The sequence below is a fragment of the Saccopteryx leptura genome, chromosome X, assembly GCF_036850995.1.
Source record: "Saccopteryx leptura isolate mSacLep1 chromosome X, mSacLep1_pri_phased_curated, whole genome shotgun sequence".
Lineage (NCBI taxonomy): Eukaryota > Metazoa > Chordata > Mammalia > Chiroptera > Emballonuridae > Saccopteryx > Saccopteryx leptura.
This window is the reverse complement of record NC_089516.1, coordinates 16,317,416-16,440,787: the sequence shown is the minus strand read 5'-3', so window position 1 is coordinate 16,440,787 and position 123,372 is coordinate 16,317,416. Positions and strand designations below refer to the sequence as shown.

At 43.3% G+C, this 123,372-nt stretch overlaps 2 protein-coding genes, 1 long non-coding RNA gene, 2 other non-coding genes and 1 pseudogene across 6 annotated transcripts; 4 read left to right on the top strand and 2 right to left on the bottom strand.

Moving 5' to 3' along the window:
- Window positions 1-18,686: 18,686 nt before the first annotated feature.
- LOC136386567 (U4 spliceosomal RNA) lies at window positions 18,687-18,824 on the bottom strand. Its single transcript, XR_010747937.1, has one exon. It is a non-coding gene; the product is annotated as a U4 spliceosomal RNA (small nuclear RNA).
- Window positions 18,825-20,865: 2,041 nt separating this feature from the next.
- Window positions 20,866-48,673, bottom strand: CXHXorf58 (chromosome X CXorf58 homolog). The gene is made up of 9 exons (XM_066356442.1): window positions 48,611-48,673; window positions 45,121-45,406; window positions 43,809-43,908; window positions 41,710-41,804; window positions 41,196-41,307; window positions 33,761-33,892; window positions 24,959-25,188; window positions 22,020-22,167; window positions 20,866-21,474 (listed from the first exon to the last, which is right to left on the bottom strand). Exons 2-9 carry the CDS (start codon window positions 45,384-45,386, stop codon window positions 21,298-21,300), a joined length of 1,260 nt encoding a protein of 419 aa, XP_066212539.1. The 5' UTR covers window positions 45,387-45,406; window positions 48,611-48,673; the 3' UTR covers window positions 20,866-21,297.
- A 177-nt stretch (window positions 48,674-48,850) lies between these two features.
- Window positions 48,851-115,935, top strand: APOO (apolipoprotein O). 2 transcript variants are annotated; one of them, XM_066356303.1, is made up of 9 exons: window positions 48,852-49,098; window positions 74,349-74,456; window positions 76,030-76,149; window positions 79,390-79,444; window positions 84,502-84,597; window positions 90,078-90,169; window positions 94,048-94,128; window positions 109,853-109,918; window positions 115,677-115,935. In XM_066356303.1, the coding sequence occupies exons 1-8, from the start codon at window positions 49,090-49,092 to the stop codon at window positions 109,886-109,888; spliced, it is 597 nt and encodes a 198-aa protein (XP_066212400.1). In that variant the 5' UTR covers window positions 48,852-49,089; the 3' UTR covers window positions 109,889-109,918; window positions 115,677-115,935. The 2 variants fall into 2 exon arrangements, with proteins under 2 accessions (XP_066212401.1, XP_066212400.1); XM_066356304.1 differs by lacking the exon at window positions 109,853-109,918 and having other exon boundaries at window positions 48,851-49,098.
- LOC136386052 (small nuclear ribonucleoprotein F pseudogene) lies at window positions 67,913-68,185 on the top strand (annotated as a pseudogene).
- Window positions 91,261-91,397, top strand: LOC136386670 (small Cajal body-specific RNA 3). Its single transcript, XR_010748018.1, has one exon. It is a non-coding gene; the product is annotated as a small Cajal body-specific RNA 3 (non-coding RNA).
- A 101-nt stretch (window positions 115,936-116,036) lies between the features above and the next one.
- Window positions 116,037-117,277, top strand: LOC136386051 (uncharacterized). The gene is made up of 3 exons (XR_010747881.1): window positions 116,037-116,292; window positions 116,727-116,782; window positions 117,213-117,277. It is a non-coding gene; the product is annotated as an uncharacterized lncRNA (long non-coding RNA).
- The last annotated feature ends 6,095 nt before the right edge of the window (window positions 117,278-123,372 follow it).

Below are 123,372 nucleotides of genomic sequence, written 5' to 3'. Positions count from 1 at the left end.
TGGAGAAGGAAGACATATCAGGGTTAGTGGAAACTAACTGAGTTGTTTATAAACTCAGAAGGAAGTATTCAAATCATTGAGCTCTTATGGAGAGAACAAAACAGAAGCTGCTGGACATAACAGCATCAAGTTTTGGAATTCTCGCGAGCCGAGGACACAGCGAGGGCAAGCAGACTTAAGGTTTCTATAAGGTGTGAATCGTGCATATGACCCCTTAGATGCCCCGGCAATGGAACCTCCACTTTATGGTCACAACATTGTTGGAGGGAAAGTCACATGAAGATGAAGTAGTAAAGTGTCAGAGCATTACATGATGTGGTCTGATGAGGAGTTTGGGAAGGATTTTGCTTTAAGGAACGATTTTCGTGAGTAGGTCAAAAGAACGGATTATGAATACAAGGCTTAAACTGAACCTGCGCTCTGGAGCAGAACTTCCCAGACTGGAAAGGGCACAGAGAGCCCCTGCGGATGTTGTGAAAATGCTCCTTCTGAAGCAGGATGGGGTCTGAGGGTCTGCATTTCCAAGGAGCTCGGGGGCAAGGCCCGGAAGCAGGGCTTTCTGGGATCCTGCAGAGTCGTGACTTTGCATGAAGTCTCACTGAGAACTGCTGTCGCAAATACCTGCGGGCACTGCTGCTAGACAGAGGGGGGGACCGGCACAAGGGAGAAACCCCTTTCCTCTGAAACCCTCCGCAGAGGGGAGGGCTGGGCTTGTGGCAGCCAGGGCTTAGTGTCCTCCGGTGGGCATGACGCGGCCAAGAGGGTTGAGAAGAACAAGGAGTCAATAGCTCCTGGCACTGATACCGTATCACCCACCTCCATGCCCCCAGGCGCTCAGTGTTCGTGGTGGAGGACAGATCAACAAGAGAGATGGTGTATATTAGAACAGAATGAACAACAAATTACAGGTTTGTCATGTTCCTGGCCAAGAGATACATGATGAAAGAGCTTTTAGAAGGTCTGCCTAAGCTAAGGAAGATCTCTATCTGGAGACTAAAGAGCTTACCCCATTTCAGAGACAATTAACTCTCTGCACACAGACACATTTGGCGACAATTTTTAGCTACAAAAGAAAACCTCTGTAATCATCGAGACAGGAGAAAACAAATCATCATTTGTTCTGCACACTACGTGGTGCATGACATGAATTCTCTCGTTTAGACCTCACAGCATTCCAAGCAAGGGTGGTGCTGGCCTTGACGTTGACCAGGTTCAGGCACTCAGACTGAACCGCGCCGTCAGGTCCCCTTGTTCTCCAGCTGCCTCAGCTCTTCCCCTCGTCCTGGGGGCCCACAGGCTTCCCCGACGCTGTCCTAGCCCAGGAACCCCAGAAGAAAGAGCCCAGCCTCTGTCTCGGTTTCCCAGAGGAGCTCTCCAGCTGTCTTTATGCCCCGTGCTCACCCTTGGACCCATCACAGTGGCCAAGGGAATGGAGTGAGATAACTGGCCAGGGGCTGGGGGCACTAGGACCAGAAATCCCACCAGAATTAAAAGGGCGGAGTGAGAAAATACAAATAAAAGAGATCTGGCTAAGAAATGCAAAGGGTCCAGGACGGGGAGGTGTACGAGCTGTCCCGCTGTACACGTGATGACAGCAAAGACGAGAGAGGGCGGCTAACTTGCCCAAAGTCACACATGCATCCAGTGTAAGCGGAGGAGCCAGGATACAAACCAAGTTAGTCCGACCAGAGCTCTTAACCGCTCTGGTACAAGGAGACAGAGTCAGGCTGGTTTCAGAGTTCTCTGCCACATCAGCTTTCCGTAGAAAATGAGGAACGGCTAGACTTTTTAGAGAAAATGACTATAATCAAAGATCCATACAGTCTGTCAAACTGTCCTCCACCATAATAGGTAACAAATATTAAACACACACCATACCCTTTCCTGACCTGTGGTGGCACAGTGGATAGACATGACCACATGGTCACTGGCTTGAGCCCAAAGGTTGCTGGCTTGAGCAAGGGGTCACTCACAGCTTGAGCAAGGGTCACTCACCGCTTGAGCAAGGGGTCATTGGCTCTGCTGTAGCCCTGCCCTCCACCCCTGGGCAAGGCACATATGAGAAAAGCAATGAACAACTAAGGTGTCGCAACAAAGAACTGGTGCTTCTCATCTCTCTCCCTTCCTGTCTGTCTGTCCCTATCTGTCCCTCCCTCTGTCTCCCTCTCTGTCACAAAAAAGGTAAAGAGTAGTTTTTTTTTAAATAATAACTCATAGATTCAAACCCATTTGGTGTGTTTCATCTATGTAGTTATCTTTGCTGATGCTCAAATGATCCCAACTGTGACTAGCTGGATGCAGGATGGGGACACACTTAATAATACATTTAATGTCTTATTTAATAGCTTCCTGGAAAGAAATAGGGGGACTAGACAAATATACCCTTTTTCCTAGTGCCCACTGAACACTTACAAAAACTGAATATATAGCTGCACTCAAAGTGACATTTCAACAGGGTTCGGCTGCTGAAAACTCATGGGACCCAAAAGGACATGCTCTCAAATGTACAGTTTATTACAGGGAAAAAACACCCTATGGCAAGAGCCTGAAAATCAGAATAAACATCACAGCACGTGACTCACAGCAGGGTTCTAGAGAAGCCAGGTTCAGGCTCCTGTTGTCCTCTTTCTCTAAGGGCCAGGTCAGATGTCTGTGGATGGGCAACCTCTGATGTGTGTCCAGAACATTTTGGAACCAGAGAGACAAAATATGAAGTCTTTGCTGAGGTTGTTTATACTTTGCTTGTCACCTAGGCACATCCCTGCTGCAGCCCCAGCAGAACCCGGGGGTAGGGGCGGGGGATGATCACACCTAGGCCAGGTACAACTCTCCAAGCTCACTGTTATTAATAAACAATGCTGACAAGCTGGGTCAAACTCCTCTGGAACTCTCTGGACTCACGGTTCTGTAGAGAGCCTATATACCACTGTTTCATGCTTTGATCAGGAATCATGTCAGGAGCTTCAATTTAACCAAAGAGCTCAGGGTAATTGTAGACCTGCCGTGGTTAAGCTTGAGAGCACAAGAGCAAAGCACAAAGTCTACCTCAATAATTTCCAAAATGCTGAGGCCATACAAGCCACAATTCAAAAAATGAATAGAATAAATACAAAGTAATCAAAATGCAAATTAAAACAAGGTGCTTTTTTTTTTTTTTTTTTTTTTAAAGACTATGTCTGATGAAAATAAGTAAGAACGATCACATCCAGTGTCACTGAGGACCTAGGGAAACCGGGCCTCTTCATTTACTGCTCCTGGAAACATAAATTTGTAGCATCTTCCTCAGGCACATGTTGGCAATCTGGATCAAAATCCTTTCAAAGGTACATTCTCTCGGCCCAGAAATTACATATTTGGCATCTCCTGCTGAGAAAGGAATTGAGGACGTGGGTAGCGGGAGTGCTTATTGCAGCACAGCGGATAATAGCAAAACGTTGGGAACAATCAGAACGGCCGGCAGGATGGGGGCTGTTTCAGTAAGTTATACCATAGCCAATTATTTGCAATAATTTGCTAGAGGTCTGCTCACGGCAGGCTCTGTTAGTTGCGTGTCTAATCATTTCTCCCATCTCTCTCTACAGTGACAGAAGCCAGACACTGGGCAGGGCAGGGCAGCCCGGCTCACCGCTGCGGGCACACATCCTGACAGTCCTGTTCCCAATGGCCGAGCCTCCCCTGAACCTAGGAATGGCCATGTGACCCTGTTCTGGTCAGTAAACTGTAAGGGAAAGTCTACTGGGGGCTTTGAGAGTGTTTCTGCTTGTTTGATACAGTGGTCGGTCGTCTATTGTGGAATTAGGTTCCAGAAACTCCCCCCCCCCACGCCATAGGTGAAAATCCGCGAAGTAGTGACCTTATATACTTTTATTATTTATATATATTTTAAGGCTTTATAAACCCTCCCCACACTCTTATAAACCTTTCCCATACAGTTATTAACCTTCCCCACACTTATTTTGCTTATTTTACCACAAAAATAATTAAAATAATAAATGTATAAAAATATCTATATACTGCAAAATCCCGTGACATAGTGAAAAAACCGTGATACCAAATTAGATTTATACAATTTAAAAACCTGTGATACAACGAGACCGCGAAAAGTGAACGCGATCTGGTGAGGGACGACCGTAAAAGGGAAAGACGCGCCTGACCTGTGGTGGCACAGTGGATAAAGTGTGACCTGGAAATGCAGAGGTCGCCGGTTCGAAACCCTGGGCTTGCCTGGTCAAGGCACATATGGGAGTTGATGCTTCCAGCTCCTCCCCCCTTCTCTCTCTCTGTCTCTCTCTCCTCTCTCTCTCTGTTTCTCTCTCTCCCTCTCTCTCTCCTCTCTAAAAATGAATAAATAAAATTAAAAAAAAAAAAGGGAAAGATGCTGTCGGTGCCAGCAATCTTCTACTACAGGCCTTATATCAAGTGAGAAAAATTAACTATTTGTTAAGCAAGAGTTTGGGTTTTCTGTTATTCAGAGCCCAAAGAGTCCCTAACCGTGGTGGATACTGTGACATGCCCCCCAGGTTCTCCTTAGGACTCTGGCACTGGGAGGGCTCCAGGCTGGCACTCATTGAAGTAGGCTGCCTTGCCCAGTGCCACGCCCCCTTCCTGGGAGGCGGCCCAGGCCAGCTCAGAGGCTCCGCCTTCCTTCAGTTCGTGGGGAGGGCCCTCCAGAGCCTCTGCAGGGAGGGCCCTCCAGAGCTCTATCAAGCCCCTGGAGCAGCACCCACACCGTTGTCCAACTTCCCCTTATGCCGAATCCTACTCTACTCCCTTCCCCAGTGATGTTGATCTTAAGAGCACGTCTTAATAAATACCCTGCTTTAAGTCTCTTGTCTCAGACTCTGTTTCCTAGGTAACCACAGCATCACCGACACATTTATTCATGTAAAAAGATGTTCAAAATGTATTGCTACACGATACAAGGACAGGCTGTAAAGCGGTATGCATGGTGTTCTCTTATTATACTGATTATACACCGGGGAGCAAAAGTAGGTTAATAATGATAAATAATACAATAAATCATAAATAAATGAGAATAAACTGTGTCTTGTGCACTCACAATGATAAACCTACTTTTGCCCACCCCTGTATATTTGCATAGTAAAAATACAAAAGAAAATACTGATATTTTAACATTGGGACTTGTGTTGACAACAATGTGCTGCACTAGGTGTTTAGAGAAATTCTTTCTAGTTCAGGACACATTAAATGCCAAAAATATAATATTTGTATATATTTTATTATAATTACATATTCTATGTTAAAATGTAATGTTTGAATATTTCAATGCATTGCGCAGTGGTGAGAAAGTAAGGGAATGCCGGGGGGGAGGGGGCGCACAGAAATGACAGAAAAGCACGAATCCACAGGCGCTAGAGATTACATTTACTCTGGAGGTGGCTGCTGAGGCCTGATGACCTACAGCCAGGTTTTCAGGAGCTACTGCTGTGGGGGCAGGAACCAAAGCTGACAGCGTGAGCAGTGTGAGGTCCGGATGGAGAGCCCGGATGGAGAGCCGAAGAGCCACAGCCTTAAGAAGTTCAACTGGGCCCTGGTCAGGTAGCGCAGCTAATTAGAGCATCATCCTGACACGCCAAGGTTGCTGGTTTGATCCCTGACCAGGGTACATACAAGAACTAACCAGTGATGGCATGAATAAGTGGAGCAACAAAGTGATGTTTCTCTGTCTCTGGGTCTCTCCCTTTCTCTTTTTCTAAAATTCAATTAAAAAAATTAAGGATGTTCAACTGGAAAAGTCCACCCTGCAGATGGTGTGGGGAGAAGTCAACTCCATGGGTACAACCAGGCACACGCAAGTTCACATGGGTGTGGGCCAGATCTGAATCAAACCTATGCCAAAGACAGAGTTCAAAGTGGTCCTTGGTATTGCCCACAGAAAACTGCCAGAAGAAAACAAAGCTTTTCTTTGGAGGAATACATTTATAGGCTTCACATAATTACCATATTTTTCTGAATTATAAATTCAGAATCAGGCATGCACACAAAAAAACCCCTATAGATAGTGAGATATTCAGATACAAATAACATAATGATGTTTATTGTGTATAAGGAATTAAAGATAGGGTTGATAGCATAAGGGCACAGAGGTTATCATTAGGTAGATTTGAAAGATAATCAAATAGGAGTTTATAAAATAAAAAAAGGTAATTTAAATTAGAACACAAAGGATGTTAAAAGCAGCAGGTAGATCCTGACCTGTGGTGGTGCAGTGGATAGAGCGTCGACCTGTAATGCTGAGATCACCTGTTCGAAACCCCAGGCTTGCCTGGTCAAGGCACATATGAGAAGCAACCACAAGTTGATGCTTCCCTCTTCTCCCCCCTTTTCTCTCTCTCTCTAAAAATCAATAAATAAAATCTTTAAAAAATAAAAGAACTAAAGAGAAAATTAGAAGATATATCTAAATAACTGATATAGAACAAAAAGAATGATAGAAAGTATTAGAGGTTAAGAGAAATTAGATCATACAGAAGGTCCAAAATATTATGTTCTAAATGGAGTTTCAGAAAAAGAGAAGGACAATAATAGAGGAAAAGGCAATAACAAGGAGATAAGGTTTCAGAAATTACGAAAGACACTTCAGATGCAGAAACCCAAGAATTCTAAGTAGAATAGTTAAAATACACAGTTAAATACATAGTGACAAAATTCCAGAATACCAGCCTGATCTATGGTGGCACAGAGAATACAGCATCAACCTGGAATGCTAAAGTCACTGGTTCAAAATCCTGTGTTTTCCTGGTCAAGGCACATATGAGAAAAAACTATTATGGTGCGATACTTCCTGCTCCTATCCCCTTTCTCTTTCTTTCTCTCTCTCTTCTCTAAGATCAATCAATAAAATAAAAATTAAAAAAACTGCAGAATGCCAAAGATAAGCAGAAGGCTTTCCAATGGTGGCAATCAAAAGACAATGAAATAATATCTTTGAAGTGGCAAGAGAAAGAACTGTCAACCTATAATTTTATACCTCTCAAATCCGCAAATAAACTTCTATGAACGTGGATGAAATATATTTTCAGACACAAGCAGGTATCATTAAAATAACTTTTAGAGAACATATTCCAAAAGGATAAAGAATGATTCTACGAGGAACATGTGGGCTGTCAGAAGGAATACTGAGCAAGACTTAACAATGTACTGAAAGTCCTAGCCAGTGAAAAATAGGCAAGAGAAATAAATAAAGGGCATACATACTGGAAAACAAGAAATAAAAGTTTCTCTTGACAAACAGCCTGTCCATGTAGAAAAACCCAAAGAGTCTAACAAAACCTACTAGAACCAATAAGTGAGTTTATCAAAGGCATAGAACATGAGGTCAACATGCAAAAATCAACTGTATTTCTGTATAGTAGGAATAAACAATTGGAAATAGAAATTTTAAAATAGTACTATTTATAAGAGCACCAGAAACATAAAATCCTCAGGCATGATTCTTACAAAATATGTGCAAGACCAGTATGCTGAAAATCCTAAAACAGCAATGAAAGAAATCAAAGACAAGTATATTATAATATACAGCCTTCATAAACTGGAAGACTCATTGTTAAGATAGTAGGCAGCCTTTGAGTTGCCTCCTAATAATCCCTGCTTTCTGGTATTCACACCCTTGTATGACCTTCTTCCCTTGAGTGTAGGCTACACATAGTCATGCATTTCTAATGAACAGGGCACAGCAAAAATGATATCACTACCTAGATTAGGTTGCAAAGATTCTGTGGCTTTTGTCTTGAGCACTCAACTCTCTTGCTTTAAAGAAAGCTAGCTGCCATGCTGTGAGCTACTCTATAGAGTGGTCCATAGGTTAAGGATCCCAGAAAGGCTTCCAGCCAACAGTGTGCAAGGAATTGAGTTTTGCCAACAACTGCATGAGTGAGTTTGGAAGCAGAACCTCCCCAAGTGGAGCCTTCAACTCAGCCCTGGCCGGTAACTTGATTGCAACGTAGTGGAAGGCCCCAAGGCGGAGGCACCCAGCTAGGCTGCACCCAGGTTCCCAACCCACAGAATCTGCGAGATAATGAATATTTAATGTTGTAAACTGCTTTATTTTGGGCTAATTTGTTATATAATAATAGATAATATAATGTTAATTTCCATCAAATTGATCAATGAATACCATGCAATCCGCACCAAAATCCCAGAAAGACTTTTTGTAGAAATTGTCAAGCTGACCCTAAAATTTATATGGTAGAGCAAAGGAACAAGAATAACCAAAAACCTGAAGAAGAATAAAGCTAGAGGACTCACACACAGTGCATGACTTCAAAGTGTGTGATAGCTAGAGTAACCAAGCTAATGTGGTACTAGCAAAAAGACCCATAGACCCATGAAATAGAATGGAGAGTCCAGAAGTAAACCCACACACACATATATGGTCAATTGATTTTTGACAAAGGTGCAAAGGCAATTTTAAGAAAGATAATCTCTTCAACAAATGTTGCTGGAACCCTGAACATTCATATGCAAAACAAACAAAAAACCTCATGGTATATTTCAAATCATGTACACAAATAAACTAAGCATAGACCATAGACCTAGATGTAAAACCTAAAACGATAAAGTTTTTAGAGAAAATACAGAAGGAAATCGTTGACCTGGCTTAGACAAAGATTTTTTATCTCTGACAATAAAAGGACAGTTTAAGAAACTGCTAAGTTGAACTTCACTAAAAGCCTGCTCCTTGAAAAACACTGTTAAGAAAAACCTTAAAACAACAACAACAACAACAAAAAAAAAAACAGAAAGAAAAAGGAAAGTCCTGGCTGGGTAGGTCAGTTGGTTAGAGTGTTGTCCTCATACACCAAGCTTGCAGGTTTGATCCCTAGTCAGGGCACATACAAGAATCAAACAATGAATGCATATATAAGTGGAAAAAACAAATCGATGTTTTTATCCTCTCTTTTCTTCCTTCCTCTCTCTCTCAAAAAATAAATTTAAAATAAATTAAAAATCACCAATCATATGAAACATACTTAAAAAAGAAAAAAAGCAAGCAAGACCTGGCCAGTTAGCACAGCTGGTTAGGGCATCATTCTGATTTATCAAAGTTGTGGGTTCAACCCCCAGTCAATGCCCACACAGGAATCAACCAATGAATGCATTAATAAGTGGAACAACAAATTGATGTTTTTCTCTCTCACTCTCTTCCCCCCCCCTCTAAAATCATTAAAAAAGAAAAAAAAAGATGATGTATTATAGAATTGTACACCTGAAATCTATACACTTTTCTTAACTAATATCACCCCAGTAAGTTCAATTAAAAAAGGAAAAGGGGGCCCTGGCCGGTTGGCTCAGTGGTAGAGTGTCGGTCTGGCGTGCAGGAGTCCTGGGTTTGATTCCTGGCCAGGGCACACAGGAGAAGCATCCATCTGCTTCTCCACCCCTCCCCCTTTCCTTCCTCTCTGTCTCTCTCTTCCCCTCCTGCAGTCAAGGCTCCATTGGAGCAAGGTTGGCCCGGGTGCTGAGGATGGCTCTGTGGCCTCTGCCTCAGGTGCTAGAATGGCTCTGGTTGCAACAGAGTGACGCCCCAGATGGGCAGAGCATCGGCCCCCTGGTGGGCATGCTGGGTGGATCCAGGTCGGGCGCATGCAGGAGTCTGTCTGACTGCTTCCCCGTTTCCAACTTCAGAGAAATACCAAAAAATAAAAATAAAAACCAAAACCCCCCCCCCAAAAAAAAAAAAAAAAAAAGGAAAAGGAAAAGACAAACCACAGTCTGAGGAAAACATTTTCAAAACTTATCTGATAAAGGAATTGTAAGCAGAATACACAATGAACTCTCAAAACTCAATAAGAACACAAACAACCCACTTAAAAATGGTCAACTATTTGAACAAACACTTCACTAAGGAAGATATATGGATGACAAAAAGCACAAGAAAAAGTGCTTGACATCATTAGTCATTAGGGAAATGCAAATTAAAACCATAATGAAATAACACCCCACTCTCTCTGGAATGACTGAGATTAAAAAGACTGATAAGCCCTGGCCAGATGGTCAGTCAGTTGGTTAGAACATCATTCTGATACACCAAGGTTGTGTACTTGATCCCTGCTTAGGACACATACAAGAACCAACCAATGAATGAATGCATAACCTATCAGAATGGCTAAAGCTAAAAAGACTGATGATATCAAGATGAGGAAGTTCCACTATTACCGAAACTGTAGAAATATATTTCTGGGGTTGACACTATAAAATTTTTGTCAAAAGTAATATTCATTTGAGCCTACCAGGTGGTGGAGGAATGGATACAGCGTCGGCCTTGGATGCTGAGGACCCAGGTTCAAAACCCCAAGGTCGCCAGCTTGAGTGCAGGCTCACCAGCTTGAGCGAAGGGTCACTGGCTTGAGTGTGGGATCATAGACATGACTCCATGGTAACTGGCTTGAGCCCAGAGGTCACTGACTTGAGCAACCTTGGGCTCTGCTGGAGCCCCCTGTTCAAGGCATGTATGAGAATCAATCAATGAACAACTAAACTGATGCAACTACGAGTCGATGCTTCTCATCTCTCTCCTTTCCTGTCTGTCTCTGTCTGTCCCTCCCTCTAAAATAATAATAATAATAATAATAATAATAATAATAATAATATTTATTTGATGTCTAGCCTTCAGAAATAGTCTGGGAAGGCAAAAAAGTGACTGGCAATGCATAGTCTTTGAAGAGAACATTTTTTTTTTTTGTATTTTTCTGAAGTTGGAAACGGGGAGGCAGTCAGACAGACTCCCACATGCGTCCAACTGGGATCCACCCAGCATGCCCACCAGGGGGCGATGCTCTGCCCACCTGGGGCGTTGCTCTGCCGCAACCAGAGCCATTCTAGCACCTGAGGCAGAGGCCATAGAGCCATCCTCAGCACCTCGGCCAAATTTGCTCCAATGGAGCCTTGGCTGCGGGAGGGGAAGAGAGAGACAGACAGAAAGAGAGGGGGAGGGGTGGAGAAGCAGATGGGCGCTTCTCCTGTGTGCCCTGGCCGGAAATAGAACCCGGGACTTCTGCACGCCAGGCCGACACTCTACCACTGAGCCAACCGGCCAGGGCCTGAAGAGAACATTTTTATTCACTTTAAATTAATGCAAAGTCAGATATCATCATCTGATCCTATTTTCTTTAGCATGTTAAAGGAATTACATGAACTTATTTGTGCTAAATGAGAAAGTACTCTGAATGAGAAAAAAAGTAATGGTTGCATGCTCAGAATAACTTATGGATTAATATTTAAAGTTTCTCAAGAGATGATGTCATAATAAAACTCCCTGGAACAGATAGTATAATGGTATTAGTCATGGGTTTCCAGAAATGCTGATCCAACAACTTTTAACACCTGAGGCTTTTTATTTATAGAAACCCATAGTAATTATTGATCCAAAATAAGCTCAGGTTGTGTTTGATTCTTTCTTAATATTCTATGGTGGAATAGTGTAAGTTATGGCATTTATTTTTTTATTTTGGCCCATAAGCATCATGTCTTGATTATTTCACTTTTAGAAGTTCCTCATATCTCTGCAAATGTTGGAGAGTTGTGGAGAACATAATTTGACAGGTTAATTTTAATGCCAAAGATTGTCATAATTTAATATTACCAGGGAGAAATGAATATTCACTATTCCAAAAATACAGAAGGAAAAGACTTACTTTTGGAGAACGTTAAAAAAATGACACACATCACATGAATATTTTAAGCTTAATGTCATTTCTATGAATCATAACTAAATATAATACTATAAATTTATAGACTGGGATTAAAAATTTTTGGTTTTGGGGTAATCTTCATTCTCTCATGTCCTCCTGGTCCACAAATCTGAGCATCTCCACCTACTTCCAAGTAAAGAATTAATAGTAGAAGTGAAATAAATACTTACTAAAACTTCATTAATTTTATAAACACTACATATAACACAAAACAGTCACTAGTACACTATGAGAATAAGCCACAAAACTATTTTAAATTAAACCACACTTTTAATAATTTAGCCAAGTACTATTCATAAATAGGAAGTCTTGATGTTTGATTTTAAGCAAATCAACATTTCTTCAAGTTGCCAATTATTATTCTAGTAATAATTAGCATTATTTAGGGAGACTGAATTATTGGTTCATCATAGGAAAAATTTACAGAGAGCATCAAGTTATAGAATATTATTCTGTGTCCTTTTTTTAACTTAAGGTTCTGATTATTTAGAAATATGTAATGAAATTTGCTCCTCCTTTTTTAAAAAATCTTTTCTTGCCGAGTTCCTACCAACTGTTCCTATGACATTTGAAATCACTGTCAGTGGTACTTGGTAAATGTACCATTATTAAAACCAGCTTTGAAAAGCAGGCTGAGGTTTTTATGCAAATGGCTATGGAGTTAATAATTTCTTCAGGAAAACATTGCCGTACTATGCCTACGCTAGCAGCAGGACTCCCTTTCTCAGTTAATGCATATTTCACACAGAAGGCCTAACGTTTTTGGAGATGCCTTCCGAGCTGGTGACCAAGCTCATGTTACAGAGTGAACTATAACAATCCGTCCCTCAAAAAGATTCAATTGGTTGCCTAAAATAATGAAAGTCCTCAAAAATTATTTTGTATTTTTACAGCATCCCATTAAGGGATGTAAGAAATGTTCAATAGACATTTGCTGAATTCGTGTTTTTGTTGTTGTCATTGTTGTTAATAATAAAGAATGAGTCTCTAGGTCCACCTACCAATTTACAGGAAATAACAGCACGCAGAAGAACGTGTTAAGCTGCCCCAAAGGAATTCAATCAGCAAGATCCAGATCACGGGACATGTCACAGATAAACAATCCAGTTTTGTCGACAAATTGTAAAAGGAAAGAGATAGACAGGGAACCTACGGATTAAAGAGGTAGAAGCAGTATGAAAATAACAGGAGAAATCAAACCAAAGGTTTATGGCTGCATGCTTAGGTGATGAAACTCTGAAGCGCCAAAATGATTCCCATAAAAGTCAGAAGTGTGGTTGCTCTTGGGAGAGGGAGGGCAGATGGACAGCGCTGGGCGTGGTCGGCCACGGTTCTGTTTCTGATGTGGACGCTAGTTACAAGGCATCTTGCCTTAGCATAATTCAGTAACCTGTATGTTTGTTTTATATGGTTTGTTTTATAAAGTTTAAGAACTAACCAGCAAGAAAGACATCTATAGTATTTTCAAGCTACTAACATGACATCACAACAGACAGGTCCAATGGACACAAATAACATCAAGATCATAGATCACCATGACATCGGATCACTTACAGCGGAATGGTGGAGTCTTGGTAGCATTGTGCGGGGTGAAATAAGCGAATCAGAAAAAAACAGGAACTGCAGGATTCCATACATTGGTGGGACATAAAAGCGAGACTAAGAGGCATGGACAGGAGTGTGGTGGTTACGGGGGTGGGGGGAGGGAAGGAGGGAGATGGGGAGGGGAGGGGGAGGGGTACAGAGAGAACTGGATGGAGGGTGGCGGAGGACGATCTCTCTTCGGGTGATGGGTATGCAACAGAACTAAATGACAAGATAACCTGGAAATGTTTTCTTTGAATGTATGTACCCTGATTTATTGATGTCACCCCATTAAAATAAAAATTTATTTATAAATAAAAAAAAAAGATCATAGATCACAAGCAAAAGGTAGTAAAATAATTAGGAAGTGATACGTTTTGTGTAACTAACTGTGCTTTTACATAATAGCTTACTTAATTTTAAGTTTATACAATTTAATTTTTAATAATGGCTGTAGTTAACTAGCTCACAAAATTCCTGGAACTTTAACAACCAACTCGAGCAAGCTAAGGGTGAGCTGTTCCAGTACACTGCCACCTGCACCCCAACAATTCTCTAGCTTTCTTGTATTTATTCATTTATTTAAATCTAACTGACAGTGTTTAGTTATACCATTGACAGTGGGGAAAGGCGCTGTCACCAAACTCTCAGTTGCAGAGTCCACTTTAAGGAACTAGTATACACACTAGCTATGGCAAGACAGAACTGGGCTCTGCGTATACTTCCCGTATACATCCTGGGAACTGAAATATTATTAAGAATTTACAAGAAGCTTAAGGTTAAAATACTATGAAAATTTCCAAATACCACTGTCTTAGTCTCTTCGAGCTTTGTTGTACTTTTAAAAGTGTTTAGTGTTTAAAATCAAATGCACATTTGTACAGAGTTTTAAAAGTCGAAGAGCTCTAGCCCTGGCCGGAAAGCTTGCTTGGTTAGAGCATCGTCCTGAAGTGCAGAGGTTACCGGTTCGACCCCTGGTCAGGGTACATATAAGAACAGATCAACCTGACCTGTGGTGGCGCAGTGGATAGAGCGTCAACCTGGAAATGCTGAGGTTGCTGGTTCAAAACCCTGGGCTTGCCTGGTCAAGGCACATATGGGAGTTGATGCTTCCAGGTCCTCCCCACCTTCTCTCTCTCTATAATGAATAAATAAAATCTTTAAAAAAAAAAAAAGAACAGATCAATGTTCCTGTCTCTCTCCTACCCTTCCTCTCTCGCTAAAAATCAATAAATAAAATAAAAATTTTAAAAATAAAAATAAAAAGTGAAAGAGTTCTACAATAATTGCTATAAAATCTACTAGACTCTGCTCCTCTTTCCCTCACGTTCTGATCCTTAGAGGTGACCATTTCCATTCTTTTAACTGATTCTGCCTTTACATGGCTGTCTTCTTATAAAGACAACAGTCCTATTAGATTCAAGGCCCACCCTTCTCTAGTATGACTTCATCTTAACTAATTACATCTGCAATAACTCTTTTTCCAAATAAGGTCACATTCTGAGGCACTGGGGGTTAGGACTTCAAATCTTTTCAGGGGAAGAGAATGGAGCACAATTCAACCCATAACAGTGGGGAAGGAATTTGCTGTTCTGATTGCTTCTTTTATTTTAATTATTTTTATTTATTTATTCATTTTAGAGAAGAGAGACACACACAAAGAGAGAGAGAGAGAGAGAGAGAGAGAGAGAGAGAGAGAGAAGGGGAGGAACAGGAAGTATCAACTCCCATATGTGCCCTGACCAGGCAAGCCCAGGGTTTTGAACTGGTGACCTCAGCATTCCAGATCGACGCTTGATCCACTGCACCACCACAGGTCTGATTGCTTCTTAAGCAGATTTTCAGTCAATTCTTACTCCTTTGCCCCTCACTTCCCAAGGTAACCGGTTTGCTATTGGCAATTCTGGGGTCTCTTGTGGGTCCCACAGGGAAACTGGTTGCTTGTTCGCTTTCCTCAAGACCAGTTTAAGATACGGTTTTCTTAGTTGACCAATGTCATCCTGTTAAATTTAATCGTCTAAATAAATATTTAAAAGACACACACACAAAAGATGGAGTTTTCTCAGATCTGTGTCAACTACCACTCATAAGTTTCCAACTGACAAACTTGCCGCTGTTTTCTCTGATTTCTATCATTGATGGTTGGCCTTGAAAAATATTTTTCTGTTATTTGAGTGGACTTTGAAGGGGAGAAGAGACTAAGACAGACATTCATGCCAGCATTTTAGCCAGAAGTTCTACATGTATCTTTGTTCTCTCCTTCTCAAGTGGAACCTTATTTCTTAATTCTTTTGTATCTCAAACCACAACAAAACTCTTAAGGGAAAGATTCTTCTAGTCTCAATATGTGTGAATAGTGGAGGAATAGAAAGAGATGGCACAGGGAGAGAGCGAGAATCAGATTTGACTGATTCAATGCCCATCCTGTACAATACCACCCTGCTCCATGGAGTGGATAAACAAACATTAACATAGTCACCACTTAAAAAGAGAATGTGCGAAACCAACCTGACAATGTATTCAAACAACTTCAAAAATATTTAACATCCCTGATGCAGTTAAGTAGTACCACTCTCAAGATTCTATCCTAAGGACACAATTCAATAGAATAAAGTGACAATGGGGACTTTCACTTATGAGAAAATGGTAGACGAAATATTCTGAAAAACCATCCCACCGCAAAAACCATACAAAGCCTAGCTAAAATACAGAAAGAAACCCTTGTCTTTTCAAAGGTATGTTGAGCTTGTAAGAAGGAAAATACTCCGGAATGAAAAATAAAGAGGGAGCTATAAACTAGCATGTTGAGTGACTGATAATCCGAGCACATTTGTCACTCCAAGGAAACTAAACTCTCAGGTTGTCATGACCTCATGACCTCATGACCTCATGTTTGTGGGAGAACCGAGCCTGGGCTCAGGGAAGGTATGAAATGGGCACCAAGACCTCTGCATAAAGCAGACTCTCCAAGGACAGTAAGGTGAAGTAAAAAGGTCACAGAATGTGGTAGTCAATCTTCTGCATAACCAAAAAGCACAAAATACAAAAAGAAAATCCTTTAAAAGAGATAGAAACACTGATTTGTTGTTCTACTTATTTATGCATTCGTTGGTTGATTTTTTAAAAAATTTTTTTGCAAGAGAGACAAGAGAGGGATAGCTAGGGACAGACAGACAGGAAGGGAGAGAGATGAGAAGCATCAATTCTTCATTGCGGCACCTTAGTTGTTCACTGATTGCTTTCTTATATGTGACTTGACTGGGGGTCTTCAGCTAGCCAGTGACACTTTGCTCAAGCCAGTGACCTTGGGCTCAAGCCAGTGACCTTTGGGCTCAAGCCAGTGACCTTGTGATCAAGCCAGCGAGCCCACACTCAAGCCTGTGATCTCAGGGTTTCAAACATGGGTCCTCTGCATCCCAGGTTGACACTCTATCCACTGCGCCCCCGCCTGGTCAGGCCATTGGTTGATTATTGTATGTGCCCTGAGTGGGGCTCAAACCTGCACCTTGCTGTATTAGGATTACGCTCTAACCAAACAAACTACACGGTCAAGGCCAAAGAAGAAAATCTTAAAAGCTGGCCCTGGCCGGTTGGCTCAGCGGTAGAGCGTCGGCCTGGCGTGTGGGGGACCCGGGTTCGATTCCCGGCCAGGGCACATAGGAGAAGCGCCCATCTGCTTCTCCACCCCTCCCCCCCTTCCTCTCTGTCTCTCTCTTCCCCTCCCACAGCCGAGGCTCCATTGGAGCAAAGTTGGCCCGGGCACTGGGGATGGCTCCTTGGCCTCTGCCCCAGGTGCTAGAGTGGCTCTGGTCACGGCAGAGCGACGTCCCGGAGGGGCAGAGCATCTTCCCCTGGTGGGCAGAGCGTAGCCCCTGGTGGGCGTGGCGGGTGGATCCCGGTCGGGCGCATGCGGGAGTCTGTCTGACTGTCTCTCCCCGTTTCCAGCTTCAGAAAAAAAAAAAAAAAAGAAAATCTTAAAAGCTGACAGAGAGAAAAGAGAGGTCATCTAAAAGGAACAACTAGACTGGTAACCATAGTGAAACAATTAACTTCAGATTGCTGAGAGAAAACCATTGTCAATGTAGAATTTGATATCTACTTAAATTATGTATTTAAAAGTAAGTCTAAAATGAGCACATTTTCAGAAAACACCACACTGAAAGAGTTATCAAAAGATGCTCATTAAAGGAGCCTCTAAGAGGAAAATGATCCCAGAGGTAAGTTTGAGATTTATAAAACAACAATAAATCTAATTTGGAGGTTAAAAACAAGATGATGCTAAAATTTTGGATAACAATAATTATCAAGACCAAGGAATGGTGGTGATTAGCATTCTAACACCCTTGGATAGTTTGGGGGGGGGCTATTTTGATTTAAACTTTAAGTTCACATGCTAACATTTAAGAGTGATCCATAAGAATAGAAATAGTGTAACTTCCAAAGTAACAGAGGGAAAATGTGGGATCAAAAGAACAACCTAAAAAGAAAAAAACAAAACAGGAAACGAAGGTAAAGACATAGAAAAACCAGGAGAGGTAGCACAAAAATAAATGGTGAAAGATAATTCCATATATCAACGATTAAAATCATAATAAAGTGTAAACGGTCTAAACTCACCAGTTAAAACAAAGATATCCTCAAACTGGAGCAAAACAAAGGAAAACAATCCAGGTATTTGCTGTATCCTAGAGAAACCCTAAAACACAAAGACACGGTATATCAGAATAATTACTTTGCTCCTATAACAAACAACCTCTAAAATCGCTGGGGTTAACACAACAAGGTTTATTTTTTGCTCACATAACAGTCCATCAGGTCAGCTTGCTGCTCTGGCTGTCGCTCTTTTAACCAGTGACATAGGAATCTGGGATCCTTCAATCTTAGTTCTACCATCTTGTAGTTTTTTTTGCCTCAAGACACATAAACAGGGTAGGGAGCACATAGTAGATCACGCATGACATTTCTGCCAAGCCGAGAAGTGGCATGCATCACTTCTGCCTGCATTCCTCCAACAGAATTGCAAAACACGCTGGGAAATGCGGTCCTGTGTGCCCAGGGAGAGGAAACAGAATTAGTGAGCACCTAGCCAGTTTCTGACACATGAAAAGGTTGAAAATAAGAAAAGATGCAAAAGGATATGCTCAGAGTTGACAAAACAGTCTTCAAGGCAAAATACATGATTAGGGACAAGGATAGGAACTACATAAAGATAGCAGATTCAATCCACCAGGAAGAGATCCCAGTTCTGAAATTATGTATGTGCCTAATAATATCTCCAAATAACATACAAAAAAACTGACAGAATTATGAGGAGAAGCTGACAAGTCTAGCACTACAGTAGAATTTAACATATACCCTTATCAGTAACTGACATCACACAGACCAAAATTTAGTAGCATATAGAAAATATAAAAAATACAACGAACAAGCTTGATCAAAAGGACATGTGTAGGGAAAAGTTTTCAATTAGTGTAATTACACCTTAGATAAACTTCTTTGGCTGTGCTAATGCCACTGCACAATGCTGAAAAAGGACAGGTATAGAATCTTGCATCCAGTGACAGAAAATGCACATTTTTCTTTCTCTGTACTGATGTTTTCCTTCTTTTCTTCCTTAAGAGTGCAAAAACATTTATCCGAACTGAACATATACTTGGCTATAAAGCCAGTCTCAACAAATTTCCCAGAATCAGTATCATACAAATCATGTTCTCTGATTACAGTGCAATTAAGTTAAAAATAAATAACACAAAGATAACCAAAAGAAAGAAAACTGTGTATGAAGATGTTTATTCTAGTGTCAATTACCTATAATAGTGAAAAATTAGAATCACTGAAATATCCAGTGATATGGGGATAGTTAAGTAAATTATGCCTCATCAACCCATTGGGCTAATGGACTATGTTTTAAATACAATGTTAAGTGAAAAATCTAAATCTATGGGGGTGGGCAAAAGTAGGTTTCCAGTTGTAATACAAATAAATAAACTATTTCATGTACTCACAACTGGAAACCTATTTTGCCTACCCCATACATTCCTTATGATTGCAACCACATGAAAATGTGTGCATTTGGACAGGTTAGAAAGATATAAGCAAATGAAAACAATTATTATATTACAGTGATGAGATTGTATGTAATTCTACTTTTAAAAGGATTTTCTGAAAACAAAATAAAAGGACTGTGATGTGAGTTAAAAGAATCAATAGAGCCTGACCTGCGGTGGCACAGTGGATAAAGCGTCGACCTGGAAATGCTGAGGTCGCCGGTTCGAAACCCTGGGCTTGCCTGGTCAAGGCTCATATGGGAGTTGATGCTTCCAGCTCCTCCCCCTTCTCTCTCTCTGTCTCTCTTTCTCCCTCTCTCTCTCCTCTTTAAAAATGAATTAAAAAATACAATAGTCTTTAAAAAAAAAGAATCAGTAGAAGACATGATCTCTGGCAGCTGATGCTAGCTATGTCTTAACATCAATTATCCCTTTCTTTTTAAACAACAGAATTTTACTTTGGTCCGTAACTGACCAAAACAAGAATGCATTTCCCAGCCTCCCTTGTAGCTAGGCACTATGATGGGACAAAGTCATAGCTAATATGAAAAGTGGCTGTCCTTAAATGTAAAGAGTCTGTCCTTCCTTTGTCCTTTTCCTTCACCTTGTGACTTTATATCTCCCTTAGCTTCTGTTACTACATGTACTATGGGTGGACTGAATCTGATATGCATTTGATTGCAATAGGGAATGCTTTGTAATTTAACAAATGAGAATAGTGTGACTCACATGGTCAATACGTGTTTTCTATTCAACCAGTGTCCAGTACAAACTCTGAAAATAAGGGGCTTATCATCGCATTTTTGGAGATCAAATGAGGATATATTAATATTGAAAAGTATGCCTGGCCTGTGGTGGTGCAGGGGATAAAGCATTGACCTGGCATGCTGAGGTCGCTGGTTCAAAGCCCTGGGCTTGCCTGGTCAAGGCACATACGGGAGTTGATGCTTCCTGCTCCTCCCCCCCTTCTCTCTCTCTCTCTCTCTCTCTCTCTCATGAATAAATAAAATCTAAAAAAATAAAAGTATACGTTTATGTTAACTATATTCTAGTGGGAATCATACACATTTAAATCCATATTCTTTATCATTTAAGAGAATGTTTTAGCAGAGAATGAGATCCATTTATAGGCTGCTTTGCCTGAGTTAAATCAGCAATCATCCTCCACATTTTCAATGTTAAACAAAACCAAAAATTATGTTTTTAAAGTTAAATAAATAATGCACTTCCATTATCACAGCCTCTGGTAAGTTGGATATAATCCAGTAGCCTGGATCACAAAGATGTCAATAATTTGCACTATAGTAGGAATGAGAATTTATCAATTCAAAAGGAAATTGATCAATATTACTCAAAACAGTCTTCATACTTGAAAAATATCCAAAGTACAATATTAAAGCAGAGGCAACATTCTGTCCTAAGTGCTCACAATGCTCAATAATGATTAAGTATGCTATGTCACGGTGACTGTAACAGCAAATTCATTATTAATTTTATTATAATTGAGAGTAGGTCAATCACAAGCTGTTCTGTAAAAGCAACATGCTACTAAACAAAAAGCAAATCGGAGCCTGACACCCCAGCAGTCTCTTATTCTGCAGAGTGTACTATTTATGCAAAGCATGTCTGCTCAGATAGTTTTTTAAACAAAGGAACATCAAAATGGAATAAAAGTTCAAGGGATTAATTTACTCATCATTTCTCATACTACACTGTATATCGGTAGATTAAGGGCATCTAGGTAAAATAATCTATTCAGATTAAAATTCTGTTAGCACAAAATATTTGTAACCATGGCAATACAAAAGGCTTAAAACTCTGTCATGCATTTGGTTAAGAGAGCATACTGTGGCCTTGCTTATGTTTTCTTTTTCTTTAATACTCATATTCATCACTTAAAGACAGGCAAGCAAATTATTAAATAACTTGGTTTTCTGTCAATTAGGTGTGCATTAAAATGGTGGAAAACGATGAATATACACGTCGTGACACCAGGAAAATAGTTTCTTTTTTCTTTTTTCCAATTTCTCATCTGGCGAGATTTCCCTATATTTCAACAGGTCAAATTTCGAGCAGGTGAAGACAAGGATCGTTTCTCGCTTTTTATCTGGTATGTCTTTTTGAGGTTCCTAGGTAGAATTATAAATAAAAGCAGAAAATGTTTTATATTTGGTTTTTACAACTTTATGTTTATTTTGCTTTCTATACTTAGCCTCATCTCAAAAAATGTACAGCATATTTAAAAAAAAACTTACAAAGTAATACAGGAGTAAGTGTGTTCATTGTGAATATTCCTACAATGTAGGAGTATACTGAGCCAGAATTCACAGTCTGGCTTTGAAGAAGTTCAGATAGTGATGCCTTCCGCTTTGAGGAAAGCGCCATTGGAGATGTGCTCACTCATCAGTGCCAACATACAGAGGTGTATTTTTGTTTTGTTTCGTTTTTTGTAAGCTGATGCTGATGTGAAGCCAAAACAGCTGGTATTGATCAGCTTTAAGAATTTCAAATATATGTGTTACCAACGTAAATGTAGCTTTATACTATCCAAGGTAGATAATGAAGGTTTTTCAGCCTTGAAATTGCGGACTGGGAAAATTCTACTTATGGAAGTAGAATTACTGACAGTTTGCACATTGTCCCAAACAGTGAACTCAGTACAAGTTAAACTTACAGTCACAACAGAAGCTCCTGAGATGACATTTTTCTCCTTTTCAGCTTTTTTCATTTTTTCAGCTTTCATTTGAGCTTGTTTGGATTGATGATCCAGATGTTTAATTTGACTTTGCTGTTGGTGGGGCCGACGTACAGGTCGTTTACTTCTGAGGGATGAAGAGTACTCAGGAAAGATTTGCAATACAGACAGAAAAATTACACAAAATTAAAATGTACAGCAAGTCCCAAATTTTATTAAAGCATCCTTTGTCAGTACAGATCTTAGGACTCGCAGCAATACTGCATATATATTTTTAGGCCAAAGTTATCATTTCTGCTTGAGTTACACAGAACAGTTATCTGCCATGATGACGCTGATGATGATAATGATGAAAATGACAAAATGTGGTATCAATTTAAAATCAGTTTTCCTGGAAAATACTCTTCAGTAGCCGTTTGAATCTTTTTTATTTTACCATATATTAACACAAAAAGGTATTAAATTTCATAACGGCTTAAACCACCCCCTTTTGTTATCAGCATTGGGCTCAGATACACACACACACACACACACACACACACACTGCTCACAAAAATTAGGAGACATTTCTAAATGAATATGAAGCGATAAAATATCCCCTAATTTTTGTGAGCAGTATAGTTTGTCCCTTGCCCATAGTCTCCTTGGTCTTACCACTTCAGGGCACACAGGTCTAACTTCCAACTGCTAGCACTGACCTCACTCAGCCTGAGAGCTTTCTTGTGAAAACAAGAACCTATGTGTGCCTCACCTGTGGTGGTACAGTGGATAGAGTGTCGACCTAGAATGCTGAGGTCGCCGGTTCGAAACCCTGGGCTTTCCTGGTCAAGGTACATATGAGAAGCAACTATGAGATGATGCTTCCCGCTCCTTCCCCCCTTTCTCTCTCTGTCTCCTCATTTTAAAAATCAATAAATAAAATCTTAAAAAAAAAAGAACCCCATGTGCAGGGAAATGGCCTGAGACTGCCCAAGAATTAATACCTCCTCTCCTAAGCAACCCTTAACCAATGACTAATGGGCGTTGGTGTCTGAGTATGCCAACTCCTTTGCCCCTACGGGATAACCTGAGTTGCATGTTCTAGACTGGCTCAGACATTCCCAGGGGAGACTGAGGCCCAGGTACCCACCCTCAGTGGTAACTTGCTTGCTGGCATACTGTTTTGGCTGTCTGCCTTCCCGTTTCACTTCTCTACCCTGTCTTATCAGTGGCTCCTGGGATCACCTCCCAAACAAACTACTCATACGCAATCCTGTGTCTCACAATTTGCTTCTGGGAGACCCCAAACTAAGACTACATTCCAAGAGGCTTTTAAAAAAGTACTTTTCCCGCTCCGAGTGCTTTAGAATTTGGCTCCTTATTTGGCTCTTTAAAGCGACCCATTCTTGGCTAATCAGCAGCATGAGTTCCAGCAGCAAGGAGTCTAGGGTCACATATGGTGGTGGAAAAAAATCACATCATTTACTTGACCTTAGTGGTAACAGGATTAAGTTCTATGTTCAGTGCTTCTATGGATGAAGTAGAGAACATCTATCTCATGATGACAGACTGAGACTGCCCCAGATCATCTGTCTGGCAAATGGAGAGCCTTGATCATAAAAAGAAATGGGCTAAACTACGTTACTGGGTTGGCACCCGTCATCTCTACTCCTAAAACACCCTGCATGTTTGTGGGACAGTGGTCACCAGTGTCATCTACAGGTGCTAAAGGACCACGTTTCATTTCAAATAGAACCGTGTGAAAAATGGACTACAGTAGGTCCTCTTCGGCCTTATTATTTCTTTTTCTTAAGAAAGCTTACTCTGTAAACAAGATGGGCTAGGTGAGACTTGGTAATGGAAAGAAAAGAAATATAATTGGAGCAGCCACATCCTGTTCAAGTTGCCTCAGATCATAATACAGTCTGATTTGTGTTTCTATAATGTGAATTGGTTCACATGCTATTGGTAAGGAAGGAAACAATGTCACTGTAATTTCTATGCAATTTATCCTCAGCAAGGGGGGCCAGCATAGCAAGAGCAGAACTATAAGCTTCAGAAGGAAGGAAAAAGTTCCTAGCTCTGTGTAGCTTGGGCAATGGGAGCCCTTCTGGCTGTATTCATAAAAGCAACAGTGAGCCCCTGCACCTGGGGCTCTCTCCCCAGAGAGGCGCCCCCCACAGCCCACCCTCACTGTCCTCCACCCTGCTCCCCGCCTGGGTGGCTCTTGGTTCTTGGCAGGTCGCACTGCCTCTCACATCCACATTTAAAAGGCAACCATGCTGGCCCAGGGCTCCACTTCCTTCCTCTCTTGGTGCCCATTCCTGAACGACCTGTCCGGTGGTATAAGTTATCTCCCCACCGACCCATGATCCTTTTGGCTGGTGCTCTGCTTACAAAGTTGTATAAGTTTTTTGGTTTTTTTTTGGTTTTTTTGTATTTTTCTGAAGCTAGAAACGGGGAGAGACAGTCAGACTCCCGCATGCGCCCGACCAGGATCCACCCGGCACGCCCACCAGGGGGCGATGCTCTGCCCCTCCGGGGCGTCGCTCTGTTGCGACCAGAGCCACTCTAGTGCCTGGGGCAGAGGCCAAGGAGCCATCCCCAGCGCCCGGGCCATCTTTGCTCCAATGGAGCCTTGCTGCGGGAGGGGAAGAGAGAGACAGAGAAGAAGGAGAGGGGGACGGGTAGAGAAGCAGATGGGCGCCTCTCCTGTGTGCCCTGGTCGGGAATCGAACCCGGGACTTCTGCATGCCAGGCCGACGCTCTACCACTGAGCCAACCGGCCAGGACCCAAAGTTGTATAAGTTTTGAGCAATCTGCCCCAATCCTGTTTTCCCCACGTGCCCTAGTCTTATCTTCAGTGAGCCAGCTGGCAGAATGTGAACACGTTCAGAAACATCTCTCGTGTTGTAAGCCCAGTGAGGGATCCCTTTTACCTAACTTCAGAAACGGTCCGCAGCTGGTCCTGACGCATCTCTTCTGTGCGCGGTTTCTGCAGTAGGTAACTCATTTTCTTCTGCAGACGGTCTGAGATTACTTTAGACTCTGCATAATGAACTATGTCATATATCATCATGGCCCTGGGAATGTTTTTGAGGCTTAATCTTCTCCAACAGTTATTTCTTCCACCAAAAGATGCAGGGGTCTCATCCAGAAGACTAGAATACTAAAGAATGGGGCAAAACAGGTTTACAGTTGTGAGTACACAAAACACAGTTTACTCTTGCATTAACATTTATTAATTATTGCATTATTTTCCATACGAACAACTGTAAACTTACTTTTGCTGACCCTGTATATGGAAAAAAACAATTAAGAATGATTAAGGGACTTCGATTGGCACGGAAGGCGCACGGTGCCGTGAGCAGATGGTGTTATAGTGAATTGGACACTTGAAACCTGTATAGTTTTGTGAACCAATGTCATCCCAATAGGTTCAAATAAAAAAAGGAATTAGTTATTCACACACACACACACACACACACACACACAAAAGATTGGTTGTGAATACTCTAGAATGCTTTTAGACACATTTCCCAAGGTTCCACTCAAATTTCACTTCATTTTAAAAGCATCCTTGATCTCATCTCTGCCTCTTCCCAGCATCTCTCCTCTATGACTCTGCTTGCTCACTCCTTGACAGGCTAGCTCTCGTGTGCACCCTAGGTCCCTACTTGAGGGCTGAGTCTCTGCTACGCAATACCATGCACATAGTACCACGCTAAGTATTTCTTTATCGCATAAACATTTTATGACAAACATAACTCAGATTAATCAAACTCAAAAGAAGCCTAAAAGTTGGTAATAGCTATGTGATCTGCATACCTGGTAAGTGCTCCTTCATAACAGGCTTGGGTTGAGATGACATTTACAAAAACCTTTTTAGAAATAATGAGTTTTGCCCTGGCCGGTTGGCTCAGCGGTAGAGCGTCGGCCTGGCGTGCGGGGGACCCGGGTTCGATTCCCAGCCAGGGCACATGGGAGGAGCGCCCATTTGCTTCTCCACCCCCGCCCCCCCTCCTTCCTCTCTGTCTCTCTCTTCCCCTCCTGCAGCGAGGCTCCATTGGAGCAAGGATGGCCCGGGCACTGGGGATGGCTCCTTGGCCTCTGCCCCAGGCGCTAGAGTGGCTCTGGTCGCGGCAGAGCGACGCCCTGGAGGGGCAGAGCATCGCCCCCTGGTGGGCAGAGCAGAGCGTCGCCCCTGGTGGGCGTGCCGGGTGGATCCCGGTCGGGCGCGTGCGGGAGTCTGTCTGACTGTCTCTCCCCGTTTCCAGCTTCAGAAAGAAAAAAAAAAAAAAAAAAAAAAAAAAGAAATAATGAGTTTGTCTCTGGGGCTAAGTGGTCAATTTCACTATTTTCTTTCTTTCTTTTTTTTTTAAGGCACACTCTTAGGTAAGAGGTGCTTTTTTATTTATTTTTATTCATTTTTAGAGAGGAGAGGGAGAGACAGAGAGAGAGAGAGAGAGAGGAGAGACAGAGAGAGAGAAGGGGGGAGGAGCTGGAAGCATCAACTCCCATATGTGCCTTGACCAGGCAAGCCCAGGGTTTCGAACCGGCGACCTCAGCATTTCCAGGTTGACGCTTTATCCACTGCGCCACCACAGGTCAGGCGTTTTTCACTATTTTCAATTGAAATATTTAGAGAAATCCAACTTTTCTTTTTTAAAACTTTGAAATGTGAAATTAGGAATTTTTAAAGTGCAAATATGTATGTAATCAACTCAACCTGATAAATGTTCACGTAAGAGATAGGAATAGGGAAGGAGGGTCTACGACGCTGAGAAGTGAAGTAGCAGCTAGGCAGTTAGGGAACATCTCTCCCCCACACTCTCTCACATACACTTATAGGTGGTTCTCCCATTGTATTATTTAGGCGTGCATGAATTTTAATTACCACCAGTTGGTTGAATAAGCCATTTCAGTTACCACAGTATAGTTGAGTAATCGCAGAAAGTACAGACTCTGCTGCTAGCTCTTCAGTCCACAGCTCACTACATAAATAACAGATGCACGTGGTGATTACTGACAAATCATGTCACTTCTTTAGGACTGTGGCAATGATTGGTCACTGCGGATCTGTTATGTAGTTCACACACAGACAGCCAAGTATGTCGTTGTGTGGTCCTTGTCTCCCAGTGACAAAAACAAAACAAAATAAAGCAAAACACAAACAATAATCAAAAGAAGGAATAGGCCAAATAAGAAAGAAAAAGTGATAATGCTGGACGTAAAATTCAAATAGAATATAAATGGAGTTTTAGAAGAAACAGGTGCCCTGGCCGATTGGCTCAGCGGTAGAGCGTTGGCCTGGTGTGTGGGGGACCCGGGTTCGATTCCCGGCCAGGGCACACAGGAGAAGCGCCCATTTGCTTCTCCACCCCCCCTCCTTCCTCTCTGTCTCTCTCTTCCCCTCCCGCAGCCAAGGCTCCATTGGAGCCAAGATGGCCTGGGCGCTGGGGATGGCTCCTTGGCCTCTGCCCCAGGCGCTAGAGTGGCTCTGGTCGCGGCAGAGCGATGCCCCGGAGGGGCAGAGCATCGCCCCCTGGTGGGCAGAGCGTCGCCCCTGGTGGGTGTGCCGGGTGGATCCCGGTCAGGCACATGCGGGAGTCTGACTGCCTCTCCCCGTTTCCAGCTTCAGAAAAATACAAAAAATAAATAAATAAATAAATAAAAAATAAAAGAAACAGGTGACCGTGGGGACACTGACACTGCCAGACACTGCAGCTAGGCAGTTAGAGAAACTTGGTAAAGGTGAACTTATCAACATGAATGAGGGAAGTGGTCATAACAAAAAGGATAAAGCTGCTCCAGCGGAAGTGACACTGGCAAAAAAGACACTTCACTGTAAAGGGACTCTGAGATGTATCACATCTATAGTCCCAAGGATAAAATGTTGGTGGGTGATCCAAACATAGAAATATGATGCCTGACCAGGTGGTGGTGCAGTGGATAGAGCATTGACCTGGGATGCTGCGGACCCAGGTTGAAACCCCGAGATTGCTGGCTTAAGCATGGGCTCACCAGCTTGAGTACGGGGTCACCAGCTCAATGCAGGTCTCTCTCTTGACCCCATGGTCTCTGGCTTGAACAAGGGGTCACTGGCTCAGCTGTAGCTTCCTGGTCAAGGCACATATGAGAAGTAATCAATGAACAACTAAAGTGTTACAACTATGACTTGATGCTTCTCATCTCTCTCCCTACCTGTCTGTCTGTCCCTGTCTTTCCCTCTCTCTGTCTCTGTTTTTCTTGCTTAAAAAAAAAGTATAACAATTTGCCAAGGCATAGAGAGAAGATGCTCACTCTGTATTGTAAGTTATATAAGAACAAGAAGGCAAGCACTGCTTCAACTACTCTAGGTAAACTGTTATTTAAGAGCTTTATTGAGATTCATGTCCCATACAATTCACCCATTTAAAGTGTATAGTTCAATGGTTTTCAGTATGTTCACAGTTAATAAGTTTGAGTTTTTTACAAAGAAATAAAATACTTCTCAATGTTCTATAGTGTACTAAATAAATCTTTTAAAAATTTTCCTATGTATGTATAACAGACAATGGAGAGTTTTTAATGTTTTGATGAGCTTTTTTAAAGGCATGGGACAATCACAATTTCCCTCAGTGACTCTAAAGTTTGCTTTGCCTGGTTTCAGCTTGCACGGTCCCTTTCAGGGCCCTGCACGACTGTGTAAACTGAGGACTGCCCACACGGGGGTGGGCAAAGGGGGTCTACAGACGTGAGCACGCGGAATGTGGAGTTTATTCTTGCATTAGTTTTTCCTGTGTTCTTTTCCATATGAACAATGTAACACTCCTTTTGCCCCACTCTTGTCTATTTAACTTGCCAAGAGCAGAGTAGTAAGACGGGTAAACACCTCAGCACCGTCCATGATCTGCTCTGCACTTATTAGCTATGTGACCTTGGGCAAGTTTTTAAAAAGATGACTCATTAACTCAACTTTTCTCATCTGTTAAAGGGTCACATAATTTATATAAACTTGAAGATTGAAGGAGATAATATGCATATAAAGAGCTAAAACCTATGCTGTGTCCATCAAGGACTCAATAGATATCAGCAATCATCATATCTCTCTCTTCCAATATGTCCATCTGGGGAATTCTTTCTATGACACCAAGCCTTGGCATTGTCACAGCCTGCAAGTAGGAGACTCATGTCCTTATCAAAGATAGTTGGCACCCTCACGCTCTACTAATTTCCTGGTCCAATGCCCTAAATTTCTAGATTTGGACTTTAAAAGAGAGAAAACAGAAGAGTCTCTAAGGTACTGTATAAATGTCATGTTTCACATTGAAGATACTGAGTAAGTGTCAAGGCCACATATTATTATTATGAGCTAGAATTTTGGGGTCCCGTGTTCTTTAGAATGTGTAAAATGGGGTAATAATAGTACCTACCATATTTCCCCATGTATAACATGCATCCTTTTCCAGAAAATTTGGAGTCTAAAAACTGGGTGCGTCTTATGCAATGGTTGTAGATTTCTTTTACTTGCATTTCCCACTTATTCACGTGGATGAGGAGTTGTATGAATTTTATGATGAATAAAACTTGAGTTCAATAACTTTACATAATACATTCTTTTTCCGAATTTCTGGTCCCCAAATTAAGGTGCCTCTTATTCATGGGAGCATTTTATATATGTGGAAGTACGGTACCTCTTAGGGTTGTTATGAGCATAAAAGGAATTGGTATTACAGTCATGTGCCACATAATGATGTTTTGGTCAGTGACAGACCACATATCTGATGATGGTCCCATAAGATTATAAAGGAGCTGAAAAATTCCTCTCACCTAGTGACACTGTAGCCATTAAAACATCATCGGACAACACATTAGCACGTTTGTGGGGATGCTACGGTAAACTGACTCACGGCTCTGCCAGCTGTAGGAAAGTGCAGCACGTACAATTATAGCAGTGGGCCACACTCTTCTGGGTTTGTGTAAGTGCAGGCTGTGATGTCTGCACAATGCCGAAATCACTTCAGGGTGCATTTCTCAGAGTGCATCCCTGTTGTTAGGTGGCGCATGACTGTACATTTGCTGTTATTATTATTAAGGTATCTAGTTTGAGTTCCATGATTCAGCATTGCTGTCCTAGCAGTTAAGTAAACCAGAAAGCTAGCAGCCATGTTGGACACCTCCTTTTAGCTCGCCGCTCTGTTACAAGGTCCATTGCTTTTATTCTCTAATTATCCCTTGCACCTCCAGCCTCATGGCTGTAAACCAATACACCACCATCTCTCCCGAAACTCTGCAGGAACCTCCAAACTGGAGAAGGCTGGGCTGTCCCTGTTCCACACTCCACACTGCAGCCACAGGGATGTCCTCACTCATCAGGTTCAATCCCCTCATTGTGTGTGTGTGTGTGTGTGTGTGTGTGTGTGTGTGTGTGTGTGTGAGAGAGGAAGGGAGAGAGATGAGAAACATCAATTCTTTATTGTGCCATCTTAGTTGTTCATTGATTGATTTCTCATATGTGCCTTGACCAGGGGGACTACAGCAGACCGAGTGACCCCTTGCTCAAATCAGCAACATTGGGCTCAAACTGGTGAGCCTTGCTCAAACCAGATGAGCCCGCGCTCAAGCTGGCAACTTTGGGGTTTCGAACCTGGGTCCTCTGCATCCCAGTCTGACCTCTATCCACTGCGCCACCGCCTGGTCAGGCCAATCACCTCATTTCTTTTTTTTTTTTTTTTTTCATTTTTCTGAAGCTGGAAACAGGGAGAGACAGTCAGACAGACTCCCGCATGCGCCCGACCGGGATCCACCCGGCACGCCCACCATGGGGCGATGCTCTGCCCACCAGGGGGCGATGCTCTGCCCATCCTGGGCGTCGCCATGTTGCGACCAGAGCCACTCTAGCGCCTGAGGCAGAGGCCACAGAGCCATCCCCAGCGCCCGGGCCATCTTTGCTCCAATGGAGCCTTGGCTGCGGGAGGGGAAGAGAGAGACAGAGAGGAAAGCGCGGCGGAGGGGTGGAGAAGCAAATGGGCGCTTCTCCTGTGTGTCCTGGCCGGGAATCGAACCCGGGTCCTCCGCACGCTAGGCCGATGCTCTACCGCTGAGCCAACCAGCCAGGGGGCTCATTTCTTGAAAGACTGTATCAGCTTTGTGTTGTGCACAGGATCAAAATAAATAAATAAATAAACACCTTACTATGGTCAAAGCGCTGCATGGTGACCTCTTACCGGCCCCTAGCCTGCCTCCGTGCCCCGCTCCCTGTGCTCTCTCACCTCCGGTCCCACGGGCCTGCTGTCAGGCCCTCCTCCTGCCACAGAGCCTCTGCCTTCGGTATGCCACCTGCTCAGCACATGAACTGTCATTGTTCAAAGTCAATCATGGGAACTGATCCCATTTCCCTTTATCAGGGATTGGTTCAAGGGGAGCATGTGATCTGGTTCTGACCAATGGGGCCTGAGGGGAAGTCCCTGGGGTCTTCTGGGAAAGAGTTTTCTCTCTGAGATAAAGAGAAAATAAGGCTTGAGGAATCTCCTTCTTCCTTCTTTTGATGTAGTTGAGAATGTGACAGTCATCTTGTTACCACGTGAAGGGAGCCAAGAGAACTGCAAAGAAGGTGACCTAGCACCCCGATGTCCTTGAGCTGCCGCATTAGCTGCTCCAGCACCCTCCTATCTGGGGACTTCTTACACGGGACAGTAAATGTTCTTTTTGGTTTAAGTCTCTTGTGGCTGGAAATATTCTGTTACTTGTAGCCAAAAGCTACATTCAAATAATAGAACCCTTCTTTACTAGGTCAAGTCTCTTAGCACTATGCATTTATTTTTGATTTTCAAATTGTGATTAAACTTATATAATATAAAAGTCATCATTTTAACCATTTTGAAGTTCACAGGTCAGTGGTTTTAAGTTCACACCATACATCATCACTATCTAATTCCGAAACATTTCCATCACACCGAAAAGAAACCCTATCCTGAGCTATCACTCTATCACAAAAAGCCAGATACTGGATGATTCCATTGGTACGAAATATCCAGAATAGGCAAATTCAGAGAGACACAGAGCAGACTAGCAGTTAATAAGGGCTGCAGTGATGGAGGAATGGGGAATGACTGCTTAATGCAGTGGTTCTCAAACTTTTTGAAGTCGGGGCGCATTTAAAACCTTACAAATAATTGTAGGCACACTATATACAAATTTCTGAGAAATATGTTATAATAATGAAGTCAAATATTAAAGAAAAAAATATAAAGTCCAAGCTACTTTTACAGTAATTAAATGAAATAAATATGAAAAAATTAAATTTATTCTGACATTAAAAAACATTTTTATGTTACATTTTTTGAGTTATGCTTTTTAGAATTCTTAAAAAAGAGGGGTTAAAAAATTAAAAAAAACAAGAAAAAAGTTATCTTTTTATATATATAGATACTTTCTTAATAAGATTTAGTAAATTCGGCAGGTCCCGATGCGAGTGTGTTAAGTTTTTTCATTCTTGTGTTTATATGAAACATGACTCTGATGTGTCCTAGCGATCTATTCATTCGGGCATATATTTGAAAGGCAAACTCTTATTTCCTCATCAATACATTGAAGAATTCCTCTCTTTTTACTCTTAATTGTGTTGAGTGCAGAAAACCCCCACCATACCTATCATCTTAACTTTACACCAAACAAAGGATAGAAGAAACTTGCCTCCAGTCTTTCCGGGGAACATGGGGGGTAGTGTAAACAATCCAGCACCACAGCTTAACAGCCTTTTGCTACCTAATCAGGCAAGTGAGGTGGGGGGTTGGGCAGACTGTCAGCTTACAGCCAATTCCCCACACCTCTGTCCCCCAAAAATCTAAACTCCAAAAACTCTGTTGGTTTTTTGGTCCCCAACAGGCACATATTTCTCTGGAATACCATAGGGCGCACTTGGAAATCTGTGAGGGCACACCAGTGTGCCCTGGCACACACTTTGAGAATCACTGGCTTAATGGATGGGAGGTTTTCTTTTGTGGTGACAAAATGGTTCTGGAACTAGATGGTGGTAATGTTTGCATGACAGTGTGAATGTACTTAACGCCACTGAATTATTCACTTTAAAATGGTACATTTTATATTGTGCGTATTTTACCACAATAAAAAAAATATACAGGCCCTGGCCGGTTGGCTCAGCGGTAGAGCGTCGGCCTGGCGTGCAGGAGTCCCGGGTTCGATTCCCGGCCAGGGCACACAGGAGAAGCGCCCATCTGTTTCTCCACCCTTCCCCCTCTCCTTCCTCTCTGTCTCTCTCTTCCCCTCCCGCAAGCGAGGCTCCATTGGAGCAAAAATGGCCCGGGCACTGAGGATGGCTCTGTGGCCTCTGCCTTAGGTGCTAGAATGGCTCTGGATGCAACAGAGCGACGCCCCAGAGGGGCAGAGCATCGCCCCCTGGTGGGCATGCTGGGTGGATCCTGGTCAGGAGCATGTGGGAGTCTGTCTGACTGTCTCCCCGTTTCCAGCTTTGAAAAACTGGAAGAAAAAAAGTACAATTCTTGGAGGATAGGGTGAGGAGGCTTTTTGTTGTTGTTTAATTTTTTTATTGACTGATTTTAGAGAGAGAGAAACATTGATTTGTTGTTCCATTTATTCATGCATTCATTGGTTGATTCCCATATGTGCCCTGACCAGAGATCGAACCCACAACCTTGGCATATTGGGACGACTCTCTAACCGACTGAACTACCCTGCCAGGGCTGTCTGTTTTCACTATTTAAGTCTAAATTCCTTACCTGCATATAATCTTGCAGGGTGACAATATCTATTTCATCAGTTATTTTGAACTTCTGGGAAAGACGTTCATCTTCCACAAGTTGTTCATGAAACTTCTTCCTCCCCATCATTTTGTAAGCATCAGTTGATCCCTATAAAGAGAATAAAAATAGATTTTTTAAATAGTAGTATAATAGCAAGAACTATCAGCACACATTTTACATATTTTTCAGAAAAATACATCAAATATTGTTCCTTTCTCCTAGCAGCTTGCTAGTCAATAAATGGGCTGTATTTACAAATAAAATGTTACATAGGGACTTTAAAAACCACTTAAAATTTGTTTCCATAACCATAGCTACATAGTTTTAAAATGTAGATAGAGCAGTAGCTGGGTCTACAATCCCCGGAGGAACAGTTCTTCCTTTCCTTTTTGAGAGAGAGAGAGAGAGAACCATCAACTTGTTGCTCCACTTGAGCTGTGCATCCATTGATTGCTTCTCATACATACCTTGACCAGGGCTTGAGCTGATGACCTCAGGTTTCAAACCAGCTTCCTTCATGTTGACTTGAAGTTTCAAATCAACTTTAGGTTGATGTTCTTCTCCATTGTGCCACCACTGGTCGGGCCTTGGAGGACCGGTTTTTAGAAGATGTTTTGTGTCTCATAAAAAACATTCCTTTGAGGGGGAATAAATGGTGATGGATAGAGACTTGACTTGGCGTGTGTGTGTGTGTGTGTGTGTGTGTGTGTGTGTGTGTGTGTGAACACACAATACAGTGTACAGAGATGTGTTGCAGAATCAGACACCAGAAACCTGTATAATTATGTTAACTAGTGCCACCTTAATAACTTCAGTTCAAAAAAAGAGATTCCTGCCTGATTCAGGAAAGTTCTTCTGGATAGGAAGGGATGGGAAAAGGAGCCTAGCCCCCAAAGGGAAGGGCAAAAACGAGGCAAGGATTCCAGGAAAGTAGCCAATCAGAGCAGGATTCGAGAGGCATGTACCATTCTGACTGAGTGACTCGAAGGGTCAGAGGGTGGGGGCATCTCTGAATTTGACACCTCCCCTGATACCTAGCTTCAATGTGGCCCAGAAGCCCCCTCAGATCTACTTGTTGGCCTAGATCCATACTTGGGCTTATCAAGTTACTCTAACATCTCAAGTCTCTTCCCGGCCCAGCTGGAAATTGTCTCTCACAATGGTAGTAATAACTACATGTTATCTTCACATGGGAACAGTTTCTTGGTTTGAAACAGTTAAATTATATTCAGGCTCAGAATGAATAAAACCACCATAACTGCCTCAAAACACGCAAAATACACGAAGTATTCAGATCTCAGTTCTGCCCCTGACAAGCTGCTGTAAGTTTCAGCTTCCTCATAGGCAAAATGGGAATAACATGTTACCGGGAGGGCACACAAGAAAACTTATTTGGTGGGGTTTGTGACCTATGGGTGGTTAAAAGCACAGGCTCTGGAGTCAGGCTCACTGGTTTTTTTTTTGTTTGTTTGTTTGTTTTTGTATTTTTCTGAAGCTGGAAACGGGGAGAGTCAGTCAGACAGACTCCCGCATGCGCCCGACCGGGATCCACCCAGCACGCCCATCAGGGGCGATGCTCTGCCCTCCAGGGGGCGATGCTCTGCCCCTCCGGGGCGTCGCTCTGCTGAGACCAGAGCCACTCTAGCACCTGGGGCAGAGGCCAAGGAGCCATCCCCAGCGCCCGGGCCATCTTTGCTCCAATGGAGCCTTGGCTGCGGGAGGGGAAGAGAGAGACAGAGAGGAAGGAGGGGGGGTGGAGAAGCAAATGGGTGCTTCTCCTATGTGCCCTGGCCGGGAATTGAACCTGGGTCCCCTGCATGCCAGGCCGACGCTCTACCGCTGAGCCAACCGGCCAGGGCCTAGGCTCACTGGTTTTTTATGTCATTTACTTTACTTTCTAGTTACGAGACCTTAGGCATGTTACTTAGTCTTTTTAAAATGAAGATAATAACAGAATCTCCATTTTAGAATTTATGAGAATTAAATTATAATGCGCATGAAATGTTTAATATCATACTTGATAGTGTTCAATAAGGGCAGCTATTAATATTAATGTTTTCCTTTTCACATAAATGTGCAATCCTCAAAAATAATGGGATCTTCAGTTTAAAGTAACAGTTATGGAATGTTAGTGTTAAGGATTTCCAGTTACTCAGAGGTGTTCCAGGCCATAGTGAGGGGTACCTTTAGGACAGTGCTCATCAAACTAGACTGGGCCTAGGACCACCTGGGCATCTTGGTAACAGGCAGACAGATGCCGGCTCATGGGTCTGGGCTACGGCCTGAGAGTCTGCTTAAAAAAAACCTTTTTCTTTTATTTATTTATTGATTGATTTAGAGAGAGAAAGGAAAGTGCTTGACCTGTGGTGGCGCAGTGAATAAAGCATCAACCTGGAATGCTGAGGTCGCCAGTTTGAAATCCCAGGCTTGGCTGGTCAAGGCACATATGAGAGGCATATGCTGATGCTTCCTGCTTCTCTCTCTCTCTCTCTCTCTTCCTGATGCTTCCTGCTTCTCTCTCTCTCTCTCTCTGATGCTTCCTGCTTCTCTCTCTCTCTCCTCTCCCAAAAATCAATAAATAAAATCTTGTCCTGCCCAGTTAGCTTGGTTTTTCCTAAAACGCAGATGTTGTTGGTTCAATCCCCGTGGCCAGGGAAAGAGTCCACATTTTAAATAAGTTCCAGGGGATGCCAGTGTTGTGGGTCTGCAGACCACACTTTGAGTAGCAAGGCTTTAGAATATTCTAAATATAGTTGTTGGAATAACTACAGTGACAACCCCCTGTAATTAACCATTGCTCTGAAAATAGATCATCAAAGTAGGTAACTGAAACAAGATCTCTTTTTTGTACACATGGCTATCCAATTGTTCTAGCACAATTTGAACTGCCTTGGCACCTTTGATGAAAATCAGTTGAGGCCCTGGCCGGGTAGCTCAGTTGGTGAGAGCATCATCCTAATATACCCAGGTTGCAGGTTTGATCCCGGGTCAGGGTATATACAAGAATCAAACAATGAATGCATAAATAGGTGGAACAACAACTCAATGTTTCTCTGTCTCTCTAAAATCAATCAATAAATAAAAACTTTTAAGAAAATCAATTGATCGTCTATGTGTAGGTCTATTTCTGAATTCTCTATTGTATCTCACTGATCTACATGTCTATATGTTATCACCACTGTGTTGGTATTACTGTGGCTTGTTAGGTCTTGAAATCAGATCATGTAAATTTTCTAACTGCTCTTTTCCAAAGTTCGTTAGGTTGTCCCATATCTTTTCACTTGTTTTTTCTGTGTGTGTGTGCGTGCGTGCGCGTGTGAATACATGAAAGATACCACTGGAAAATGATAAGGAAATAAAACTAGATATGGTAATAAAAATAAGAGAAAAGCTGGAACGACACAACCACCTGTGAAACTCTCCTCCTTCATAAGTGAACCCAGGTTAAATATCTGGATGGACTCAAACTGACTGACTTCTTTCATATTATGAAATAAGTAAACTTAGGAAAGTTAGGTCACTTTGGTCAAGACACAAAGAGCAAAGGAGTTGAGTAAACTTAAGGGTGTGAAAATTTCTACTTCTATCAACCAGGAATCCAAGTGTCACCACAGTTCATTTAAAGTTGACCTAAAGGGAAAAAGGAGCCCTAACCTGCTTGCTGTAAATTGGGTATGTCTTAATCATTTAAAACCCTTAGGGTAGCCTGACCTGTGGTGGCGCAACGGATAGAGCACTGACCTGAAACACTGAGGTCGCCGGTTCAAAACCCTGGGTCTGTCCAATCAGGGCACAATGGGAGTTAATGCTTTCTGCTCCTCCTCCCCTTCTCTCTCTCTGTTTCCTCCCTCTCTAAAAGATGAATAAATCTTAAAAAAACAATTATTTAAAAACCTTATAATGTTTAGTGAAAAACTCAAGCTGAATGGTATGATTATGTTTTTATAATAAGAATAATAGCCTGACCAGGCTGTGGCGCAGTGGATAGAGTGTTGGACTGGGATATAGAGGACCCAGGTTCGAGACCCCGAGGTCTCCAGCTTGAGCGTGGGCTCATCTGGTTTGAGCAAAAGCTCACCAGCTTGGACCCAAGGTCGCTGGCTTGAGCAAGGGGTTACTCAGTCTGCTGAAGGCCCCCGGTCAAGGCACATATGAGAAAGCAATCAATGAACAACAAAAGTCTCGCAACGAAAAACTGATGATTGATGCTTCTCATCTCTCTCCTTTCCTGTTTGTCTGTCCCTCTCTCAGACTCTCTCTCTGTCCCTGTAAAAAAAAAATAAAAAAAATATATATAATATATATAATATATATAATATATTATAGATATATAGGCCCTAGCCGAATGGCTCAGTGGTAGAGCGTCGGCCTGGCGTGCTGGAGTCCTGGGTTTGATTCCCGGCCAGGGCACACAGGAGAAGCGCCCATCTGCTTCTCTACCCCTCCCCCTCTCCTTCCTCTCTGTCTCTCTCTTCCCCTCCCACAGCCAAGGCTCCATTACAGCAAAGTTGGCCCGGGCGCTGAGGATGGCTCTATGGCCTCTGCCTCAGGCGCTAGAATGGCTCTGGTTGCAACAGAGCGATGCCCCAGATGGGCAAAGCATCACCTCCTGGTGGGCATGCTGGGTGGATCCCGGTCGGGCGCATGCGGGAGTCTGACTGCCTCCCCGTTTCCAGCTTCAGAAAAATACAATAAAAAAAGAATAATATATATATGTAAAGAATAATATAGCCTGATTGATTATGGTGCAGTGGATAGAGCGTTGACCTGGGATGCTGAGGTCCCAGGTTCGAAACTCTGAGGTCGCTGGCTTGAGTGCAGGCTCACCTGGTTTGAGCATAGGCTTGCCAGCTTGAGCGTGGGGTTGCTGGCTTGAGCATGGTATCATCAATATGATCCCATGGTCGCTGGCTTGAGCAAAGGGTCCCTGGCTCAGCTGGAGCCCCACCCACCCACCCCACCCCCGGTCAAGGCACATATGAGAAAGCAATCAATGAACAACTAAGGTGCTGCAACTACGAGTTGATGCTTCTCATCTGTCTCCCTTCCTATCTGTCTATCTCTAAAAAAAATAATAATATAAAAATATATTTGTGTATATATTTTCATGAGAAAAAAATGAAGAATATACAGCAAAATATTAACAGTAATCACCCCAGGTGAGTAAAAGTTACCACACAGAGAAGAAAGGCATAAAGGCATATTTCCCTGTAAAAAAAAAAAATCATCTCTGTGCTATTTCCTTTTTTAAAAAGTTACTTTGTAATTTAAATAAAAATTTAAGTTATCATACAGCATTTTCATGAGTTTAATATACACCCAGTGCTTTCCAGTCACAGCGCCCAAGGTTCTCGTTTGCCGCAGCCTGGGGACAGTAGGGACCTCCAGGAGCTGACCCAGGAGAATTTCAGTGCCTGGAGAGGCCGCATTATATGCCCTCAGAAAAGCAGCAATTGATGATATTTTATAGGACCAACTATAAGCTTATTGCTGTGGATAACCGTGGCATGAACGAAAAATAAGCATCTACTTTTGCATTTGACGTCATCCTATACAAATGAGCAAGTAGTAATGCTTCTGAAACACCGTATTCATATGAAAACACATAGTCCATTTGATACATTTCTGGAACCAAGTTAAATTTTCTCTGACATTGCCTGAGAGCAGAGAAAAGCAGTCTCATTTCCTTCTCTAATATTCTTCGGAGAATAAAGGCTCCACAGGCAGGATCTGATCAGAAACTGCCAGGCTGTGTGGACTTCAATCCTGAACTCAAGCCATTACTGATGGTTTCAGACGGGCTATACTTTTCATGTAAAATATTTACAGAAAGCTACAGGAAAACAACCTTTGATTTATGGTTTATAAAAGGCTATGTAGGAGAACACACATGCTTTTGACTCAATTATAGTACATGTAAGGGCCAAAGGAGTAAAACCTGTGTCGTAGCTCCTTACTATTAAAAGTGTGGTCACCTGGCCTGACTAGTGGTGGCACAGTGAATAAAGCATTGACTTGGGACGCTGAGGACCCAGGTTCAAAACCTGAGGTTGTCGGCTTGAGCGCAGGCTCATTCAGCTGGAGTGCGGGCTCACCAGCTTGAGTGCGGGGTTGCCGGCTTGAGCGTGGGGTCATAGATATGACTCCATGATCACTAGCTTGAGCCCAAAGGTTCCTGGCTTGAAGCCCAAGGTCGCTGGTTTGAACAAGGGGTCACTGGCTCAGCTGGAGCCCCCTGGTCAAGGCACTTAAGAGAAAGCAATCAATGAACAACTGAAGTGCCGCAACTACGAGTTGATGCTTCTCATCTCTCTCTGTTTCTATCCCTCTCTCTCTTAAAAAAAGAAGAAAAAAGGTGTGGTCCTTGGACCAGCAGCAGGGGCAGCGCCCAGGAGCTGGTTAGACTCAGGCCCCATCCCAGACCTACTGCATCAGAAACAGCATGTTTCCCAAGCTCCCCAGGTGATTTCTATGTTGTAGATACAACTTGGTGACTGTTCGCAAAACCTAAAAGAATTCATATAAAAAATAAATATTTTAAAAGTTCACTTTCAATAGTCCAGCATGGTTTTTCTAAATATGCAACCAGAATCGAAGAAACAATGATAAAATGTCATTAAGACAAGATTGCATCAAATGTCCTGCATAATTTTAAAGCCCTGACCAACAGACCACATTAGTACATTATAGGGGTAGACAAAAGTAGGTTTACAGTTGTGAGTTTATTCTTGTATTAATAATTATTGTAGTATTCATTATTACTATTAACATACTTTTGCCCACCCCTGTATTAACAAACAAAAATATTAATACAAAGAACACTGGTGGGTATTTTCTAGGGCCTTCTATAAGTAACTATTACAAATATTTTTCATCCAATAAATAGAGACATTTTGAAACATATGCTTAAAAAATAGTAATTGCGCCTGACCAGGCGGTGGCGCAGTGGATAGAGCATCGGACTGGGATGCAGAGGACCCAGGTTTGAGACCCCGAGGTCACCAGCTTGAGCGTGGGCTCATCTGGTTTGAGCAAAGCTCACCAACTGGACCCAAGGTCGCTGGCTCGAGCAAGGGGTTACTCGGTCTGCTGAAGGCCCGCGGTCAAGGCACATATGAGAAGGCAATCAATAAACAACTAAGGTGTCGCAATGAAAAACTAATGATTGATGCTTCTCATCTCTCTCCATTCCTGTCTGTCCCTATCTATCCCTCTCTCTGACTCTCTTTGTCTCTTTAAAAAAAAAAAAAAAAGAAAGAAAAAAAAAAAGAAAAAAATACTAATTGCTTGCTGAGATGTTTAATGGTGAAATAATCTGTATACTTACATGCGATTCAGATATTATATATCTATGTTATAAAAGATGTTTAAGAAGTTAAATCAACACAAAATGTACATTGTGAAACTTCACCTTAATTGATGGGTTTAACACAGTTTTTCCGCTGAAATACTTGTAACCATGGCCTCTGGTCTGATGAAAAATTTTAAACACAATAAAAGGTGGAAATTTTTCACCACTAAATCTGAAATAAAGACCAAAAATTTGTCATTTGCCATCAGGTTTGGGGCTCAGTAACTTCTCCCCCTCGCACTTAAGCTAGTTCATGCAGTTTCCTGCACGCAGGGTAAAGGCTATGCAGAGCACAGAAAACACTGCTAATGAAATGGTCACAGGAGATGACAGAGCCACACGCAGGTGTGCATGCTCACGACTATTCTCATCCACGCATCATGGGACAGGAGGGCCACTCTCAAGGCAACTTTTGGCCCAAGAGTCATGCCTCAGTTTCTTCACATAGTAAATGAGAACACATTTACTTGGTAGTTACACACTGAGAAGTTATGAGGACTTAAGAAAATTAATTTGTAAGATTTCTTCACATTAACTAAATACTTCTTGAAATAAATGAACATAGAAACATTACCTGAATCTAACTTTGCACTTCATGCTAGGATCTTTCATAAGCTGAGCCTCTGCGGGGCTCACATTCTTCAGAATTTCATATGGCACACAGCATTCCTGAAATAGATGATCATGCTGTAAGTGGAAGGTGGTACCCTGCCCAGGTGCGATCTACCGAAAACAACAGAGGCAGCGTGATCAAGTGAACTGGACACCAGACTTGGAGATCTAAAGACCTGGGTTCTAGTCTTGGCTTCTCCACTTATCACCTGTGTGTGCCTGAGTCAGGTACTTCATCCTTTTGGCATCCGAGGAAGGGCACGTGTTCCTCCCCGGGGTCCCAGGCACTGTTCTTTTCCTCTGACAACACTACTCACGATGTATTGTCACGAACTCTAAACTCCTCTGTGTCTCCTACTAGACTGTAAGCCACATGAAGGCAGGGGCAGTGTCCATCTTCTTTCCCACCGTATTCCCAGCATCTAGTGCAGTGCCTGGAACACAGCAGGTGCTTAACAAGTATTTGATATTGAATGAATCACTGTAAAGGTAGGATGAGAATAGTACTATTACTAGCTTTTAAGTACCTTTTACATACCACATACTATGTTGGGTGCCTTGTACATATAACCTTATCTAATGCTTATGATTAAGCTATATTATCCAAATATTAGTACTCTCATTTTACAAACGAGCAGGCTGAGGATCTGGGAGTATAAGCTATCCAAAGACATACAGGTAATAAGTGGGGAAGCCAGGATTTCAACTTCGATCTGTTTGATTTTTAAAAATCTTTTCTTAATGTTTACTTATTGATTTTTAGCAAGAGAGAAAAGGAGAGAAAAGAAGAGAGAGGGAGAGAGAGAGAGAGAGAGAGAGAGAGCAGAAACATAGATCTGTTCCTGTCTGTGCCCTGACTGGGGCTTGAACTGGCAACCTCTGTGTTTTGGGATGATGCTCTAACCAAACAAGCTATCTGGCCAGGGCCGGTCTGTTTGGTTTTAAAGCATTCATTTCCCCCACTCCCCATAGACCCTGCCCAACATTTATGCCTATGACAGTCACATAGAAATGAATGCAAAGAGCTTTTAAAATGACAAAGCATTATTAATGTAAGGTAGTAACTTGAAGCATTAGGATAACAGATGAAAAAAAAAAGAATGAATTTCTTTCTGTTATTAAAAGAATCTTAAATTAAAACAAAACGAGTGTTATCCTCAAATACAAATTCCATATGTGAAGATAATGGACAATGACCCTGCAATGTCACAAGTTTCCCTGGGTGGCTTTCTCTGAGGTATTCTGCTTTCCCTGACTTCAGAAATGGGTCTGTGGGTCATATGGTGAGGCAGTGTACACATTGCTCAGACTTTCTGAATTTTTCACAGGGGCTAAAATTCCCTTAATGTGACTATTACTAACTATAGACTACTGTAAGCATGAGTGATTTTATTAGGAGAATATTTGATACTATATGAAGGAAGTCTTGATACTCTGACAGGTTTGCCAGAGTTGTTTTGTTGAGGGAGTAGGGGACAGACATTCCTTTTTATTTTTTTTTACTCAAATAGAACCTTATTATTCATACTGGTCTGCATTTGCTTTTCTCACAGTATCTGAGTTATCCTTCTACTGCAGAATCATACGCAAGGCTTCGAGGTTTAACACGATGAAAGCACCAACACTTATTTAACTAGCACCATACTGATGAACATTTCATGGTATACTTTACTATTATAAACAACACTGCAGCGAAACTGCATATGTATCATAGAATAGAAACCGAGAAGAGAAATTGCTGGGTGGGAAGGTAAGGGCACTTTTAATTCAGAGATTTTTATTATTGGACGATCATTGTCGCATATCTTCAAATAAGAAACTGGATTTAAAAAATATATATCATATGGGTTTCAGAAAAAGAAATAACAGTCACATATGTTAAAAATAATCCAGAAATATTCATTTAGGGCTAATCAAAGACGTGATCCCAGAGCTCTATGCAATAAAATGAGATTTAAATAGAAGAGAAAAAAAGGTTGTGCATTTTATCTTTACTTAACACATTTTCTAGCTTGATAAGTAATTCAATCTGTCTGAGAAAACAAAAAGCAAAATACAGACCGCTGCACGAATTGTGTGCTTTAGGAGTTGAAATATTGTTTTGTTCATATGAGATATCCAAGCTCTTTGTATTGTTTGAGCTGAAATATCTTGAGGAGTCCTGAGAGAGAGAGAGAAAAAAAGAGTCTTAGATTTGTGAAGTTGTTTTCGTTTTCCTAAAATATCGGGACACTCTGACTTTATGCTTCCTCCTCCTGCACCCACCCACCCACCACTCTAAGTCTGATCTAATGAGGAACATTTGGATGTGGTAATTGGAACTGGACCATCTACAGAATCTAGTTAGAATGAGGAATTGAAATACTTGAGACTGTTTCCCTTGACATTAAAAAACCATCCTGGCTAAAACTTTATCATCAAAAGGCATATATATTATAAATAATATGTGAGGAGATAAACTTGCTTTCTAAAAACATCCATGACCTAAAATGATTCCACTGCAGTTATGATTTATTTATTTATTTGTAGTTATTATTTATTGATGAGAAAGAGAGAGCGAGATTTGTTGTTCCACTTATTTATGTATTCACTGGTTGATTCTTGTATGTGCCCTGACTGGGGATCAAACCTGGAACCTTGGTGTATTGGGATGATGCTCAACCAACTGAGCTACCTGACCAGGGCTGTAGTTAGTTCTTAAAAATACTGTCAAAGTAGTTTAAGGGCTAAGAAAATAGACTGTGGAATTGTCGAGGTTTACAGTAGGCCCAATTCTCTTCTAGGAGCAGACGACCATGTCCTTAAAAAGAAACTCCTTTCTGATCTATGCTTGAACCCCACTCATCCCAGTCAGGTCAGAGAATCATTTTGCTTTTGATCACGTCTCAACACTTGCAAATCTCAGGGATCTCTTTCTCTCTCCAACCCCATCATTACTCCTCACATGGCTACACGCAAAGAGAGGTATTCCTGTAGAACATCACGATTGGCTGGCAAAATGCAGACTACAAGGTGCAGAGTAGAAAAGGTCTGGAATATGAAAACAATCCTTTGAATCTGAGCCGGTGCCACTTATTAGCTGTCCAGCCTTCTGCAAACCACTTACCTTCTCCCAGTTGTGGCTTCCTTGCTTATATAACATAGTAAAAACTGCTTCACAGGGTTGTGTCGGGATCAAAAAGATGTGTGTTAACATGCTTTGTAAATTACAAAATACTGTAATTATAATAACTGTTCAATTCAAAAGTGATTTTAAAACACACAAAAACCCTCTAATTTACAAAACAAGTAGTGTTTGATGTTAGCTGGGTAAATACCACATGTAAACTGTTCAGTTGTAGAAAATGATACAAGGCGCAAGATGGCTACTTACGGTGGTTCTTCCTTTGTCTCTTCAGTAGTTGGTAAAGCTGCTTTGCGGCCTTTTACTGTGCTTGCACGACCTTTTACTGTGCTTGCACGACCTTTTACTGCGCTTGTACCTTTTACTGTGCTTGCACGACCTTTTACTGCGCTTGCACCTTTTACTGTGCTTGCACGACCTTTTACTGCGCTTGCACGACCTTTTACTGCGCTTGCATGAGTTAATTTTCGAACACCTCGAGCACCAGTAACTGCTTTCTTTGAGGAACGATTCATTTTTCTTATAATGAAGTACTCTGAAAGTACATAAATTTAACATTTAAGGTCATCATCTATACTATTACTGTTTGGATGGGACTCAACTGTCATATAATTGTTGCACTAATTCTAGAACCCCTTAAAAAGGAAGGCATGTATCTTTTAATATTGCTTACCGCCTGACCAGGCAATGGCGCAGTGGATAGAGCGTCGGACTGGGATGTGAAAGACCCAGGTTCAAGACCCCGAGGTCGCCAGCTTGAGCGTGGGCTCATCTGATTTGAGCAAAAGCTCACCAGCTTGAGCCCAAGGTCACTGGCTCAAGCAAGGGGTTCCTCGGTCTGCTGAAGGCCCGCGGTCAAGGCACATATGAGAAAGCAATCAATGAACAACTAAGGTGTTGCAATGCGCAATGAAAACCTAATGATTGATGCTTCTCATCTCTCTGTTCCTGTCTGTCTGTCCCTGTCTATCCCTCTCTCTGACTCTCTCTCTCTGTCTCTGTAAAGAAAAAACAAACAAACAAACAAACAAAACCCCCCCCAAAACCCCAAATAATATTGCTTACCGTTTGCAGTTTTGGGGTACCAAAAATATTATGAGGAGCATGGGAAAGACAAAGGGATCTAGCCAATCGCCTTCTAACTGGTCTCCCTGTCTCCAGGCTCTTCATCCTCCACACTGCAGCTGGAGTTAACTTTTTAGAGCAATAATCCAACCTTATCGCTTCCCAACTCAAAATCTTTCATTCAGGGATACCTCATTTCCTCCAAGCTGAAGTCCAGACTCCCTAGAATGCCAGTAAAGCCTTTTCCCAATCTAGTTCCACTCTCCCTTTCAAATCTCAAAATACCAACTGTCGTCATCCTTCTTCTCTACACTCTGTGAGAACAAGAACTTCATGCTAAAATCAGTCAATGTTTTACAACTCTGGGCCGCTGATCATGTCCTGTCCTCTACCTGAAAAGACTTCCCTGCCACCAGCAAACATCAATTCATCCTTGAAGAGCCCAGCTAACTGATGCCTCTTAAGTTTTCCACCTTTTGCACTGAACTGCTCATTCCTGTCTCCAAGGTCCCATAATACTGTGTTTTTCTTTTAAAGTACTTCTCATATGGCATCATAATTTGCTTTCTTGGCTGTCACCCCAACAAGCTCTTTGAGGGCAGGAGGCATCTTGCTAACTAGAATCCCCCATGCTGAGCAGAGTGGAGGGTTTTTACATGCTTGTCTAAAAATTTTCCACCCTCATTTTGTCATGGAAGGGCTGTAAAACGTTGGGCAAGTTCTTTAACTTCAGTAGCACAGTCCTGCCCTGGTAAAGTGACTGGGTGTGTACAAAATGACCTGATTCTATCTCTGATTTTTTATCCTTTGACGTATTACTCCAGTTTGGATGCAGTTTCCAAATTCTTAGTCACTGCTTAGTCTCTTCTACCAAACCAGGGGCTCTTTATCTTTTCTTTTGGTGTTGTGGACCCTCATGGGCAGACTCCTTCCAAGAACTATGTTTTTAAAATGCATACCATGCATTTAAATGGAACAGCTAAGTGGAACAGTGAGTTGATGCTTTTCTCTCTCTCTCTCTCTCTCTGCCCCGGCTCTCTCTCTAAAATAAATGGAAAAAATTCTTTTTAAATGCATAACAAAATACACTGCTCACAAAAGTGAGGGGATCAGGGAACGTGCAGATAACTCCAGTACTTTCAGCCTTTTGTATAGTGCATTTTCACCAATGAGATAAAAGTTGGTTTTGCATCTCATTTGTACAAACAACTTTCCTCGACTTGTCGTTTGCTTTTCTGAGGTTTTTGTTTAATAAAATCAAATGCTTCTTTTTTTTTTTTATCACTTCATATTCATTTTGAAATATCCTCTAATTTTTGTGAGCAATATATACAGAATTACAAATTTCAATTATATTGAAGTCACTGTCGCAATATTTTCAAAAACAAAATTATAGAATATGTGCCTTCTTTATGCATTAAATAACATGAGAGCTCTAATCACTACCTGTGAAGTGGTAATGAGTAGAAATGGTATCTTAAGAAATGTTTCACAACTCTAACACGATATGAAGACATCTGTGCTATCCATGACAAAGTCACAGATCCTGCTGATATTACTGTGGTTTGTTGCCTACACTATAATTGAAAGAATTGCTCAAGTTTAGTTAGAGATTAGTAAAAATAAAATTGTAATTTTCCCCATCCAAGTACACATATCCCCGAATTGAGAACTCCTGCCCTAATTTATCACTATACTTCACAATTTTATATACACAGGGCATGCCATGTACCAAAGCAGGGCCTTCAGTCTCCTCAATATTTCTCCGTAGGGATGTGGAAGAAGGTGGCTTGCAATATACACTTCACTTGAGAAGGAGAAAAACAGCCTTACCACCTGGGAGCTGCCTTGGCGCTCACAGCTGGGCTTTGGTATTATCCTTGCTTGCTAAGGACACCCAATCCAGAATAAAACCCCACTTCCTTAAACTCGCCCCCAAGTCACCCAATCAAGTCCAAATCCTATAACAAATATCTCTAACATCCTCTTAGTGAGGCGTCCCATTGTTTCCCAAAGTGTGCATTTTCCTCACAGCAATGAGAAATAATTCCAACTTGTTCAACTACAGTGATGTTCCAAATGGTCTTTGGCTGGAGGGTAGTGACACGCCGCCACACAAACCTCCCATATCTTCCAGATGCCTACCTGGATGGGGTTTCACCTCCTATGGGGTTAGGATGTGACATACAGAATGAAATATGAAACACACCCCCCATTATGAGACTGTAACAATTGTTCAGGTGAGATCACAGGCTTTAAAGGCAGACTACCTAGGTTTGGATTCTGGCTTCCCACTTTCCTTCTGTGTGGCCTTGTATAAATTACTTCTCTGTGCCTCAATTTCCTTATCTATTAGATTGGGAATAATAATCGTGCCCATCTATTTTGGGTGTTTAAAGATTAGATAAACATGTGTATGGAGTTTAGGATTGAGCTGGGCAAATAAGTAAACACCATGTTAGAGCTTACTAGTCTTGTTAATAAGATAATTATTGTCATTACTACTTATTTCTACTAGTATTAAGGGACAAACATTTGATTACCAGTGAGGGGTACACACTTAAGTTTATCAAAGAGAAAATAAAAGGTCAGGACCTTTAGAGATTAAAGGACGTAGCAAATCAGTTTAAGACCATAGAAACTCAGCCCACGATTAAAAAAAAATTCTGAAAACCTTTTGAGAGGTAAATCCAGGGCCCGAAGTTGGCAGCTTCCGGGTCCGAGGCTTTCCCAGCCGCCTAAGGCCCACCCGGCGCCCTCGCCCGGCCGCCTCGCGCTCAAGATTCCCAACCCACGTTCCTGGCGCCCAATCAGGGCGGCGAAAGCCAATTCCCAGCACCGCCCCGTGCCGCCTACACTGAGCTGGCGCTTTATGGCCGCTTAGCAACCGCCGGTGCAGGGGCGGAGCCTCCGGGAGGCGGAGCTTAAGTGCACACGCCGCGCGAAGCGCGACGCTCTGCAGCTTAGGGACGTCGCTTCTAGGCTTCGGAACTAAGCTTTCGCAGAATTTACTTAGTTGTACCGCTGTCACCTGCTCCCCGGCCCACTTGCGGTCGGAAGAATCCGGGCCCTATTCGGCCGCCGTAGCCGTCTCTCCGTAGTGGGCGGGGCCTATGCCGGGGTGACCCCTTCAGAGCCGCCGCTGCCAGCGACATGTTCAAGGTGAGAGCGTGGAGCCGGGTCACAACTGTCACCGCCCCTTCCCGGCCTCCAGGAGCCCTTCCCGCGCTCTCATGGGCATCTGCGGGGACCAGGCCCTTCTCACCCCGAGGCTTTTTCTCGCTTTCGGGCCGGTTTCGTCTTGGTTCCGCGGTTTATTCACCTGTCCGCTTGGAGCCAGCGGCTGCCGGGCGGAGGCGTGAGACTCCGGGGTGGGTGGGTGGGGCCACTTGGGTCGTACTCTATTGAATGAAACACTTTGGAAAATTAAAGTACTCCCCCAAAATATCCACCTTTTCCCCGCTGGTGCCCTCTTGGGTTTGTGGGTAGAGTGAGGCCATCTCGGGGCAGTGCGGGGGTTCGGTTTTGGTTGCTTGGCAGGGTCAGGTTTCAGAACGTAGTGGTGTGAACGGGGGAGGGCCGTCCTGAGAAGCTGCTGCGGAATGTGGGGGTTGCTGGCATAGGCGTGGCTGGGTGAGGGGTGAAGCTGGAGCTTTGCTGTCTTACTTAGTGAACATTAGTATGGACAAGTCGACTTGTTTGTTTACATTTTGTGAATCCATGTCCTTTGAAAGAAATCGACTTATACAGTGAAGACTTTGTTTGAAAGTCTGCTTTTTTATGTAGATTCTACTAAAAAAAGTAAATAGTAGTTTCTATCATGAAAAACAAATGAAGCTATCAGAAATAGTCTGCAAGAAGCATAGCACCAATAAAATAGTGCTACTGAAATTTCAAAAATACTACTCAAGTTTTCTTGAGCTCTTACAATGAGTTTTGGGCACATTAATAAAGGCTATAGAATCAAAACATAGATTTTGCCTTCCAGTCCTGGCATTGCCACTTTCTAGCTGTTTGACCTTGGGCAAGTCACTTAACTTCTTTGTACCTGTATTCCTATTGGTGAAATTGGGGGAATAGCATCTACTTCATAGGGTTGTTGTAAGGAATGAAGAAGTTAGTATGTGTAAAGCACTTGGAAGGGGCTCTGGCACATAGAAATACCATCTAAGCATTTACTTTCATTTTATTTTAAGGCAGCTCACAGTTTTTATTTCATTTTGTTTTTTATTTGAGAGGGAGAGAGGAAGGGAGAGAAACATCCATCGATTTGTTGTTCCACTTAGTTGTACATTCATTGGTTGAGTCTTGTATGTGCCCTGACCAGGGATCAAACCTGCAACCTTGGCGTATGGGGAGACACTAACACTCTAACCAGCTGAGCTATCTGGCCAGGGCACAGCTCAGTTTAGTCAGGATGACAGATCCCATAAGCAGATTACATTCATTTGATTAAATTGTGTTGAACACCTATTACGTACGTGCTAGAAGCTCAGCTCAGTGTTAGGGTTGCATCGGCAAGAGGTGCGCTGTGATCAGTTTACATGGGTAGCAACAATGTACTGTGGAGTAAAAAGGGGAGCAGGATCCTGCCTAACCAGGAGTTCTTAACTTGTGGTCCTCAGCCCCTAAAAGTGTCTGGGTGGAATCCAGGGAGTCCCTGGTCGCTGACAGAAAAAGAATCTTTATATTCATCAATCTCCAACTGAAATTTAGCAATTTCTTCATTTATGAGTGTAGGTAACTGTCTCAGTTATCTATTGCGGGAGAATGAACCCCTACAAGCCAGGGCCTTAAAACAACAGTGATTTATTTTCACCATCTGTGGGTTGGCTGGGCAGTTCTGGCATCCCCCAGCAGCTGAATTCAGCTGGTGGCTACACTACAAGGTGGTCTTACTCCCATGTCTGGGGGCTTGGTACCCCTCAATGTGCCGAACGTGGGCTTCCTCGAATGGTTACTGGATTCCAAGAGGGCAAGTCCCAATATGCAAACTTATCTGCTTGCATCACATTTGCTGATGTCAAGGCAAGTCACATGGACAACCCCAGTGTCAATGTGATGAGAAACTCCATCATAAGATCATGGATATGAGAAGGTGTGGTCCCTGGGAGCCATTAATTTAATCAGCGACTACAGCAACAAATCACAACAGCAGTACCTGTCACCAGTAGAAGTCCAAAACCAATGCAAGTGACAGACATTTTCACATCACATTACAGTTGCAGATGTCATTTATGCTCACTACTTTAGAATTACAGTAGTTACAGGACTCACTGTTAGATCTTTTTATTTAATGGGCTAGTAAAGAAGCACATATTACTACATCAGATTTTGGGTTTAAAAATATTTTTATAACTATTACAATTTAATTGGCATTTTATTTAATTATAAATACTACTTGGAAAGGGGTCCATAGGGCTCAGCAGACTGCCAAAGAAGTCCACGGCACAGCCTGACCTGTGGTGCTGCAGTGGATAAAGCGTCAACCTGGAACATTGAAGTCACTGGTTCGAAACCCTGGGCTTGCCTGGTCAAGGCATGTATGGGAGTTGATGCTTCCTGCACCTCCTCCCTTCTCTCCTCTTTAAAATTAATAATAATAATAAAAAGGTCTTTTAAGAAGTCCACGGCACAAAAAGGCAAGAATTCCTGGGAACTTCAGGAGAGGCTTCACAGAGGAGACATTTAAATTCAGTTTTGAGAGTCAAGTAGGAGCTCCTGAGGGGGTGAGCTGAGGACCATCAGCACTGGCACTCCATCGAGGGATGTGCTAGTGACTCAGTTCTGTGGTGTCAAGGGAAAGATATAGTGAGCTGACATGATTCAAACTTGTAGTTGGAGCCTGACCTGTGGTGGCGCAGTGGATAAAGCGTCAACCTGGAACGCTGAGGTCGCTGCTTCGAAACCCTGGGCTTGCCTGGTCAAGGCACATATGGGAGTTGACGCTTCCTGCTCCTCTCCCTTCTCTCTCTCTCTCTCTCTCTCTCTCTCTCTCTCTCTCTCTCTAAAATAAAGTCTTAAAAAAAGTTTAAAGATACAAAAGGATAAACATTAAAGAAAAACAAACCACTTGTAGTTGGAGGAGAAAAGATGCAAGAAACCAAGAGAACACCAAAGTACAAGGAGTAGGCAGAGGAAGAGGGGAGGCCAGAGATGTTCAAGGAGCAACTTTTGAGAAGTAGAAGCACACACAAAAAATGATATTTAGAAAATTAAGGGAGGAAAGTTTCAAGGACAGGCTATGTTAGGATGCTTTCAGCTGGGAAAACCCAGTTGCATAAATAGTAAGGAAAATTATCTCACAAAGACCAGAGGAAGGGTGGACTCCTGTGGGTCAACAATGTCATCAAGGACCCAGTCTCTTCTTGGCTTCCAACAGTGAGATTTGGTTCCCCTGTAGTTGCAAGATGACTGCATATACCACATGCTCCCCATTCACTAGGTCAAGAGAAATGGGAGGGGGAAGAGAGGACAAAACTCCCAAGCTTGGATTATTGGATTATTCTCTTTCTCCAGTCTGATTGGACCAATTTAGGTCAGGTGTCTGCCCCTGACCCTTCAGCGATCACAAGAGGAATGTCATGCTCTGATTGGTTTAGATACAGGGTCATCTCTGGATATGGTCACTTTGCCTTAACCAGATGGGAGAGAAATGAATTCGTGTACACAGTGGGGGAATGGAGACTGGACGTGCAACCAGCAATGCCCATTACAGAAAGATGAGTTAGATGAGTTTGGCGATGTGTTTGTGGGTTGGGCAACTTGGAAAGTGTTCATGATATATGTAGGTTTACTAATGGAAGTGGAAGCTAAGTCAATATGGTTGGTGACTAAGAGAAGTGTAAATGTGCACAGTGATTGAGAAGCTTGATTGTCAAGGGAAGGAGGTAAAATATGCTCACTAGAAGGACATGTTGGGTCAAGATTCTAGAGTTGTTTTGTGGTTGTTGCAGTATTCAAGATTTGGCAATGTTTATGGCCTAGGGAGGAATGTGAGGAGAGCTTTTACAAGAGAGAATTCCTCAGCTTTAAAAGGCGGAGAGATATTCCCTCCCTCCTGTGAGATGGACGAGAAGGATGGGAGTGATTGTAGACCAGTGGTTCTCATCTGGATGGTACCACCACCTTTGAGTACTTGGGTTCTTCAGATCTTTAATTTAGTTGTGTTGAGCATTTATATGCTGAAATATAATTCTTAAAGATCTTTCCCTTGTTACCATCAAATCAGTCTAGTGGTCTCTTTTGTTTGGACTTATGTGTGTAAGTGGATGATGAATTTTATTTAAAGATAGGAAAAGAGTTACTTTAAAAATATTAGTTATCAAATGGTAGTGTTAGGCCTAGTCGCTGAGAGCCAGTGCTTTGCAAACTGTAACGTGCATGTGACTCTTCTTAAAATGCAGCTTCTGATTTGGTAGATCTGGGATGAGGCCTCAGATTCTCCACTTTTAACAAGCTCCTGGCTTATATCGATGCTGCTGGTCTCCCATCACACTTTGAATAGCAAGAATTGAGGCAAATTGGTGGATGAATGGTTTCTTGTATTTTCAAGGTGAGTGAGTTTATTAGTGTGGCGGGATGTGAAAGGGGCAATGACCAAGGAGCAAAAAAGATAAGTGAGAGGCTTTGAGGGTTCTGCTGAGAGCTGCTAGGGCAGGTCTTGTAATTGCAGCCCCGGACTGGGGACAGCAAATAGTAGGATTGTTCTGGTTTTGGGAGTTACCAGCTTGGGTCACCTGGGACTGGAGGACAAAGGAGTTGATAGTATAGGCGTTGGTGGAAAAAGTACAGTGTGACTGGATATGTGCATACACAATTAAAATATTTGAACTGTAACTATTGTTTTGATTAAGCTATTCATCTTCAGGTCAGCAGGGGGCACTGTTGGATTAAAAAACTCAGTAAGTTAGATCCTCCTTCTGAAGCATAAAGGTTGCTGGTTCGATCCCTGCTCAAGGCACATGCAGGACCAGGTTGATACTCCTGTCTCTCTCTCCATTCCTCTCTCTTTAGCCTGACCTGTGGTGGCACAGTCGATAAAGCATCAACCTGGAATGCTGCGGTCGCCAGTTTGACACCTTGGGCTTGCCCTGTCAAGGCACATACTAGAAGCTACTACTGGGAGTTGATGCTTCCCGTTCCTCCCCCTCATTTCTTTCTCTCCTCTCTCTAAAATCAATAAATAAAATCTTTAGCCCTGGCAAGACAGCTTGGTTGGTTAGAGCATCATCCTGGTACACAAAGGTTTCCAGTTCGATTCCTGATCAGGGCACTTAAAAAAAGAAAGACAAAACACATTTGAAAGGCTACCCAGTATTTGCCTTTTTTTGTAGGAAGTAGCTTTTTGGAGTGATGCTTCAGGAAGCTTGAATATCGACTACATACACCCAGTTCCCGGGTTCACATTACTAGATTCCACTCATTACACAAATGTTTATCATGGTCCAGCTATGGGTTGGGCACCGTTCTGCTCCCTTGTGGGTACAAATGAAGAGACCTAGTTATTACCTAGGAGAGAGTCCCCAAATTTGGCCACACATCAGAATTAGTCAAGGAACAAATAGTTTCCAGAGCCCTGGCCACAGATCAGATTTAGTTTATAAGCGAGGTCCAGGAACCTCTAGTTTTGAAAAACACACACACAAAACCCCCCGGATGACCGTGAAACTTGCATTTCAGGAGCTCACAGTGCTGTTAGCGCAAACATAAACAGCCCATTCCAGTGCAGTGGGGTAAATGCTCTGATGTAGAAAGTGTTGGGGAAATTCAGAGCAGCGGGTCTCAACCTTGACTGCACACTAGAACCCCCGGGGCTTTATCAGTCCCGGTGCCTGGGCTGGACCCAGAACAATGCCAGCAGAATCTCCAGGGTTGGCATCTAGGCATCTAGGTTTTAGAGCTTGCAACCAACTTTCAGAACCACTGACCTAGAGGAGGGAGTGCCAGCAGGTGGCATTAGGAGACTTTGTAGAGGAGGCCATGCTTGTGCTGACCTTTGAAGCTGGACAGACAAGGTTGGAAGGGCCTCCAAGTAGAGCAGAAAAGGGCACACAAGGGCACAGAATTTAGTGCAATGTGGAGACCTTGGGCCTCACTGTGTTACCGTGGGGAAGATACCCAGGTTCTCTGTCGCTGGGTCCCTATCTATAAAACAAGGGTGAGACTAGCACCAGCCTCATTGTTGTGTATACTAACTGAACTCAGACACGAAGCTTAGCACAGTGCTCGGTGTAAAGTGAGTCTCAATAAATGATCTGTCAGTAGCTCTTCCTTGGCCTCTCGTAGGAGGCTGCTACAGTAGTGTTATGGTGGTGCACATTCTGGGGGCTTTCCGAAGATATTTATTCAAACCTTGGTAGTTGACTGGATGTGGCAGAGGAGGGAGAAGGAGAAGTCAAGGATGCCGTTCAAGCTTTCGGCTTGGAAAATCCAGTGCCTGTTAGAACCACTCATTGAAATGGGAAAGGGTTCTTCGAAGAAGGCCAGGTTTGGTTTGGGCGGAGATGACAATTTGATTTGGAAGAGGTAGGGCTTGTTGAAATATCTGTGGACATTAAGAGGTGACCTTCAGTTGACAAGGAGCCCAAGGCCGTGGAGTTTTCACGTGAGAGATGTGGGCAGGAGATGAAGAATCTTCAGATGCACGAGGGTGGGAAGGTAACCTAGTGAACGCTGGTCTGCATCAGTTCCTTCCCTAAGGACAGCTGTGACTTGTTCTGGGAGCTCACTGCTCAGAGGAGCCGACTGTATCTTTGGCTGTAGGGCTTTATTACCTCACATGTTCTTTGTAGCTGTTTGGTCTTTATGTAATATGCCTTTATTGCCTATCTTACTTTCTGTAATTAATTTTCTTACCATGAATAATATGTTACTAGTACAAACCGAGGGGAGAATTACACTGCTAAATGGAAAAGGGAAGTCATGTGTAAACTAGAAAAGAAATACTGTAACTTTATTTTAATTGAATATTATTTGAGTGTTATTTTTCTTCCCTTACAATTTAAGCATCTCTAAGGGAATCCTCCATGAGGAATTCGTGTGAATACCTTTTCACTCACATAAATACATATTTATGTGCAGAATTAACTGGCTGTGTTTCCTTTCTCAGCCGTGAATGATGTTGGATGGTTGATCATGAAGAAGAGGAAACTGCCCTTACTGCTGGGCTTGGCCAGAGAGCACAGGCTCAGCTTTTAGCTGTAGTGGTTCTGGTTTCTGACTGAGGGGCCTGAATGAGGTTTCCTTCTAAAAAACAATTTTAAGACTTTATTTATTCATTTGAGAGAGAGAGAGAGAGAGAAGGGGTGGAAGAGGAGCAGGAAGCATCAACTCCCATATATGCCTTGACCAGGCAAGCTCAGGATTTCGAACCGGCGACCTCAGTGATCCAGGTCGATGCTTTATCCACTGCACCACCACAGGTCAGGCTGAATGAGGTTTCTTTATCTCTCAGAATCCCTTTATCAAGGGTACTGTGGGGACACTAATATGCCCCTCCATAATATGCACAGGATATTTGGGAGATTCAAATGAGATAATGTTTGTGAAAAGCACAGTAAACTACAAAGCACAATATGAATGTCAAGTGTTTTCAATTCCTTCTGCAGTACTTCTGTCCACTGAAGTGATCTGGAGTTTCCAGTTAGCACTGTGGACTCGGGACTATAAAATGTAGACCAGGCCCTACCCGATTGCTCAGTCTGTTGCAGGGGTCCCCAAACTATGGTTCGCGGGCCACATGCGGCCCCCTGAGGCCATTTATCCGCACTTCCGGAAGGGGCACCTCTTTCATTGGTGGTCAGTGAGAGGAGCACATTGACCATCTCATTAGCCAAAAGCCGGCCCATAGTTCCCATTGAAATACTGGTCAGTTTGTTGATTTACATTTACTTGTTCTTTATTTTAAATATTGTATTTGTTCCCGTTTTGTTTTTTTTACTTTAAAATAAGATATGTGCAACGTGCATAGGGATTTGTTCATAGTTTTTTTTATAGTCCAGCCCTCCAACGGTCTGAGGGACAGTGAACTGGCCCCTGTGTAAAAAGTTTGGGGACCCCTGGTTTAGAGTGTAGCCTCGAAACGCAAAGGTTATGGGTTTGATCCCCGGTCAGGGTACATCAGGGAAGCAATCAATGAATGCAAAACTAGGTAGAATGCAAATAAATGCCTCTCTTTTCTCTCTCCCCCTTCCTCTCTCTAAAGTCAATCAATCAATACTATTTTTTTTTAAATGTAGATCAGCCCTGGCCAGAGAGCTCGGTTGGGCGGACTGTTGTTCCAAAGTGCAGAGGTTGCCGGTTCAATCCCTGGTCGGGGCACATACAGGAACAGATGTTCCTGTCTCTCTCTCTCTCTTCCTTCCTCCCTCTAAAATCAATGAAATAAACATTTTTTAAACATCAAAAGTAGATCAGACATGGATAAATTCACTTCTCATGTGAAACTGAATTGTGCTTAAGCCACTGTAACACTCTTCCATCTACTTCTAACACGCCATCGTCTTTCATGTGCAGCTAACACTGGCAGAAGAGAAGGAAGCAGTAAATGAATTAAATATACCTTGAGGGAATGAGGGGCAGAGACAAAATGGAGAACAGCAGATAACGTGCTAGCCATTTTTGATAAATGAATTTATTACCCCATGGGGCCTATGCATATTTGTAGACTTTTATGATATAAAAGTTTAATTTCTAATCTGTATGGATGTGTGCTCCACACCCGCGTCCTTTCTAGACTAAACTGAAACTTCTTAGAGGCTAGGAAATGAATTTTGATGTTTATTTGTATGGTACATTTAAAATTACTGCAAGTAATTAGATATATAACAAATCTCTAAAAGGAAGAAATCTTTATAGCAAACATACATACCTATTTCAAATATTTGAGAGTTGAGTTATTTATAATATGACAGGAAGCCACCAAAAGATTTTTTAAATGAAGGGATTAAAAGAGTTTGTACAGTTGATTTTTCTGCAATAATGCTTACATGGAATTTTAGTGTTAGTGCATATAACATGAAACCGTGTACATATTTGCAGGGAAAAGAAATCTCAGTCTAAAGATATATTTTTGAACTTAGAGGTTATTTGTTTTTTACTTTTGCTGAGTTTTTCTTAATTGCGTAACCTCATGTTAGTTTTGTTAGAAAGCTTGAACCATGCCAGTTTCTTAATATAGTGGATTTTAAAACTCATGTTCATTGTATATTAAAACTTGTAGAAACAAGAACAACGGTTGTAGAGTTTTCAATATCCTGAGAGCCTGTAACTTTGAATAGTAAGCTGTGTCTGCATGATAATAGCGTTATAGATAGTACAGCTGTATTTTTTAAAATTGATTTTAGAAAGAGAAAGAGAAACACTGATTTGTTGTTCCAGTTATTTATGCATTTGTTGGTTGATTTTTGTATATGCCCTGATCAGGCATTGAACCCACAACCTTGGCGTGTAGGAGCAACTCTCTAACCAACTGAGCTACCCAGCCAGGCACTTTAAATATATATATATATACATATATATATATATATATATATATTTTTTTTTTTTTTTTTTTTTTTTTTGTATTTTTCTGGAGTTGGAAACGGGGAGGCAGTCAGACAGACTCCTGCATGCGCCCGACCGGGATCCACCCGGCATGCCCACCAGGGGGCGATGCTCTGCCCATCTGGGGCGTCGCTCTGTTGCAACCAGAGCCATTCTAGCGCCTGAGGCAGAGACCACAGAGCCATCCTCAGCGCCTGGGCAAACTTTGCTCCAATGGAGCCTTGGCTGCAGGAGGGGAAGAGAGAGACAGAGAGGAAGGAGAGGGGGAGGGGTGGAGAAGCAGATGGGTGCTTCTCCTGTGTGCCCTGGCTGGGAATCGAACCCGGGACTCCAGCACGCCAGGCCGACACTCTACTACTGAGCCAACCGGCCAGGGCCAAAGGCACTTTAAATATAATCACTGTTTGCCTGCTTCTTTCTAATTTTTTGAAGCAATACAGTATTTTGGGGTGTTTTTTTCAAACTGTAAGAGAAAGTTTATTTAGAAAGTCACAGAAGTAGACATGAGTGGTAGAAGAATGGACTCAGGAAACAAGTTACAAAGGCAAAAGAAGGGGTACTTGGAGCATAGGAGAGACAAAGGTAAAAACAGCGCCTGGGGGTGAGGGAGAGAAAGAGCACAGCATGCTCCCAGGACGGATACCTGACAATGCAGTGTGTTTTATTCGGAGCGCACACTGGCTCCAACAGAAGGATGTCTTTAGTTGGGTAAGATTGAGGAGCCTTCTGTGGAAGCTAGGGACAGATTCACAAGTGCATGTTCATTGCTTTAGATGGGGGGTACCCAGTGTTCTCTTTCTTTTCAGATATGTCTATTCATTCCTTTGGTTTTTTTAAATGGGATATATGAAAATAGTAATGCCACATTTTTCTCTTTTTCCCCATCTCACAAATGTCAGTCTTTTTGAAAGAGCAGCCTGTTTTTCTTTATGCTTGTTGAAATGAATCTTCTCTTGAGTTATAGAGGGGCTGATTCATGTGTCGCATTATGCCATGGCTTCAATTAGTGAGTAATAAGCACCAAGTGATAGGAGGACTTTAACAAGTTTACTGAATCCTCTGATGATGGCTTACCCCACTTGGCTAATACTGATTCTGAACCTTTTCATGAAGTCACATCATTTGAGAACACTTAAAAGTTGTTGTGTATAGCCTGACCAGGCAGCGGTGCTGTGGCTGGAGCATCAACCTGGAACGCTGAGGACCCAGGTTTGAACCCCGGAGGTTACCAGCTTGGGCGCGGGCTTGCTATCCTGAGTGCCGGGTCTCGGGCCTGAGTGTGGAATCATGGGCATGGTCCCATGGTCGCTGGCTTGAGCCCAAGGTCGCTGGCTTAGCTGGAGCCCCTTTCCCCCCATCAGGACACTATGAGAAGCAATCAGTGAACAACTAAAAAGTGCCACAACTACAAGTTGATGCTTCTCATCTCTCTCCTTTCCTGTCTGTCTCTGCCTCTCTAAAAAAAAAAATTGTATGTAGTCCAAATACTGACTATCCTCGTTTTTGTTACTCATTTTTGCAGAAAGTTTCATTATGAATCCAGATTATCATAGCTGACTTGAGCTTTGCACATGATTTCTTTTTCAAAAGAAATTTTCTGTTTTCTTTTCCTTAAAGACGAACGAGCCCGTGACTAACAGATGAGGTGGAAGACAGTTGTCGTCAGTGAACGTGGCATTCACTGTGCACACAGTGGTCTATTAGGAAACGAAAGTTATTAGGAAATGTTCTGTGTCTGTGTGCACAGCGATCTATTAGGAAGTAAAGCCTAGATAGACTTCACTTTTGGCAGAAGAGCCCTTCCTCTTAGAAAATGTAGATTGTTTTTTAGTTGCTTGAAAATACAGAAACATTTGAAAGACGTGTCTTGAAGTAGATGTTCCCCTGTGACTTTGTTTCCTACCTGTGTTCCCTTAACCCAGGAAAGAATGAATGGATTTTGGGATGGCATTCCGAGAAAGAGAGGAAAAAATGAAAAAATATATATATACTGTACATATATTGTAGATTTGGGTAAGCAGTGGTAAATTTCTGACTGAATGAGGAAGTTCAAAATATTTGAAACATGGTAAATTACATGTCCTCTGTGTTCCAAGTCTGTGAAACTAGAACAGCCCAACCAGATGACTCCAAACCTGCCCAAAGAAACAATTATCTCACTTTTTGGCCCTGAGATTTCTTTCCTGTTTATCAGACAAATTTATTACTTTTTTTGGTGAATTTAACAAAATCTGATAATTGTTTTTAATGAGTAAAAAATGAAACAATTACAGATGAAACATCCTTTTTTTGCTTTGCTGACCTAATTTTGTGGTGAATTCTGCTCTCCGAAGATAAAATAGAAGTTGGCTTTCTGTGAGAAAAAGATAAATGTTAATCTTAAAGACAGCCTCATTTTTTTTCTTTAGTCATCTCTTTAGGCCACAGTGTGTTTATAGTGGATGAGGAAGAACTAGAAAATATCAGCTACTCCAGCATAGAATTGAAAGTTGGTCATAAAATAGTTCTGTGTTTGTCATAGTTGGAAGACAGTTTTTATTCAAAGTGATTTGAGAAAGAGAGGAAGGGAGAGAGAGAGAAGCAATGACCTTTCTGTATGTGCTCTGACCAGGGATTGAACTATTGTAACAACCTTTGCAATATTGCCATGATGTGCTAACCAACTGAGCTATCCATCCAGGCAACACTTTTTCTTTTTGTTGCTTAAAGTCTGAACTCTTAAAATTCTGGCTGCGTAAGCCCTTCACTATGAAACAGATTGAAGTGATTGTGGTTTGTATGGTTATTGAAATGTAAGTGCTCCCAAATGTATACATTCAAATGAGTGCCCATCAAAGCAGTCGTTTTGAGAGGACATATTTAATTATTCTATCAATATATTTCTTCCGAACACACTGTCACTGATCAATATAATTATTCCAAAAATATCATCACTGATTAAAACATTTTCCCCATTGTATGCTTTGTGGCAAATTCTTTAGAATATCCTCATGAGCCAGCCATTTTTGTTTTTTACATATTATAACACAAACCAACATTCATTGTAAAAACTTCAGGAAATACAGATAATACTAGAAAAACCCACCATCTGTAGATAACTACTGTTAACATCTTTTCAGACCCATTTCTAGGCATACATAAGTACCCTCAGTTTGACGTTTGAAAAAACCTCACTGGCCCTGGCCGGTTGGCTCAGTGGTAGAGCGTTGGCCTGGCGTGCAGAAGTCCCGGGTTCGATTCCCGGCCAGGGCATACAGGAGAAGTGCCCATCTGCTTCTCCACCCCTCCCCCTCTCATTCCTCTCTGTCTCTCTCTTCCCCTCCATTGGAGCAAAGATGGCCCGGGCGCTGGGGATGGCTCCTTGGCCTCTGCCTCAGGCGCTAGAGTGGCTCTGGTTGCAACAGAGCGACGCTCCGGAGGGGCAGAGCATCGCCCCCTGGTGGGCAGAGCGTTGCTCCCTGGTGGGCGTGCCAGGTGGATCCCGGTTGGGTGCATGCGGAAGTCTGTCTGACTGTCTCTCCCTGTTTCCAGCTTCAGAAAAAAAAAAGAAAAAGAAAAAAACCTCACAAATCCCCCCTTTTAAACAAATACCATTGTATAATCTGCTTTCTCATTTTTATTTCAAATCTATTGAGACTGATTTTTTATATAAAAATTTGATCTGAAGGCATTTAGAAATGGAAGCCATGTGATTACTTATTAAAAGTAAATTTCTTTTACTAATTTGTTATATAAATAGTTGCAATAAATTCTGACTCAGTATACTACTTTGGCCTGACCAGTAGTGGTGCAGTGGATAGAGTTTTGGACGGGGATGCGGAGGACCCAGATTTGAAACCATGAGGTTGCCAGTTTGAGCACGGGCTTACCAGCTTGAGTGCGGGGTTACTGGCTTGAGTGCGGGATCATATAGACATGACCCCATGGTCGCTGGCTTGAGCCCAAAGGTCACTGGCTTGAGCCCAAGGTTGCTGGCTTGAGCAAGGGGTCACTCACTGTGCTGGAGCCCCCGGTCAAGGCACATATGAGAAAGCAATGAATGAACAATGAAGGAGCCGCAATAAAGAATTGATGCTGCTCATCTCTCTCCCTTCCTGTCTGTCCCTATCTTTCCCTCTCTCTGACTTTCTCTCTGTCTCTGTCAGAAAAAAAAAAGATTACTACTTTGGCCTGACCTGTGGTGGGGCAGTGGATAGAGCATCAGCCTGGGACACTGAGAACCCCGATTTGAAACCCCGAGGTCACCGACTTGAGTGTGGGATCATTGACATGATCCCATGGTTGCTGGCTTGAAGCTTAAGGTCGCTGGCTTGAGCCCAAGGTTACTGGATTGAGCAAGGAGTCACTGGCTTGGCTGAAACACCCCAGTCAAGGCATGTATGAGAAGCAATTAATGGACAACTAAGGTGCTGCAACTAGAAGTTGTTGTTTCTCATCTCCCTCCCTCCCTCCCTTCATTCCTTCCTCCCTCCCCCTCCCCCCCCCTCCCTCCCTCCCTCCCTCCCTCCCTCCCTTCCTTCCTTTTTTTTCCTTTCATCAGTTTGTTGTCTCACTTATGTATGCATTCATTGGTTGATTCCTGTGTGTGCCCTGACCAGGGATTGAACCTGCAGCCTTGGTGTATCAGCACAGTGCTCTAACCAGCTGAGAACCCAGCCAGGGTGACACCACATTTTCTTTACCCGTTCATCTTTCCATGGACACGGGCTGCTTTCACTTTTGGGCTATTGTAAGTAACGTTACTATGACCATGGATGTGCAAATATATCCTCAAGATCCTGCTTTCAGTTCTTTTGGATAGATACCCAGAAGTGGAATTGCTGGGTCATACAGTAATTCTATTTTTAACTTTTTGAGAGATCTCCATACTGCTTTCCATAGTGGCTGCACCATTTTACAATTCCACCAACAGTGTACAGGTTCCAGTTTCTTTATATACTTGCCAACACTTGTTATTTTCTGATTTTTTGATAGTGAGCATCCTAAGGGGTGTGAGGTGACAAAATACCTACTGAAAAATTGTAGAAGTAATACTGAATGACTTTTCCTTGAAAAAAGTCAAAACAATATAATCAGGGTACTTATAAGGCTTCCATTGTCCACTCACTTCTCACCCCCTTCTCAGAAATCCTCTGTTACCAGTTTGGTGTGTGGCCCTCCGGATTAGAAAGGACTGTTATATAAAGGGTGGGTACTGTACTGAATGCTCCTTTGGGAGTGAGGGAATATTCTTTTGGTGAATCAAGAATATGGCCTGACCAGGTGGTGGCGCAGTGGATAGAGCGGCGGACTGGGATGCGGAAGACCCAGGTTCGAGACCCCGAGGTCGCCAGATTGAGCGCGGGCTCATCTGGTTTGAGCAAAAGCCCACCAGCTTGAACCCAAGGTCACTGGCCCCAGCAAGGGGTTACTTGGTCTGCTGAAGGCCCACGGTCAAGGCACATATGAGAAAGCAATCAATGAATAACTAAGGTGTTGCAACGCGCAACGAAAAACTAATGATGCTTCTCATCTCTCTCTGTTCCTGTCTGTCTGTCCCTGGCTATCCCTCTCTTTGACTCACTATCTCTGTAAAAAATAAATAAGATTAAAAAAAAAAAAAGAATATGGACTCGTTTTGCCCTGGCCAGGTGGCTCAGTGGAGAGAGCATTGTCCCAGTTTGCCGAAATCGCTGGTTTGATCCCGGGTCAGGGCACATATGAGAAGCAAGCAGTAAGTGCACAATTAAATAGAACAACTAAGTGGAACAATGAGTTCATGCCTCTTTCTCTTTCTCTCTCTCTCTTCCTCTTCCTCTTTCCCTCCCCCCCTCAAATCAATGGAAAAATTAAAAAAAAAATAATATGGACTCATTTAGTATTACAACACATTACTAGGGACAGCAGTGTAGCCTGATTTGTTGATTGTTGAAATCATTTTGTTTTACCCTAGATTCTTTCACATAGTTTTGTTTTGTTTTATGTTCATTTTTTAGAACAAGAATAACCTCAAATGTATTGTCAGTTTTCATGGACTTTTTAAAATTAATTTTAATGGGGTGACATTTATCAATCAGGGTACATATGTTCAGAGAAAACATCTCCAGGTTATTTTGACATTTGATTATGTTGCATACCTATCACCCAAAGTTAAATTGTCTTCCGTCACCTTCTATCTGGTTTTCTTTGTGCCCCTCCCCTCCCCCACCCCCTCCCTCTCTTCCCCCCAACCTCCACTTTCTTGTTCATAGACTTTTAAATTTTATTTATTTATTTATTTGAGAGAGAGAGAGAGAAGGGAGAGAGATAAGAAGCATCAACTTGTAGTTGTGTTACTTTTAGTTGTTGATTGATTGCTTCTCATACGTGCCTTGACTGGAGTGCTCAAGCCAAACCAGCGACCTTGGGCTTCAAGCCAGCGACCTTGGGCTTCAAGCCAGTGACCATGGGATCATGTCGATGATCTGACGTCCAAGCTGATGACCCCGTGCTCAAGCTGGTGAGCCTGCGCTTAAGCCGGAGGAGCCCTTGCTCAAGCCAGTGACCTTGGGGTTTTGAACCTGGGTTCTCAGTGGCCCAGGTGGTTGCTCTATCCACTGCGCGTCCACCAGTACGACAACACTGAGTCTTAATAGCAATGAAATGTTGGGTGACTTTGCTAAAGAAAAAGGGGGAGGGCTGAGGGAGGGTGGCAGGCAGGCAGACATAAACTTTCTGATTGCTTATTGTGCCTTTTCTCTGCACTTGTCTCCCAGAATTCCTAATTGTGGTACATTATTCCTCTTTCTGTGTTACCTGTGTCCCCTGTCTGTTAGTGCACTTATCATAGGTGGTGTAATTGTTTGTTTACCCACTTTATTAGATTGTGGAGGCAGCGACCAAATCTTATTGTTTTTGAAGTCTTTTAATTATTTCATTAAAGAGTTGCTTTGATGTTGTCCTTTGACTGTGTGGCTTACAGAGCCTTTAAATGAGATAGGGAATCTCAGAGAAGAACAGATTTTGGAGAAAGAAAATTCATTCTGAAGTAGTAATTGAAAATCCTGGTGAAGATGTCCATGGGGAGTTAGACATACACTCCTGAGGCTTTGGGAGAGGCCCCAGCCGGGAATACTGATTTGGACATCAGTGACATAGGTTTGGAGTTAAAGACCTAGATCTAAATGAAATTGCTCTGAAGTGAGAAAGGGAGAGGGCTTCAGGAGAGGGGTAGGACTTATCAACCTTGAAGACATGGGCAGAGGAAGAGAAGGCCCAAAAGGAGAGCGAAAGAGCACCCTGCAGAGCTTGTAACATGGGGCTAGAGGGGAATCTGGAAACAGGAAAGCGGGTTTGAAGGTAGTAGAAGGGTCACCAGCCTCAGGATGCAGCCAAGGTGCCAGATGGCCACTGGAGTTGGGTAACTGGGAGGCCTCGGAAAGAGAGTTCTGGGTACACTGAGTAGTGAAAAGAAGAGGACTCAAGGACAGGAAACAAGCAGTCTGTCTTTCTAACTTGGTGTTGAAATATACATACGGAAAAGCACACAGATCACAAGTGAACTTTTACCAACTGGCCATACTAGTGCATCTAGTATTCTGGACGCCCTTGTCAACGTAAGAAACATCCAAACCTTAAATAAATCAGTAAGAAATATTTTCAAAAAGAAACGTCCAAACCTGTAGAGATCTTTTATGAGTTTATTTGAGCCAAACTCATGACAGTTGCCAGAAAGTAAAATCTCAGTGGGGTGAGAAGTTGCTCCAGAAAGTGCCAGTTTTATTGCTTACTGTATACATCAGAATCAAAGGGGGAGAGGTAAAGGGTGACATGGAATCCACTGGTGACAGATTAGGGAGGTGGGAGAAGCAAAGCGGGGAAATCTCTGGGATTGGATAAAAAGCACAATGTATAGACACCCCTTTTATATAGGTGGGTATAGGATAGTTAACAGTGAACAGCGCATAGAGATGGTATGCGGGAACAAGCTAGCAATGAGGGGGTCTGTGGTCTCGGGTTCTGGTGGGAGAGTGTCCCCGAGGGGTCTGGCTAGAGGGGATCATTCCCAGGGCATGCTGTGGTGGATGCAGAGACAGCAGACCGCTCAGGTAAGGTCAACACTGACCTCTGTCGGGGAAGATGCTGCCCTACGACAGGACTGCCTGCCGTGACTCATTCCAGTTAGGAAGCTGTCATTGCAGACCGTCCTGTGTGGTTACTTCAGGTCTCTGAGTCTGTGAGGCCACCATGCAGGCCTCCCCTGAGCTTGTTGGGTTTAGTACGTGGCCCCCTTTTCACCCACACCCTCACGGCCCTTCTAGTCACTTTCTTACAGAATTCTTACTAACGGTATTCACTATTCTGCCTTATACACAAAGTCTTTTTTTTGTGTGGCAGAGACAGAGAGAATCAGAGAGAGGGACAGATAGGGACAGATAGACAGGAAGGGAGAGAGATGAGAAACATCAATTCTTCGTTGCAGCTCCTTAGTTGTTCATTGATTGCTTTCTCATACGTGCCTTGACTGGGGGGCTACAGCAGACAGAGTGACCCCTTGCTCAAGCCAGTGACCTTGGGCTCAAGTTGGTGAGCCTTGCTCAAACTGAATGAGCCCGCACTCAAGCTGGCGACCTTGGGGTCTCGAACCTGAGTCCTCCGCATCCCCGTCCGACACTCTATCCACTGCGCCACCGCCTGTTTAGGCACATAGTCTATTTTTTAAAAGAAACTTGCCAGCGGAGGGAGATGGAAGGATAGGGTGGTAGTTAGCAAGGGAATTAAGGGTGGAGGGTATTAGTTGTGTTTTGTTTAAGATGGGTAAGATTTTTCTGGAATGTTAAATAAATCCCGTGTCTTCTCTAGTGGTGGCCACTTTCTTTTTATGTTTAGGACATTTTTAATTTCCTTCTTTTAGTTTTTATTTTTTTTTCATTGTTTAATTGGTTTTAGCGAGAGGAGAGAGAGAGAGAAGGAGAGAGAGGCAGGGGGGAGGAAAGGGAAGCATCCACTTGTAGTAGTTGCTCCTCAAATATGCCTTGACCAGACAAGCCCAGGGTTTCAAATCAGCGACCTCAGCGTTCCAGGTTTATGCTTTATCCACAGCGTCACCGCAGGTCAGGCAAAAAATTTTTCTTTTTAAATCTTTTTGTTTGTTTATTGATTTTAGAGAGAGAAAAAGAAAGGAAGAGAAAGGGGGGAAGGTGCGAGAAGCAACTCGTGGTGGTTGCTTCTTGTATGTGCCTTGACCAGGCAAGCCCAGGGTTTCGAACCCGCGACCTCAGCATTCCAGGTCGATGCTTTATCCACTGCGCCACCACAGGTCAGGGTCAGGCGTTTTTAAAAGTAAGTATGTTTGGGTGTTTATACAAATTAAGCTTAATAACTTCCCCAGGTATCTGCTTATGCAATAGAAATTTCCCAGAAGGGCAGCGGGCCCGCGGCGAGGAGCCTGCCGCATTTGCTGGTCCTCGCAATGAGCTTGTCCCCTGATTCCAAACCTTTCCTCAGTGGGTTAACAGGAAAGCCAGTAATGGTGAAACGTAAGTGGGGAATGGAGTACAAAGGCCGCCTGCTCTCTGCAGATGGCTATATGAACGTGGAGCTTGCAAACACAGAAGAACACATACATGGAGCACTGTCTGGACACGTGGGCAAAGTTTTACTAAGGTGTAACAATGTCCTTTATATCAGGGGTATATCAGAACTTCCAATTCTATTGAAGAAGAGGAAGAAGATGGGGGAATGAGAGAATAGCATCTTTTGCCGGGATTTCTATTTTTTATATATACATATTTCTAGACAATAGAAATTTGTTTGCTTTTCAAAAAGAAAAAAATTTTCCAAACTTGGCTGATCAGGGGACTAGATTCTTGGGCCCCTTTTAGGTTGACCAGCTGAGATACTTTGGGAATCTTTGCTTCTAAAAAACTCCCAGGTGACTCCGAAACCTTGGGTACACAGGCCTGCAAAGCGAGGCTTACGTTTTATAGAAAAGAAAACTGTTACATATTTTATTTGCTTCTGTTCTTGTCTTTTTTTAGTAGAACTGGTATATATTTTAAATGGAAGGTCTAATAAGGTAATAGATGTGTAACTGTGGGAGAATAAAGGGTTACTCTTAAGAAATGGGAGAGATAGCCTACATTCTCCATAGAGTTGAAGAAGAAAGCCTGTTGTTCGGGCTTTGAGACCCATCCCTAGTAAGCGTCCTTGAGGATAGCTTCTTTAGCTTGAAGCTTTTGTCTTTAAAGCCGTTTTACTGGGACACAATCAGAAAGTGGTCCTGGACTTAGTTCTGGGCCACAATTCTGGGTAATGCCCTTTTATTCCCGAACAAGGACAACTGCCAATCCTGGTACTCAGATTCCATTACAGCTAAGCCCCCTGTGGACTATGTAAAACAAGAGTTGAAAGACAGAGAGAGTTGAAAGATCTAAGGTGGAGAATATATCTTTTTTAGGGGGTGGATGGGGAATAGAATCAGACAGAAAGTTTAGCCACATGAGCCAGGGAACTTAGTGACACTCGCCATGAGGTTTGCAAAGCTAAGGGTCACCAACTCACCTTTCTTTGATCCAAATTTTAGTTTTCCCTATGACTATGGGTTTCTTTCTTTCTTTTTTTTTTGTATTTTTCTGAAGCTGGAAACGGGGAGAGACAATCAGACAGACTCCCACTCGACCCAGGATCCACCTGGCACGCCCACCAGGGGGCGACACTCTGCCCACCAGGGGGCGATGCTCTGCCCCTCCGGGGCATCGCTCTGTTGCAACCAGAGCCACTCTAGCGCCTGGGGCAGAGGCCAAGGAGCCACCCCCAGCGCCCGGGCCATCTTTGCTCCAATGGAGCCTCGGCTGCGGGAGGGGAAGAGAGAGACAGAGAGGAAGGAGGGGGGGGTGGAGAAGCAGATGGGCGCTTCTCCTGTGTGCCCTGGCCAGGAATCGAACCCGGGACTTCTGCACGCCAGGCCGACGCTCCACCACTGAGCCAACCGACCAGGGCTGACTATGGCTTTCTTACACCTATATTCAAAACCAACACAGAAGCAAACCAACCATTCGTTGGGGTCCTTCCTTTGAGACCTTCAAGCAGCTGAATGCTAGTAACTGAACGGTACACTGCAGAGGAGAGGCTAGATACAAAGCAGTGTAGCCTTTGGATCTGGTTTGTCTGTTGCTGTAGCGTAGCGCTCATTGAAGGTGCAGCTCTGAACCTAGGGGGCTTGACTTGGATCTAGCAAGCCAGACTCACCTGATTCCAAGTCAGGCATGTCTTACAAGCCCTTGGAAGGTGCATATGTACGTACCCACTGTCTAAGCCAAGTCATCTGCTTTGGGTAGAGAGTGAGCCTGGCAAACAAGGGTTCTCAAGGAGCATCACGTGGGACAGTAAGCAGTCAGGCCATGGGTATGCTCACTTTAGAGATTCCAGCCTTCATCAGAAAAGGTCCAGTGGTGATCTCACTTCCCAGGAGGCATTTTCAATCTGATTGTGCTATAGTGAGTCTCATGGAGACTCATTGATGTTTGCGTTTCACAAGGCAATCCAACAGGAGCACCCACGGGAGAAAAGGTGATAAAGCCAGAGATTTAGTGATTATGACGCACACCGTGGAAGTTGATTAATTTTTTTTGTTTTTGAGAGAGAGCTAGAGACAGGAAGGGAGAGAGAGAGAGAGGAGGAGGGAGATAAGCATCAACACGTAGTTGCTTCACTTTAGTTGTTTTTTTGTTGATTGCTTCTCATACGTGCCTTGACCGGGGGTGCTCAAGGTGAGCCAGTGACCCCTTGCTTAAGCTAGCAACCTTGGGCTCAAGCCAGCGACCTTGGATTCAAGCCAGCGACCTTTGGGCTCAAGCCAGCGACCTTGTGATTGTGTTGATGATTCCGCACTCAAGCTGGTGACCCCATGCTCAAGCCAATGAGACCAAACCCTTGTTGGTGACCTCGGGGTTTCAAACGGGGGTCTCAGCATCCCAGGTTGATGCTCAATCCACTGCACCAGCACCTGTCAAGGTGGTTAAATCTTTCTTCAGAATACTTAACTTCCAGATTTGTGTTCTTTTACTTCTCTGGGGAGACAGAAGATTGAAGAAAGTACTTCTGCCCTCACTTACCTGGGAGTGATCTCTGCACATTTAACAGCTTTTTCCTTTTTAAATTCTGATATTGAATGGGTTAGTGTGAATAGTCAACATGAACTCTACCAAATTATGATAGCCACTTGACAGGGGTCTGTTGTCCACAGTTCTCATTTGTGATAATACCTGGTCTGGCCGAGGCAGAATAGAGCCGTCTCTCACCAAGAAGAGCCCTGGTTGTTGCCAGAAAGGAAAATGAATGACCCAAGACATTGAGCGGCACATCAGCATTGGGCTTGTGTAGCTGTGGGTCTTGTACCCAGGCTCGTCCTGTGGTTTTCCATCACATGATCACTACCCCTTGTTTCTTACCACAGTCGGGTGCGTGGCTGGCTCCTCCCTGTGAATGACCATGGGCCTGCAGTTGCCACTCGTAGATATTTTGGCGTGGATTTGGCACAGTTTAGGTGTGCATAGATTCTTGTTGAAATATAGCCTACATACAGTGAGATATACAGATCTTACAGCAATTTGAGTTTTGAGAACTTCTGTATATACCTTTTGTAACCACACCCCAGTCAAAATATAGATCATTTCTATTGAAAGTAGAAAAAATATCCATGTTCGTGCTGCCTGTAACCACTCAGCCAAATAACTAGAGACAAGGATTGAATATTAATTGGTGCTTTATTCAGATGGCCGGCAATCTGAGAAGATGGGGGTTCTATACCCAAAACCCGTCTTAAGCAATGTTTTTTATAAGGGGAAGCAAAGGGCAGGTAAGGGGTTCAGAACTCAGGGAGAAATTAATTAGATAAAAGTTGCAGTGCAGGGATTCTTGTAGCGTTTCTTCATCTGCTGACCAGCACGCCTTTTTCTGTGTCCTCTTCATCCTTGCAGCACTGGGGCACAGGTGCCATTGTGTTTGTGGAGCTCCTGGGCCTGGGCACAAAGATGGATTGCTTACAGCCTCATGGTATCGCTTAGGCTCACTCACGTATCCAGCTCTTAGAAGAAAGCTCTTTACTTGTGTTAGTCATTAGTCCTATTGATTATAACTAAAAGCTACTATTACTAAAGCTAAGTTTCTAAGTCTTGAGTTCCCCTATCACTATCAGCCCAGAAAGGTTTCTTGTGCCCCTTCTCAGTGAGTCCACCCGCCTCCCACACTTGGCCCCCAGGCATAGACCGTTCTGATTTCTATTACTCTGAATTAGGTTTGAGGCCATAGAGTTTAAACTAGACATGGTTTCTTAAAGTCAGGATGGTGAGAGATGTCGACAAATAATATTAAAATTAATCAGTGCTTCTCAATGTGGGGTGGGAGATGCCCCCCCCCCCCCAGACTTTGGGCAGTGTGTGGAGACATTTTTGACTCATGACTGAGAAGGGTTGCTCCTGACCCCTAGTGGGTAGAGGCCAGGGATGCTGGTGAGCCTACGGTGCACAGGACAGCCTGGGGACAAAGAATGACCCAGCCCCAAAGGTCACCCTGAAGTACCTAACAAATCATGTGCTCTCTGCCCCAGGGAATGTTAATCTGAGAATCTCCCAAGACTCATGGGATGAAGTTTATTTTCCAGTTGTTTTATCTGTTGACGGCCTGCAGGAAACCGAAAGGGTGACGCAGGAGGGGGCTTTGTTGTGTGCCCCTGACCTGTGGCCACAGTTCCTGCTGTGCAGTAGGAGTGAGGGTGGGCTTGCGGGCTAGGCTGACAGGAAAAGGGGAAGGAGAAAACAACTTGGGAAATAAAGGGGCAGGCTTAGCATCATATTAAAATGGCAAACGTGTAAAAGAGGGAAAAATAAAATAGAAATTAATCAAGAGTCCAATAAAATGTTAAATTTCAAAAGTAAACATGTTGAAACACCACAGCTTTTTTTATTTTGGAAAAAAAATGTAAAGAAGTTGATATTGAAAATCAAAGGTGAATGGGAGAATAATCATGAAGAACATAAAAAGTGGAAACCTGAATTAAAATGATAGAAGGCCATGAGATGAAAAATGGAATAAGTGAAAAGTAGATAGAATTAAAAATCAAAAGCAGGAATGGAGACTTAAGAAGGTCAACAGAAGACATTATATCAAATGAGGATGAAGACGGGGCCAGGAGAACCTAAGATGCTTGGGGGCTCCGGGGCTAGATGGGGAGTGAGAAACGGGCGGGGCACCAGCTGTTGCCCCTGCCAAGGGAATCGAACAAAGTCCAGGGCGGGGCCAGCTGGCTCAGTGGAAAGTCCCCAGTTCAAGCAGCGTTGTTAGTAGGTCGCGGGCAGACCCGAGGGCAAAGAGCACTGAGCTCACAGCTCCAGATACCAGCAGCCTAACAGGCCCTCCCCGGCGGTGCAGAGGGACCGCACCGACTGTGTCAGCAGGAGCTGGCTAACCTTTACCTTGGAAGCAAAAGAAACTTGGAGCAGTATTTCCTTGAAATGAAGACCTTTCAAGATGAACACTTAATAGTTTTAGTTAATTATTTTTAAACCAGTTAGAGTAATAACCATTTAAAAAATAACTTATAGCTCTTTATGTGCTTCAGAAATACGGGAATTTCCTTTTGTGTGTGTGACTCCAGCCATACTTTGCAACAGACATGTTTGTTATGTTTTATCTGTGTTTTGCGAGTATTACAGAGTAGTCTCGTCTTCCACATTACGGGCCCTGAAAATCTCAGCGATATCATTTCCGAGACAGATGCTAACTCAGGCCTAAGTACTTAGAATAAGCCAACCACTGACTCAGTTTTCACCTCTCTTCTGTCCGTGTAGGCAGGCAGTAAACAGTCCCTGGACATTTCTTATGTGCTAAGCAGTCACGGGCACTAGGAATACAAAGTAAGACACGGCCCTATCCTGACAGGGCTTCCAATTTAGTAGGGAGAACTTGATAGACATAAATAAATGGTCAAATAAGAAAAGCAATGAATCACCTTGCACTTAGGCAGTTGTACAGAAAGACAGAGGAATCGGCATGTGCGAACTCATGAAGCTGGGAAACAGCATGGGAGAAATTTAGGGAGTCCAAGTTCTGTGGGAGAAGGCAGGATGGCCGATGAGGTTAGAGAAGGCGGTTGGGGTGAGATTATAATGGGCCTTGTTTGGCCTACATAAGGTTTAGGAAATGAGTTCTGAAGGGTCTCAAATAGAAGATAATCCATCAGGCTTATTTACAAAGATCATCCCTTCACAGTGTGGTGGTTTGAGTCATCAGTGCCCAGGCAGCAGTTAGAATGCTGCTGAAACTGTCCGGGGAAGCCAGGAGGGGCCCAGGGAAGGCTGTTCCGGGACGGGGCAGGACAGTGAATGGAGTTCACTTACTAGGCAGAATTAAGAGGGCTTAATGACCAATAAAGTGAGGGGAGCAGTGAAAGAGGACCTCAGAGTTTTCTGGGGGTTTTTTTTGTGACGGAGAGAGGGAGAGAGAGACAGATAGGGACAGACAGGAAGGGAGAGAGATGAGAAGCATCATTTCTTCATTGTGGCTCCTTAGTCTCCTTAGTTGTTCACTGATTACTTTCTAGTCTCCTTAGTTGTTCATTGATTACTTTCTCATATGTGCCTTGACCAGGGGGCTACAGCAGACCGAGTGACCCCTTGCTCAAGCCAGCGACCTTGGGCTCAAGCTGGTGAGCCTTGCTCAAACCAGATGATCCTGCGCTCAAGCTGGCAACCTTGGGGTTTTGAACCTGGGTCCTTCACGTCCTAGTCCAATGCTGTATCCACTGCGCCACCGCCTGGTCAGGCTATGACCTCAGAGTTTGTGATTAGGTTGTCTAGTTGGGTGGTGGTAACATTGAGAAAAGGCTTAAGATTGCTTCTGTGTTTCAGGTAATTCAGAGGTCCGTGGGGCCAGCCAGCCTGAGTCTGCTCACCTTCAAAGTCTATGCCTCACAGAAAAAGGATTCACCTCACAAAACTTCCGTGAAGGTTAATGAGGTAACATGCTGTTCACCTTGTGATGTATTTTGAACATCTGATTTACTTACTCTAGGAAGTATACAAATTGTGCATCTGGAAGATATGACATTTTAGAGAGTATTTATTTATTTACTTTTTTCCAAGGGAGAGGAGGGGAGTTAGAGAAATAGACCAGGATGTACCCCGACCAGGATCCACCTGGCAACCCCCTTCTGGGGCTGATGCACTACCTATCTGGGGCCATGCTCACAACCAAGCTACTTTTAGTGCCTGAGATGGAGGCTCCACGGAGCCATCTTCAGCACCTGGGGCTGATGTGTTAGAACCAATTGAGCCATGGCTGCAGGAGGGGGATTGAGAGAGGGCGGGAGAGAGAGAGAGAGAGAGAGAATGCAGAGGGAGAGGGATGGAGAAGCAGATTGTTGCTTCTCCTGTGTGCCCTGACTGGAAATCAGTCCCAGGAAATCCACACGCCAAGCTGATGTTCTACCACGGAGCCAACCAGCCAGGCCCTATTGAGTAGGAGGAAATATATTTCCTTTTACTTTCCTTCTCTCTCTCTCTTTTTTAATAGTTTCTTTTTCTTTGTGGGAAACTACTGAACTGGCTTTTTCAACAGATAAACTTTAATTAATGGTACTTAGCTTAGGGCATAATAGTTCCTAGATTTTGGGTGGGGAATCTGCTATGTCCCAGTAGATTTTAAGCCCAGTTCGCTTCTAAGTGATCTGCCTGATTCTGGGCTGCTTATCAAGCCAAGAACAAACACATTTGCGTTTTTTTCCTTCTCTAAGAAGTTAAAGACCTGGCCTCATTCTGCTTCTTGGCTGGCTTAGAGGCTCAAAAGTAGACGCTTAATGGATACTAAAGAAATAATACAAGAACTCTTCTCTCCATTGTTTCCATTCCTTTTTTGTCTGGACTTGCCACTGGTTATTTTGGAGATTTGGTTTCTGTTGACTGTGGGCAAAGTGACAAAGATCTACCTTCAGTCATGAGCAGGGTGACTTGAACGGTGTTTACACAAAACAAGTTAGCTTATCTTTTGCCCTTTACTCTCTTTTTCTCAGGCTTTGGAACATTTTTGTGACATTTTTGAGGGCGAAGAAGGCAGCCAGTGGTGATTGTGCCGAGTTTCCTCCCCGGGAGGGACAGGCCTGCTGTCCTGCTCCCATTAGCACCAGCCTGCTCATTTGAACTAAATACCATGCTCTTCAGTTACTCTTCAACTTGTTGGTCCCCCCCCCTCCAACTCGCCCTTTAGAGTAAAATCCTTTTTCCAAACTAATTTGGAGGTGGAAGACCGCATTTCAGATAAAGGGGGGCTGCCTTGTCTGCTCCCAGCAGGCCCAGGGTGGGACAGGAGAACACCTTAGCCCACCCCTCCTGGCCTTGACCTTGTTGTGTAAGGAAATGAGTAGGTGCGGGGTTCTCCGAGGCAGGGTGTAGGGTGCATGGGGCCCTTAGAGTCCCTGCACTTCGTGGATTGTTAGAAATATGATGCTTACCAATTTAATAGGGGATTGTGCCCTCTTTGCTATGATATTTAGACATTTGCATTTCTTTTTGTTTTGTTTCTTAATGCATGCAGCTGTCACTCTACTCCGTTCCTGAGGGTCAATCTAAATATGTGGAGGAGCCAAGGACTCAACTAGAAGAAAGCATCTCACATCTCCGACAGTATTGTGAGCCATATACAAGCTGGTGCCAGGTACAGCTCTTCGGAGAATGGAGTGAACGCATTTCTGTTTACCTTTCAGTCAGTACTGAAAAGTCTCTGTCAGCTGCATGTTTTTCGAAAAAGGCGTGATAAAGGGTCCCAGCGTAAGAGTGCCCACCTTCCAAATGTTCATCAGTGCCATCTGGGGGGAGGAAGCAGAGAGCCTTAGCTTCCTGGGGGTAACTGTTGCCATAGCTACCGGAGACTTTCCCTCCTACCGGGTAGGTATAGCACCATGACTAGAGAATGGTGGGCTGGTAAGTAACTTCTTGCTTCTTGGTCACAGCAGTGAAGACACTAGTGCCTACCAGGAGAGGATATGGAGCTGAAACTCTAGAACAGTGGTTTTCAACCTTCTTACACCGGGGGACCAGTGAAATAGAATTATTTCGGGGACTGCTAAGGAAAATTAGACTAACTAATTAGGTCATTGGGACTATGAACTTCATACCTCATCAGGGTGGTTGGTTACCTCTTTAACTCTTTTGTGGACCAGCATGAAATTTCTGGGGGACCAGTCCATGGACCGGTGGTTGAAAAACACTGCTCTGGAAGAAGGAAAAGGATACAGTGTAACCATTTATGTCAAAATTGGGAAGTTCCACCCCCCCCCCAGATATTACAAATTAGTACCACTTTAAACAGTAATGGTTACAGAGTGTTCTGAATGCTATAATAGGAGGGTAAACAACTAAAAAAGGTTGGCATTATGTATTTGAATACTGAACTACTTGCCCCAATAATCCAAGAACTCCCTGCACAGATTGGCTTCTGTCACTGCTCATGTTTTAGATCAGGCATTTGTTATTATGTTCTTGAAGGCATTTCTGTGATTGATTTTTAACATCTAAAACCGAAGTTAACAATCTACAAAATGCTTTTATGGGCTTTAATGCATATATTTGCTGTTCTTGATCTTGATTTTGCAAATTGATGAAAAATAGTGAAAAGCATGTAGATATATGTGACATGGTCTAGATTTACTTTACTTTTTTTTTTCTTTTTAGATTTACTTTGCTTTTGACTTACAAACTCAATTTTCATCTAAAACTTACTTAAAATTTTTAAATTTCTACTGTCTATCAGTGCTGAACCGATTTAAAAAGAAAATAGTAAGCATAGACTCTATCAACAGTATAAGTTAGGCCATTATACTTAAGGTTCATAACCGTATTATTGAGTTATGAAATACCTAAAGACTATAATGTGTTATAAAACACTTAGACTTTATTCTTTTGTTCCAGAAGATTTTTAAACCATCTGCTAGTGGTTAAGATAAGGTCAGCAAATTAGTGCAAATATTTTTGTATCATGTAGGCATGACTACTGTTATCCTCTCTCTCTCTCTCTTTCTCTCTCTCTCTTTGTTATGAAAGTGCTTTGTCTCTTTAGCTTTCAACCTAAGGCTGCTTTTTGTTTTTTACTTTTTTGTCTGTGCATGTTACTCAGTGCAGCAAAATACATCTCTAAATGATAGAATCAACATGTTTATTTGCACTACTTCTAAATAAAATTTTTTGCCATTATAATGGTTTTATTTTCCTATAGAATAAAGTCATCATGAATAGAAATATTTTTAATTCTTGGCTCCTTTTTTCAGGCCAACAAAAGAAGTGGGCGGTCACTCTCAACATCAGTCCATAACTTTTATTTTTTTATAGGCAGTAAAAATGAATAACGAATTTTAATGAAGTAATATTCAGTTTTTTAAAATATTTTTTTATGTCCCTTTTCAAGTTTAGCATTTATTGTTTAAGCCCATTTTACAGTATTAGATAACTTGTTCTGACGAACTAAATTATATGAAGCACATCCTTTTCCCAGTGGCATCTGGTTCGGATGCCCTCACCTCTCTTTTCCCATCTTCACTGTAGACTTCTTGAACATGGGTACCTTCTGGCTAGTCCCTTGTTTTTTAGGATCATCTGATGTTCATGTACAAAGCCTTTTTACTATTGTTGTTAAGAGAACGTTAACACTTCATTTGCTTTAGGACTAGGGTGTCTTTCCAAACTTAGACCTTTTTTTTTAAAATAATTTTATTTTTTTAATGGGGCGACATCAATAAATCAGGATACATATATTCAAAGATAACAAGTCCAGGTTATCTTGTCGTTCAATTATGTTGCATACCCATCACCCAAAGTCAGATTGTCCTCTGTCACCTTCTATCTAGTTTTCTTTGTGCCCCCCCTCCCCCTTTCCCTCTCCCTTTCCCCCCTCCCCCCGTAACCACCACACTCTTATCAATGTCTCTTAGTTTCACTTTTATGTCCCACCTACTTATGGAATAATGCAGTTCCTGGTTTTTTCTGATTTACTTATTTCACTTCGTATAATGTTATCAAGATCCCACCATTTTGCTGTAAATGATCCGATGTCATCATTTCTTATGGCTGAGTAGTATTCCATAGTGTATATGTGCCACATCTTCTTTATCCAGTCATCTATTGATGGGCTTTTTGGTTGTTTCCATGTCCTGGCCACTGTGAACAATGCTGCAATGAACATAGGGCTGCATGTGTCTTTACGTATCAATGTTTCTGAGTTTTGGGGGTATATACCCAGTAGAGGGATTGCTGGGTCAAAAGGTAGTTCTATTTTCAGTTTTTTGAGGAACCACCATACTTTCTTCCATAATGGTTGTACTACTTTACATTCCCCCCAACAGTGTATGAGGGTTCCTTTTTCTCCACAGCCTCTCCAACATTTGCTATTACCTGTCTTGTTAATAATAGCTAATCTAACAGGTGTGAGGTGGTATCTCATTGCAGTTTTGATTTGCATTTCTCTAATAACTAAAGAAGAGAACTGTCCTGTTAAACTTAGTCATTCCTGTTTCAAATAGGCAGTTTTTTAGATCTAGGCTCTAAAATCATGGCAAATCAAGAATTAGACTTAATATGAAAGACAGATTTAATCTTAGAGGAAAAGGATTGCTGCTTTAATTATCGAGGGGATGGATTTTAGTCCCCTCTCTTCCGTTTTAATAGAGATGGAAGGCTGGGTTGTTGAAATCTTTGCTTCCTGTGGCAGTCAAAAGCCGCTCTGCTGAGCAATTTGTGGTGAAGGGGAAATTATGAAAGAAAATAAAGAACACGAACAGCCCAGATAGTATATCTTTGTTCAAAAATTTGATAACATAGTAATTTATTCAGTAAAGACAAATATATTTATCATTACTTTCTAATATGCAAATTCTACTCATTCATTTTCTTTTCGCCTTTTTAGGAAATGTATTCCCAAACTGAGCCCAAGATGCAAAATTTGGTTCAGTGGGGATTAGGTAAGTTGATTTTTAATGAAGTATAGTCAGTTTCTTCACCAAAATTGGACTCTTTAGTTGGGGTTCCACAGATGGGCTCCAGGAGATCTGTGAATTCCTTAAAACTGTATGCAGAGCTTTAGAGCTATGTAGATATTTCTGGAAAGATGATTTATTGTTTTCATCAGATCTCAGGGGATTAGTGTCCTCCAACACTCAGGTAAGTCTCTGCAAGCTCGTTAGGATTGTTGGGCAATCCTAATGCAGATATACTGGATTTTTGTTCTTTAAATCTATTCCAGGTGCAATATCCTAACTCACGGGAACCCACACTAACTCAGCAGTAGGTTTTCAGAATAAGGAGCACTCTTTTGCACAGTTTTGAATACTTCTTACAGAAGTTTAAAGGCAGGATGGAATTGCCTAGGAGAGGGAAAGGCCTATGGCATAATTAGTAGTGCTTTTACATTTGTCATTGGTTTTCATTTTATTTTTTTCAAATTATAAGAGAAAGTTTATTTAGAAAGCCACAGGTAGGAAAGGGCTACATGGATTCAGGAAGCAAGTTTACAGAAGCAAAGGAAGGGCCCTTGGAGTTCAGGTAGAAGAAAGGCAGAGAGAAGGCCCCGGGGAAAGAAGGGAGCTATGGGGGGAAAGGTTTGGGCATGCCCAAGAGAGAGAAAGCACTCCTTCATCGGTTTCATTGTCATTGATTGTTTTTCACAATCACTTAGCACATACACTCCTGAACTGGGTTCATCGTCTATGTTTTGACTAACCTCTGTTAGGAACTGGAACGTATTTCATTCCTTGTATCGGGCATCTTAACAAATCAAACTTATTTCTGCAAGTGTTTGTTTCCATGACAGAATAAAACACAATGAGTGCAGTTTGTTTCTTTGCGAAGATCATCATAGAGTGTTGATGTGCTGATGGTCCAGAAACTGCCAGATAAACATATTTTTTTATTTGAAGACAGATATATTAATAGCCCACCGACCTGACCAGGCGGAGGTGCAGTGGATAGAGTGTCGGACTGGGATACGAAGGGCCCAGGTTCGAGACCCCGAGGTCGCCAGCTTGAACGCGGGCTCATCTGGTTTGAGCAAGGCTCACCAGCTTGGACCCAAGGTCGCTGGCTTGAGCAGGGGTCACTCGCTCTGCTGTAACCCCCCAGTCAAGGCACATATGAGAAAGCAATCAATGAACAACGAAGGTGCTGCAACGAAGAATTGATGCTTCTCATCTCTCTCCCTTTCTGTCTGTCCGTCCCTATCTGTCCCTCTCTCTGACTCTCTCTGTCTCTGCCACACACACACACAAAAATAGCCTACTGGTTTTTTAAATTATTCATGTATGTTAATAAGTAACATCTTATTTTTATTAAGTTCATAAACACAAATTGAGTGCTTATTAGGTGTCAGGAACTAGTCTAAGTACTTTAAAAATATTAATTTGTATATAATCCTCAGAACAACCCTATCACTTAGGTACTTTTATTACCTTTGTTTTTTTCACATGAAGGAACTGAAGAGTTCCTGATCTTTTTCTTCATTTGTCCGTGCGGACTGAGGCGGTCTCTTCATCATCCTCTGTTACTTCCCGTGGATTCACAGCAGTGGGCATTCTCTGTGGCATGTCCTTGTTGCTTCTCTCGAACTGCTAACCTGGGGCAAGGCCCTTCATAAAAATTGTTCCATTATGAGTCGTGTTGTCTCCCAATGCAGTCGGTCCATTTCCCAGCAGTCACAGCCACGTTGTGTTACCAGAAGCTTCTTTCCCATTGCTTTGTGATTCACCCCCTCCGGTTCAGCTCACCAAGGCCATCTGGTCGTCCTTTTATCAACTGCTTCGTGTGCATGCCTAGAATCAGAAACACCGTGTTGGTAGGCAGAAACAAATGGAAGTAGAAAATTGTCTGGAATGACCAAGGCAGGTAGGTGGAAGCATAAAACTAGGTTAAAGGCAAAGGAACTCAAAGGCCAGGCCGGAGTTAGTACCAACAGCACAAGCCCTCTAGTAGTGTTTAAAATGTCAGTGCATTTTCCCAGAGAACCCAGGAAAAGGAATACTGGCATGTGTCTGGTACTATCTGGGGGAGAGAATTCCTGAGTATTCCAATTAGTTAGTTCAGTTCCACATAAGTCATCATAATGGCAAGCATTGAAGATCAAGGCTGATTAAGACAGTGGTCACAGCCAGAGCTGCATATAATAAATTAGTCAATGGTAGCGCCAACACAGAGATGGTCACAGACCACTATCGAAGGGACAGAGGAAGGAGACCAACTGACTAGACATTGGAGAGATGGGAAGGATGTCTGAGATAAATCGTGAACACACAGAGGCAGCCACACTGAGACAGGGTAAGACCTGGGTGGCATTGCTTGCGGAGTGCACAGGCCGATCGAGGCTTGGGTGGGTGAGTCAGGGTTCCTGCGCCAGGAACTGGAAGCAGGTGGAACGTGCTGAAGATGAGGCTGAGAAAGAGATGGGAAAGCTTTTTAAGTCATGACGGAGCTAAAAGCAATTTGTTAATTCAGTCAATATTTATCAACTCCTAGCAGTATTTTAAAAAAATTTTTTAGTGAGAGCAGAGAGACAGACTCCCACATGCGCCCCAACTGGGATCCACCTGGCAAGCCCACTAGGGAGCAATGCTCTGCCCATCTGGGCCCCTAGCTCTGTTGCAACCGGAGCCATTTTTTTTTTTTATTTTAGCACCTGAGGTGAGGCCATGGAGCCATCCTCAGAGCCTGGGGCCAACTCACTTGAGCCAGTCGAGCCATGGCTATGGGAGGAGGGGAAGAGAGAGAGAAAGGGGAGTGATGGAGAAGCAGTTGGTCGCTTCTCCTGCGTGCCCTGACTGGGAATCGAACCCAGACACCCACACCCTGGGTCAGCACTCTGTCACTGAGCCAACCGGCCAGAGCTCCTAGCAGTATTTTTTTTTTTTTTTGTATTTTTCTGAAGCTGGAAACGGGGAGAGACAGTCAGATAGACTCCCGCATGCGCCCGACTGGGATCCACCCAGCACGCCCACCAGGGGGCGACACTCTTCCCACCAGGGGGCGATGCTCTGCCCCTCCGGGGCGTCGCTTTGCTGCGACCAGAGCCACTCTAGAGCCTAGGGCAGAGGCCAAGAAGCCATCCCCAGCGCCCGGGCCATCTTTGCTCCAATAGAGCCTCGCTGCGGGAGGGGAAGAAGAGACAGAGAGGAAGGAGAGGGGGAGGGGTGGAGAAGCAGATGGGCGCTTCTCCTGTGTGCCCTGGCTGGGAATCGAACCTGGGACTTCCGCACGCCAGGCCAATGCTCTACCACTGAGCCAACTGGCCAGGGCCCCTAGAAGTATTTTTAATAAAGTATCTGTTGAATGAACATCCACTATTACCACTGAGGAAAGTAACATAGAATTCTAAGCGATGCACCACTAAGGAATGTATGTTCTCCTTGTGGTGATATAAAATACATCCCTGGTTAATTAAACATAAGGAATAGATACCAAATTATGGTACGGAGAATAAATATTTTTTAAATCCCCCCTCCCCAGGAGAATAAATATGATGGGACTTTAGAGGAGGAAGAGAGGTGTGGGCTGATAAGCATAGGAAAGGTTTTTCTGAGGAATTAGGACTTAAGCTGGCTGTAATTTGGTGGGACTGGCTCAGTGGAGAGGAGAGGAGAGGCAACATGGCATCATGCTGATGAGGTATAAGACATGTTCGGGCATGGCCGATAGGCTCCCATGTTGCCTTTATTTTTATTTATTTTATCACTATCAACAGTGACTATTTCCCGCATATACTTGCACTACAAGTTTTGCTCATTATCCAAATGTATTCTATTCTTGAGTTTGAATAATGAGTTCAGATGGCAAAGGATACTCCCCCCCCCCCCGAATCAAATATATTTTGCTCCTGAGTTTCAGAGAGCAGGCAGCAAAGCTTCAGAGAGTGGTAGGTTTATCCAAATCTATAGGCATACCTCATTGTATTGTAGTTCACGTTATTATTATTATTTTTAATAATTTGAAGGTTTGTGGCAATGCCACATTGAGCAAGCCTATCGGCAACACTTTTTTTCAATAGGCTCAGTTGATAGCATTTTTTAATCAATAAAGTATGTTTTAATTAAGGTATGTGCATTGTTTTTTTTTTTGTTTGTTTGTTTTTTTGCATTTTTCTGAAGCTGGAAACAGGGAGAGACAGTCAGACTCCCGCATGCGCCCAACCGGGATCCACCCGGCACGCCCACCATGGGGCGACGCTCTGCCCACCAGGGGGTGATGCTCTGCCCATCCTGGGTGTCGCCATGTTGCGACCAGGGCCACTCTAGCGCCTGGGGCAGAGGCCACAGAGCCATCCCCAGCGCCCGGGCCATCTTTGCTCCAATGGAGCCTTGGCTGCGGGAGGGGAAGAGAGAGACAGAGAGGAAGGCGCGGCGGAGGGGTGGAGAAGCAAATGGGCGCTTCTCCTGTGTGCCCTGGCCGGGAATCGAACCCGGGTCCTCCGCACGCTAGGCCGACGCTCTACCACTGAGCCAACCGGCCAGGGCAGCATTGTTCTTTTAGACATAATGCTATGACCACTTAATAGACTGTAATTCAGTATAAACATAACTTTTATATGCATTGGTAAGCCAAAAAATTCCTGTGACTCCCTTTATTATGGTGGTCGGAAGCTGACCCCTCGACATCTCCAATGTATGCCTGTATTCTGTGTTTGAATAACAAGACTTTGGCTAGCAGGGGATCCCTGTATTTGTATTTCTCCCCATGTGAGTAGTTGATTTAGGCCTGTAGCCGTTAAGAATATGAAGGTAATCTAACATTACTGTACTGTCAGTAGGCTGTCAGATCAAAAGTGTTTGAAAATTGGATACTTGCTATGTGAATAGTAAATCATGTTGATCACATAAAAAGAATGTGTTGAAAAGAAGCATATTAGCAGAAAGCCAAGAATACATTATTTGAAAAGCATTTGATGCTGTATATACTATAAGTATGTATTTAAGGTTTTTTTGTTTCTTTTTTAAATGAGCAATTTATGGAACTGTTTTCTGCTCTGATTCTATTGTAGACAGCTATGAATATCTGCAGAATGCACCCCCTGGATTTTTTCCAAGACTTGGTGTTATTGGTTTTGCTGGCATTGTTGGACTCCTTCTGGCTAGAGGTAGGTATAATTTTGTGGGTTTTTAAAAACTGCATAACGGAGAGAAAAGATGTATATTTGGTTCTTTTCATTTTTCCGTTTTCAGAATAATGACTTGGATTCTGAGTACAGCCTTCTCAAAATATAATTGATATGGTTGTTTTCACCAGTATATTTGATTTTAAGGATATATAGAAATTAAAAGAAAATAAAATTAAAGAAATTGTATACCCTTGGTTGAAAAAAAGAAATTACCTTTTTTTTTTTAAAGAGAATGTGAGAGAGAGAAGCATCAACTCATAGTTGTATCACTTTAGTTGTTCATTGATCGCTTCTCCTACATGCCTTGACCAAGGAGCTCCAGCCAAGCCAGTGACCCCTTGCTCAAACCAGTAACCTTGGACTCAAGCCAGCAACCATGGGATCATGTTGATGATCCCACACTCAAGCCAGCAACCCTGTGCTCAAGCTGGATGAGTTTGTGCTCAAGCTGCAACCTTGGGGTTTCAAACCTGGGACCTCAGTGTCCCAGGTTGATGCACTATCTCAGGCATTCCCAAACTACAGCCTGCAGGCCACAAGCGGCCCCCTGAGGCCATTTATCCACCCCTGCTGCACTTCCTGAAGGGGCACCTCTTTCATTGGTGGTCAGTGAGAGGAGCACTGTATGTGGCGGCCCTCCAACGGTCTGAGGGACAATGAACTGGCCCCCTGTGTAAAAAATTTGGGGACCCCTGCTCTATCTGCTGCAGTACCACTGGTCAGGCAAAATTAGTTATCTTTTATAGGCACATTTACTGGATCAAATTACTGTTGTTCTTTGGTACAGAAAGAGTGAACTTTTGTTAACCAAAGTCTGTCACACCTGAGACACTGTTTTCAAACATTTCACTGTTAAGATCGAGTTATTAGTCACACTAAATAGAACAGTGATTTCATAGAGATTTTGTTAATTTTTTGATGTGCTATAGTTTCCATCATTGACGACATAAACAATTTTAAAACACTTAAAATTAAAAGCTAGCCTTGGCCAGGTAGATCAGTTGATTAGAGCATTGCCCTGATACGCCAAGATTGTGGGTGTGATACCCAGTCAGGGCACATGCAAGAATCGATTAATGAATGCATAAATAAATAGAACAACAAATCGATGGACGTTTTTCTCTCTCTCTCCTTCTGCCTCTTTCTTCCTTCCCCTCTCTTTTTACCTTCCTCTCTCTAAAAATGAGTAAATAAAAAAAATTTAAGCTAACAAATGCCAACTTAAAAATATCACTGCATTACACTGCTGCATTATAAAACATTTAAAATTAACAAACATTTATAGGAAACAAAGGATGATAAAATCTTTTACTATAATGAAATTAATTTGTAACAAACTACTTGAAGTTTCACTGATTGTGAAGTTCAGACTTTACAAAAATTCCTAAAATAGAAAGTGTGTGGCCCTGGCCAGATGGCTGGGTTGGTTGGAGCATTGCCCCTATACGCAGAGGTTGCTGGTTGGATCCTTGGTCAGGACACATACAGGATAGTTCGATGTTTCGCTCCCTCTCTCTTTCTCCATTCCTCTCTCTCTAAAATTAATAAATAAGTTTGTAAAAAGGTCACATATTAAAATAAGAAAGTTTATGAACCCTGTAAGCAGATCCCTAAAAAGGTAACTACAGAGACAGACTAGCGTGGTCCTCCTTCGTCCGGTTTTAAGAACCTTCGTTGTCCACGCCTTAGCCGTGTGTTAGAATCCGGAGGCTCGCTGAGCTGCTGCTCCCCCAGCCTGCAGAGTGAACGCTAGCTGGAGTTTCTCGGCCCTCCTCCTGTCTATATAAGAATTCAGTTTCGAGTTTATTTTTACTAATCAACTTGCAGAATAGTTGAACCAACTCCCCCCTTTCTGTAAAGCTATGCAGAAAAGCATTCCTGTCATATTTAGTGTTTGGAATTTATGAGGATCCTAAAGCCAAGGTATTGGAATCTTGGCTGCTAAATAGCATATCTTCTCCCATAATGACCTTTTGTGTGTGTGTGTGTGTGTGTGTGTGTGTGTGTGTGTGTGTGTGTGATGAGAGCACCTGGGATCTTTTAGTAAATTTCCAGGATTGAATAATAGTACCTGTAGGCAGTCTGCTGTACATTTATCCTATATAACATCTCCCCATTTTTCCAACCTCCCTGCCCCTGGTAACCACCCTGATACTCTTATGTATTTGATTTTCTAGGTATTTGATTTTTTAAAGAGATTTTATTGGTTGATTTCAGAGACAGAAGAGAGATAGAGAGAGATAAAGGGGAGGGGAGGAGCAGGAAGCATCAACTCATAATAGTTGCTTCCCGTATGTGCCTTGACCGGGCAAGTCTGGCATTTCAAACCGGGACCACAGTGTTCCAGGTCGATGCGCCACCACAGGCCAGGCTAGGTATTTGATTTTTGAAGATTTCTTGTATCAGTGAGATCATGCAGTTTGGATTATTTCATTTAGCAAAACGCCCTCCAGGTTCACCCATGTTATTGCAAATAGCAGGCTCTCCTTTTTCAAGGTGGACTAGAATTCCATTGTATATAGATACTAGAATTTCTTTATCTAGTTGTCCATTGTCAGACACTTAGGTTGTCTCCATATCTTGGCTGTTGTGAATAATGCTGCGATGAACTTGGAGTGCAGATAACTCTTGGAGATACTGATTTCATTTCCTTTGGGTGTAGACCCAGAAGAAGGTTTGCCGGACCATGTGATAGGCTTTCTTGAGCATATCTGCTAAGGTAGTCTGCCTCAGTTGATGAGGATGGCGATGACTCTGGTGGTGACAAGAGGCATCTCTCTGGAAAGAGAGGTGAGTGGATGATCATTCAGAGGAAGTGGGCCCAGCCAGGCCACTCAAGGGTGGCAGGTGATTGTCGCTGTCTTTGCCTCCTGGTGGCTCCCCCCAGCCCTGGCAGCCAGTGAGTCACTTCTGGCAGTGCTGATAGTTCCAGCTCAGACCACTGGCCTTGTGGGATGTACGGCACAGAGATGGCGGAGGCAGGAGGTGGCGCTTCCTTCCTGAAATTCTGGGGTCCCTGAAATTCTCATTGTGTGAACCAGTAGGAGCTGGAGGCCGAGAGCTGCTGCTTATCAGCTATCCCTAGAGGAGTGAGAAATGGAGGGTGGGCAGGTTCGCTGCCCTCCCTTAGTCCTCACCTGTGTGAGCTGCCCAGGTGCTCAAACTTCAAGTGTACAGCTGCTGCACGTCCTCTCACAGTCTTCACTGGACTCAACACAGTTGTTGTCTTGGAACACGGCTCCACATTCTCTTAGTTTGACCTCCTTTTCCGGTCCAGTGTTGTCATCTCCTTAGTGTGCTCTGCCATGCTCTTGAATTATGTGCTTAACTCACTTTCAACAAAAGCTTATGTTGGAGCTAAACTTTCCAGGTCCTTGCAGGTCTGAAAATTACTTTCTGTCGTCATACCAAGTATTGGTTTGCTTAGGCTTAGAATTTGTTTTCCGTCAAAACTTTGAAGGCCACATCTTCTAGCATCTGGAATTGTAGATATGAGTCAGCAGCCAGTCTGGGAGCTTGTTCTTTTGAAGTGACTCATTGTTTTTTTCTGGAAGCTTTGAGGTTCTTCTCTTAATCTGCAGTGCTCTGAATTTCCATGGTTCTGTGAATACATAGAGTTGTTTCATTTTCAGTTGGACACTTTGGTGGCTCGCAGCCTTCAGCTATAGCAGGCGTCCCCAAACTACGGCCCGTGGGCCGCAATGCGGCCCCCTGAGGCCATTTATCCAGCCCCCACTGCACTTCTGGAAGGGGCACCTCTTTCATTGGCAGTCAGTGAGAGGACCACTGTATTTGGCAGCCCTCCAATGGTCTGAGGGACAGTGAACTGGCCCCCTGTGTAAAAAGTTTGGAGACCCCTGATATAGATGATATCTATCTTGTATTTCTTTGAAAATTTACTCCCATCTTTTGTCTTCCTGAACTCATATTAATTAGCGATTGAGCTAATTAATTGACTCTATATGTCTCTTTTATTTTCTGAATTATTTTTTCCTTCTTGCTTATCTCAATCTTCTCTTTACATTGCAGACTTCCCTCAAATGCTAGTGATCCTTGGTTGTGCAGTCATGTTTAAGAACAAAGCGATTGAAATGCCAATAAGAACTTTTTGTGCATAGACGGGGCTGGCGGGCAGGTCCCACCTCAAGGGGAACTGAATGGAAGCTGACCTTGATGTGGCGGGTGCCTACCCTCAGTGCCCGAGTGAGGAAGGCTCTGCGTGCAGGCACTTACATCCAAGTGCTCACACACCGGTTATCGTGGTTCTCAACGGAAAATCCATGGCACTTCTTTAGAGATACCCCATCCACTTTTTAAATCTTTGCCTGGAGAGACAGCTGGCTACCGGCAGCTTTGCACTGGGGGAAGGAGAAGTCAGCCGGTCCGTGCACAGGACGTGCGTGGCTAGCCCTGTCCTGAGCCCTGGCTGCCCTCTCCACCCCCACAGTCCCTGCCAGCTCTGGGCTGCTGGGCCATTCGGCTCCACCTCCGCTACAGCCCCTCCACAGGACTTCAGAGCTGTGTGTCCTCTTGCTTCTGTCCACTCTCTATTTTCTGAGAATGGCTGTTACTTTTTTAAAGTGATTGATTTGAGAGACGGGGAGGGGGTGTGGGGAGAAGCATCCATTTGTTGTTCCACTTAATTATGCACTCACCTGTCACTTCCTGCATGTGCCCTGACTGGGAACCGAGCCTGCAAGCTCGGTGTCTTGGGACTCAGCTCCACCTGACTGAGCTACCCAGCCAGGGTCTGGTTGATCCTTCTTATCTGTCAGTGGCCCCTTCACACATTTTCTCTTTGTTGTGGGTTTATTATCTGTATTTTACTCTTGTACTGTTATTATTATAGAGGAATAGAAAGGCTAAGAGAGGAATACTTGGTTTCAGTATGTAAATAGGAAGTCAGTTTATTATCAAAGAACATAAAACTTAGAAACCAAAATGTATGGGTTTTTCTTTTCAAAACAGTGTTTTTTTCTGCTTCCTTAGAAATGGTGGTTCTCTTAAGCATTTGCTGATGAAAGAAACCAGTCACAACGACCACATGTCATATAATTCCATTTATATGAAATTTCCCAATAGGCTAATCCTTAGAGAGGGCAAGTAGTTTAGTGGTTCCCTAGGGCTGGGGTGGTTTGGGAATTGGAGGTGCCTGCTAATGGATGTGGGGGTTCTTTTGGAGGTAATGAAAATATTCTAAAATTGATTGTGGTGATGATTGCATAGCTCTGTAAACACACTAAAAACCATTGAATTATATACACTTTAAACAGGTGAGTTGTGTGAATTTCATCTCACTGCAGCTATGACAATGTGGGGTCCTTTTTGATACATTTAATATTATTAGGCACAGTCTCTGTCAATCTAGAACCGAAGAAGCCTTATTCAGTTTGTGATATACAGACAAATTCTGATGGTAAAGATGGAATCATCTGACCATGTCACCTTTCATTTAATAGGTTCAAAAATAAAGAAGCTGGTGTATCCACCTGGTTTCATGGGAGTAGCTGCCTCTCTTTATTATCCACAACAAGCCATCGTGTTTGTCCAGGTAAGTCAAACCCGGTAAGGTAAGATGTCCCTCATTCTTGCTTATGTGCATATGAGTTTACTGCTTAATTTTATTTTATAGCTTTTATAACACCAGACTGAAATTTGTTTGCACATATAAATAAATGAATACAGCAAGTTTAAATGTTTTTCTCCACTACGTATCTCAGTTCTGGCCCTCCTTCCAATCATGTCACACTAATATGAATATTAATAAAAGAAAAGATGCTTTTTGACCAGGTCAAGGCTTTATCTACTGCATCACCCCATGTCAGGTCTTTTTTTTTTGGCATATTTTCACGGAAGTCTAGAGACTCAGATTCCAAAGTGGACAGTTATTGGTCATTTTCAGTTCGGGCGTACCTGCTCCCAACCTGCCCCCCCCTCTCCCGCCCCCCCCCCCCCCCCCCCCGCCCCTGCCCCGGAGCTACAGGCACAGGCCTGCGCTCAGCCTTCTGGGCCCTCCGGCTGGTCCTGGGGCCGCCTCACCCTCACTCTCCTCCGGGCTGGGTGCGTCAGGGAGGGCGGTCTGCTCTGCTGGGGGCACCCTCCTCAGGGCTCTCAGTCGGCCACTCCTCCCTCACCTTGGGGCCTTTGCTTGGTGTCATCCTGGCAAGTAGAGCCCGGAGGCAGGCGCCGTGGCTAAAGCTGATGTCTTAGCTCCAGCTGCCATAACAAAGCCCCACGGAATTGGGGCTTGAATAACAAATGAAAACGTTCTCACAGTGATGGAGGGTGGAGTCCAAGATCAAGGTGTCAGCGAGGTTGGTTTCTCTAGAGGCCTGTCTCCTTGGCTCGCAGATGGCCACCTTCTCGCTATGTTTTCACGTGTCCTTTCCACTGCGCACGTGCAGCCCTGGTGTCTCGTCCTCCTCGTACAGTGACACCAGATCCCAGCCCCATCCATGTAACCTCATTTAACCTTAAGAGGCCCTATCTCTCGATATAGTTACATTGGGGCTTAGGGCTTCAACCTATGGATTTGAGGGGTCATAATTTAGTCCATAGCAGCTGGACCAGCAGGCCTCAAAGTGTGGTCCTTGGACCAGCAATATCAGGATCACCTCGGAACTTGTTAGAAATGCAAATTCTCATGGACTCTGCAGAACCAACCATGTGGACAAATGAAAAATGGCTTTTGTCTACAAATTGTAGTGATCGACATAAATGGTCTGTGTCTGGCTTAAGACAGCTAGCTGCCTGAGTCTGCTCGTTCCCCTCCATACAGCCTTTAAAACCTGCGTTCCAGGTACTGCTGTCCTTGCCGTGTTGGTTAATATCGCTGCTGATGAATGCTGGGCTTGTTAATAGACACCCAAGTGAGGTTACTCCTGCATCCCTCTTAACTGGTGTGTGTGTGTGTGTGTGTGTGTGTGTGTGTGTGTGTGTGTGAGTGACAGAGACAGAGAGCAACACAGAGAGGTACAGATAGGAACAGACAAATAGTAAGGAAGAGAGATGAGAAGCATCAATTCTTTGTTGAGGCACCTTAGTTGTTCATTGATTACTTTCTCATATGTGCCTTGACCGGGGGGGGGGGGGGGCTACAGCAGAGTGAGTGACCCCTTGCTCAAGCCAGCGACCTTGGGTTCAAGCTGGTGAGCCTTGTTCAAACCAGATGAGCCTGTGCTCAAGCTGGTGACTTTGGGGTTTCAAACCTGGGTCCTCCATGTCCCTGTCCGATGCTCTATCTACTGTGCTACCACCTGGTCAGGCTTAGCTGGTTTTTGAAAACAAGAATCCACTGTGCTGATTGCTGTTAACAGTCAGGGCACAGGTCAGGTGCTGGAGTTGGTATGAAGGATTTACACAAGTTACCTTGTACTTGATCCTGCTGAGATCCACCTGCAGTGGACAGTGAGAGAAGACAGAAACTGTCGGGTCTCCCCAAAGTCACCATGGGTTTTGGATTTGTTTTCAGGATTTTTTCTTTTACTCTTTTCCTTCTTTATGACCTTTGGGCCATAGGACTACCCAGTGAACGCTCGGCCATCAATGTAACTCGACAGACTTTGCTGCTGTTGATGGTGTGGTTATTGAATTTCTGTGATAAGAAAATACATTCTTTTAAAGAAAAATAACAAGTTTTTAGAAGTTAAAAAAAGAAATGCAAATTCTCCAGGCCCCAACCCAGACCTACTGACTCAGGCATCCCAGAGTCAGGGTTAACAATCTGTGTTTTAGCAAAGCCCTCCAGGGGACTTGAATGCCTGTGATATTTGAGAAGCACTGCGAGACTCCTTCAGGGCAGTGGTGTCTGAGCTTAGTGGGACTCGAGTCCGTAGAGTCCCTCGGAAAACTGCCAAGAGCAAGGCAGGCTCTGGGTCTTGAGTTTCTGGCCAGCTCATGGAGAGAGGGACCAGTTGCCAGAACAGCCACGTCACATGCAGACTCGGGCCTAGGACAGCAGCAGTGCTGTCACCAGAATTACGCTCTGAGGTCTCTGAGCCAGACTCACATGTTGCTGAGCTCCCCGGAGTCCTCGTGACAGCTTTGAGTCTATAGAGTCCTGGATCCTGCTGCAGTCCTGGGTGGAAGCCCGTGGCTCCAGCTGTGGGGAATTGATGGCTTTGCTGGCAGATGCTGGTGAGCTCTGTCCAGCATGGGCTTGGCATTGTTTATAGCAGTCCTGGGGGCAGACAGTTCCTGTTCCTCTGCCCGTTTCAGCCCCAGCTTAGGGACGGGGGCCACTCTGCCTGCTCCAGATCATAAACACAGTCTAACAGTATGTCAGTCTGTTATGGACCGGGTGGGTCCAGCAGCTGGGCGAGAAGCAGAGGTGGTTTCCCTGTGAGGAAGCCTTTTACACTTACATGCCACGGCATATGTTGAAAAAGATCTTTTGTGTTCACAGCCAAGAGAGTAGGATGCAAATCTGAGTTGTAGTCTAATTTATTTTTAAAGTTGGTGGGAAGGAATTTTGTGTTTTATTTTATACCTAGGATAAGCCAGAAAAAAAAAAATTACCTTTATATTCACTAGAAACTGGATGAAACCAGCATGTTGCAGCGGCCACTGGATTTATTTGCACTGTGACCTTAGAAAAGTCACCGAGCCTCTGAGTATTTCTTTATCATCTCTGCCTGTTTACAGCACAGAGTTGTTATATAGAATAGAGATAATTCATGTGTTGATTACTCTTGTGGAAGAGTAATCAACATTCTTTGTCATAAGTAGGACTAATGAATGCAAATTACAGGAAACTTTTTTTTAAGAAACCTCAGTACTTAAAAAAAAAAGTTTCCACCCATTAAAGCTAACTAGCTAAAGGCAGACAAGTGCTTTTTCAGGTAGTGAGCCTCCTCATCCCCAAATGCTCTCTCACCCTGGGGCCTACCTCTTAGAATGCTGTAGAAACAATTTTGGATTGGGAGGCAAAATCCCTGTGGAAACTGGAAGACTGTTTTTTGGGGGGACCTGGGTAAACTGAGAGTGTCTTGTTTGGGTTCACCAATTTTTTACCTAAGCCCCTAAAATGAATGATTGACTTTGGGCTTGGCAAATGTGACTTGGCTGGCTGTTTATGTGCTGGAGATGGTATGTGGAAACCTTCTTCCTGTGTCTGAGTTTCGGGAATTTCCCATATCAATAGTGATCTACATTTTTTTTTCCTTGAAATTGTGAAAGTTTGCAATGTATACCTGATTGATGGTAAATCATTTTAATTAATAACTATACATAACCAAAGCATTTTTCTTCTTATTCGGCCGTTCTTACTATTTTTTATTTGCTCACTTTGCACAGTTTTAATGTGTATGTCTCAAGACTTCTATAGTCATCATATGCTTAAATACAGTTCTAATGAGACAGGAAAATGGAACAGTCTTCCTTATCAGTCATGTATGGACTACCAATGGATCTTTTCTATTTTGTTTCAAGGTCAGTGGAGAAAAATTATATGACTGGAGTTTACAAGGATACATAGTCGTAGAAGATTTCTGGAAGGAGAACTTTCAAAAGGTGAGAAAGACCTTTTTTATTGTCTTCCTTTGGATTTAAATATGAGGTTTCACTAGGGTTTTGTAAAATTCTTGATAACCCTGTTTGCCCAGTCTTGTCTCTTCTGTTTATTTATTACATCTCACTCTGATTCTCTGGTGACCATTAATGGAGGAGTCATAGAACTTCCATGCTTCTGCTTATTATCAGCAGGGTGACTAAATGGGAACCATAAAACGCGTTCCACAGCAGGCTTAGACCATAATTGCCACTGTGTTGTATTTATAATTTGCTCCACTCTAGTACATTATCTGAAAGTTTTATCAAAACTGGACACAAAAGGAACATACTGTACTCCCAGGCAAAAGACAAATAACCAAGACTCTTCTTGCTGTTTCGCTTATCACAAGCTCCTGTTCTTCCCTTCAGCAATACTGTATCTCAGCTACAGGCCAGATTCTCTGTGCTGACTGATGGACAAATAAGAGAGAGGAGGTTGTGTAACTGTAAGGACATGTCATCTTTTTATCTCTTCTCGCAGCCACACAGCTGATTGGATGTCACCCATGTTTACTGGAATTTTCTTTCCCTGATTAGGGAGAATTGAGTACAGAACAAGTCATGTGTCTCCTCCAAGCACTCAGAGACACAGCTTGCTAAGGGAGAATTAGAATTCTTATATTAACATACTTCTACATCGTAAATGGAAGGAAATTCATTTTGACTCCTGTCATTGCAAATCAAAATGTTCTTTTAAAAATATAACTGTCTGGCCCTGGCCAGTTAGCTCAATCAGTCAGAGCGTCATCCCGAAATGACAAGGTTGTGGGTGTGGTCCCAGGTCAAGGCACACACAGGAAGTAACCAATGAGTGCATGACAGAGTGGAACAACAAGTGAATGTTTTCCTTACCCCTCCTCTCACTCTCCCTTCCTCTCTCTGTGTCTCTCTAAAAATATTAGTCAATCAATCAATAAAAATTTAAGCCCTGACCCGTTGGCTCAGTAGTAGAGCATAGGTTTGGTGTGTGGATGTCCTGGGTTTGATTCCCAGTCAGGGCACACAGGTGAAGCAACCATCTGCTTCCCCACCCTTCCCCCTCCTGCTTCTCTCTCTCTCTCTCTCTCTCTTTCTCTCTCTCTCTCTTCCCCTCCTGCAGCCATGGCTCTAATGGCTGGGGTGCATCAGCTCCAGGCCTCAATAGCTCAGTTGTGAGCATGGCCCCAGATGTGTAGAGCATCGGCCCCAGATGGGGGTTGCCAGGTGGATCCCGATCAGGGTGCATACGGGAGTCTGTCTCTCTATCTCCCCTCCTCTCATTTGGAAAAAAAGAAAAAGAAAAATAAATAAAAAGAAAAAAGAAAAAATTAAGCCCTGTCTGGATAGCTTCGTTGGTTGGAGCGTCATCGTCCCGAAGCGCAGATGTTGCTGGTTCAATCCCCATTCAGGGCACATACAGGAACAGCTCGATGTTCTGTCTCTGTCTCTCTCTCCCTGCCTCTCTAAAATATATAAAATATAGCTATCTCAATATTAAAAATCCAGATTTTGGAACTGCAATTTGGAAGTAATGTTATAGAATAAATTATAAATCCTCCTCATTGTATACATAAATAATCTTCCAGTGAAATCTTGACTAATTTTTGTACTGAAAGTTTTTCAAGAAACGAGTCTCTATTGAGCCTATTTAAACTAGGTCTTCAGGAGGAAGTTCTGTATCAATACCGAGTGCCCTTTGGCATCCCTTTTAAAGAATAAACACTCATTGTTTTACTTTAGTTTTTTCTGACATTTTCTTTGGAAGCTTCCTTTCCTGTTCAAAAAATTCCCTATATCCACACTGAGTTTTATATGGGAAAGGAAAATACTAGAATGTCGGGACAGTGTATACAGCCCTAGAAAGAACCGTAGAAAGCAAAACTCAGCCTCGCTCTGCGTGTTCATGGTGTTGCCAGGTAGACAGATGCACACCAAACCCAAGCAGCCTGCCCCTGGAGCCTCTGGCCTGGAAATCGTTTTCTCTGCTCTGATTCAGCCCAGTGCAAAAGCAATAGGACTGTGGTTGGAATGCAAATTAAACAGGCTGGCATTTTATGATAATTTAAAAGTGTTAGATTTTCAAGCAACTCAGATTTATATGCATGGGTTTGGGGAGTGATATAGTAAAGATGTCTTAGTAGCTCGTGGTTGCTCTGCATTTATTCCTCTCGTGTCCTGAGCCCTTGCCCTCCTGGAGTCATAGAGAACTTAGTGTTCTCCCATTTGTTTATTCTCAAAGCGTAATTTTCTTGATAGCTATCTGTTTCAATAGAAGGTAATAAAAGTGTTGACTACCTAAACATTTAGCTCAAGTTTTAAATGAAAAATAGCAGGCATTATTAATTCAAGATTTGATATACTTAGATTTCAGGAATTATATGATAGTGAAATGACTTTTTTTGTTTGTTTTTAGCGAGAGAGACAGACAGACAGGAAGGGAGAGATATGAGAAGCATCAACTCACAGTTGCGTCACTTTAGTCGTTAATTGATTGCTTCTCATACGTGACTCGATCTGGGTTCTCCAGCTGAGCCAGTGACCCCTTGCTCAAGCCAGCGACCTTGGAATTCAAGCTAGTGACCTTTGGGCTCAAGCCAGAGACCTTGGGCTTCAAGCCAGTGACCATGGGATCATGTTGATGATCCCACACCCAAGCTGGTGACCTTGGAATTTCGAACCCGAGTCCTCAGCACGTCCCAGGTCGATATTCTATCCACTGTGCTACCACCGGTCAGGCAAAATGCCATTTTTAAAAATTAATTTCCCTGCCCTCCTCTTGTTTAATTTTGTGAGTTTCAGCGTTTTGGGTTTGTTTTCTTTCTTTTTTCTTTTTTTTTTTATTCAGGGACAGAGCGAGAGTCAGAGAGAGGGATAGATGGGGACAGACAGACAGGAACAGAGAGAGATGAGAAGCATCAATCATCGGTTTTTCATTGTGACACCTTAGCTGTTCATCGATAGCTTTCCCACATGTGCCTTGACCGGGGGCCTTCAGCAGACCGAGTGACCCCTTGCTCGAGCCAGCGACCTTGGGTCTAAGCTGGTGAGCTTTTTGCTCAAGCCAGATGAGCCCACGCTCAAGCTGGCGACCTCGGGGGTCTCAAACCTGGGTCCTTCCGCATCCCAGTCCGACGCTCTATCCACTGCGCCACCGCCTGGTCAGGCTGCTTTTTGTTTTATTAACAAGAGCATTGCCTGACCTGTGGTGGCGCAGTGGATAAAGCGTCAACCTGGAAACGCTGAGGTTACCGGTTCAAAACACTGGGCTTGCCTGGTCAAGGCACATATGGGAGTTGATGCTTCCTGCTCCTCCCCTTCTCTCTCTCTCTCTCTCTCTCTCTCTCTCTCTCTCTCTCTCTCTCTCTCTCTCCCCCCCCCATAATGAATAAATAAAAATTCTTAAAAAAAATTAAAAAAAAAAAAGAGCATAGATTTAGGCTACCTTGGAACAAGTATCTTTTAGGGACCAGTAACTGTCTCTGAAGGAAATCAAGGATCAGGGGATACTTTATGAAGGAAGTTTTTGTTTCTTAGCTTGTTTGGAAATTGGTTTTCAAGTCAGACTTCAATTACTAGTTTGTATTAGATACAATATAATTCCTAGTTGTTTGTACTGTAATGATGGAACAGATGTACATGATTTTGGTTGTAAATAGTCAAAGACATTTGTGGACACTGTTTGGAACAAGGCCCTGCAGTTTTCAGTGGTATGAATGATGGCTCAGGTCTTAAGTTTGTTATTTCACATGGAGTTATATTACTCTCAAAGACCCTAGGTAAGTGTGGCGTTTTTCTGCTCTGTCACGTCTCTATTCCCTTTTAGCAATTCTAAATGTTTGTACTGAGTCCTGGACCAATAAAGTTTGGATGAGTCTGTCTTTCAATTCAGTTGTTGTCATTGATCAGTTAAGAGGAATTTATGTGCTTCAGCTCAAGTGAACTCTTTGTCAAAACTGAAGCAAAGATGAGTGTGTCCAGAAATATTGTCATCACAGGGTGGTCTAGGGTTTGTTTTTGTTTGAGATAAAAGAGCAGACAATATATAGTTGACCTTTGAACAACACAGGGGTTAGGGGCACCTACCCCCTACATAGTAAAAAATCATCAATAATTTCTGACTTAGCGAAAACTTAGCTGTCCTTTGGTATCTGTGGGGATTGGTTCCAGGACCCCCTGAAGATACCAAATCTGTGGATATTCAATCCTCTTTATAAAATGGCATCTATCAATGCATAGAGTCGGCCCTCTGTATCTGTGGCTTCCATTGCTTGGTTCCAGAACAGTACAGGAGTTTATTGGAAAAAATCGCAAATAAGTGTACCCACGCAGTTCAAACCCATGTTTTTCAAGGACCAACTGTTTATATACAGTTAAAATCAAACACTATAACAACCACATGCGTACCAGTCACTCATCTACCTTTAAAAATAGGAAATTACCAATGCCTTTCTTTTTTGTATTTTTCTGAAGCTGGAAACGGGGAGAGACAGTCAGACAGACTCCCACATTCGCCCGACCGGGATCCACCCGGCATGCCCACCAGGGGTGACACTCTGCCCACCAGGAGGCGATGCTCTGCCCCTCCGGGGCGTCGCTCTGCCGCGACCAGAGCCACTCTAGCGCCTGGGGCAGAGGCCAAGGAGCCATCCCCAGCGCCCGGGCCATCCTTGCTCCAATGGAGCCTTGGCTGTGGGAGGGGAAGAGAGAGACAGAGAGGAAGGAGAGGGGGAGGGGTGGAGAAGCAAATGGGCGCTTCTCCTATGTGCCCTGGCCAGGAATCGAACCCGGGTCCCCCGCACGCCAGGCTGACGCTCTACCGCTGAGCCAACCGGCCAGGGCCTTACCAATGCCTTTTAAGTTCTTCATGGGCATCTCCATCTCACCGGAGGGAACTACTATCCAAAATTTTGTTTTTCATTTCCTTTTTTTTCTAAGAAGTTTCTTAAAAAAAATTTTTTTTAACTTATAGATTGATTTTGAGAGAGAGAAACACTGATTTGTTGTTTCACTTATTTATGCATTCATTGGTCGATTCCTTTATGTACCCTGACTAAGAATTGAACCCACAACCTTGGTGTATCCGGACTCATACTCTAACCAGCTGAGCTCCCTGGCCAGAGCTTCATTCCCTTATTTTTCTTTAAACTTTTCTCTTAGTTTAACCACATACATATATATTCTAAAGCACTGTAGTTGAGCTTGCCTGTCTTTGTCTTTATTATATATATATAAAACAAATAAATATGTAGAGTTTATCTAGAGGGAGTCTTACTATATGTATTATTTTGTAACTTGTTTTGTTTCCCTAACATGTTTATTAGCTATGTATGGCTGTAGTTTATTCATTTTCACTGCTGTAGAATATTTCTCTGTTGGAAAATGCCCATGTTGATGGCTAGCTGGGTGGTTTTCATTATTGCTGCACACAGACCTGTGAGCATTTTTGTACATGTGTTGTGGTTCATTAGGAGTTTTTCAAGTCTGGAATTCCTGATTCATAGGGTCTGTACATCAGTTTTACTAGACAGTGCTAAATAGTTTTCCAAGTGGTTGTTTCCATTTTTGCCAGGTTGCTGACTTTAAAATACTTGATGTGTGTGTGTGTGTGTGTGGTTTTACTTTATTCCCCAATTTTTATTTTGAAAAAATCTCAAAAACGACAGAACAATTGCAGCAAGAATACAATGAATATGCTCTTCACTTAGATTCACCAATTAATACTTGGCTACATTTACTTTGTTTATCCTTTTACCTGTGGGTGGGTGCTCACACACACTGGTATTTTATTTTTCTGAATTATTTGAGAGTTAGTTGTAGATATCATTGCACTTTCCACCCTATCTAATTCAGTATGTATTTCTAAAGAACACGGACATTGTCTTTTTTTCTTTTCTTTTTTTTAGCGAAACACACAGAGAGACAGAAAGACGGAGAGAGAGAGAGACAGACAGCCGGAAGGGAGAGAGATGAGAAGCATCAACTCCTATTTGCAGCACCTTAGTTATTCATTGTTTGCTTTCTCATATGTGCCTTGACGGGCGTGGGGGGCCTCCAGCCGAACCAGTGACCCCTTGCTCAACCAGTGACCTTGGGCTTCAAGCCAGCAACCTTTGGGTTCAAGCCAGTGATGATGGGATCATGTCTATGATACTGCACGTAAGCCTGTGACCTTGGGGTTTCAAACCAGGGTCTTTGGCATCCTAGGCCGATGCTCTATCCACTTGCGCCACCACCTGGTCAGGCAGGACATTGTCTTATATAATCACAATATCATTACTACACTGAGAAAAGTTAACATTTTATTGTTTACATGAACATTGACTAATATACAATCCATATTCAGATTTCTCCAGTTTCCCCAAGAGTATGTTTCCTTCAGCAACTTAATTTTTATATAACAAAGGGAATTATTATAAGGCAGACACCCAGGTAACCATCATCTAAGGCAGAAATATATATATATTTATATATATTTATAAAATATATATATAACTTTAACATCTACCCCAGAAGCCCTGCATATAGCCCACCCCAATCACAGCCCTCTTCCTCCATCCAGGAATACCTACCATCCTGACTTTTTTTTTTTAAGTATTTTTTTAAGTCTTTATTATTTATTTATTTATTACAGAGACAGAGAGTGAGTCAGAGCAAGGGATAGACAGGGACAGACAGACAGGAACGGAGAGAGATGAGAAGCATCAATCATTAGTTTTTCATTGCATGTTGCAACACCTTAGTTGTTCATTGATTGCTTTCTCATATGTGCCTTGACTGCGGGCCTTCAGCAGACCGAGTAACCCCTTTTTGGACCCAGCGACCTTGGGTTCAAGCTGGTAGGCTTTTGCTCAAGCCAGATGAGCCCACGCTCAAGCTGGCAACCTCGGGGTCTCGAACCTGAGTCCTCTGCATCCCAGTCTGACGCTTTATCCACTGCGCCACCGCCTGGTCAGGCCCATCCTGACTTTTTAATTTATTTTTTTAGAGAGAGAGAGAGAAATGGGGAGAAGGTGAGAAACACCAACTTGTAGTTGCTTTACTTTAGTTGTTTACTGATTGTTTCGTGTACGTGCCTTGATGAGGGGTTGCTCAAGCAGAGCCAGTGACTGCTTGCTCAAGCCAGCGACCTTTGGGCTCATGCCAGTGACCTTGGGGTCATGTGAGTGATACCACACTCAAGCAGACGACCCTGCACTCAGGCCAACAAGCCTGCGCTCAAGCCAGTGACCTCAGGGTTTCTAACCAGCGTCTCAGGTTTCAGCATCCCAGTCAACCGCTGTATCTACTGCGCCACCACCTGCTCAGGCTGTACCGTCCTGACTTTTGTACTAATAACTGTATTCTCTTTCTTAATGGCCTTTTCATCCATATATTTATCCCTGTCACTTCAGTCTTGCCTGTTATTATTTTTGACTTGATATGCCTTTTACGTTTTTTATTTTTGCCTTTTAAGTCACTTTTATTTTATTCATTTTAGAGAGGAGAGAGAAAGGGAGAAAGAGAGAGACAGAGAGGGAGAGACAGAGAGAGAAGGGGGGAGGAGCTGGAAGCATCAACTCCCATATGTGCCTTGACCAGGCAAGCCCAGGGTTTCGAACCGGCGACCTCAGCATTTCCAGGTCGACGCTTTATCCACTGTGCCACCACAGGTCAGGCTTAAGTCACTTTTAATCTACAGGCTCCCTTTCTGTCCTTTTATTTTTCTTACCATGTATCTGTTAAAAGAACCTGGCACAGTTTCCAGTAGTGAGTTTTGCTGATTGCACACCTACGCACAGTTGATCAATTTCTTTTCCGCATGTTCTGCAGGCTGGCGGCTCAATCCCAAGGCCGCTTAATTAGGTCATGTTTGAGCCCGTTGACAAGGCTCGGTCTACGTAGGCACATAAATCTGATTTTTTACTTTCTGTTTTGGTGTTAGTGACTGTTGATGCTTAATGCCCAGACCCATTGGCTCACTGGGCTTGGAAAAGGTGTTTTCTGCTCCTGTCACTTCATTTTCAAATATTAGCTGGAGGACTTTAACAGGGAGCCACTCTGCCTCCTTTTCCTGTGTAGTTAATTACCCACTTATGGGAAAGACAAGATGAATGCTTGATTTTGTTAAAAAAAATTCTATTGCTTTGGGAGAGAGAAACAGAGAGAAAAACAGAAGGGAAAGGAGAAAAAGAGAGTGAAGCATCAACTCGTTGTTCTACTTAGTTCCATTTAGGTGTGCGCTCATTGGTTGCTTCTCAAACAAGCCTGACTGGGGATGGACCCATGACCTTAGGTTGATGCTTTATCCACTGAGTCACCCACCTGGCCACGGCCAGTGCTTGATCTTTTAAAAATTGTATTTATCCAACTTTAAAAATAATTAATTGGTTCTCTCATCCTGAGAAGGTCACCAATTAGTTTTTTTAAATATCGTTATGCATTTGTAGATTTAGACATATTTGGGTTTGAATGCTTTGTAATTCTTATCCTTATTAAAGTTCAGATTGCCCCATTTTGACTAGTAGAAGTTGGCCCTGAGTTGTTTTGACATGGCCCCAGACATCTGTGATAGTTTTCTAATTTTCTAGCATGTCTGAATGGTCCCAGAATTTCTCATTGTTGTTTTAATGTATGGTTCCTTGATTACTAATGAGGTTGAGAATCTTTTCACATGTGTATTGGTTTCAGCTTTTTGAAGTACCTGTTCATGCCTTTTGGTCATTTTTTATATGGGTCATTATTTGTCCCCCCCCCTTTTTTTTTATACAGAGATAGAGTCAGAGAGAGGGACAGATAGGGACAGAGACAGGAAGGGAGAGAGATGAGAAGCATCAGTTCTTTGTTGTGGTTCTTTAGTTGTTCAGTGATTGCTTTCTCATATGTGCCTTGACCGGGGGGCTACAGCAGAGCAAGTAACTCCTTGCTCAAGCCAGCGACCTTGGGCTCAAGCCAGCGACCTTGGGCTTTACACCAGTGACCATTAGGGTTCAAGCCAATGACCATGGGGTCATGTGGTCATGTCTATGATCCCACACTCAAGCCAGCGACCCCGCGCTCAAATTGGTGAGCCCACGTTCAAGCCAGTGACCTCAGGGTTTTGAACCTGGGTTCTCCGCATCCCAGTCCGACGCTCTATCCACTGCACCACTGCCTGGTCAGGCTCTTTGTCCCTCTCTTAATGATTTATAAAAGTTCTTTATTTTTTCCCTAGATACTAATATTTTTGTTCACATATTTACAAATGTCTTCTCCCAATTTGAGGCTTGTCTTTTCAGTTTTGGTGTCTTCTGATGATCAGAAGTTCTCAAGGTGGTTGATTTATTGATTTTTTTCCATTATAGTTTTCACTCCTTGACTCTAAGAGTTAGCTTACTGAAAGCATGAAACTATTCATTGACTGTCCGTTGCTAATTTGAAACCCTTTCAGCCCAACGGAGGCCAGTTGTGGGTGTCAGGCCCCAGGTTCACAGATGGCTCTTTCGGAGTTGTCCTATAATTAGCCAAACATAGCAGTATGTCTCAGTAAGTGTCAGATCTAGTTTTCACTATGTTTTTAAAAAATAATGAGTTAATATCAAAGAATTGTAGAATGACTATTCAAGTCCAACAATAACTAAAAGAAAAATCTTACTAATTCTTTAAAGGGCAGCAGAATACATAAAATATATCATTCCGTTGCTAACATGAATACTGACTGAGCACAGCTTCTGAAGCCGAGCTTTTAATAGCCGATCCCGGCCCTGCTGGCTCAGCAGGAATGTGAGAGGGAGCCGCAGCCACCACCCTGGGTAAATATGTCCTGCTTTCTCTTCCTCCATTTGAAATTCCTTAGCTTTCCGAACACACTCCACTTACCTATAAGCTATGTAATTGAAATGATTTAAAATGATCATCTTTGAAATAAGCCAGTCACAGGAGGAATACTGTATAATCCCACTTATATGAAGAATCTAAAATAGTCAAACTCAGAGAAGCAGAGAGCAGAATGGTGGTTGCCAGGGGCTGGGGCAGAGGGAAGTGGAGTTGTTCAGTGGGTATAAAGTCTTACTTGTGCAAAGTAAATGTGTTCTAGAGATCTACTGGACAACATTGTGTCTGTAGTTAACAATACTGTGTTTGTGCACTTAAAAATTTGTCAGGAGGGTGGGTCTCATGTTAAGTGTTCTCACCACAGTAAAATACAAAGAAAAATAAGCACAATGTGGTAGATTTTTTTCTTTTCTTGCTTTTTTTGTGACAGAGAGACAGAAGGACAGATAGGGACAGACAGACAGGAAGAGAGATAAGAAGTATCATTTCTTCGTTGAGGCACCTTAGTTGCTCATTAATTGCTTTCTCATATGTGCCTTGACCGGGGGGCTACAGCAGACCGAGTGACCCCTTGCTCAAGCCAGTGACCTTGGGTCTAAGCTGGTGAGCTTTTTTTGCTCAAACCAGATGAGCCCGTGCTCAAGCTGGTAACCTCAGGATCTCGAACCTGGGTCCTCCGCATCCCAGTCTGGTGCTCTATCCACTGCGCCACCGCCTGGTCAGGCTGTGGTGGGTTTTCCATAATGCTAAATTTGTTTTGAATTTGTGCCCTTTCTAGTTTTTGCTGTTTAAAATTCTAAGAAAAAAGATACCAGGCAACGAACTTTCTTTTTTCGTTAACATTATTACTTAGCAAGTAAGAAGTTAGATATCCTAAAAAAAAAAATCTTTTTTTGAAAGGCATACACTTTTGGGATCAGAAAAAGTGGACGAGGCAGGAGGTGGCATGGCCTGGAGGCCGAGACAGTGGACCTCCGCAGTGGGCACGCCAGGCTCCGTCCCCACCCCACCCTTTACCAGACCAGACATTTTGTATGAATGGCCTAGGAGCTCTGGGAAGTGGGCATAGTAGCTGTTGGAGGCTGTTTTGAGAATGAAGTGAGTTTATCCGTGTGAGAAACATGTAAAATGGACAGGCGCTAGCATGGGAGCCGTGATAGATGGCACACGACACTGCACATTTTCGCTTCTGCCAGAGAAGATAACATCTCCTGATGGAAAGGGGAGCCACAGGGCTGATCCCCATTAGTCAGGAGTCCTCCTATGAGTGTTTTCGTTTTTCATTACTGCTGTAACAAATGAGCACAAATTTAGTGGCTGGAAGTAATACAAGTTTATTATCTTAGACTCGGGAGGTCAGAAGCCTGGTGCTCAATCAAGATGTCAGCAGGGCTGCAGTCCTTCTGAAGGATGCAGGGGGTGGGGGAGTCCTGCTCATTTAGGTTGTTGACAGAATTCAGTTCCTTGCGCTTACAGGGCCGCAGTCTGTTTTGCTGGCTGGCAGCTGAGGGGCTATTCCCAGTTTCTAGACGCTGCAGCCTTCCTGGGATCAGAGTCCTCCTCCATCTTCAAGCCCGCTACTGCGCTCCTCCGGTCCTTTATGCATTTCGTTTCTCTGACCTTGTTTCCTGCCTCCCTCTACGACTGTGGGAACGCATGTGATTCTATTGGGCCCATCCAGATAATCCAAGATAATCTTCCCATTGTGAGGCTAGCTGATTAGCAACCTTAGTTCCAAGGCTACCTTGCTGCCTTAATTCTCCTCTGTCATGTAAAGTAACAGTCACAGGTCCAGGATTAGGATGTAGACATTTTTGGGAGAGGTGCACTATTCTGCTTGCTGCATTTAGTGACCTAGAATTTCACTGGGTCTTTATCTGATTGTTTAGCCTCACCTTTTATTTCCTCATCCAGAAAGCTATGTGACTTACCGCATAGACTAGGTAATGTTTATTGAGCTATGCTGTGAACTTGGCCCCAGGCGCTAAACTGTTTGCTCTGGGTGAAGAGTCTGGGAGGCAGGTTCTGTTATTACCCCAATTTTTTCTTTATCCCAGTTTTTAAAAAATTCATTTATTGATTTTTAGAGAGAAAGGAAGGGAGAGAGAGTTTTACAAACGAGGAAACTACATTTCGGAAAAGTTCAGTAATTGATCGAAATAATTCGCCTGGGGAGGGGAGTTTAGACATCTCAGTGGACTGCTGTTCCTCAAGGTTTGGCTGGAAATCCCTCTTCACATGACAGTACGTACTAGTTAGGATTAAACGATTTTGCCTGACCTGTGGTGGCGTACTGGATAGAGCGTTCACCCGGAACACTGAGGTTGCCAGTTCAAAACCCCGGGCTTGCCGGTCAGGGCACATGCAAAAGGCGACTGCGTGTTGATGCCTCCCGCTCCTCCCCCCTTCTCTATGTCTTTCTCTTTAAGATGGATACATGAAATCTTTAAAAAATAAATAGTATTAAATGTTTTTGGTTTGGTTTGGTTTTTTAAATACAGTAGAATCTTTTTATTTGTATTCATTTATTTTGAGAGACAGGAAAGGGGGGGACGAGAGTGATGAGATGAATCAACTCGTAGCTGCTTCCGTTCAGTTGTTCACTGATTGCTTCTCATATGTGCCTTGACCGGGGGTGAGGGGCTCAAAACGAGTCCTTGCTCAAGCCGGCGACCTTGGGCTCAAGCCAGTGACCTTAGCCTTCAAGCCAGTGACCTTTGGGCTTCTAGCCAGTGACCTTTGGCCTCTTGGCATCTGCCTTGGCGTCATGTTGACGAGTCCATGCTCAAGCCGGTGACCTCAGGATTCCTGGGGGGGGGGCCCTCAGCGTCCCCGACTGACACTCAATTCACTGCGCCACCGTGTGGTCAGGCAGAAATAAAAGTTTTTATTTATTTATTTATTTTATTTTTTGTATTTCTCTGAAGTTGGAAACGGGGAGGCAGTCCGACAGACTCCCGCATGCGCCCGACCAGGATCCACCCGGCACGCCCACCAGGGGGCGATGCTCTGCCCATCTGGGGCGTCGCTCTGTCGCAATCAGAGCCATTCCAGTGCCTGAGGCAGAGGCCACAGAGCCATCCTCAGTGCCCGGGCAATCACTGCTCCAATGGAGCCTTGGCTGCGAGAGGAGAAGAGAGAGACAGAGAGGAAGGAGAGAAGGAGGGGTGGAGAAGCAGATGGGCGCTTCTCCTGTGTGCCCTGGCTGGGAATCGAACCCGGGACTTCCACACGCCAGGCCGATGCTCTACCACTGAGCCAACCGGCCAGGGCCAGAAATAAAAGTTTTGATGAAAACAAATGTTTCAATTTTGCGAATAAAATAGAAATTATCATTCATGTTGGTAGATGAGCAGGGATTTTCTACTATGAAATTTCTCCTATATCCTCGCCAAGTTGGCACATACAGCTAACGGTTACAGTGCCTCTGGCCCTGTGTAGTTCAATATGGCGGTCACTCGCTATTGAGTACTTGACCTGTAGCTAGTCTGAATTGAGATATGCTGTAAGTATAAATTCACACCGAATTTAGGAAACATGGTAGAAAAAAAAGAATGTAAGCTCATTATTTTTATATTGATTATTTTAGATATGTTGGGTGAAATAAATGTATTAATTACTAAAAAAACACAATGAAACCCAATATATATTAAAATTAGTGTATAAGGAGAAGATTAAGTTATGAAATATTTTAAACAAAATTATTTGTCTGAAAATGCAAGGAAGTTCATTTCTGGCTTGTGCTAAATCACAAACTGCCTTTTGAAGTCAGAATGTTGTTTTTTCTGAGATCATGGAGGTTTCTGCCAAGAGAGATCTGATTTGTAATAGGGTGGATGGGCTCAATATTTCTGTAGTGAGATCTTTGACTGTCATGTTTTGTTATACTATAAGTGATATGTAACCAAACAAGAACATTTTCCTAGCAACAGAGTTGTTTTCCTCAACCACAAGAATGTTTTTATGTGCTCATTTTCTTAATGTCCAAAAGATAATAAAGCTTATGAATTTAATATCTTCTATTTTTGAGATTGAGATGCTGGCAATCTCAATCTCATTGAGATGTAGGTAGTAGAATATATAAAACTATTACCTGAAGTACTTGGCAAGCATTGTGTTAAGGTAATTCAGACCTACAGTATATTTAACTAGCTAGAGAACCACATAGCTTTTATGACAGACTCAATTATTGGACCTGGCTATCTCACTGATCTCCATAGCTCTTTTTATTCTTCTTGTCCTTCATTAATTACATGACCAAACTTTTATTTATATATATATATATACACACACACACACACACACACACACACACACAAATGTTTGAATACTATGTTTTAGGAGGTCCTGGATATATTGTGCCCTCATGAAGCTTATACATTAGTGAAAGGTTCAAACATGGGTGAAAGATTTATACAAATCAGGAAGCTTATATTGGTTCTATGAATGTGAATAAATCAAAGGGCAGTGGACAGGGGAAAGCCTTGATCTAAAGGGTGAATAGCATTTAGCCAGGTAAAAACTGGAATTGGTCTCTCTAGATCAGGGACTGTATTTTGCCACGGTCTCATCCCAGGGAAGAGCTCGGCAAGTTGCAAGAGCAACAGCAAGAGGGCCTCTGAGACTGTGTTTGTTTGGGAAAGTCACCGTGGAGGAGCAGAGTAAGGCACATAGGCAGTGCGTCCTGTAGAACTCTATCCAGAGCAAAGAGTAGACTGGGCAGTACATATGGCCTTGTTCCCAGAACTCAGTCGTCAAGTGGATATGGTCTGGCACTATTAATTATGCTGGGACAATGGGTATAAGCAAGTATAACTTGGGCAAGTCAGGATGAATGATCCCCATGCTTAGAGACCAGTTGTCAGCCACCCCAGTAAGCCTGAAGTCGCCTAGAAACCATGCTCTGAAATTACAGGATTAGTCACATGTCTCTGCTTTCTCACTTTCGCCCTCCCTCACCCACGGATAACTGGGAGAGGGCTGCCAGGAGAAGCTGCACCAGGTCTAGACCACAGAATCACGGCCTCATTACCCGCCTCGCTGCGGCCTGGTGCTTTCCAGGTTGCCATCTCTTGAGAGCTCATATCCTTGATGTACGTACATCCAGTCTTACTAACGTGTTTTCAGAATTCAAGTCTTAAAAATACATAGTGGCCCTGGCTGGGTAGCTCAGTTAGTTGGAGCATTATCCAGTGTGCCAGGGTTGTGGGTTCGATCCCCAGTCAGGGCACATACAATGGCCAACCAATGAATGCATAACAAAGTATCACAACAAATCTACTTTTCTCTCTCCTTTCTCTTTCTCTCTTAAAGATAATCAATCAGTAAAAATACATATAAGAAAGACAGCAAGGCCTTAAATGTTTAGCACATAAACTTCTACTAGAAGCTTGTCTCCATCACTTCTCATGGATGACATAGCTTAATTATATGTTCCCAGATGGTAGCCAGGCGGAATGGGTGTGATCCGATAATTGCCTCTTTCAGGGTAAACATGTTTTGTGATATGGTCCCTCTGGTGGATGATACACAGAGCGGAGCACCTATAGGAGTTTCCCCATAGGTGTAAAAGCTTTGACATTGATGATGGCATGAACTAGTCAAGAAATCTTTTCATTATCGATTTGATTTTTTTTAAACAGAATTAGCTGTTTGGCGGACTGTGTAGTGAGAATGGATGGAACTTTATTTCCTGCTGTGCTCTGTGCCTAAGTCGCTCTGTACAGCAGGGCTCTCCGGGGGCCTTAGTAGTTCCTTAAATTTACTGAGAAATGGGTCACTTTGTGTTATAATAATATTTAGTATTTCTGTCAGCCAAATGCTGAAGACTGGCACTTTGAGGTGTTCCACTATTTCTTTAGAAGTTTCACTATTTCTTGTCAAACTGTACTAATATTCTTACTTTTTGTTTTCCAAGCCAGGAAATGTGAAGAATTCATCTGGAAATAAATAGAATACTCTATGTTCTGCCCATTTTAATCAGGTAAAGAATAGGAAAACTCTGGTTATTTTTAGCATTGTTAGTTAATTAGTTGTCCTTAATTAATTAAATTAATTATATAAGTTAATTATAGAACTTTCAACTTTGTGTGGAAACATAGGGTCAGGATGATATTTCATTCCATATTTAATTTCTGGGTTTAAGTGCCATGACTTAAATAATTGTGTTTGTTCCTGAGATGTACCTGGGTTTGTTAAAAAAGGTAGAACCTGACAGTTGTGACTTATGATTTCAAACAATTGAAAAATGCCATTATTTCTTAGGATTTTTTAAAATTTCACTATAGTAATTACACTTGTACTCATCTAATAGGTATTCATTAAACATTTGTTGAATGTATGATTGTTGTAGAGAAGCTCAAGATTGTAGAGCTATTACCATAATTGACATAGGGAATTCATAGGTGTAATTATTCTTTCTTTAAAAATTGAATAACCTGAGGCTAGAGAAATTTAAGATAAAATCAAATGAAGTCAGAAAATCAGTTTGATTTCTTCTGGTCTTATAGTCAATTCACCATTTATTTTCACTGGTTTAATATTTACTCATTGAGTACCTGCTAAGTACAAAACCCTAGTCATTTTATTATTTTGGTTATATATTAAAATTTGTAGCCTGACTGGTGGTAGCACAGTGAAAAATGTGTCGACCTGGGTTGCTGAAGTCCCAGGTTTGGAAACCCCAAGGTTTCCAGCTTGAGCACAGGCTCACTAGCTTGAGCAGGGGGTCACCCGCTTGAGCGTGGGATTATTGACGTGATCCCATGGTTGCTGGCTTGAGCCCAAGGTTACTGGCTTGAGCAAGGGGGTCACTGGACCCTGGTCAAGGCACATATGAAAAGCTATCAGTGAACTGCTAAAGTGACGCAACTGTGAGTTGGTGCTTCTCAGCTCTCTTCCTGCCTGTCTCTGTCTCTCTCTTTTTCTCACAAAAAAAATGTATAGTAGCACTTGTGATTTTCTGGTAATTAGACTATATTGAAGTTGGAAACAATCTAAATATTCAATTGCAGGAAAAATGGCTTATCATGGTATATCCATAAAGAGGAATGTCACTATGTTTTAATATTTAATTGCATGGGAACATGTACACAATTATTATTAAATGGAGGGGAAAAAGATAATATGATGCATGTTTAGAGAGGATAAAGACCAGGAAATACAACAAAATATTTAAGTGGATTCCGCTTATCCACAACTTCAGTTTCCTTAATTTCAGTTCATAGGGCAACTGTGGTCCAAAAAATATTAAAGGGAAAATTCCAGAAGTAAACAATTTAAAAGTTTTAAAATTCCATGTTGTTCTGAGTAGTGTGATGAAATTTTGTGTTGTCCCATCCTGTCCTGCCTGGGACATGAATTGTCCCTTTGCCCTGCGTATCCATGCTGTACCTATAGTACAATATTTTGAGACCAGGATCGTATAACTTATTACCGTATATTGTTCTAATTGTTCTCTTTTATTATTGTCATTGTTAATGTCTTACTGTGCCTAATTTAGAAATTAGACTTTATCATAGATGTGCACGTCTAGGAGAAAACAGTATTAATGGGGTTTGGCTGTCCGCAATCTCAGGCATCCACGGGGGGTCTTGGAATGTATTGTTATAGTACAATTATGGGTGATTTTTATATTTTTTCTTTTATATAACTCTTTATTTTATTTATTTTCAATTTTTTTCTTTTTCCTTTTTTACGTAAGAGGAGGGAAGATAGTGAGACAGACTCCCCCACATGTGCTTCATCCAGGATCCACCCAGCAATCCTGGTTTTGGGCTGATGCTTGAATCAACCGAGCTATTTTTAGCACCTGAGGCCAATGCTCGGGCCACTGAGCTATCCTCAGTGCCCAGGGCCAACGCTTGAACCACTTGAGCCATTGGCTGCAGGAGGGGAAAAGGGAAAGAAGGGGGAGAGGGAGGGAAAGTGAACAGGTGGTTGCTTCTCTTGTGTGCTTGACCAGAAATCAAACCCAGGACGTCCATATGCAGGGCCAATGCTCTATCCACTGAGCCAGCTGGCCAGGGCCAACTTTCTGTATTTTTAAAGTTTTCACAATGAATATGAATTTGCCTTTAAAATAAAAAAATTTATATCAGTGTTACATTTATTATAAATTACAGCTATTTACAATTCATGAAACCCCCAGATTTGGGGGTTTTCCTCTCTCAAGTTGTCTCCATATTTTTGGAGACCCAGAGAATCATATAATCTTTGAATCTGAGAAGGGTCATCTGACCCAACACCCAGCTTCAAGTGTGTGTTTCCGCTTTTCACCTCCACTAATAGAAAATGCACTCTACAGGGCAGCTATCTTTGGATAGTTCTAATTTTTAGGAAGCTGTTTCTTATACTAAGTGAAAATATGCCCTTAAAACTTTGCCACAGTGTTCCTGATCCTGTGTTAGCGGTCACAGAAAACAAATCCAGATCCTCTTTCACATCACAGAACTTCATATAGTAACCCCAAGTCAGCAGTTCTCAAATTTTGTTAGGCAAACAAATTACCTGGGAAGCCCATTAAAAGGCAGAGGCCGAGGCCCCATAGCAGAATTGGCATCTCTGGTGAGCGGGGCCAGATGTGCATCCGATGTGCTGTTCGAAGAGAGTCTAGAGCAGGGGTCGGGAACCTTTTTGGCTGAGAGAGTCATGAACGCCACATATTTTAAAATGTAATTCCCTGAGAGCCATACAACGACCCGTGTACATTACACATTATCCAATAAAAATGTGGTGTTGTCCCGGAGGACAGCTGTGATTGGCTCCAGCCACCCGCAACCATGAATATGAGCGATAGGAAATGAATGGATTGTAATACATGAGAATGTTTTATATATTTTTTAAAGAACAGTTTTATTTATTTTTTAAGTCTTTATTCAATTTTCAGAGAGGAGAGAAAGAGAGAGAGAGAGAGAAAGAGAGAGAGAAGGGAGGGAAGGGGGAGGGTCAGGAAGCATCAACTCCCACATGTGCCTTGACCAGGCAAGCCCAGGGTTTTGAACCGGCAACCTCAGTGTTCCAATTTGATGCTTTATCTCACTACGCCACCACAGGTCAGGCTGTTTTATATTTTTAACATTATTTTTTTAATTAAAGATTTGTCTGCGAGCCAGATGCATCCATCAAAAGAGACACATCTGGATCGTGAGCCATAGGTTCTCGACCCCTGGTCTAGAGGGTGAGCAGTGAGGAAGACACATTTGTCTTCCAGAGACTTTATATTGAATATAGTTCGATTTCTCTACAGGGACAATGAGACATGGAATAAAGGGAAATTATGTAAATATCCATTTCATTTTCCAAAAACATTCTAGGCCAGAGTTAAACTTATGGTATACACAATCTTGATTTCATTCTGGTTTTTTTTAGATCTTTATTGGAGATGTAGTTTTAATTATACAAATGATAGATATTTGTGTAAATAAATTTTTTATGTAAGTATTTTTAAAGCTTGTCTTCTACTCCTTTCCCAGAGGTAATTTCTGTTTATATTTTGGTATATCATTCCAGACATTTTCCCCTAAGTATAAATACACATCCATACACGTTTTGGTTTTTTGACAGAATGAGATCATATTCCTTGTACTGTTTTACAAGAACACTGAAAGCTCTATGAGGGCACATACGGCAATTTTATTATCACACCTAAAGAAATTAACACTAATTCCTTAATATCATCTAATGTCCAGACAGTAGGCAGATTTCCCTGATTGTCTCATTAATAACTTTTTTTTAAGTGAGGGAAAGATAGGACAGAGAGACAAAGACAGACAGACAGGAAGGGAGAGAGATGAGAAGCATCAACTCAGAGTTGCGTCACTTTAGCTGTTCATTGATTGCTTCTCATATGTGCCTTGACCAGGGGGCTCCAGCCAAGCCAGCAACCCCTTGCTCAAGCCAGCGACCTTGGGCTCAAGCTAGCGACCTTGGGCTCAAGCCAGTGACTTTGGGCTCAAGCCAGTGACCTTGGGCTTATGCCAGTGACTTTGGGATTTCATCTATGATCCCACATTCAAGCTGGTGATCCCACGCTCAAGTGGGCGAGCCTGTGCTCAATCTGGAGACCTCACAATTTGGAACCTGGGTCCTTAGTGTCCCAGGTCGATGTTCTATCCACTGTGTCACCACTTGGTCAGGCATCTCATTCATAACTTTTTACACTTGGTTTGTTTGAATCAGGATCGAAACGAGATCAGCCCATTGTGGCTGACTGATAGGTCCCTGAAGTCCCTTTTAAACTGTAATAGTTCCTTCTCCCTCATTTTTCCCTTGCTATTTATTTGTTGAAAACCTGGGCCTATTTGTCCTTTAGAATGTCCCACGTTGTGGCCATGGCTGAGTGCATGCATCCTTTTTGTTTCATTCCGTTTATCTCTTGGTTCTTCTCTTTTCTGCATTTTCCATAACTGATGGATCTGAAGGCTTACAGATTTAGGTTCAATTTTTTTGGTAAGAATACCTACTTCATACACAGTGCTTTGTTTATATTGAATGAATGAAATTGCCTTTTTTCACTTAATATAATATGTACATTCTTCTTCCCCTGTTGGTACTTCTAGATCTCTTTCCTCCTTTTAGCTGCATAATAATTTCCTAGTATACACTACCATGAACATACTGGGAAATTGTATCGTTAATATAGGTTGTTTCCAGTTTGTAGTTTTATTTTTTTATTCAATGAGAGGAGGGGAGGCAGAGAGACAGACTCCCGCATGCGCCCCGACCAGGATCTACCCGGCAAGCCCACTAGAGGGCAATGCTCTGCCCATCTGGAGCATTCCTCAGGTTGCTTAGCAACTTAACTCTTCTTAGTTCCTGAGGTGGAGGCCACGGAGTCATCTTCGGTGCCTGGGGCCAACTTGCTCCAAATGAGCCATGACTGCAGAAGGGGAAGAAAGAGAGAGAGAGAGAAGTGAGAAGGGGAGAGGTAGAGAAGCAGATAGGCACTTCTCCTGTGTGCCCTGACCGGGAATCGACCCCGGGACATCCACGTGCTGGACCAACACTCTACCACTGATCCAACCAACCCGGGCCCCAGTTTGTAGTTTTTAGTAATGCAATAGATCTATTGAATTGTTAGAGAGGTCGAAAACAGATTAATAAACTGAGATAGAAAGCTAGTGGTTTACATGTTTAATTTAAAATTTTTTGGTTTTATCTTAAAAGATTAAATGAATGGTCACTGGCCTCTAAAATATTTATAACCTCTAATTGCTAAGTAGATTCTTTACATATTAAGAACAAAGCAATATGGAGAAGAGCCGGTTTATCTTTATTATTTCTCTGGACTGCTTTGTTTCTGATTCCAGAAAAGAATGATGGCGTGGTGAGGAGGGTAGATGTCAGACCCACAGTGGTGTAATCACATTTTCCTCTAGCAGGTACACAGGAATATAGTTGTTTAGCTTTCAGAAAGGGTGAAATGTGTTGCTGTGCCCTTTAGGCATTATCTTTTTATTTATAAATCCATCCATCTGTTTAATTAAGTTTCGATACATAGCCAGTTGAGAATCTGAATGCAGTATTAATGAAACAAAACCTTTCTGGTAATTAGTTTACCTATCTATAAAATGGGAATAATTACACTTTTCTCTTGCGCCTGTGATCCTTCTAGTCATATAATGGTAATGTAAATATTTGGTATGCTTTCTCGAGGTAAACCTAAAGAATGTTCAAAATGCAAACTTTTAGAGTTGTTTTTATTTTTTCTGGCACCGTTTACTTACGTTCCCTTCTTTTAGTTATAGGTAAACATTGGAAACTCCATACAATGAACCAGTATTTCTACAGAAAAATGGGAGAGCAGCCAGCACTGAATGTAGTAAACTGGCTTTCTTCTGCAGGAAAAAGTCCACTAGACCTCTTCGTTATCTTGGGTGATGCCATACTACGAAGGAACTAATCTGGAATCTTTTCACCTAGAGATAATGTACAAGCCTTAGAACTTCTTGTTCTCATGTTGCTATTTATGTACATAATTAAAATTCCAACTTAAAAATAGTTGCCCTGCTTTTTTTTCTGATATTATGGAGTGACAGTTGGAGCATATCTAGTGCTAGTGTGTGTGTGTGTGTGTGTGTGTGTGTGTGTGTGTGTGTGTGTGTAGCTGTATGTGCATGTGTGTCTGAGTATACGCGTATGTGGGGGTATGTGTGGCGTGTATGTGGTGTGTCTCTGAGTGTACGTTACTGTGGTGTGTATCTCTGAGTGTCCTTGTGTGTGTGAAAACCATGAACTCTTCTATCAGTATCGGCTGACAATCTGCAGAGTCTGTGCCCCACAACAGAGTTGAGTCAAGAAGAGCAGCCCCAGAACCAACAGGCGAGGCCTAGGTAGCCAGCACAAGGAACAGAGCCTGTAAGTACCAGTCTACCCGACACTGGCTGGAAGTCACACGGGAGAAAACAGTGACTGGGAACCCTTGTGTGTTGCCGCCTCCCCGCTAGCACAGAGCTTCCGGTTCTGCAGTGCCAGAGGGAGACGCATAACGCAGCAGGCTCTGTCCTCCGCAGTGTGGGGATGCTGAGTGCTTGTGTGTGTGGGTTCTCTGTATGTGGGCCTTGTATTCACCTTTGTGGCCCCTGAATGCACAGCTCATTGAACTCCGTATTCTCAGAGCTGGTGGGAGTAGCAGGGGCCCCTTTTGACTTGTCAGCCAGCCAGGAAGGATAGTGGGGGAACAGTATGTGAAAGAGAGTTGAGAATCTCCAAGTTTCAATCAGATTTGGAAATTAAAAGTCATCTTTATAATCCTGTAACATCAATTTAATTCCTAATGGTTGACCTTCCAGAACTGACAGCCTTTGGTAAGATAGCAGCCCACAAGCGGAACATACACACGTTAATGGTAAGTATATTTGATAGGTTCAGTCGGGCAGGAATGCCACCAGCATCGTTATTGGATTGGTGAGCGGAAGCACGTTTGTCCCTAGAATAATCCTGCTGGTCACCCAAAAGGCTTTTACTTTCTTTTATGCTGAAATACTTTTGTGTTACTCTACCAATCATTTGAATATATCCAACCTGTGCCTAAATTATTTTTTTAATATTTTATTTGATTTTTAGAGAGAAAATATTTAGAGAAGAAAGACAGAGGGAGAAGCAGGAAGCTTCAACTTGTAGTAGTTGCTTCTCATTATGTGCCTTGACCAGGCAAGCCTGGGGTTTTGAACTGGCGACCTCAGCGTTCCACATCTATGCTTTATCCCCTGTACCACCACAGGTCAGGCTGGGCCTAAATTATTATATCTAATTATAATATCATATTGTTCTTCCAGGTTTTCCCCATTGGCCTGGCTTCCTACATCAGCTCCAGAGAGTAGAGATTCCATGAGTTTCCTCATTCTTGAGATCACTTGATCTAGAGAAGATGAAGAAATGGCCCACATCAGTGTGCTATGGGGATCATTAATCAAAAGGTATTTTATTGCTTCCTAACTGTAAGGTATTACTTCCCCCCTTTCCTTTAACCCTTTATTCAGTGTGGAAACATTGCCTTCAGACCCTTCACTCCTCCAAGGGGATGTGGGGGTGAGGGTCACCGAGCCGACTCCCAGTGGTGCCGGCCCGGATCGAGGCCAGCAGCGGAGTCGCCCCCCAGCCAGTGTAACTCGGTCACCCTTTATCCTCTGGTGGTGGGTGGTATCCGGTGCTGCCTTCTTTTTACATTTAACACTTTTTGTATGGCTTCCATGAACACCCAACTGTAAGGAATATGAAATTTGTATATCATAAGATCTTGCATTTCCCCAGCTCTTTATACTTTTCAGAGTGCTACTTTATACCTTTCCTCCCATGGTTTGTTTCTGACCTCAGCATGCTTGTACTGTTCTTCTCTGTCCCGAGGTAGGACTGTCTACTTAACGTTTACACCTTTTATTCTGTTTCTTATGACCATTTCTCCTTATAATAAGGCTATAAATCTCAATATCTGTAACTTAGCATAGTTCTATTTGAATAACTTTTAGGGAGTTTGGAGGGAACATGCTGTATAACACAGTATGATTTCAGCTCATCTAAGGAGACAAATATATAGTTTGTACTGTGGTAATATGGTAGTTGGAGTCCTAAGAAAAATTACTTTGTCAGAAATCAAGCTTTAGAAGTAATTGCTTCAGGCCGCGGCCAGATAGCTTGGTTGGTTAAAGCATCATCCCGAGGCACAGAGGTTGCCGGTTCGATCCCCAGTCAGGGCACAGACAGGAACAGCTTGATGTTCCTCTCTTTTTCTTTCTCTCCTTCCCTGCTTCCTCTCTCACTGAAATCAATAAATTAAAAAAAAAATTTTAAGCAATTGCTTCAGGCCCTGGCCAGGTAGGTTAGAGAGCATGGTCCCAATATGCCAAGGTTGTGGGTTCAGTCCCCAGTCAGGGCACATACAGACATCAACCAATGGATGCATACGTAAGTGGAACAACAAATCAGTGTCTCTGTTTTCCCCTCTCTCTAAAATCAATGAAAGTGCATAAATAAAAAAAATAATAATATTTTTATTTCCCACCAAGTGATTGCTTTGGTGGGAAAGAAAGAGAGTAGGAACACTAAAGAATGCCTTCATTAATCCTATCACCCGTGTCACCTCTTGGGACAAAATCAAAACAGCAGTAATAGGAAGGACCACCCACCGGGGCAGTGGCTACTGGGTCAGCAGGTTCTGTCCTGTGTGCAGTGCTGGATTCCAGCCCAGTAGTGGCCTGTAGGATGCAAAGCACTCTCCCAAAGGATCAGTGACGTTATATCCAAGTGGCCTAAAGAAATTAGAGTCGAGGCAAAGTGCCTGTGTTCACATATACAGGTGGGAAAATGTGGCTTCCTGTGCTTAACTACCAAATCAGTGACAGTCACAATTAGGCCATGTAGTGAATATTATTGATTTTTATTAGTTCAAAGATAAAATTCAGCCCTGGCTGGGTGTGTCATTTGCTTAGTGCGTCGTCCTAATACGCCAAGGTTGCGGGTCCCATCCCGGTCAGGGCACAGACAAGAATCAACCAATGAATAATGCATAAATTAGTAGAATACCAAATCGATTTCTTTCTCCCTCTTGCTCTCTCCCCTCTCTCCCTTTCTCTCTCTCTCTCTTTCTCTCCCCCTCCTTCTTCCTCTCTCTCTCTCTCTCTGAAATCAATAAATAAGATTTTTTTAAAAAGATAAAATTCAGAATCCTTTAATTTAGTGGGAAGAGAGATAGAGAATCTATTCTCTTCACTGTCCTATTCTAATGAATGTACTTTGTACTTGTCTTTTGGGAAAGGCTGGATGTGTAGAGCAATAGTTTTCTTTGTGACTAGTCATACTCATGCTTATTATGTAAGGTGAGCGATGGACAGTGAATGTAAACGTTTGCACTTTTTAATTCAGTGTCCCCACCCAGTGGAACGCAGAAACCACTATAAGAGGGACCATCAGAATATTTGTGCGCCCAGCTCTCAGCACGGCCTCATTTTCATTAAGGTAAATATTGGAAATAATGGTTTCATTCAGCGCTGGTTGAGAGAAACTTGCCTGAGGTTTTGGTTTTCACTCTGTACACCTCCTGTCTGATGTTTTGTGTCCCTGCTGATAGGTTCAAATTTCAAGTCGGTAATTAGCCAGCACATAGTTCTAAAGGTACAATTAGGTCAAACTCCAGACATGACCGAAGTTCAAGTTTATTTATGTTTATGAAGTGATAGCCAAGGAAACTTCTGAATGGAGAGAAAGCTTGTTTTCCTCAGGCAAGCGTTTCGCTCTTTCTCATTTTGTTCACTTAGCACTGAAGGAGCCATCTAGATTTCACATTTAAGAGCCATTACCTTCTTAATCTCGAGAGCTCTGTTGGACTTCAGCTGTGGCCCTGGAAGGCAAAAGAGTAGCGAAGGAAGTGAATTTCTCCCTGTCTAGCTCCAGCCTGTGGAAGTGTTCAGACTCAGTATTGAGAGTCAGTTCGGGAGCCCTCTCCCTCCGCGGCCTGTCCTGGGGGCAGACAGGACGGGTGGGGGGAAGAGAGAGGCAGTGCGGGAGAGCACTGGAGGGTGCAGAGACTGCTCCCTCCGCGGCCTGTCCTGGGGGCAGACAGGACGGGTGGGGGGGAGAGAGAGGCAGTGCGGGAGAGCACTGGAGGGTGCAGAGACTGCTCCCTCCGCGGCCTGTCCTGGGGGCAGACAGGACGGGTGGGGGAGAGAGAGGCAGTGCGGGAGAGCACTGGAGGATACAGAGACTGCTCCCTCCGCGGCCTGTCCTGGGGGCAGACAGGACGGGTGGGGGAGAGAGAGGCAGTGCGGGAGAGCACTGGAGGGTGCAGAGCCCTCTCCCTCCGCGGCCTGTCCTGGGGGCAGACAGGACGGGTGGGGGAGAGAGAGGCAGTGCGGGAGAGCACTGGAGGATACAGAGACTGCTCCCTCCGCGGCCTGTCCTGGGGGCAGACAGGACGGGTGGGGGAGAGAGAGAGGCAGTGCGGGAGAGCACTGGAGGATGCAGAGCCCTCTCCCTCCGCGGCCTGTCCTGGGGGCAGACAGGACGGGTGGGGGGGAGAGAGAGAGGCAGTGCGGGAGAGCACTGGAGGGTGCAGAGCCCTCTCCCTCCGCGGCCTGTCCTGGGGGCAGACAGGACGGGTGGGGGGAGAGAGAGGCAGTGCGGGAGAGCACTGGAGGATGCAGAGAGCCCTCTCCCTCCGCGGCCTGTCCTGGGGGCAGACAGGACGGGTGGGGGGAGAGAGAGGCAGTGCGGGAGAGCACTGGAGGGTGCAGAGAGCCCTCTCCCTCCGCGCGGCCTGTCCTGGGGGCAGACAGGACGGGTGGGGGGAGAGAGAGGCAGTGCGGGAGAGCACTGGAGGATGCAGAGACTGCTCCCTCCGCGGCCTGTCCTGGGGGCAGACAGGACGGGTGGGGGAGAGAGAGGCAGTGCGGGAGAGCACTGGAGGATGCAGAGCCCTCTCCCTCCGCGGCCTGTCCTGGGGGCAGACAGGACGGGTGGGGGGAGAGAGAGGCAGTGCGGGAGAGCACTGGAGGGTGCAGAGACTGCTCCCTCCGCGGCCTGTCCTGGGGGCAGACAGGACGGGTGGGGGGGAGAGAGAGGCAGTGCGGGAGAGCACTGGAGGGTGCAGAGACTGCTCCCTCCGCGGCCTGTCCTGGGGGCAGACAGGACGGGTGGGGGGGAGAGAGAGGCAGTGCGGGAGAGCACTGGAGGATGCAGAGAGCCCTCTCCCTCCGCGGCCTGTCCTGGGGGCAGACAGGACGGGTGGGGGAGAGAGAGGCAGTGCGGGAGAGCACTGGAGGATGCAGAGAGCCCTCTCCCTCCGCGGCCTGTCCTGGGGGCAGACAGGACGGGTGGGGGAGAGAGAGGCAGTGCGGGAGAGCACTGGAGGGTGCAGAGACTGCTCCCGGCACTCAGAAGCGAGGCCACAGCGAGTCCCTCCAGTGCTGAGGGGGTGCGACACTGGCGTTTCGTTAGTAACCCCGAGTCTGAGTGTGGTTGGGGAATGAGTATGGATCTTCTGTTCACTACAGGGAGAAACAGCAGCTGTCTCATTTATCTTCCGTATGGCGTCTGAATCATGAGGAAAGGCCTTCGAGTAACGATAGTGGCAGAATACATTTGTTGTTTTCTCTTGAAACCCCAGAAAGACTAGAGGAAGGGGATTTTGAAGACGGCATCATCACACCAGGAAAGGGTGAGGAGAGGGAAATGAGGGACCAGTTTTTTTGCCACAGATTTAGTGATAACTGTTTGACTCTCGAAACCCTGTGCCTGTGTAATATTGACACAAATAAGATTAACAAAAACATTTAAAAACAAATTATTTTTTTTTCTTTAGAAATTAAATCTGATGGGGTAACATTGATCAATGAGTACATAAGTTTTGCCTGTGGTGGTGCAGTGGATAGAATGTTGACCTAGGACACTGAGGTCCCAGCTTCAAAACCCTGAGGTCGCCAGCTTGAGTGCGGGCTCACCAGCTTGAGCATAGGATCGTCTATGTAAGCCGAAAGCTTCCTGGCTTGAAGCCTAAGGTCACTGGCTTGAGCATGGGGTCACTGGGTTTGCTGAAGCCCCCCAGTCAAGGTACATATGGGAAGCAATCAATTAACTAAAGTGACACAACTGTGAGTTGATGCTTCTTCTCTCTCCATTCTTGCCTGTCTCTGTCTCTCTCTCTCTCCAAGAAAAGAAAGAAAGAAAGAAAGAAAGAAAGAAAGGAAGGAAGGAAGGAAAGGGAGAGAGAGAGAAAGAGAGAAAGGAAGAAAGGAAGGAAGGAAGGAAGGAAGGAAGGAAAGAGAGAGAGAGAGAGAGAGAGAGAAAGAAAGAAAGAAAGAAAGAAAAGAAAGAAAGAAAGAAAGAAAGAGAGAAAGAAAGAAAGGGAAAGGAAAGAAAGAAAGAAAAGAAAGAAAAAGAAAGAAAGGGAAAGGAAAGAAAGAAAGAAAGAAAGAAAGAAAAGAAAGAAAGAAAGAAAAGAAAGAAAGAAAGAAAGAAAGAAAGAAAGAAAGAAAGAGAAAGGAAAGGAAAGGAAAGGAAAGAAAAAAGAAAAGAAAAGAAAAGAAAAGAAAAGAGAGTACATAGGCTTCAGGTGAACATCTCCATAGCATTTGAACTGTTGTGTTGTGTGCCATCACCCAAAGTCACATCATTTTCCATCACCATATATTTGTCCCCCTTACTGCCCTCCTTCCCGCCCCCTCTCCTGCTGGTAACCACGTCAGCTTATCTATGTCCTTGAGTCTCAGAAACAAAATCTAAGAAAAGCAAGGAAGTTGATATTAAAAAATCTCATTTACTTTGTAAACTTTGGTTCTGTGTGTCAAACAGGGCCCTTCCTGTAATGAATGCAATATGATACACTTCTTTCCGATTTTGAAAGTTGTAGGTTATGGTGTGTCTTCGTGTCTGTGGCATCTGGGGGTCATAACCCTGATTCGTTTCCTGAACCCTTTTTCAGGAGGGCAACCCTCAATTACAATATTGCTCTAGAGCAGGGGTCTCAAACTCAACTCAGCATGTGGGCCGCAGAGCAAGATTACAGCCGTTCGGCGGGCCGCACTAGGTCTACAAAAGGCAACTGTTACGCAACACTTTTCAGTGTCACAAAACGACCAGAAACTGTAGTTCATGGATTAGTCTGTGGGCCGCACAAAATTGTTCGGCGTGCCGCACACGGCCTGCGGGCCGCGAGTTTGAGACCTCTGCTCTAGAGGGAAGCTGTGATCCGCGTGGGAGCATTTCCCCCAGGATTTGAAATCAGGTTGTTTTCGTGAGGAAAAGCAGAGACTGCTTCACTGTGGCCCGGTGCAGGCCCTTCAGACCCGGAAGCGGCCGTGGCGCGCCCAGGGCCTTCCCCGCCTCGGGCCTTGGGCAGCCCACCTGCCTGTGTTGGCAAGTCTGTCAGGGAAACTGTCCTTTCTGCACCTCCCCTCTCCTAGCAAGCAAATGCGGTACCGATTTTCCACCTTGCACTTTGTGTTT

Excerpts from the sequence above, each read along its gene's own strand:
- CXHXorf58 (XM_066356442.1), bottom strand. The coding sequence starts at position 45,386 with ATGAATCGTTCCTCAAAGAAAGCAGTTACTGGTGCTCGAGGTGTTCGA. Across the intron at positions 25,189-33,760 it reads CCCTGCAAGATTATATGCAG|TATTCTAGTCTTCTGGATGA; the intron begins GTAAGGAATTTA and ends CCCATTCTTTAG. Across the intron at positions 22,168-24,958 it reads CGGACCGTTTCTGAAGTTAG|AAGTAAACGACCTGTACGTC; the intron begins GTAAAAGGGATC and ends TTCATCCCTCAG.
- APOO (XM_066356303.1), top strand. Across the intron at positions 76,150-79,389 it reads CATATACAAGCTGGTGCCAG|GAAATGTATTCCCAAACTGA; the intron begins GTACAGCTCTTC and ends TCGCCTTTTTAG. Across the intron at positions 94,129-109,852 it reads GGAAGGAGAACTTTCAAAAG|CCAGGAAATGTGAAGAATTC; the intron begins GTGAGAAAGACC and ends TTGTTTTCCAAG.